At 44.5% G+C, this 134,481-nt stretch overlaps 19 protein-coding genes, 1 long non-coding RNA gene, 1 other non-coding gene and 1 pseudogene across 28 annotated transcripts; 10 read left to right on the forward strand and 12 right to left on the reverse strand.

Moving 5' to 3' along the window:
• Positions 1–11,595: 11,595 nt before the first annotated feature.
• On the reverse strand, positions 11,596–15,684 carry LOC100822395 (peptidyl-prolyl cis-trans isomerase FKBP53). The gene is made up of 12 exons (XM_003579771.4): positions 15,472–15,684; positions 15,318–15,391; positions 14,997–15,205; positions 14,770–14,879; positions 14,583–14,678; positions 13,704–13,992; positions 13,404–13,619; positions 13,078–13,300; positions 12,347–12,431; positions 12,228–12,269; positions 12,094–12,142; positions 11,596–12,013 (listed from the first exon to the last, which is right to left on the reverse strand). Exons 1-12 carry the CDS (start codon positions 15,482–15,484, stop codon positions 11,935–11,937), a joined length of 1,485 nt encoding a protein of 494 aa, XP_003579819.1. The 5' UTR covers positions 15,485–15,684; the 3' UTR covers positions 11,596–11,934.
• Positions 15,685–17,760: 2,076 nt separating this feature from the next.
• On the forward strand, positions 17,761–19,598 carry LOC100822699 (lysine-rich arabinogalactan protein 19). The gene has a single exon (XM_003579772.4). It carries the CDS (start codon positions 17,990–17,992, stop codon positions 18,392–18,394), a length of 405 nt encoding a protein of 134 aa, XP_003579820.1. The 5' UTR covers positions 17,761–17,989; the 3' UTR covers positions 18,395–19,598.
• Positions 19,599–21,564: 1,966 nt separating this feature from the next.
• Positions 21,565–24,439, forward strand: LOC100823018 (probable signal peptidase complex subunit 2). 2 transcript variants are annotated; one of them, XM_024455592.1, is made up of 5 exons: positions 21,565–21,768; positions 21,897–22,048; positions 22,179–22,260; positions 23,268–23,410; positions 24,161–24,439. In XM_024455592.1, exons 1-5 carry the CDS (start codon positions 21,661–21,663, stop codon positions 24,273–24,275), a joined length of 600 nt encoding a protein of 199 aa, XP_024311360.1. In that variant the 5' UTR covers positions 21,565–21,660; the 3' UTR covers positions 24,276–24,439. The 2 variants fall into 2 exon arrangements, with proteins under 2 accessions (XP_024311360.1, XP_003579821.1); XM_003579773.4 differs by having other exon boundaries at positions 21,570–21,768; positions 24,182–24,439.
• A 1,304-nt stretch (positions 24,440–25,743) lies between these two features.
• On the reverse strand, positions 25,744–28,724 carry LOC100823330. Its single transcript, XM_003579774.4, has 4 exons — positions 28,430–28,724; positions 27,952–28,104; positions 26,270–26,445; positions 25,744–26,123 (listed from the first exon to the last, which is right to left on the reverse strand). The coding sequence occupies exons 1-4, from the start codon at positions 28,589–28,591 to the stop codon at positions 26,021–26,023; spliced, it is 594 nt and encodes a 197-aa protein (XP_003579822.1). The 5' UTR covers positions 28,592–28,724; the 3' UTR covers positions 25,744–26,020.
• Positions 28,725–30,438: 1,714 nt separating this feature from the next.
• Positions 30,439–38,452, forward strand: LOC100828567 (pentatricopeptide repeat-containing protein At2g06000; the record flags this gene model as incomplete). Its single annotated transcript, XM_024456046.1, has 5 exons — positions 30,439–32,234; positions 32,668–34,944; positions 35,402–37,448; positions 37,762–38,073; positions 38,182–38,452. A coding segment is annotated over one exon (1,695 nt), but the record flags the coding sequence as incomplete, so codon positions are not given.
• LOC100823637 (protein LURP-one-related 6) lies at positions 33,739–36,339 on the reverse strand. 2 transcript variants are annotated; one of them, XM_010241644.3, is made up of 3 exons: positions 36,082–36,339; positions 35,429–35,671; positions 33,739–34,047 (listed from the first exon to the last, which is right to left on the reverse strand). In XM_010241644.3, exons 1-3 carry the CDS (start codon positions 36,304–36,306, stop codon positions 33,967–33,969), a joined length of 549 nt encoding a protein of 182 aa, XP_010239946.1. In that variant the 5' UTR covers positions 36,307–36,339; the 3' UTR covers positions 33,739–33,966. The 2 variants fall into 2 exon arrangements, with proteins under 2 accessions (XP_010239946.1, XP_003579823.1); XM_003579775.4 differs by having other exon boundaries at positions 33,739–34,101.
• A 2,871-nt stretch (positions 38,453–41,323) lies between the features above and the next one.
• On the forward strand, positions 41,324–42,327 carry LOC100828866. Its single transcript, XM_010241645.3, has one exon. It carries the CDS (start codon positions 41,617–41,619, stop codon positions 41,962–41,964), a length of 348 nt encoding a protein of 115 aa, XP_010239947.1. The 5' UTR covers positions 41,324–41,616; the 3' UTR covers positions 41,965–42,327.
• Positions 42,328–44,422: 2,095 nt separating this feature from the next.
• On the reverse strand, positions 44,423–48,197 carry LOC100824555 (sm-like protein LSM1B). Its single transcript, XM_003579778.4, has 5 exons — positions 47,914–48,197; positions 46,010–46,078; positions 45,817–45,932; positions 45,666–45,728; positions 44,423–44,860 (listed from the first exon to the last, which is right to left on the reverse strand). The coding sequence occupies exons 1-5, from the start codon at positions 47,972–47,974 to the stop codon at positions 44,783–44,785; spliced, it is 387 nt and encodes a 128-aa protein (XP_003579826.1). The 5' UTR covers positions 47,975–48,197; the 3' UTR covers positions 44,423–44,782.
• An 11,947-nt stretch (positions 48,198–60,144) lies between these two features.
• On the forward strand, positions 60,145–65,152 carry LOC100823940 (3-oxoacyl-[acyl-carrier-protein] synthase I, chloroplastic). The gene is made up of 7 exons (XM_003579776.4): positions 60,145–60,706; positions 62,591–63,022; positions 63,255–63,428; positions 63,774–63,887; positions 63,970–64,071; positions 64,537–64,603; positions 64,806–65,152. The coding sequence occupies exons 1-7, from the start codon at positions 60,275–60,277 to the stop codon at positions 64,871–64,873; spliced, it is 1,389 nt and encodes a 462-aa protein (XP_003579824.1). The 5' UTR covers positions 60,145–60,274; the 3' UTR covers positions 64,874–65,152.
• A 2,936-nt stretch (positions 65,153–68,088) lies between these two features.
• Positions 68,089–70,165, forward strand: LOC100829165 (trihelix transcription factor ASIL2). The gene has a single exon (XM_010241647.3). The coding sequence runs from the start codon at positions 68,533–68,535 to the stop codon at positions 69,787–69,789; it is 1,257 nt and encodes a 418-aa protein (XP_010239949.1). The 5' UTR covers positions 68,089–68,532; the 3' UTR covers positions 69,790–70,165.
• A 1,380-nt stretch (positions 70,166–71,545) lies between these two features.
• Positions 71,546–71,618, reverse strand: TRNAA-CGC. The gene has a single exon. It is a non-coding gene; the product is annotated as a tRNA-Ala (tRNA).
• A 300-nt stretch (positions 71,619–71,918) lies between these two features.
• LOC100824249 lies at positions 71,919–74,540 on the reverse strand. Of its 2 annotated transcripts, XM_010241648.3 has the most exons (6): positions 74,401–74,540; positions 74,091–74,323; positions 73,381–73,522; positions 73,199–73,300; positions 72,641–72,714; positions 71,919–72,473 (listed from the first exon to the last, which is right to left on the reverse strand). In XM_010241648.3, exons 2-6 carry the CDS (start codon positions 74,269–74,271, stop codon positions 72,376–72,378), a joined length of 597 nt encoding a protein of 198 aa, XP_010239950.1. In that variant the 5' UTR covers positions 74,272–74,323; positions 74,401–74,540; the 3' UTR covers positions 71,919–72,375. The 2 variants fall into 2 exon arrangements, with proteins under 2 accessions (XP_010239950.1, XP_003579825.1); XM_003579777.4 differs by having other exon boundaries at positions 74,091–74,532.
• A 3,986-nt stretch (positions 74,541–78,526) lies between these two features.
• Positions 78,527–79,324, reverse strand: LOC100824865. Its single transcript, XM_003579779.4, has one exon. The coding sequence runs from the start codon at positions 79,226–79,228 to the stop codon at positions 78,677–78,679; it is 552 nt and encodes a 183-aa protein (XP_003579827.1). The 5' UTR covers positions 79,229–79,324; the 3' UTR covers positions 78,527–78,676.
• A 1,800-nt stretch (positions 79,325–81,124) lies between these two features.
• Positions 81,125–81,913, forward strand: LOC100825165. Its single transcript, XM_003579780.4, has 2 exons — positions 81,125–81,453; positions 81,536–81,913. The coding sequence occupies exons 1-2, from the start codon at positions 81,251–81,253 to the stop codon at positions 81,738–81,740; spliced, it is 408 nt and encodes a 135-aa protein (XP_003579828.1). The 5' UTR covers positions 81,125–81,250; the 3' UTR covers positions 81,741–81,913.
• Positions 81,914–86,148: 4,235 nt separating this feature from the next.
• LOC100825471 (23.2 kDa heat shock protein) lies at positions 86,149–87,213 on the reverse strand. Its single transcript, XM_003579781.3, has one exon. The coding sequence runs from the start codon at positions 87,039–87,041 to the stop codon at positions 86,385–86,387; it is 657 nt and encodes a 218-aa protein (XP_003579829.1). The 5' UTR covers positions 87,042–87,213; the 3' UTR covers positions 86,149–86,384.
• A 9,134-nt stretch (positions 87,214–96,347) lies between these two features.
• LOC100829463 (potassium channel KOR2) lies at positions 96,348–100,231 on the forward strand. Of its 2 annotated transcripts, none has more exons than XM_024455587.1 (11): positions 96,348–96,976; positions 97,087–97,314; positions 97,431–97,494; positions 97,591–97,930; positions 98,020–98,315; positions 98,422–98,493; positions 98,582–98,680; positions 98,810–99,031; positions 99,118–99,306; positions 99,540–99,615; positions 99,703–100,231. In XM_024455587.1, exons 1-11 carry the CDS (start codon positions 96,795–96,797, stop codon positions 100,101–100,103), a joined length of 2,169 nt encoding a protein of 722 aa, XP_024311355.1. In that variant the 5' UTR covers positions 96,348–96,794; the 3' UTR covers positions 100,104–100,231. The 2 variants fall into 2 exon arrangements, with proteins under 2 accessions (XP_024311355.1, XP_024311356.1); XM_024455588.1 differs by having other exon boundaries at positions 96,352–96,976; positions 97,093–97,314.
• Positions 98,495–99,827, reverse strand: LOC106865644. The gene is made up of 5 exons (XR_002960838.1): positions 99,686–99,827; positions 99,520–99,581; positions 99,169–99,406; positions 98,778–98,980; positions 98,495–98,692 (listed from the first exon to the last, which is right to left on the reverse strand). It is a non-coding gene; the product is annotated as an uncharacterized LOC106865644 (long non-coding RNA).
• A 73-nt stretch (positions 100,232–100,304) lies between the features above and the next one.
• On the reverse strand, positions 100,305–104,242 carry LOC100825778 (PHD finger protein ALFIN-LIKE 4). 4 transcript variants are annotated; one of them, XM_014896191.2, is made up of 6 exons: positions 103,836–104,242; positions 103,707–103,739; positions 102,335–102,563; positions 101,211–101,213; positions 100,995–101,115; positions 100,305–100,866 (listed from the first exon to the last, which is right to left on the reverse strand). In XM_014896191.2, the coding sequence occupies exons 1-6, from the start codon at positions 103,945–103,947 to the stop codon at positions 100,585–100,587; spliced, it is 780 nt and encodes a 259-aa protein (XP_014751677.1). In that variant the 5' UTR covers positions 103,948–104,242; the 3' UTR covers positions 100,305–100,584. The 4 variants fall into 4 exon arrangements, with proteins under 4 accessions (XP_014751677.1, XP_014751676.1, XP_010239951.1 ...); XM_014896190.2 differs by having other exon boundaries at positions 100,305–100,908; positions 103,836–104,231; XM_010241649.3 differs by lacking the exon at positions 101,211–101,213 and having other exon boundaries at positions 103,836–104,234.
• Positions 104,243–104,970: 728 nt separating this feature from the next.
• On the forward strand, positions 104,971–108,192 carry LOC104581273 (annotated as a pseudogene).
• Positions 108,193–110,401: 2,209 nt separating this feature from the next.
• Positions 110,402–114,758, reverse strand: LOC100826093 (ferric reduction oxidase 7, chloroplastic). The gene is made up of 9 exons (XM_003579783.4): positions 114,286–114,758; positions 114,054–114,144; positions 113,473–113,670; positions 112,776–113,010; positions 112,280–112,607; positions 111,892–112,174; positions 111,545–111,800; positions 110,987–111,446; positions 110,402–110,886 (listed from the first exon to the last, which is right to left on the reverse strand). Exons 1-9 carry the CDS (start codon positions 114,509–114,511, stop codon positions 110,711–110,713), a joined length of 2,253 nt encoding a protein of 750 aa, XP_003579831.1. The 5' UTR covers positions 114,512–114,758; the 3' UTR covers positions 110,402–110,710.
• Positions 114,759–124,168: 9,410 nt separating this feature from the next.
• On the forward strand, positions 124,169–126,254 carry LOC100830081. The gene is made up of 2 exons (XM_003581225.3): positions 124,169–124,296; positions 124,413–126,254. Exon 2 carries the CDS (start codon positions 124,570–124,572, stop codon positions 125,956–125,958), a length of 1,389 nt encoding a protein of 462 aa, XP_003581273.1. The 5' UTR covers positions 124,169–124,296; positions 124,413–124,569; the 3' UTR covers positions 125,959–126,254.
• A 1,624-nt stretch (positions 126,255–127,878) lies between these two features.
• Positions 127,879–130,708, reverse strand: LOC100826401 (26S proteasome non-ATPase regulatory subunit 11 homolog). The gene is made up of 2 exons (XM_003579784.3): positions 130,426–130,708; positions 127,879–129,397 (listed from the first exon to the last, which is right to left on the reverse strand). Exon 2 carries the CDS (start codon positions 129,386–129,388, stop codon positions 128,108–128,110), a length of 1,281 nt encoding a protein of 426 aa, XP_003579832.1. The 5' UTR covers positions 129,389–129,397; positions 130,426–130,708; the 3' UTR covers positions 127,879–128,107.
• Between the last annotated feature and the right edge of the window lie 3,773 nt (positions 130,709–134,481).

Genomic DNA, 134,481 nt, shown 5'->3' on the forward strand with positions numbered 1-134,481 from the left:
AAACTTTGTTATAGATTAGCCTTTTTGTAAGCCTTCATCTTTTGACTCACAACTCTTATTTAGGTAAAACTAGTGGCGTATGAAGTCTTGTTAGATATAGTTTAATTCATCCCATTGGCCCTCTGTCTTTTGAAGCCATTAGTACCAGTACATTTTCAGTATAAGTTAGTATCTTTGATCTGTCAGAATCAGACTAGCCAGCTTTGCAAGCCAGTAGCTAATTCTATGTAGATCCTTTTGAGATGAGACTTGTTGGGTTAGCAAGTAAAATCTATATACTATACAGTAGTATACATTTCATCCCATGTTCTGCCATTTAGCACCATTTGCCAAACAGCCAAAGTATCTAAGTTATAACAGTTCCTATAAACTAAAATTCCATACTTAGCCACTCTAGTCTTAGCCCTAGGACTTAGAACTTTGTTTAGGGTTATTGATTAATTTTCATGTTGACTTGTGTTTGGTGCTCATTTGGAGTTATATATGGAGTTATTTGAATTGCGTATTTATATTTGGTTATTCGTTCTCTACGATAGATCACTCGGAGTGCGATTGTAGTGATTATGTGTCGCTTAAGAAGAAGGCCTCAACAATCTTAACCAAGGCAAGTTCACTTTGACCATCATCCTATTATTTTATTATGCACTAGATTTTTATTACTTGCATTATTAGGATTATTACTGTATCTATGCTAGCTATGATCTGTCCTAGTAGTATAGGATACCCTTGCCATTTCCTAACCACCAATTGCCATCGTAGTAGTAAATTGCTATGCTATTAAATGAGGGCGGTATTATTACAATGTGATACTATTGAATTACAATATAAATTTCCTAATGTATGGCAAAACAAGTAATTCAATGAACCATCCTAGGTGGGCTGCTTTGAGGAAGTGGAGATGTATGCGGCGTCAGGTCCATTTTTATGAGTCCATTTCTATGAGTCGTCTCGCCATTTCTATGGGAGCGCCTGCGTTGCAACCGAGGAATGCCACCCGGGGTAACCAGAGACTGTACTAGTTTCCTGTTTAGTAGCTTGTAGTACAACCACATGGTATTATGGGCTCTGCCGGGATGGATTAAGAAATATGAACCCGGATCCAAGGTGACATCGGTATGTAGCAGTGTAGGTGGGGGCGCGTCCCTCAGGTGGTTTGGGGGAATATGTTCTGAAAATTCTTGTAATCGAAGCCGTTGCTACTCCACCTGGAGGACAGCAAGGGATTAACACGTCGATTTCTTGTGGGTAAAGTGTACCACCTCTCGAGAGTGTCAAACTAAGTGCTTAGCCATGTCCCCGGTTACAGACAATTATGAGCAACTAGATATTGGGGCTGTAAGGAAGGTCTCACTCATTCCAATTTCATTATAAAACGAATGGTTTGAACTGGATAGGAGCATTGATGTTTCTACTCAATGTGCCTAGGTTAATAGGAGCATGGGTGTTTCTACCCCGTGTCCAATAGAATCAAAACTATTTTATTAAAAATGATAGGATTGAACAATGAAGCTTTTTTGCAAATAGCCAAACCCTTATCTTACCAAATAATGCATGTACTTGTTAGGTCTGTTATAACCCTTTGGTGAACTTGCCAATACATTCAATGTATTGACCCCCTAGTGGCTGCAACGTTTAAATTTTGCAGGTGAACCAGGTGAAGAGTGAGGTACGAATGGTTAGGGTTGCGAGTTTACATTCCAACATATTTCGACTGTGGAGTTGTTATGGGACTCCTGTATCTTCTGCCTTCCGCTGCAAGATTTTATTTTCTTTTGAGATAACCCATGAGGTTATGCAATATGTAAGGTACTATTTAAATTCTAGATCAATACGATGTAATATATCCTTTTGACCTTTGTATCTTGATATTACATCTTGAAACTGTGTGTGCTAGCGAGTCGATCCAGGGACTAGCAAGGTAAGCACAAACATCGAACCCTTGGTGAAGGGGGAGGATCGCTTCAAAACTGTTTCTGAGGAATGCGACAGGAACGCGGGGGCAAGATCGCCGCCAGCGACAACCGCCGACGACAATGCTACCACCATGCTCATGCAGCAACCCTCGCCTTCAGGGAGGAACCCTGGCTTAGGAGGACTCCGCCCCGGGAGCAACCGCTAGATGGCTATAACGTCCTCGCCGCCAGCTGCACCCCACCCCGAGCGGCGGGCACGGGTGGCGAGGAAGTTATAGTCTCCCGGCGACAGCCCCCGCAACTGGGGAGACCTGGTTTTTTTGGGGAGCTCGTCCCAAGGGGTGTAATAGCCCTCGTTGTCCGGGAGCAACACTGCTCGAGGGCCGTGGCAGGGACGCGGTGATGGGCTGGAACGGGCAGCGGGCGCCGGCACCGGCGCCATCACAGCGTCCTCGCACGACCCGTGCCCGAAATAAGTCTCTCTGAAGGGGAATGCGGCCGAGCCACTATGATAGTGCACCCGTCGACGCAAGGCGCGGAGGGCATGCACTACCATAGTGTCTCCGCGACAGCCCCTGCTCCATGCGGAGGTTTCTTATGGAGGGACGCGACAAGGGCACTGCGGCAATGCACCCCGTCAGCGCCGGACGCTGACGGGATGCACCCCCACAGTGCCTCCGCGGTGACCCTCGCTCAGGAGCCACCCGCTTGAGGAGGCACGGCAGGAGCACAGCGGCAGTGCACCTGTCGACGCAGAGCGCCGATGGCATGCACTACCACCGTGCCTCTGCGACGCCCCTCGGGGAGGGCTCGGTGGAGTGATGCGGCAGGGGCGCGATGGCAGCGCACCCGTCGGCGCTAAGCGCTGATGGAATGCACCACCATCGCGCCTCCGCGGCACCGCCCGCCTCAACGGCCCTTCACCCGGCTTCGCTCTTAGCCGTTCCGCGGCTGGGACGTGCCTTTTCTAGGCGCGGGAGGGGAGTTTGCCACCGCGAGCGACGGATCCGCACGGCACCCGTGGCACCCCTCTCTTGAAACGCGGTACACTCTCTGCCACCATGCATACCAAGCAACTGTGGTACACGTGGCGGCGTCCTCCCGAGTCAGAAGCCTCGGAGTGCGGTGAGTCTCTTGTGTCGCGGTCATCCCGCACCTCAAGGCATCGGTGCATGCCGCGACCCGTGGGCACCCCACGGGCATCACAGTGCACAAGATTTCACCCTTTCCTATAGGTTAGATTCTTGCCAGGCCCGAGGTGCTGCAAAAAAATTTCAAAATTCACGAAAATACACGAAGCAACACAGACAAACTCCTCCTACCTCCCAGCCCCCAGGCACAAAGGGGTCGATGCCAAACTTGGATGTGAGCATTTCATTTCCCAGGCACAGCGACTGTGCGGTGCACGTTGCGGGGAGCCCGGCAACTGCATGTCCAGTGATGCACGTGGCGGGAAGCCCGGCAACTGCATGTCCAGTGATGCACGTCGCGGGAAGCCCAGCAACTCCATGTCCAGTGATGCACGTCGCGGGAAGCCCGGCAACTCCATGTCCAATGATGCACGTCGCAGGAAGCCCGGCAACTGCATGTCCCGTGCCGGAACGATCCGGCAACGGGTTTATGTTTTCGAGGCTCCAGCAGCCCCTGCTCACAACCAAGTATGGAAAGACACTTTTGTGCACTTAAAGCAGGAGACAGAAGAAAGAGGAACATGTGAATAAACAAGGCGAATTCAAAGCTCAGGGGCTAAACACTTATCTTTATTCACAATAACCAGTGGTTTACACACGGGGGCTGCCCGGCTACACTAGTTCGAGAGGTATGCATCGGCGGCATCACCTGAGGGTCGGGATCCACCGCTTCACGGGTAGAACTTGCGCAAGTTCTCAATATTCCAACTATTGGGCATCGGCAAGCCATCTTCGGTTTCCAGCCGGACCGCCCCCGGCCTGGTCACCTGCACTACCCGGAAGGGGCCCTCCCATTTCGGAGTCAACTTGTTCTCGGCCTTCGTTCCTTGTATCCGGCACAGGACAAGGTCTCCGTTCTCGAGCCCCCGGGGACGGACTCTCCTGTCGTGATAACGACGGAGTCCCTGCGGGTAGCGCGCGGCTCGCACAGCAGCCCGGCATTGAAGCTCTTCGACGAAGTTTAGATCGTCAACCCTTTGCTCGTGTTGGCTGGTGTTGCCGTACGCGCGTACCTGGGGAGATCCGTGCTTGAGCTCGAGGGGCAGCACCGCTTCTGCCCCATAGACAAGGGCGAAAGGAGTCTCGCCCGTTGCCCGACTAGGTGTCGTCCGGATTGACCACAGCACGGGCTGGAGTTCTTCGACCCAGCATTTCCCGTGGCCTTTGAGCTTGTCAAAGGTTCTCGTCTTGAGCCCCCGCAGCACTTCTGCGTTGGCTCGCTCCGTCTGCCCGTTACTCCTCGAATGAGCAACGGACGCGAAGCGCAGCTTAGTGCCCATGTCCTCACAATAGGCTTGAAACGCCGCACTCGTGAACTGTGTGCCATTGTCGGTGATGATGCTGTTTGGCACACCAAACCGGCACACAATGCCTCTAAAAAATTTGATGACCGCCTGGGCGGTCACCTTCCGCACTGGTTCCACCTCCACCCACTTGGAGAACTTGTCGATGGCTACAAACAAATATTCGTAACCGCCGACTGCCCTCGGTAGCTTGCCGACGATGTCGAGCCCCCAGACTGCGAACGGCCATGAGGAAGGTATGACATGTAGGGCCTGCGCCGGCTGGTTGCTCTTTTTCGAATGGAACTGGCATGCTTCGCACGTCCTCACCCGCCGCTACTTGATCCCCTGCAAAACGCGGCAGTTCTGCGCGTCGTGGGTGGAGTTGCTGTGGATGGGGCAGCGGGGCGTGTCGCCCTGCTTCCCGCCAGACCCGCCACCCGGCGAGGCCTTCTTCGCAGGCCTTGCGGCAGGAGCCCCCGAGTCCGCAGCGAGAACTTGCTTCCCGCTGCGCTTGCGGGAACCCTTATTCTGCGAACCCTCGCCAGGGCTCGCGGCAGCCTTAGCTGCTAGCTCGGGTGCTAGGCGCCCTTCCTCGGCCATCGCGCATTTGTGCGCCAGGGCGTACAGGTCCTGCGTTGTCCAAATCCGATGCGTGCTCAGCTTCTCGCGCATCTTGGGATCGCGGACGTTGATGGCGAAGGTGTGGATGATGGCAGCCGCCTCCGCCTCTGGGGTGGAATAGGAGAGGTTGGAGAAGCGGTTGACGAAGGCCCGCAATGTCTGTCCCGGCTTCTGCACGATAGTGTGCAGCTCCGCCATGGTTCTCGGGCGCTTATAGCCGCCCTAAAACGCGCTCACAAACTGCTCGCGCAGGTCCGCCCAAGTGGTGATGAACCCGACGGGCAGGTTGAGCAGCCAGGTTCGCGCTGATCCTTTCAGGACCATCGGGAACCTGTTTGCCCTGACCTTGTCGTCGTTGCCGATGGCGTGCATGCCCAACGTGTAGGTCAGGAGGAAATCCTTGGCGTTGGCGGTCCCGTCGTACGTACCGAGCGCGGCCGCTCGGAACTTACGGGGCCACATCACCCACCGCAACTCGCGTGTGAACGCGGTGCAACTATCCTCAGGGCCCATGGGAGCGTCTTCCTACTCCTGTGGGTGCTGGCACTCTACCTCGCGCTTGCGCCGGCGCTCCAAGCGCGGCGCAAATCCTCCTGCTGGCGGGAATTCAAGATGCTGCACGCATCGCCCCCCAGAACGGTGGGCGACGAGTTCGAGGACCCCTCCGGGCCCCCGTCTCCTGGGCCTCCCTGCGGAGGGGGAGGATTCTCCCCCTGTCGCGAGGCGGGTGGCGCATCCCCGCGCTCCGGGTTCTGCCCTTGGCCAGAGCCAACCGGGGCACCCTCACCTTGCGGCTGCTGGGCAGCCAGGGCGAGGAGCGCCTCTAACTCCTCGCCCCACGTCTCGTGCACCGGCGTGCCTTGCTGCGGTTCGTACCGCACCATGACACGCACGCGATGATGGCTTCCACCAGGGTTCGTGCGGGAGGCAGCCGGTTTCCCGAGCGGCTGCTTCCCGCTCTGGCCCCGGACGCCTCCCGATGCGCAGGGTGCGAACCCCCAGGGGTCGCCCGCGACACGGTATGCTCCTGGTGCCGCTGTCGCAGAGCATCCTCGGCCCGCTACTCAACCCGCTGCCCGGCGCGGGCGGCACCGTGCATGCTCGCACGACTGGCCCCAGCACTGGGAGCAGCCGGTCCCCTCGGCCGATTGTTGGCAGACGGCCGAGGAGGCGGGGGAGGCAGCTGTGTTTGCTGCACCCTCGAAGGTTTGGGGTTCTCCTGAGCACCCGACTCGGGTCGCATGTCATGCGACCACATGTGCGCCGCTGGGGCTTCACGCGGGTCTATACGAGGATCAAAAGCCCGCTTGGGGAGCATGGCGACTAGTCTCGTCGGCAAAGAAGGCGAGGCCGACGTCGATGCGAACGATGCTGCCGACGACCACCGGCAGGCTCTTCTCCCACGCTCCCTACCTGGCGTGCCTGATGTCGTCGCACGGTGCTTTGACACCGGGGGCGTGCGGTCACAGCCCCCTTTTAGTTTCGGTAGGGGCGTCGGAGTTCGCGCCGGCAATCGCCGGCTCGGCCGATGAGGCCCTGCGGGGCCGGCGAAATGGAGTACTAAAAGTGCGCGTTAATCAAGGAACAGAAACACGCACGTTTTTATCCAGGTTCGGGCCACGCGGAGGTGTAAAACCCTACATCCTGCTTGTCCGAGCTGATATTGGTCGTGGATCAAATGTTTACAGCTTGCCGGGTAAATTCCCGGGTACCCTTTCCCTTTTGGCTAGATGCTCCTTACTATCCTTTGCTAGAGCTAGTGGCTAACTGTGGGCTGATCGAACTCAACTGAACCCTACTGCCTACTGGAGCCAACTGAGAGTCCAACTGAACCAACCCTTTTGACCGTTGGCAGGGGTCCTCCTTTTATACTCAAGGGGATGCCACAGGTGCCATGGTGCATGAGGTACAAGTGTCGAGCGGGGAGGCATACAACTCCCCCCGGTGAGCTGGTGGCGCGCATGGATGCCACCTCCGCCGCTAGGGGTCTAAAACCCTAGAGTAGGATTGGACAGCCACTGCTCCCTTGATCGGACGGGTAACGCCCCGTCGGTCGGCTTATTTAATGAGCCGTGCGCCTTACTCCTTGCCCCGATGGGGCCGCGCACCCCACGCCCGCCACGCGCCACACGCTTGAAGCGGGGGCATGCGCCCGGGAACCCCCTGTCCTGGCAAGTCGCTGCCCGGGAAGCGCCCGGGCCCAACGCACCCGGGAAGCAGCTTCCAGGGAGGTGCCCAGGCGGGAATATTCCCCGAAGCCCCGCTAGCCCCTTCCGGGCTGATCACTTGGCGGGCTGCCGCAGACGCTGCTCGGGATGAAACCTTCCCAAGAACTCGGGGACGGGGCCCACGCGTCGTGCAGCGGTGGTACCTCGGGTGCCACTGGTGCGACATGGTGATATCGTTATTTAACCGAATAATCGTAGATGGGAAATCTTTGGTAAATGTCCACGTATAAATAGGATAGGCGAATTATTACAATATGCAGGTTTTCAATTATGAATAAAGTCAGCAGTGTGTAGAACTGCGTGACCTAACATGAGGTTGGTAAGTTGCAATTCATTAGTAAAAATCATGTGTAATGAGCTATATCCTTTGATCAGATATTCAAATCAAACCATTCTGAGTTTGGACATATGGGACATAGTGTTGAGCTTCAACCATCCAAAACCATGCAATAATCATTGAAAGCATTTAAGGAGAATTCTGCAACAATGTCAATTCGAATTGATTTAATTCGATATTCAGCATTATGAGCTTGTAGCTTACTACATTGGCTCATTATTTAGCATATACATGGTTTTGTGTGGACAGAAGACACATGTGAGACATCGTGTAGATGAACTTATTGACCCATGAAATACAAGGAAAATCCAGACCATGGTTGTATCCAACCACAATTATCACTTTGAATGTGCTCAAGGAATTTGAGTGGTTTTGCTAGTATTTTGAGATATGAAGGTCCCAAAGTTTTCTTTCATGTAGCACAAATAGTGCACATGGAATATGAATATTGAGAAAATTTAGCAGTATTTAAACCATGACCAATGGAATTGGAATTGCTAGTAATTTTTCACACCATCCTTAATCCAGGGTGACAATGGCGACTATGCCACATTTGGAATGTAGTGACATTCTGAAAAATTACCTTATACGCAACATTTGCTACGGGTGTGGTGTATGTGTAGTACAATCCGGACGATAAAGAAAAGATTTTTTTTCAAGAATTTGGTTGCCATATCCATCATTTTTGTTAGAATGAGAAATTCCAATTGTTGTCATCATGTGTTTCTATATGAATCCCATTTGGACGGATATCTCTATAACTTATTAAAGTATAGAGTTCATGGAGCCGCTGTCCACTAGGCAAAATTCTTCATCCATTTTGGATTGACTCCCCATAGAAAACTATAAATTGAAAATGAAGAACTTTAATAAAAAAATTCTTAATAGATATATAGAATACATACAAACTTTATGTAAGTATCAATTTGATGATACAATATCGTAATTTACAATACATATGTCAAATATGTAGGTACCAATATGTTGATACAATAATGTAATATTACAATATAGATGACAACATTTACTCTAATTATTTCCAACAACATTTGGACATAAATATAGATAATATCTATTTTGGAGATAGGTAAACTAGCTTAGGTCTCCATACATGTCATTTGAAGTAAATTCAACGATCATGTTCTCCGTGCTCATTAGTTCCTTAGACGTTTGGAGTGGCAAGTTGTTACTTGGTTCCTCCATAATGTCATGCGAACAACCAGCTTCCTTGGAATTGTCAGATTGGAGATTGAAGTGTGATTCAAATCTTCGTCCTTGTTGAGCATGTCGCTTGCGTCCCACGGATTGGAGGTATAGATCCACCAAATAACGGGGGGGTACGACACTTCTTTGTGATATACTTGTAGCACCCACATTTTTGACAAACATCAGATTTATCATAGTGTGGCTTGAAAGTACCTTTTCCCTTTTCTGATACACATGGCTGAAAATTCTTGCTCTTTTGCTTGCCTTTGAAGTTTGTGGGTCGTCGAGATGACTCGTCAAACTTGTTATTTTTCTGAAAATTGGCATGCACTTCAGGCAAAGGTGCAGCGCCAACAGAGCGCTGATGATGATTCCTTATGAGGAGTTCATCATGCTTTTCGGCTTGAAGTAGAACATGGATAAGATCAGAATATGTTGTGAATTGGCGTGCATGATATTGTTGCTGGAGGATCCTATTGGCCGGAAGCATGGTGGATAAGGTTTTTTCAATCTTGTCCGCTTCAGAGGGTTCCTTTTCGCAAAATTGCAACTTCGAACAAATTTTATGAACGGCATGATTGAACTCTCCAATGGATTTAAAATCTTGTAGGCGGAGTTGAGTCCATTCATGTGTGGCTTCAGGAAAAATCACAGCCTTCTGCCGTTCATATCTAGTTTGAAGGGCGAGCCATAATGTGTACGGGTCTTCTTCCATAAGATACTCTAATTTGAGATCAGAATGGATGTGGTTCCTTATAATGTATAAGGCATTATATTTGTATGCAATGTGCGCTTGTCCCTAAAGCAAAACGTTGTGGTAATTGTTGTAAATAAAATTGCAAAAATTTATGAAGTTTAAGAGACGTTAAATTCATATGGTGTAGACCTCAAATTTTGAAGATAATCACCAATTAGTGGTGTACATCTCTCAGATCTATGCGAAAAATTCGCTGCTTTCAATAAGGTGTATGTTCCCACAGAACATTCAACGCCATTTAGCATTTTACCGTTATTGAAAGGCTGTAACACCTTCTGTAATTTTTTAATTTAATATTGGAAGAGCACGTTGAAGGTAGTCATTGTGTACATCCGACACAATGTAGACCTCTCAGCACAACGCGATAATTCGCCGCTTTCAATAAGGTGTATGTTCCCACGGAACATTCAACGCCATTTAGCATTTTACCGTTATTGAAAGTCTATAATACCTTGTGATTCACATATATTAAATTGAGGTAGTCACGTAGTGAAGATTTTTGCTTATTACGAATGGAGCTTTTTCTTGAATCAAGTCAAATTTGTGCATATTGATGCCATTTGGGACTTAATCGATAAAACAAAACTCTCGAATTTGCAAGAAATAAGGATCTCAATTGTAAAGGCATAAATATCACATGTAATAGGGAATGTATATCATACAAACACATTGAACATGATAATATTTACATAGACAAAGATGTCTTTGAATAGGAATCCAACAGAAAACTATTGAATCTAAATAAATATAAGTTCAGGGACCTATAGATATAAACACTGCTACTATTAAACAGATATTTGGACCAAATCGTGATTAACCAAAACATTCAGGCTTTTCATGCAACTCAGCTTTTGTGCCTGGGGGCGTCCTGGGCCTAGGCCTTCCTGGCCTTTTGGCCAGCCCAAGTCAGGGATAAAGGGGGAGAACGACGGGGGAAACAAAGGGGAGATCGATGGGGTAGTTAGGGTTTCCCTATCGATCCCCACATCAAACGGCGCCCATCTCCCCGATCTCCTCTGCCTTCGGCCGCCACCGTCGCTTGCTGCTGCCTGCTGCCATCCTCCACGCTGCGCCTGTCGCGCCCAGAGAGAGGAGGGGAGGCCAGGGGCCTCCGCGTTCCAGCCACCGACCCCGGTCCGGCGTGGGGCGCCGCCATGGCCGGAGGTGGAGAAGGTGCCGCGCCTGAGGGGCCATTGGCCGGAGGCGGAGGAGGCCGCGCCCGAGGGGGCTTCGGCCGGGGATGGAGGAAGTCGGCGGCGACAAGTACGGGCTTCACCCGTGCGGATCCAGACGGCGATTAGGCCACCATGGTCATGGGGTCAAGCGGCGATGAGGCCGCCGAGGTCCTGCGATCCAGCGGCGACGAGGCCGCCGAGGACAAGCGGTCCAGCGGCGACGCACTCGACGACGACCACGGTAAGTTCTTCAGCGACGACATTTTCCTTGTCACAGGAACTCAAAGAGAACGGCAAAAATCAGGGGCGAATAGTAGATCGCCATGTTTCTCACCTTTCTTGTTCTTCGCTCTATTCTTGCTCTGTAATGGCAGAGTCTAGCGTTGCTGATAACGTATTGTGAAATGAATGAATGAGAATGAATCTCTGTGTTGTTTCATTGATTGATGATTATATTTATAAAAAGGAAAGGACACCAATACATAAATTGGTGTTGCAATTTTGGCACTCGCGTCCCAGTTTTGGAAAAATTGGAACGCGTTACAAGGTTAATTGCCTAATTAACTGTTAATTAACTAATGATAATTAACTGTTAATTAATTAATAATTAATCCTAATTGATCATAAATAATTATTGTCGGCGCTAGCAAAGGCGAATGGGTTCCGAGGGGCTACCAAAGGCACGGGAAGGGGGTGGCAACAGCGACCAGACATGGCCAGCGGTGGTCAGGCCGAAAACGTTGTGAAGCCACACGGTTTTTCTTTCAATGGGAGAAAACATAGAAATTTCTTTTAAAACAATAGGGTTTATGATTCGAACATTTTATCTCGAGAGATATTTACTAAATTGAATTAAAAGAAAGAATAGAATGCCAACAACAATAACTGAAACATGGAATGCTTCGAACAGAAAATCCAATGTAACTACTCCGACAATTAACAGTTAAAACTGTGGCCAAGCATTCACTCATTCGTAACAAATTCTAGGTATGATTTCAGATGAATGCCAAAAACCAGCCACAAGAACCATCACGCTGATAAGGTCACTTGGAAAACCGGCGACCGATGTGCACCCCAAAATTAGCCCAGATGGCTTAGTTGGCATGCACAAGTAATGAAAAATAAGAAACATAGAAATGTTCAGTGAGGGGATAGCGCTGCCGAAGGAAAATGGCATTCTTCAAACTTGCAAAACGGTCTCCGTTTGTCCTCATCCTTTCTTCATTTTACATTCACCAGCTCAACATCAAACACAAGAGTTGAGTTTGGCGGTATTGCCCCGATCTTCTGATTTCCATAACTAAAAAGAAGATACAAATTACAAATCAGAACTGAAAAAAGCAGCGGCTGACATAAAAGCAACGCGGTGTTATATCTTACCCCATAGATGGTGGAATGGTGATCTTTCTTTTATCCCCAATTCGCATACCTATAACAAACAAAAAGGATGGGCATATGAGATCAAGCACCTATCAAAGTTATGATGTTCGATGACAAAGCACAGGATTAAATACCATTGACACCAATGTCCCAGCCTTTAATAACCTGTCCAACACCTGCAGCAAAGTAATATTTCAAACACCAATCCCGAGGATACTAGAGGATAAAACATCAGCATGAGGGGAAAATTTACCCAGTCTGAATTCAAAAGGCCTCTTTCCAACAGTAGAGTCAAAAATTGTGCCATTCTTCAACTTGCCAATGTACTTAACAGAAACCTAGAGAAGGATTCAACCGTCAGTAATAATCCCATAATTATATATACTACCTATACGCACGTGCCCTGTATGGATTCTTCTTTTTTGCATAAGTTGCTTAAATGCAATTTTAGCCTCACATTCTCAATTTTTGTGCTGAATAACAATTATCTCAAAATATTACATCAACCTAATCACAAATGTAGTCAAAAGATAGAGATATGTATATCTACCATACTGAAAATTTGTGAAATCACATTGATTTCATAGTAAAATCTCTGAAATAGTCTCAATTGGGTGAAAGTGCGTACAACCACCAACTCAGATCTTTATAATTAACAATAATAAAGATAATCAGAGCTTAGAAAGTCTCCTAAGGGCATCAACAATGGTAGGCCCAGTGTTGACTCTCCACGTCATCTAGAGTCGACGGTAAAATAGCGCATACAATGGTTTGTCTTTGATCTGGATCTATATGATTTGTTACCATTAAATATGAGGTGTACAAATGTACAATGGTAAAAAGGTCGACTCTTAGCTGAGTGTTAGTCGACTGGCTAAGAGTCAGACTCTTCGTGAAGAGTGTGTTTTTTCTCTCTCCTCCAGATCGGCAAAATTCAAATAAGAGTCGACCTCTGCAGATGCCCTAAGTAGTCAGATTGGTTACCTTTTTTCCAGGGGAAGCTTTTTTACCGTCTGGTTTGCCCAACGCCACGGTCTGAACAATCATACCATTGCCAAAAGTCCGTGTTTGGGATGCCTGCTCCTTGTCATCAGGCTTTGTAAGATTCGTGTCTGCCTGGATTTCATTTGTATTGTTCTCCTTTGTTTTCTTCTCCTTGTTCTTTTTCTTGGCTCCCTGTTTTGTAACCTCCTCGGCATTATTGTCACTATTAACAAGACATAAGGTGATTTGGTCAAATACCAAAAGCCATGAGGAAAGTACTCAAGATGAAAAGACGGACAAGATATGCAGTAGCTTAATATACTTACCTTATGATCATTTTAACTTGCTGATCAGCGTCAGCTTCAGAAGCACTTGCGTCCTTGCTTTTCTTTTTCTTCTGTTTGGCTTCAACAATGTTAGCTGAGGAATCCTGTTTGATCTCCTTTTCATCACTGTTTAACTTTTCACTGTCCACGGCAGTCTTTTTGTCCTTGGCCTTTTTCTTCTTCTTTGACACCCCATCATTTTCAGCATCAACTTCCCTAAGATGCAAAAATTGCACAAAATCTCTAGTCCGTCATGATTAAACAAATCAGCTAGGGAAAAATCAATGAATTAACATGTACCCTGATGAGTCACGATGATCACTTATGGCGCCACTTTTCCTTTTCCTATCTTCATTCGGCACATTATTTAGATTAGTACCTTTCTTCGAACTACCCTTAGAACTCTTCTTTGATTCAGATACAGGAAAGCCATCTTCATCTTCACTTTCCAGGGATTCAGCAGGTGGTGCCCTAACAGCAAGCTGAAGTCGAGAATCATCACCATTTTTGCTGTTCTGTTTCTTGTTTGAACCCTTCAGTCCTTCGCCACTAGCAGGCTTGTCATCCTCTTGAATCTCCTCAATGACAACTGCAAAATTTACCCACATTGAAAGAAAAATCACAAAATGGTCCAAGCACATAGCCAATGTATCTGAAGTTCTCAACACCAATTTCCAAAGTGAAATAAATGATAATAAACACTTCTTTTATTTCATGGAGAAATGAGGAAATAATTGGCAATCGTAATTCTATCTAAGCATGCACATAACTTCACAGCAACCTATAGATCAACACCTAGAAAACTGGCATATAATCCTAAACACTGTAACAGCTTGAGACACAAGCAGGACTTCTAAGTTCTAACAGCATTGACATATGAATCACTTGCTAACTTTAACCAGATTCATATATGCACTTACGATGCCCACCACTAGTAGTTGCTCAACAGTTCTTCCGTCACACATTTCCCAACAAAAAACTAGCTAATGGCAATTAAAGAACTTTAGTAAAATAGTGAAAAAAAACAATAAGATGTATCTAGAGAGAAACTTATCATACGGTTGGAAATTATAACCACTAAGGCAGGAAAAATAAAAGAGAAACACATATATTTCTAGTTCCAGGAGAAGCACCCCACTGGATCTTATCTCAGGAAAAGGAACAATGTGAAAGCATTACCTGAGCTCTTGCCTCTACGCTGATTGTACATCAAGTCCTCATCACCAGTCTCTGAATCATAGTCTGAATCGTATTCTGAATCGCCATCTTCACTGTCTGAATGTCACATGGCCTCAGAATCAGTTATCAAATGGCAGGCTTGCATGGTGAGATATAAATCTAAAAGAATTAACTGTGTTCAGCTGACCATGGGATGCTGGAATGACCATATCACCATCATCATCATCAGATACCAAGAAACCATCATCGGAATCACTACCAGTATCACTGTCACCTATGTCCTCATCGTACTCATTACTGAAAAAATACTTAAGGAAAAAAATCCACTGGCAACACCTCGACCAGAGAAAGAATCTCATAGCCATGAACTCAAAACAAAAGAAAAACAGGTAACACTAACGCAACAAAGGATACCCAATATAGTATCCAGTGAGGTGAACGCTCATTGGTCCAAGCACCGAGAAAGTCACGTACTTCTCCTCGAACTCGAGGTCCAGGTTGAGTGTCTCCGACTGCCCTGGGAGCAGGGTGCAGAGCAACAGAGGGTCCCTGTTCTTAACGGTGCATTGCAGACGCACCTTTGCCCCTCTCTCCGCCTTACTGGCCTCGCCCCCTATAGTCGCCTGCGTTGCAGATCCAACAAAATCACAAATCACCAAACCCAGGAACCCCAACCATCTATAGCCATTGTTATAACAGAGTGAATCGAAACTTGAAGAGCGAGAAGTCGAGAACCTGGGTGACGCGCAGGCGGCCGCGGCGGGGGCTGTGGGTGTGCGTGTAGGGCTTCTCAGGCTTCACTTCGGCGCCTGCAAGCAAAGCATGCGGGCAAACTTAGATGGTCGGGCAATTAACGGCGGTGTCCATAGCAATCGAGACGATTGTTTACCCCAAAACGACATGGCTGCGATCCGACGACTCGGCGACAAGGTGCCTCGATGGCAGGAGATTGGCTTCAAATCGATTGGGTGTTCTAAGATTCGAGGCGATGGCAGAGGAGGAAGAGGGGGAGGCAGAGGCAGGCGGCTAGAAACCCTAAAATAGGGTTTAAGGGGAACGGCGGAGAGCGTGGAACCTGTGATCCTGGTTTTGCCTGTAGGCTCTAGAAGTCTCCGACCTGCCCGTTGCCCCGTTGTTTCATTTTACGCTTTGGACTTGGGCCTCTGGCGTCTTGGGCTGGGCCAGATCATTGCTCTCAAAAATAAACCCGCTAATGAGACAGCCTCAACTAAGTTTTTTTTTGTTCTCAAAAAAAAAAATTTTGCGAGTTCAGATTTTGCGAGCGCTCTCAACTAAGGTTGTTCGAGAAGAAACCCAACCCCTTTGTCTTCGCAACTACTTCCCCGTCATATTAAGTGACTCAAATTTGTCCAAATATGAATGTATCTAGGTTTAAAAAGCGTCTAGATACATTAATAGAAAGTCATTTTATATGGGTCAGAAGGAGTAAGCGTTAAGCACTAGATGAGTTGTCGATGCGTTGTTGCGTGCGCCTAGATTTTCTTACCGCCCGTTTGATACCCATCATCTATTCAAGTTTCTATGCAAGTTTGCTACCTAGCATTTCGGTATAATATTTTTTGCCGTGAGTAGCATAACATTAGCAAGAAAAATGAGAAATAGTTGCGAGAAAACACATTGGGATGCCAATAAAAATGGACAGCCCTTTATCTCTGACTTGGCTTAGCTTTTCATCATGTCGGCGATTGTTTCTTCGGTAGTTTTTCTTCCGAAAAGAACCAACGACGACCGATCTATTAATAATCATCAACAGTAGTACAAAAAATACTAAGTAATAAAAACTACAAGTAAGTCAGCACTAGAACGAGATGAAGGCAGGCAACCATCCTTGTCTCTCCATCACTGGAACCAGGCAGAGTTTGCGAAAGGATTGTTTGTGATAGTGGATGGTCAGGTAGTCATTGTCGTAAGGCCACAAAGAACCAACGCACCCATAGTTGCAACCATCGTCAAAGATGAGAACCGTAAATCGAAAGAGCAGACCTGAAACCACACGAACAAATGCGAAAGCCGACCGAAACCCAAGAGATTCACCGAAAACCTGAAAAGCTAGCCGGATCACAAGGGATTTGTCGGAAACACAGGTCAATCGCCCTCTGCGAGCGCTAGGTGCACCGCCGAAGCAAGGACAGGGCGGGGAGAACCTTTTTCTGGCTGCAAGATGTTGTTGTCGCCTCACCATCTTGAAGAAGACTCTAAAAAATCCTACTCCCTTCGACCGGAATTACTTGTCACTGATTTAGTACAACTTCGTACTAAAACTAGGACAAGTAATTCTGGCCGGAGGGAGCAGAAAAACAGAGCTGTCCTTGTGCCGACGAGGGATCCGCCGCACCTCCGTGGCCAATGAAGTCAACGGAGGCCGGACGAACCGGTGCATGCAGCCGCCGCATGCCTGTAGATTGCGTGGGAGAGAGTTGAGACCTAACCAAACCGTTCTTGTTGATATACACGAATCAATGTTTGTTCGGTAGTTGGTAATTGCCACGGATGTTGTTTAACGTGTAGTTTAGTACATTTTTTGTCATGATTAAAATTTTGGTGTTTATTTGAGTGGTGACCAATATTTTAGTAAGTCGACACGGTCTTAATTCATCTTTCTTGTCAATTCTGGCCAATTTATCACTCACAGGTAAACAAAACATCATTTTGACACGGCAATGTGGGACTTAAACCAAACACACGCCGCACTTTCTTGGTCCTAAGCTCCTAATCTGCGAGACAGTATCATTTTATTTAAGATCGCGACTTAACAAAACAATTACTCCTTTCGACTCATATTATTTGTTTCAAATTTATCAAATATGAATGTATTTATGTTTAAAAAACGTGTAAATACATGTAACTTTGCGACAAGTAATATGGATCGAAATGAGTAATCATGCGATTTTGTGAACAGTGGGAAGCAAATCAGCGAGCCGGCCAAGTCCCAAGCTATACACGAAACAGCGAAGTGCCCCGACTTTCACGCGTCTTGGGGTCAAGCTGTTCCATTCCACGTACAGCTGCGTCTTACCATTATTACACCTCGCTGGTGGTACTACCCGACTACACCTGCCGTAACGTTGTTATTGCAAGACGTGTGGCTGTGCGCCACCCGGTACACGCCAGCCGCGTCCCCGTCGCATCCCCCCACCAAACGACGGCCCCCCAAACACAGAGCGAGAAGAGGAGCAACGGAATAGGAGAACACACGACCACGCGTCCAGCTCCCGCTCGCCCCGCGCGCCCAGCTCACACACACACACCTCGGCTTGCTGCCATCGTCTCCTCCGGTTCCTGCTCCCATCCTCTTCCTTCTCCACTCCCCCACCAGATTCGCCTCGTCTCTGTCTGTCTCTCCACGCTCCAGCCTTCCCTCCCACCTCTATGCAGCGTCCCCTCCCATGGCGCCAAGCGCACGGCAACGGCATGCACCCCCGCGAGCCGCGACCTTGACCCTCCTCCTGCCCCTCCTCCTCCTCTCCTCCCCGTCCCTCTCCTTCGCCGCCGCCGACTCCCCGCCGTCGAGCCCCGCCCCGCTCCAGGCGCCGCCGGGGCAGGGCGCGTCTGACTCCGACCCCACTCCCCCGCCGCCTCCGCACAAGCACCACCACCGGCACCGGCGCCACCGTCCGCCCCCGCCCCCGCCGCCCAGGCGGCGGCTAAACTTCGGGGAGAGGCTCGGGATTGCCTTCGCCGGCGTCGCCGCGGCAATGCAGGTCGTCCTCGGCGCCTTCCTGGCCCTGCGCGCGTGGCAGCTGCGGCGGCTGGACAGGGCCGAGGTGTCCTCCTCCACGCCCCTCACCTGACCGGCTAGCCTGCCCCGCGTCTTGCTTGTCGCCGTCAGGTCCGTGATTTGTTAATTGTTCGTGATCTCGAGCGTTGTTGTAAAGGAAGCAATGATGTCGTATACTTATTCTCGATTAATTCCATTCTACACACCATTTTTTCCCGCATGTGTTCGCCGAGATCGAGCACGCCAGCCCTTTGCTGTACGGGTGTACAACTTGCTTCTGTCAGAACAAGTAGACAGGCCATGTGATGCGATATACTGCCATGAGAGGTGTAGCGTGTGCTTATTTGTTGTTAAGCGATCCAGATTCAGGAATGGCGCTATGTTTCTGGTAATAGAAATGGGGTGAAATCCGTTATTAAAAAAGTGGTGCTATGTTGGATATAGGCTAACTGCTTAGATGTGCACGAATGCACAAAGTAATTCCAATTACTGCGTTAGTGCCGCGATCTTAGCTCTTAAATTGGTCACCTGTGGTAGTAGCACTCCATACCAACAATGTTGCTCCATGTGGAATGATTGAGCCAACTACTATCACACAACACTTATGAACAATGATAGCTTAGTGATCAGCAAGCTGATTGTACCTTTTCTGTCCGTCTCCTGGTCTAAGCATGATCACTCGATCACTGATGAAAATTTTAGAGGTTCCAGCTATCCACGGATCATGGATAGAGAAAACAGCAAGTTTCAGGTGTTATCGCTTAATATTTTTACCAACACTTGGTGACTAAGTGATGAAATTGGTGAAAGTCTCTGTTTGCTTTTTGGGACCAAAAGGGTTATTGTCTTATGCACTGAGTTTCTTGACATGTTTTTTTTCTATGTTGCGCTTTTGGTTGTTGTATCTATGCCTTTCAATTATGAGATCATATTTACCACAAGTGAAAGCATGTATATGGAACAGTGATATCTCTTTGCATTTTAATTTTATCCCTGACTAAATCCAAGTGATTCTCCATCTGTGAAATGCTTCAAGAAACTGAATAATGTTGAGCCATTCTACCTTGTCAAATGATGGACCATTGCAGCTATCCAATAGAACCATGTTCCAAGTTTTGCACATTGGTATGTCAATTCTTACAAGAGAAATTGGAAGGCAGCAAACATGTCTGTGTAGTGTATGATTACATTGTATATTGCCTGAAGTACTGTATGTATATATGCAATGTCTTACTCGTAAGTCGTAACTCATTCTAAATCCATTCTCATATGTGATATTTCCTACATCTCTTGCTTGTTTTGCCTTCGAGGGGGGGAAAACGAGCATAGATACCAGGATCAAATGATTTTTGAATCTGAAATGGTGCAGGAATCATTGGTCACGCATGTGAGAGCCAGATGGCTAATAATTATATACTCCGTATGTCCTGATTTGCATCTTGGACAACTGGGATGCGACCTTGTCTTATTGCCCAGATCCAAACCCTGGAGGACTTGCAAGTAGAAATGTGTGCCAACTTGAATGAGCAGCTGTCTGCTGAAGTCCAAGATGTGGAATGTTCTTCTTGGTATTTGTATCCTGAGTTCCTGACTAGTTTAGATGTCCTTCTTTAGATCTAGTGATTATTACGGTCTGACGCGTTGGCCTTTACCATTGCCTTCTTCTAACAGCGTGTCGTGCATCCCTTTGCTTACCCCTTCGTTCGCTCCCTCCCTGTCGTCGCTCTGCCCCCTTCGCCGGCTGGCCGCCCATCTCGACCCCCTCCCTCCCCTCCCTAGTCCCCTTACGGCCTTACCGGCCGCTGGCCATTCATGTCCTAGGCTTTAAGCTTTGGTTTCGTTTAATTGGGAGTTAAGCACCTGTAGCTTCTCGGTCTTCAGTTGTCTGTACGATCACTTGCCAAGAATGTTTCTGGAAGCTCAATTTTATCAAGTACTCTTCCGTTCCATCAACGTTGGCATGGCTTTATGAAATGGAGTGAGTACTGTATAATTCAATTCTATTCGTAATTTTGGGATTCTCGCTTTACAGTGGTGTCGGCTTCCTGTTATTGTGAAGACGGACTTCTCTGTCACTGTGCGATCCACATTGAGGAGATTAGAGCGTTGGTGCAGCAGGATAGAAGGTTTTCCTTGGTGAAAGGGGATAAATCGCAACATCGTGGGAGTCATCTACTTCTTGTGAATTTTGCTAGAGTTGGGTGACGCATGATTGTCTAACTGGTGCGTGGGAGTCATCTACTTCTTGTGAATTTTGCTAGAGTTGGGTGACGCATGATTGTCTAACTGGTGCGTGGGAGTCATCTACTTCTTGTGAATTTTGCTAGAGTTGGGTGACGCATGATTGTCTAACCGGTGCGTGGGAGGCGGTTCTCCGATATTGTATTGTTGTGCTTTCATAATACTCCTTTCGATCCATATTAATTGTCAAAATATTATACTTTCTTTGTTCCTAAATACTTTGCACTAAAATCACGACAAGTATTCAGGAACGGAGAGAGTATGTATCTAGACGCTTTTTAGGCATAGCACATCCATATTTAGACAAATTTGAGACAGCTAATATGTCGTTCCAAAATAAGTGACTTGAATTTGTATAAATTCTTATATAAATTCATGTCACTTATTTTAAGACGGAAAGACCATATAAATCTATTTTGCCCAAAAAAAGATGGGAGTACTTGTTTCTCAATTGCCGGTAGGGATAGAAAATCATGTTTATGTTGTCTTTTTTTCTTGAGGGAAAGCCCTCTGTTGTCCGAGTTTTAGGGCCTGTTTGGTTGCTACCCCGAAACCAATATGCCTGGCCGGGAATCTACCTTAGAATTGCCTGTGACTCGTTCGCTTAGCTACCTGAGAAGCTGCCTGATTCAGGCCACCGAATTTGAGCGCCCGAGCCTGGCTTTGTTTCTCAGCAAACGTGCCTGAGATCCTACTGTACCATTCATTGAATTCAAACCATCTCAAACCAAACAAGATTTTCATGCCACCTTCAGGCGTGAGATTATGCCAGGCATGTTGGCCACGACAGCATCCAAACAGCCCCTTAAGTTCAGTACACTGCATTGAGCTGTCGAAGTGCTGACCTGGCTCCCCTGTGACGAGCTCCTCCTCTCTCATTGGCCCCGCCCACCATCTACGTGGCGAACCAGGTCCACCTATCACCAAAACGAGAGACCATTCCCGTACTCTACTGACAAGCCGGACCCGATACAAGCAGCGCCCACCCGTCATAGACTGATCCCGCATATACCCCTGAGCCACGAGGTCCGCCTCGCACGCTCCTCCGTACTGATCCTCGCCCGCGGCCCATCCCCAACTCCCTCGACGACGGCGAAGATGGCGAGCGACGGCGCGGTGGCCACGCCGTTGAAGTTCACCCAGAAAAAGGCCAACCTCCTTGATCCCCACTCCATCAAGCACCTCCTCGACGAGACCATCTCCGAGGTACTGCAGTTCACACTAAACCCTAACCCCCTCTCCCGTTCGAGATCTCTATTCCTCTCGCTCCCTCTTCTCCTCACTTGGTTCCTCTAGATTCGGCCATTGATGAGGCAGTTCCGTGGTGCGACCAGGTCGTGAAGAGCAAGGGCTACACGGAGGACACACGGCTGGGCAACTGGAAGCTCGCGATCGGGACGGCCGTGATCGCCATCGCGCTTCTCGCGCAGTTCTACCCGAAGAAGTTCCCCCAGAACAGCGAGTTCCTGCTCGGCTGCATCGCGCTATATCCTTTTTCTGTGTTTGTTTCTCCGTTCTGATGAATTTTGTTAAGGAGTAGATCTGAATTTCTTTCTGGGGAATTGTCTTGAATTTGTTGTACGATGCCGTTGGTCCTTGACTTTCATGGTGGATACGTATGTGGTGATGAATGTGGTGCTGCTGATCCTTAGCTACGCCAAGGAGAAGGATGCCATTATCTTCACCCACCCTCCAGCGGTGAGTTTTATATTCATCTCGATTTGTTGCTCCTGAATTTCAATTATAGATCTCGCTGATTACTCCAGTCCTGGTTTCAGTATTTCTGAAAAAGATCGTACTCTCTGTTGATGTCTCCGAAGTAGTTTTGCCAGAAAAATAAATAAGAAATGTATATGCCCCGCAAAAAATAATAATAAGAAATGTATAAATTGCATGTCCTGTGTGGTCTATATTGAACTATGAATAGAGATGTTGCATTTAAATCAAATGTGAACCCCGCTCCACGGTATATGTTGCAATTAATATTCATCTGATGAATATGTTTACCTGTTCTGAAGTTGAACAGTTTTTAAGAAAATTTTCTATATTACAACTTCTGAAGAGACACACCATTTTTGTTGTAAATGAGATCGCTTTTGTTTGAAATATGTTATGCGCATTACATTAAATTATTCTGCCCCTCCTCTCAGGGAGCAGTTGCTCTGTTGCAACTATATCATTTTCTGTATCACCTAATTTTATGTGATACACTATGTTGACCTGTTGAGTAGTTGTGGTTTATTGTGATACTGATACAGGACCCTGATTATTTGCCATGTTGCGTACTTACTATATCACTTTTGATTGAATGCTTGAGCACTAGTATCTCATGTTAAAACTCACAAATGAGATGTTGTTTTGTACTTTTGTGCTCGATAATAGAAATTGAAAATCACATTGGAACTGTGTAATTAAACCACTGAGGTGTTTTTGTTTTTACTATTTTGCTTCTTGACCATGACCATAATGGCAAGTGTGTATTTCATAGTGTACTTGTATTGTTGTTGGTCAAACAATTTCCTTCTGCGAGTGCCTCGTTTATTAAGATGGATGAGTAGTGAATCCTTCAGTCCTTGGACAATAGGTACATCTTAAACTTAACTATGCCTAATGGCCTAGTGGTGAATGGATGTTGTTTGTGATTCAGGCTCATTTCAGCACATTTGTTGCCAAGCCTCGTTAACTTGTTTTTTTTCTTTCCTCAGGGTTCTTTCAGTAGCACTGGCCTAGTCATTTCTTCGAAGTTACCAAGATTCTCGGACATGTACAATCTTACAATAGCCAGTGCGGATCCACAGTCTATCTCTGCTCATAAGCCTGTACATTTCACTAAGAGTGTTACAAAATGGTATGCTTGCCCTCAGTTCATTGAGCTAATCTAAGTCATCAAAATTTATTTTCTTGCTTAATTCTGAAGCATGGGAAGGCACTTTCTTTTAGTTAATATAGTTCACCAGTTCAAGTTTAGCTAAATCTGACTGTGATGTTGGCTATCCAGTGTGCAAACTGATGCTTCTACCATAGTGTTAGGATTACTTGGTAGTCATTGCATTTCTGCTCCAAACATGCTTGGTTATACATTACTCGCTTTGGTCCACACAAAAATGGAAGTTTTTGTCTTGGACATAGGTCTAGACGTCAAAACTTTGGCTAATTATACCTTTTAAAATATTTAGATTGGATACCTGAAAATCAAACATTTAAATTTGTCTCAAAAAGTACTTCCATTACATCTAAATTTTATTCGGTTCTGTAAATATTTGTAACAAAAACTATTGGTTGAAGTTATGTTTTGGAGATTGTCCATGTCGTCAGTTTTTAGTGAACTAGAGGACATGACCTAGTTTGCAGACATAGAAACACATTGCAAGTGACTTGGAAAAATATGAAAGCTTCAGTTTGTTAATAGAACCCTGAGGCTTGCAGATACTAGATGAATGTTGCATTTGACCCGGCAAAACATGCAAGCTTGAGCTTGTGTAAGAATGTAAGATAGCTTTGTAGGTTAACCTGGCAGCACAGTGTTTGTTTTTGTTGCTGTATTTGGTCTACTAGGGGGCATCCTTGTAGCATAAGTCTCTCATGTTCTCCGTTACAGTGTTCTTACTATCTTGGGCAGGTTTACAAAGGAAGGTGTTCTCGTGGAGGGCCTGTTCTGGAAGGATGTTGAGAAACTGATTGACGACTACAACAGTGAGCGCAAGAGCAAATGAATTAGTAGCCTCTGCGTCTGATTGTATGCAGAAAGCTTAGACTAATCAAAATAGACAATGTTTTTGCTACAGTACTGTTTGACTGGAGAATGAAATATCGTTCAAGATAATACACCATTGGAGTTTTTTTTTAGTATGCAAGTCTATCCATCAGTGTTTGAGTATGCAAGTCTATCCATCGGTGTTTATTTAATCACTATCTTATCATTTTTAAGCCACCCGAGACTTTATACTATATTTGTTTTGTGAGTTTTTCACCAAACATCTCGCCTGATTTCCTTTCTATGGTTTCCTTATAAGCAAAGCTATAGCCTACAGGCAGGCATTTTTTAATGGTATTTCCCCCGATCAATGATAAGTGTCGAGGATTTAATACAAAGTTAGTAATGACCCTGACATTTTGAAGCTCATACTCTTTTTTGAAAATTATATTTAGAGGCCAAAAATTCTGAAAAAAAAACCCTATACTGCATATATGAATAATTCTAGGTATATATATAGAAGTTGTGAAGAAGTTAGTTAACATTTGATCTACACAAATTTGTGGATTTATAATACTGGCACATAACATTCTTTATACAAAAAGTACATGTATAATTCCTATAGAACTTTGATTGGGTAGTGTTAACATGGTAATAGTAATAACTACGGAGTATTATGGAGTACAATATTAACGCATGAAGTTACGTAGCCTCCCATCATCAGATTTAGTCATGTAGCTCTCTTAGTCTTAGACCCTGTTTGATTGGGCTTCAGCTTCAGCTTTTGATGTTTTTAGCAATCTCAAAAGCACTTCTCCTGTTTACACATGAAGATGAGAAGCATCTCCGGACATGCTTTTGGTGCTTCTAGCAGAGAAGCACCTCTTCTCAGCTTCATGTGTAAACGGAAAAAGTGCTTTTGAAATTGCTAGAAGCACCAAAAGCTGAAACAGAAGGCCAAACAAATAGGGCCTTAGCCTTGAGGGTGACTTTCAGCGCCATCACGTTAAGTGCAAGGGGCATCCTCAAACTATTCCCGTTTGTCCATTTTTGGGTCTATGGAGAAAAATGCAATATCTAATGGATCCCCACTTGTCCAAAAGTTGTCCATCTTCCCCATTTCTTTTCCAAATTTGGGGAGAGATTGTCTAAAATTTGTGCACTTGTTCTTTTGGTTCATATGTAAAAAACTCATGAGAAAGACAAATAAGGGCTCTCATTGGACAACATGATATTTTTCCCATCTTTGTTTGTCCAAACACCCCCAAATGAAAAAATGGAGAGGACAAATGAGAGCTTGTTTCAGCCTAACGTATCCCATGTACTCCTCCGATCCTAAATTCTTGTCGTTGTTTTAGTGCACTAAAACAGCGACAAGAATTTAGGATCGGAGGAATAGCGTTCTAAACTCTCCATCATTATATTGTGTATTTCTTCTCCATCATTATATTGTGTATTTCTTCTGGCAGTATTTCCAAAGAGGGGACTGAACTCTGAAGTGGGCAGTCTTAAGTGCCAAACACAAGCAGCAAGAACATTATTCATTATGTTCTCCAAAACAAGAAGCGCCGCAGAATGGTTTAGACAAACTCGAGAATACTCCTTGGATGCGCCTACAAAAACATTCTGCTAATTTCTGTACATCAGACGCAAAGCCTCAAAATACACGAGTGAAGATTGGTGAGATAATTGCATTTGAAGAACACTCTTGCTTTGGGACCGTATCAGCATCACCATTCTGTTGTAATTCCAATCCTAGGAGGCTTAATACTGATCCGACTGGGTTACAATAGCCTCAATCCGGTCTATGGATGCTTGCAATCGCCCATAGTTCATACTGAAGGCAGGTTCTCCTGTGCCAACAGCCCTGCATGGTACAAAGATAAAAAGAAGATGGATTGTAGAGTTTGTGAGTTCAAATCATCCCTGGTTGGCAGGTTTTCGATAAATAGTAGGATCCTGCCTATAATAATGTCAACTCAAAAGAATTTGAAGTGTTGACTCAAGACATACCCATGAATCTCAGGAAGCACATATTCAGCTTTCCATCCAACCCTCAAATCAAACCCTGGAAACAAGTTGAGTTTTGACTTGTTTCTGATCTGAGAGATACCATCTCCCCCCAAGCAAGTAGAAAGCTTCCATTTCCATCCAGTCGCCTTCAGTTGGAAATTGTGACCAATGCCAACCTGGATTGCCACCATTGTTAGAAATCTCATGTACTACTGGTGTTACAGAAGGAACTTGTTCAATCAAAGTGAACTCTGATAAAGAGAGTCCTGTCTCTAAACATTTAGCTTTTCGTGGTTTAATTTGAGCATGTTCATCATATGTTGTGGGGCCAACAAATCCGCTCTATTGTACTTAGTGTGCTTCCTGCATATATTTGTTGGATGTAGATGGGTACTACATTTCTTTTGCAAACAAGTAAAAAGAGCCATTATAGTTTTTCAGGCTAGGACAAATGGTCTACACTCTACTCCTGTAATTTATATGTGAAGAAAAGCAACATATAACTCTTTTCTGTGCCAATTTCTAAGGATAAACTGCTGTTGCTGAAGCGTGTAGGAATTATTTATCATCAAAGCATATTATTAGGACCCAGAAATACTGTCATTTTAGAAGCCCAGAATTTGACATGTGATAATGGCTAAACTGCTAAACATCTTACCTAGTACGAACTATAGTGTATAGCGGGGAAACTCCATCCTTAAATATTCAACCTGCCCCTGGACATCTCTAGACCACAAAAAAAGAAGAAGTGCATCTACTTTGTTATTTAGGTATTCAACATAAACTAAGAAATCGAAACGTGTTCTTCTAGCTTTTGTAATGAAGTTGATGCATATGAAGGAGCAATTTCTGAAGAACATTAGGATCAGAGATAACAAATATACAGAAGGCAGGTTCTAAGAAAACAAGTGTTAATTGTGTTGTAACAATGTGTCTTCAATTTCCACTATCAGAACCATGGCACACACTACATAAAGATAAGTTTTTTCAGCACTCTGGAACTGATGTCTGAAGTCTGAACTCTGCAATCCAAGAGAGCAGACTTATTCTTGAGACGCAAGCGAGCAGATATATAGTGCACAAACTGGCACCTTCTTCACAAGAAAATATATATTTACAAACTGTAATATAATGAAGGACCAAACTATGACTCTTAGCTACATGAACAATTTAACATCTCTAGATGTTCCATCAAATGCCATATCACAAGGAGTGTCTATATCTATATTCTATATATATACTGATAAAGTTTCGAGTAAGCAGTGAGTTCACTCCCCTCCACTTGAATTGACACGTGGGATCATAACTCAAAACCTTAGTTCCTGAAATGTGCCGTAACATGGAGCAAATGGTTTAACTTATTATAATCCCACGCAACTAAATTCATACCGGGAATTCAAACAATCCTCATCCTCTTGCCGCCTTTCTTCCCATGCAACTATTATCTCATTATGAGATGTGCAATTGTTTGTTGCACATAATTGATTATCAATAAAAAACAGATGCACATGTTTGGCAAATTATACCCTTGATCTTCTTTTTTGTTCTCTAACAAGGCATGCTAGTGTCAATGAATAATGCGAACTGGGTGTTACTAGTTCCATAACAAAATTGTGCTAAATATGAAAGCAGTTCTTGCAGCACAAACAATGCACAAAACAAGATTCAGTAAAGAAAGTAACCTGAAGGTTGAGATACTTTGTAACTGGTATCTTCTTGGAGAGCAGCTGTACGTCACCACTGATGGGCTTGTATTGGAACTTCCACTTCCGGTCGAAATCTAGAGGTTTCAGAACTACTTTCGCCTCGAAATCATTCACTTCAAGATTGTAGAACTGGAAAGAACGCATAACGTTTAGACACTCAGATCATGTCTGAACCGGTTTCACCAGAGCACAGAGTAACAGTGATCACCATTGCAACATAACCCTATATCTCCACATTGGCAAGATTATGAGCGAGTTCATACTGTCCCAGTGTGCACAAGGGGCAGCAACATCAGCAAGAGTAAACTATTTCCAATACACGGACATTGCCAAAGTTTAGCCTTTCGAAATCTCGCGAAATACATTGGACTGTTGGAGACGGGGAGGGAGGGGATATAAAAGCAGCCCCAACACTGAGGTTTAGGGTTTAGGAGGAGTAGGGGAGTGTACCGACCTCGAGGTTGAGGCCGACGCGGAGACCCCGGAGCTCCTTACGGAACTTGAAGTGCAGCTCGGCCGGCACGACGTTGATTTGGTACAGCTCGTCCAGTGTCGTCGGCCCCTCCCCGACGCCCCCGTCCGCCCCTCCGCCGCCGACGCCCGAGCTCGACGCCATCGAGCGTCACGCGAGAGAGGAAAAGGCGCTCTGATTTCTTCGGCGTGGATTTTGGGCGGCGGGTTGCGACGGGGCGGCGAGGTCGAAGAACCGATCGGCCGGCCCGCCCGGCCGCGTAATCTACTAACTGGTGCTTTTGCACATTGCCCCTTGCTTTTGTATGCAGTCGCAGACATGGACGTTTCCCTCTTGGGATTTTTTAGTGGGCACTGTCACTGACTCACTGAAATTTACTTAAATTTTACATGTATTTAGACGCTTTTTAGAAATAAATACATCCAATTTTAGTCAAATTTGAGACAAGAATTATGAGACCAAGAGAGAGTATAAAATATAATATTCTGGAGAAAAATACTCGTTTCCAAATTTTTTTGGGGTATTCCCTCCGACACTTATCATGGATCAGAGGGAATACAAAAATATAATATTCTGGAGAAAATACTCGTTTCCATAGTCATGGTCATGTACACATAGTCACGAGTATGTTGATGATAAAAATATCTATTGGAGAGTAGGATAACACAAGATATAAACAATCATGTCTCCACGTAGGTTTCAAAATGAATCTCAAAACATGTACCGAAAAGCAGTTTTGTTATGTCAACATGAATAAGTAATTTTGAACCTAGCACGCTTTCGTTGCTTTTAGCCACTGACTTCTAATCTCCCATTTTTGCGATATTTTATCGAATGATGAAAACCTCATACAGAAAAAGTGGCATGAATAACCATCACCAATAATAGCAAAACTAGGTTAGTCAAAATGGCTACTTCCTCACATATATTGTATGATCTCCAATTTTCAGAAAGCTTATTTATTAGGATATAATAAAATAAATATATTATATAGTTACTTTTGATACAATCTATGCATTTGAGTTCGGCATATTCGATCAAGCAAAATGCATGTGCTAATTTACTCCATACTAAAAAAAATGCTTAACGAAATGTTGTACTACAAGTGTATTATCTTAGAACATATAATTCGTATTCGTTTTTGTCTCTGTGATTTATGCCAAATCAACAAGTGATGAAAATAATATTCAAAAACAAGTGATACACACAATCCCAAGTGACATATATAGTCACAAGGTGACAGACGATTCTTACTAACTGAGTCTTCCATAGGAATAAAGATACTAGAAATCTGTGTTATAGAAAGCTTAAGAAATGACCTAACATCTCCACAAACTTATTACTTAGCATTATTTCCATGAAAATATTTTCCACACATATATAAACAAATTATCCTTATTTTGATTTCATAAATCTATATACATCTTGTTTGTGTTATGGTTGGGTATATTTTGTTTTTACATTGTTCGAAGCGATGGAGATGCAAGTGGAGTCCCGTTTACCATGCTTAATTAACTTGCTAGTTAAAAAATAATTGCAGGTTGGTCCCAGTGAGAAATACACGGGACCTCGCTTGCATCTTAATGATGAAATGTGACAATAAACTACTCCCTCCGTCCCAAAATAACTGATTTGGATTTATATAAATTTTTATACAAAAAACTACTCCCTCCGTCCCAAAATAACTGACTTGAATTTATATAAATTTTTATACAAATCCACGTCACTTATTTTGGACGGAGGGAGTATCAAATATACTGCCATATTGGATTTAATATTTTTAGTATTGCACGTTGTTAAAAAACAGTAATTTATACAGATATCTGAATAAAAAAACAGCATTTTTTGTTCCAAATTCATACTGAATTTAATTAGAAATTTCCTGTTTGACCAGGTACTGTACTTCAGGAACCCCCAAACCCGCTCTTCTCCCTCCCACCCGCACCAGTATGCAGCCTGCGCCGCCTCCTCCCATCGCCGTCAGTCCATGACCGCCGCGGCGCCTCTTCCACCCCTTCCTCCCAGATTTCCCTTCGCCGCCGCTTCCTCCGATGCTTCCACACCAACACCTACACATCCGGCTCCGCCTGCCCCCTTGCCACCCCCTCCTCTGCCTCCTCCACTCCTACAGCCCCAATGACCGCCCGCCGCCGCAGCACCAGCCCTCACACGACGCTGAGCTCTGGATCGCGAAGGCACTCGCGTCTGCGGCCTTCCTCCGGCCGCACCACCTCTTGGCATTCCGCCGCCTTGCACCCTCCCCGGTTGCCGCCGCCGCCGCGCTCCGCCACGCCCCGTGCGCCTCGTCCACGCTCCAACTGTTCTCCGCCCTGCATTCCTCCCAGCTCGCCATTCCCCCGTCCGCGCACTCCTACCGTTACGTTATCTCTATGCTGTGCCAGTCCAGCCGCCACACTGACGCCCTCAAACTGTTCGACCAAATGACGGACCAGTCTGGTCACTTCCCCAATGCTCGTTTTCTCTCCTTCTTAGCCGGATCCTGTGCCAATGCTGGCTTTCTTGATGCCGCTGCAGCATTGCTCTCAAAGGCACCCCAGTTTGGTTGCTGCGTTGAAGCGTATGCATATAACAAGCTCATGAACTCCTTCATTGGCTGTGGCCGGGTGCAGGACGCTGTGGCGTTATTTGAGGGGTGGATCCAGGGGGGAGCGTATTCTCCGGATGTGTGGAGCTTCAATGTTGCCATCAAAGGTGTGTGCCAGGTGGGGGATGTCCAAAAGGCGCTCGAGTTGGTCGAAAGGATGGCGGAGTTTGGTTGCTCGCCAGACACCGTCACAAATAACATTCTCGTGGGGGGGCTATGCAGGGTAAAGGAGGTGAGTAGGGGCCGTGAGGTATTGAGAAGGCTTCAGAGGGATGGTGTTTGCATGCCCAATGTAGTGACGTACACCTCTGTGATCTCAGGTTACTGTAAGTCTGGCAGGATGGAGGATGCGATGGCAGTATACAATGACATGATTGGGTGCGGGACAACACCAAATGCGGTCACATATAACGTGCTTATCAATGGATATGGCAAGGCTGGTAATATGGGGTCTGCGGTGGCAGTGTATCAGCAAATGATACTTCGTCGCTGCCCTCCAGATGTTGTGACATTTAGTACGTTGATTGATGGGTATTGTCGGTGTGGGCAACTGGATGATGCAATGAGGACTTGGACTGAGATGTCTCAGTATCAGATTCAACCAAATGCGCACACGTTCTCAATCATAATACTCTCATTTTGTAAGCAGAACAGATCAGCAGAAGCACTGCGTTTTTTGAAAGAATTGAACATGAGAACAGACATTGCACCAAGAGCATTCATATGTAACCCCGTGATTGATGTACTGTGCAAGGGTGGAAAGGTGGATGAGGCAAACTTGATCCTAATGGAGATGGAAGGGAAAGGGTGTCGTCCCGACAAGTATACATATACTATTTTGATAATTGGGCACTGCATGAAGGGTAGGATATCGGAAGCCATCACATTTTTCAATAAAATGGTAGATACCGGGTGTTCCCCTGACAGTATTACAGTTAATTCTTTTATTGGTTGCCTTTTAAAGGCTGGGATGCCTAGTGAGGTGGACCGCATAATGAAAATTGCATCAGGGAGTACTTCCTCTAGTCAGGAAGTTCCTTCTCCTGTGAGTCAAAGCATAGACATTTCAGTAGCTGTATAGTTGAATGATACAATGGTGAACGTAGGGAAGAGCATCTTAACTGTTTCCGGCACGTATCGCGTGGCATCTGACACTTGTCCAAATAAGAAGAACAAGCTCCGGTGAGTTGATGTTGCTGTTTTTTTAATCAAAGGCCTTTCACATCATCTATACTAAACATTTGGTTCATCTGAACCATTTCCATACAGAGTCGTAATAACTTTATAGTTATCATCTTGGCTGTTCAAAACGTGTTAAATTCAATAGGTTGTGTAGCCTGATTAATGTCCTCTCTACATTTTAGTTAATCATAGATATAATAGCAGGGGTAACCGGAGACGGTGACTGGGATTTGATAGTTTGTTCTAGTCTGTACAAACTGTGGACAGGATTTCACTGCACGTGCGCTCATCTGATTCTATCGAAATTAGAGGCCTGGCTGGCAAGTTCCTGATTTTACTTGCATGTCTAGTCATGTGAACTCCACATGAGTTGTATTCAATTAAATCATAGTCAAAGATTGGAAGGCATTATACTCATTTTTTTTTACATTAGTTGCCTTGCAGGAGGTTCAGTTATGAGGAACTCAAATGTAACTGGAGATCTTGATTTCACCAAGGCTATAGAACTATTGAGAAACTAATCCAAAGCAACTTTGTGCTAAGAAAGAAAAGGGACAAGCAGTTTGGTGCTCCATGTATTCACTGAAGTAATTTGGTGATATCCACAGCAAGAAGGAAGTGGCAGCGCGGCAAATTACACAGGGCTGCTGATTTGCTGAAGTGTGCTTCAGAAATTGCATCAATGGATGCTTGACACACACTAAACACCTCATGTATGATTGATCAACTCCCTGGGTTTCAAAGCGCAAGGTCCTCCTATCACATTGGAGGAGCTATTACCTCAATGAGGGAAAATTAGCAGTTGAAGACTCAATGTATGAAGTACGCGATGAAAGTATATTTACCCTCTAGCAGAGGTACTTCACTTGTATTGTTCCCTTTTGTTCATTGTTCATTCTGGTACAGAAGATATTTTAGGAAAGTGTAGTTGATCATTTTGACTATCATGCACAGTATGTGCATTTTCCGTACAATCATGTCTACACAAACCTGAGAATACAGTTTTGGCAATTACATTTACTTTGTGTCTCTTATTGTCTTGTTTCCATACTTCTCAGCATTGCCATATGACATGTGGAGGTGTTTAGCAGCTTGGCTTAGAAGTCTCATAAAATGAGCTGTCAGAAAGCTAACAAGGGCTAACTTTTTGTAATGAAAACATTGTATTAGGTTCTCTCCTACACCTTATGTTGTAGATGCAGGTACTGTAGCGAGTAGTGACAACCATTGCATTTCATTGCATGGGAGGAGGGAGAGAACATGGACTTACAAATTAAGATCATGGTAGCTCGATAAAGCATAAGCCGTTCCATCGAACCCAAGTTCAATGGGTAAATTCTTCGTTATTTCAGCTCTAAATTGATTTTTTCCCTCCATTTACTTTATTTTATTTTCTTTGTTATTTCAGTGAATATAAGTTCATAAAGCTGTACTGGAATGTTGTCTGCGCCTGTATACTTTGTGCTCCTATTGCTCTGTTGTGTGTATCTCTGTTTGTCAAAGATAATTGAGCATCAGCACATGTCATGTTCATACAATAAGATCTTGGCACTGCTACATCATCAATTAACCCCTCTTTAACCTCTAAATCTTTAAGACCATCTAAATCTGATATACACTGTAGCTGATACAGTGGGATGGTCTCAGTGGACATGCATTGATCTGATCTCCACTTCCAGACAAAGTAGGTGAATGTAAACCCACTGTCAGTGAACTAATTTACTCATCCATGTTATAAGCATCTGGTAGATTCCCCATGGATGTTGTCAAGAACTGCCATCACCCCAATGATAAAAGCCTGGTCACAACCTGACTGCACAGTCACATGGTAGAAGTCATTACTCCCTATCAGCTGTTTCTTTGCCATCTACAGAATGGATAATACATGTGTTAGATCTTAATTTTCTCAGGATGCAGAAATGCTTGTGAGTTGTGGCATGCATGGAGATGCTTATAGACTTCGCTAGACACACTTGCACAAAGATGTTGAGTAGCAATCAAACAAGATCACTGAAATAATTAAAGAACATTCCTTAACCAACATCTTACTTTAGAGTAGCCTCTTTTTTCTATCATATTGTGTTGTCATTCTTGTTAATTATGACTCATGAGACATCTGTAGTTCATAACTGACTTGGGCACATGAGAGAAAGATAGTTGTTTAGTATTCCACATATTCAAACATGCCACTACAAAGAAATCCCAGTTCAAAATATACCAGTCAAATTTTGCACCTGTTCCTATATGCCACTACTGTTCGTCGACCATGTAAGAGATTCAAAATATTGTCAGTTTTTGTAATTATTGACCAAAATACCTTGTTAGAAAAAAAATCCCTACTTTATCTCCATGGCCAACAGGTTCTACTACAAAAAGTTGTACAAATGTTCTCTCTAACATATGCAGAAACATGTATGCATAGAAATCTGATGCACTATAAAGTGGCGTATATGAAAATCAGTACAAAGGGAAAATCGGCTTTCAGGCAGCCACTTGATGGTCAACTTGCTAGTATCATATTTGGAACCGGTGCAGTTTTGAGTGATATTTTCGTATATGGAACCGAGATTCTTAGTGGCATATTTCAGACTGACCAAATTTTCAGGGATATATATGAAATTTTGTCCTATATGGAAACAAGGGATTCTCCAAAAGAAATATGATTTCCACAAAAAGAAGATGAAACTTTTGCTTGCAGGGGATTATGAAGGTATGTTTTGCATATCTGTGCCACTATTTGCCAGTGCAATCAATTACTGTGCGTCTCTATCTGCAAAAGATGTGTATGGGTTTGTGGTATGCATGGAAATGCTTTTGCACTTAACTAGACTTGCATACACATGGAGAATGGCAAGCAAGCAAAATCACTGCAAATAATTGAACAGCACCCCTTAACCAACATAGTCTCTACCCCTTCTTTCTGTTGTCATGGAATAGTTCTGTTAATTAGGATTCACGATGCACCTATAGTTCACAACTGACTAGCGCACATGACAGAAAGATACGTACTCGTTTAGTACTCCCTCCGATCCTAAATTATTGTCGTTGTTTTAGTACAAATTTGAACTAAAACAATGACAAGAATTTAGGATTGGAGGGAGTAATTGACTGACAACACAACGGAACTGTAGGAAAGAAATATAATTTACAGAAAGTTTTGCTTGCAGGGGATTATGAAGGTATGGGTGGCATACCTGAGCCACTATTTTGCCAGTGCAATCAATTATTGTGCAGTCTCTATCTCCAAAAGACCCACTGATCTCAAAGTCCCAATTTTTGCAGTGCCTCTTTGGTTCAATGTGAATTCTAATTGGTGCACCTTTTGCTATGCATGATTTTGGATCAGTTAGGCTAAAGACCAACTTGTTTTTCCCTTGGTAATCCATTGAGTACCCATTCCATTTGTTCCGGGTGCTCAGTGCTTGGACAATGCCTCCCTGCAATGGAGACTAGGGAGTTTTAGTACGGTGATTGCCAAACAAATATAGGATTGGATATGAGGGAAATTCTTTGTGTTGTCTTCTGGTGCATTGACACGTGTCTTCACTCTCTCAGGAATTCTATGTTTAAATTTACTTGCACCCATGTTTAATGTTTAACTTTACTTTAACAGCTAGCTTGAATCCAAAGGAAATGAGTTTAGATTCTTCACAAATTAAGGAGCTATACTGGGCACAGAAAAATGTGGAATTACAGAAACCAGAACATTGGGAGCAGAATAACTTAATTGAACGAATAGTTCTAGCCTGATCAAGTAACTTTCAATTCAGGTGAAGGACTCAAACAAGTGGTAGTAGAGGAAACAAACCTATCTAAGAGTTACTGTTCTGCAGTTATGGTCAATTACCTTCCTAGAAATGAATAATATTTGTTCTCCTTCACCATCTTTCACCATGAGCTCTCCCTTAGATCCAAGTATTCCACAACCATCCACAATGAAAACAACATTATGATTGAAGTCAGTAACAACAAAACCACCGCCATTCACTACCATGGGTCTCCTCCTGATCATCAGCGCTGTTGGAGTGCTCGAGCAAAACATCTTGCTAACTACAGGCATGCTGTTGTCCATTTCACTTGATACTGCTCACAAAGTAAAGAGAGATGGCCCTATTACTCAGTGTGAGCTCCTGTTTCACTGTCTATCTTGCCTCTAACATGTTCTGTGGCCTGCAGGCGAGTATATATTGGGGGAGGGACGGTTGTTTGAAAAAGATGGTCACCTAAGCTAAGAAGCAAGGGGGAGCACTCAGTACTCAGTAGGTGTGGCGGTCAAGAGTTTCTCTGATAAAAGTCACAGCAAGCTCTCCCACATAAAGTGCTTCCTGAAAACCTGTTCCCGTTGAATAGACTTTGTCTAACTTTCCTAAAGCATCATAATTGGTGACAGTTCTCAGAAGTTTCTTCTTGCTCAAACAATGTCCCTTCATATGTTTTTTCTCTCTTGAGTGATTCTCATGTACACTCTAAGGCAAATCATTTCGGACCACATCACTTCTTTTGTTTCTTTTCAGCCCGAACTGCTGTATGTTTACTGCCGGAACTTTGTACAGATCTAGGAGCCAGCATAAGGTTTTCCAATTATCTTTCCTGAAAGCATGTGAAATTGTGAACTGAGTAGTGAACTAGTGACTATGAGTGTGAGGACTGAGGACCATACAATGCAGCGCCTGGGCGAATTAATGTTTTGGCTAGAGACATTATTACATTTGTTAGTGCTTCTTCTTGCAAATATGCTTTCTTCTGGACAAAGTTAGCCTTGCATTAGCCAAATACATGGAAAAGTACATCTGGCCTCTGGGTACAATGGTACATGCACTCTGTGGTTACTAGCGGCAATTTTTGCAAGTGACCAATTATTGTGCTTCTATTTTTCCCCACTAGCTTTATCCATAGCAATTGATTGAATCTGATAGCATTATCTTGTGAATATGTTTTGTTCACAAAAATTTAACAATCTGTCAGGAATTTTTGCCATCTGTGGACTGGAGAAGCACTCCATTCACGATGAGAAGAAGCCAACATGTGGATTCATTTGCATGCAGAAATGTGTCGGACGGTCAGCACAAAGAGAAGTTTGGATGAAGGGTGATTAGAAGCCACCAGCTCTTTTGTGCCAGGCAATACAAAATTGGCAGAAGTATGGCTGATCAAGTTAATAGCCTATACAAGGAAAACTGCCACATGATGGATGAGAAGGATGGCGCAAAGAAGGTGGAAGGTTTCCATCTTTTAGTGTCATATTGTTGATGCCCATCTTTCCTCTTATATTATTGTTAACTTTAGGAGAGTTCATCTCTTTCTAGTATTTGTTCCCTGGGCGCAATTGTTAGAAGTGCATGGAAATCTTTCTTATATTTTGCCTGAGCTGAGTTTATATTTCTATCTTTTCATTTGTCGTCGCATGGAAAAAATCTTTTCATTTGTCATTGGTTTTCCATATGTTGAGATTTTTATTTAATTTATTTGTCTGCTGTTTGCGTTATGCCGTTTTGTTGTTGTTGACATCTTCTCACTTTCTGTGAAGGTCCCTTTCATGTAATCAATCATTCACGCTGGCTGGAACTAAATCTCAGTATCCTTCTTTTCTGTAAAATGCAAGAAAAGGTGATGATGCCCTATTCTTGATGCGTATCTAATTTGAGATGAAAAGGACTACCCACACTTCATTTGCTGGTATTTTCTGGTGACCGGCCTATGAATGTTTTGTGCAATCAAAAGTTTCTTTTGTTCTCTCCGCTCCTATCCCAGACCTTCAATGGTGAAGCGGTCTTGCATAACAGGAACCATTAGTTGCTGAATCTTCTCCTTCGCACCTCGACCATTGGTGAAGCCTAAGGTAAAGCTGTCGTGTTCTTATGTTAGAACTAGAGATTCTGCAAAGCTTCGGTATGAAGTGCCTAACCTAAAGGTTCTGTTGCCTAACTCTACCACCTTTTGTGGCCAGGAAAGGCCATGAAACGTTGTCAACCATTTCTGGCAAGTAACGCTGCAGCTAGTTAAGGGCGGTGCGCTAACATCTCAAGGCACCCCAAGAAGAATGGTTGATGAACGCTACCGACTGTGCCTTTAGAACTAAGCAACCACCTGCCACAGGAAACTTGAAGAAGCTTCTCGTCCTTCACCCGTCTGATGTATCTCAAGTAAGAATGCTAGCCTGATATGGTTATTCTTGAGAGATAAAAAATACCACAATCACTGGACTCTTCAAGATGCTACTCCAGAGTCAGATTCAAATGATACTTACATTCAGCTGATACACTGAACTTTCTTCTCTTCAACTGTAAAGTCTTTTCGAAAGTGGTTCTCGAATAAGAGACCGCGTGAATTCTCTCTCACAGTGCTGAATGATGCGCGTGCGTAATCCTTTGTTTCAAGATTTTTGGGAGATTAGCACTTGAATCCCTTGTCCATCTATGCCTTGTAATCTGAAATCAGGATTTTGGAGAGAATGAGCGAGTATAATAAAACGAGGGGAATAACATTAAAAATCGTGGATTAGCCAGGGACTGGATCCCGATTCCGTTGATCGATGAGTGTGACTCCTTGGGCCTGATTGATGGTCTGAAGGCGGCACGTTAGCTCCTGTATCGGTCACACTTTGCAGGATATACGGTCGCTACTGGCATATGGTGTTAGTATGGGCGGAGATAGGGCCGGTGCTACCTGTGCTGTAGCACCGGCCTAGCAAGCGTGGTTAGAAGGAGATGCTGTCCATTATCTAGCTTATAAATTGAAAAATCTACAAGTATAACAAGTATAGCACCATTAGACCCATCTTAGCACCTTATCCGTTTTCTGGGTCCGCCACTAGTATCGTGCAATCGTGTTGCTCACGAGCTTGCCCAAATGACCAAAAGGGATATGTATTGGCGAATGTTCTTAGGAGCTCCTGGCACGAGATCGTAATTCTTTCGCTTTCTATCAAATTGGAAAAGAAAAACGCAGAACGTGAGTCCCCCGTGCCCAGCCCGCGCCGCGCGCACACGCTGCTGCAGGCTCCCCTGCCCAGCTTCCCTGCGCAGGCCGCCGGCCCGAAAACAACCACTTTGGGCTTTTCCTTTGGAGTTTCTGACGCCACCCACGCGTCGCCTCCAAATGGAAGAGCCCTGGACAGTTTGACGGGCTCCCATCGAGCTGCACGATCTCGTCAAATCCTTCACCTTATCAACACATTGCTGCTCACCGTCGTGAGCCTTCCATCCATGGCAATTGGCAGGACAGTGCAGCGTCGCCAAGCACCCGACAAATCTACCCGGCAAGGACGGCACTGAAGAATACCAGCTACGAGCCATGGCATTAGCGTAGCCTATAGTGCAACTTCATATACTACGGAGTAGTATCTAGGAAATTTGCACTAAAACCATTAGAAACGGAGGGAGTACTATTAAGTAAGCACAATTTCACAACTTTTGTACCTTTGTGTTCATATACTGTACTGGTACTGTTAAGTATACTTCTCATAAATTGGCCCTGGACCTAACCGATCGGTTCATCACTCCTCTAAGAGTATGAAATAATTCAAACATGGACACTTTCAGAACCTCAAGAAAGGATGACACTTTTAGAATGGATTTCTTGGTGCATCACGCTTTGCAAATCAAGCCGGCCATATCCCTTTCTGTACAGTGAACAGATCAAAACGGAAGCAACCACGACTGCTGAGTGTTTACACGACATTTCGACATAAAATCCGACGGAAATCAAGTACCTCTGCTGCGCGTGTGGTGTGACCAGTCAATGCATTTTCTCCAGCTATCTAAAGTAATCCCTGTTTTCATACACTACTACTACGCGGGCAAACGGGGTGCAGGGAAATTCAGGACGCCCTTTTCCTTTGTGTCCTGATGAGATGATGTGATATTCCCATATCTCCATATATGGTTCATAAAGACATAAATCAATTAAAGATTGCCGTGATGGGTTGTTAGTTTTTCTTGTTTCGTGTTGTCACCAACTGTACTCCAATCACCTTAGCTCGATCCTGTCCCTCTTTATTCCGGTCTTCGCAGCTGATGGCGACTAATAACCGTGGGGGTGAGCTAGCTCAAGCTGTATGTATGCAGTATGCATACTATTCCAATTGTTTACAGAAAATCCAGAAGAAAGATAACGTTGCATTGAAACGACTGACCGAATGGGGCCTGTACGCATATGTCGGGAAAATTGTGCAAGTTTTTTTTTCCTCTGTACATTTGAGAAATGAACAGAATCATTCTGATAAATTTAATAGAGGAAGGTTTTCTTTCACTAAAAGATAAACTAAGATGTGGCAAGAAAATAAATTTAAAAGGTGACTCGTGCATACCCATGGCCCTCGACCGGAATTCCATTGTTTAATTTTTTTTCATTTCTGTGCAGCTTTTCATTTCCTTTTCTTTCTCTTTCTTTTATTTCACCAACCGTGATCGCGTTCTGTACCTGACAAACGTGTTTGAACGACTGCTTGTTGTTGCCTGGGGGTGACAAAGGGTACGGTCGGTGTAGAAAGCATGAAGCATCTGAGCGAGAGCTCAAAAAGTGTGCTGCGGCAAAGCTTTTGTTAAACCGGCCTTTGTTTTGGAGAACATCAAGATTAGATTAGGTACATATTAATGTTCAGCTTCGAACTTTACCTGAGTTATACGCTACATAAATACTACTTTAATCTGGATAGATGTGCCTTTCTAGCTTGTAGGAGTATATTTACGTTCCATGCCAATCTCACGCAGTCCTAACGTCTGATGCCATTAATTTGCAAAAACTAAGCAAGGTTTTAAATTCGTGCTAAATCATTTCGCGTCGGCATCCTCCAGAGTGCCGCAACCGCGCCATCTCCTACAAAAAATTAGCGTCACATCTAAATTTATCTGTCATATAATGAAATTTTGATTTCGTGGCAACTGTCGTAACGTCGCGCCGAGGATTCCGTGCCGTTATAGCGGCCAAATCGCGCACTATTTATTTCTATGAAACCAAGTGACCAAATAAGATGTTAAATAACAAAAAAAAGAAATAACTAGGAATTGCATTCGATTTTGCTAAAGGGTATCTTACCCACCCCTTTCTTATATGGACAACAAAGAGTTCGATCGTGCATGCATGACCATCAGTCCAGCATTTCTCACACCAGCTAGTCCAAGCATTGTCAATATATTATCCTCTCATTTTCCTTAATTTTAATTAGTTAATGACTTTGCACATGCAGAGCAAATCACCAAACATACAGCCTAGCCTATCCATCTGATCCCCTGTCCCTGCTCCCCCCGGCGCTTTATATACCACTGACGAGCACGAAGCCGGTTTCTCAAAACAAAACCACAACGATCGACGGATCGAGCAAAGCCGAAACCCACCAGCGCGTGCGCCAACCGAGAAATCAAGCAAAGCCAAAGCAACAACAATGGGGGAGGAGGCGCCGTGCAGCGTCGTGCCGCGCCGGGCCGCGGCGGCGATGCACTTCCGCCTGCCGCGCCACGGGCTACGCCGCAAGGTCCTCATCGTCCGCCTCGGCGGCAGTGCCGGCGGCGGCGCGGCACGGGCGGGCGGCAACCGGCGGATCAAGCTCCGGCGGTGGTTCCGCCGCGCCATGTGGACCCTCGCTGAGCTCTGCGTGGCGGTGCTGTCCGGGCCCCCGGCCCCGGGGAAGCCGCCGTCCGACTCGTCGCCGTGGATGGGCGTCGAGCCGTGCTTCGCCGCGCCATTCGTGCCGGCCGTGCTGATGAGGCGCGCAGGGCAATATGCTAGCTAAGCTAAGCTTTGACTCGTGACCTCCGCGAAGATAACACTGATGTATGTACATACGGCTGCTGAATGTGCAAACGATTTGTGCCGCAACGCAAGCGATTTGTTAATTTCTGAAACTCTGAAGATTACATTCACTGGTCCTGCTCCTGCTCCTGCTCCGGATTTCCTCTCCGTTTTCTTTAACTTTCTTCGTAATCTTCTGATTTTTGCTTCCAACGCAAAGGGAAGTTTGGTGCCGCACTGTGCTATTGCAATTCTGATTACATGGACGCTCAGCAGTAGCTATCTTCCCGTCTGAATGTAGGAGACATTTTGTCATTGCCTGACTTTAAGCTTTGATCACAGTTTAATCCAATGATATATGGTCTATGTGGTACACATTTGATATGGTTGGGTTCACGTCAAAAAAGTACATTCGTCGTCAAAAGGTACGATAGAAAAAATTGTGGTCAAAGATTGAACTTGGACAGTCAAAATAAGTCTTATACAACAGGACAGAGTGGACAGAACAGTCAAAATTCTTCCTCAAAAAAAAAAAAGGACAGTCAAAATTCATGAGTGGAGTTGGCTCCCATAAAATTCATTATTTGGCCTCAATTCCATACGATTCTAACATAGACTCAAACCCCATTCTCTTTTTCTTTTGAAAAGTCCAATGCATCTAGTCTCTACTCCCTCTGCTAATTCTTGTAAAAATATCTAGGCGACAATGAAAACTTCTAATCACATAAACGTGTTTTATGAATGGGGTTTTCATTCTCAATAAATTCTTCCATCTTCTGAAAACTTCAATAGTACCCATTAGATTTTTAAATAAACGGACGGACCTGATAAAAGGTGAAACTACTGATCGCTTGAACGCATCTTATGAAAGAAAGAAAAACTCGTAAGTACAGTTCTAAGTTTTTTTTCTTCAGAAAATACAGTTTAAGTGAATAGATGGTCGATCTGTCACCTGATCTGTTTATTTAAGAATTAAGATCTAATGAATAGAATTTGAAATTTTTCATATTTTCACCTGGGACGTTATCTATGTCCTGTACGCATTCACCGTACATATCCAAATAAATTCTAATCATGTGTTTGTCCTGTTCCAACTTTCTCTAGTTCCTGCTATCCAAATAAACTGGCAATGCTGCCCATGGATGATTGATTCCATTTGATCTCCACATTCTCAAAGAATTCGCTTTGTCGCCCGAGAGTGCGTGTTGACGTAACTAGTACCGACAAAATCAACAGCAACATTCAGAGAGTTTTTTCTCCATGCTCTCAGATGCCGGAGACTACAAGCAAACCCTGCAGAAATTCCACGTCCGTAAACTACAAGCAAAATTAGTCAGCAAACTTGCATAAAACCCATGTTCTGGTGTATGGCACGCGAGCAGAGGCCGGGTGATCAGCCGCCATTAACGCCGGACTTTCTGTACAGTCTGTGCGTGCGCGGCAGGCAGGATTCAGGAGCCGACAAACTCGGAAACCCAGCCCCAATCCCGATCGACTACCCGATCGAGCATGCATGTTGCCGCGTTGAATGCCAAGACAGGGACAGGTGCCCTGCCCGCCTTGCACTGCCATGTGCACTCCGGCCGTTGTGGGCAACACGCCCGTGATGTGTTGTTCCCATCATATCGTCAGTGGTCGCCGCTCGCCAAACTACCGTGGCGCCATTGCAACCGGAACACGAGAAGGAAGTAGATGAGGAGAAGAAGAACAAGCTTACCCCCATCCATCATTGGCCGGTCGCGTCCCGTCCCGTCCCGTACCTTGGCCTAACTAACCCGTGATCTCTCTCTTTCTCGATCCGGTGTCCAGTCGCGCTGGATTGCGTATCATGCATCCATGAAAGTACTTCCTCCGTCTCATAATACGAGACACGCACGCATTCCTAAATCATCAATTTAACTAACTAAAAATTAAATAATAAAAAGTTTATATCATTAGAAAGTTTCTTCGATAACAAATCTAATGATATACTTTTTTGTTAAAGAACATACATATTTAATTAATCAAATTGATGATTTAGAACGCGTGCGCGTCTCATATTATGGGACGAGAAAGCAGTAGAATGATGGAACTTGCAGGGGATTGGTTTCGCAGGGATATAATTGATGCCTTCGTACTTTTGATATGTTGGGGCTGGCCGGCTGGCACAGTATCTCCTCCTGCATTGCAAGCGACATCGTCGCAGATCACTGCAGTAATCCTTGTTCGATTTTTTTCGTAATCCTGCTGGTTAAAATGGTACTTTTCGAAAGGGAAATGGCAGCTGCAATGCAACCGAGAGAGACAAACAGAGGCAGAGAGCCGCCGATACTGTGGCTCTGCTGATGCCAAGGCACATCTCCGTAGACCGATCAAGATTTTGTCGCGAGATCACCTTATCACACATATTTTGATGAATGATGACTCCGGCTTTCAGATGGACACAGCGAAATGAAAGCGGGAATGGATAGGGCCACCGGGAAACAGACTGGAGATATTATTGCACAAACCCAGACATGACAGCCGAACGATCCTGCGGGGTCATAATGCCATTGGAAAAAGAAAACAGAAAGGTAAAAGGAACATGAAAATACAAATGCAGGGCGAGATAGGAGCTCCCAAGAAAAGCGAAACTGTAGGAATACAAGAATACATGATGCACTGCTACTGAAAAACAAGCTGTTCACCGAAACTCCCCGATCCAATTCATTTGGCTAAACAAGAAGCATATGAGGCAGAGTGCAACCAAGGGCTTCCATTTACCCATAAATATAGCAAGAGCCGCCATAAAAAACCAGCGGCCACAAAGGGTCAACAACTATCAAGGAGACCAATGGATTTTAATCAAAGTCTAGGAACTCCATCCTCTTCCTCATCGTGCCTTTCAGATCTCTTGCTTCCTTTTCTGCTTTCTCAGCCTGGGGAAAGAAGGAGAGATAGAAACATATTATCAGTTGCGAAGTGTATTTTTTTTAAACATGGGTATATATGAACCCACCTTTAGTAACTTGGCAAAAGAAAAAGAAAATCATTTTTTCAAGTTTCAAAATAATTTGAAAAGATTATGCACGTAGAAAACAGGTAGAGGGAGTATCATTTGTGAGCTATGCAAAAATCATAAAAGTGAGGTACAAACAAATGGATCATATATTTTTAAGAAAATTTACAGGCCTAAGTTTCTCTCCATGATCTGCTTGCGCGATTTTTCTATAAAAAAAAGACCTTAAAAATACCATGTTTGCTAATTTTGTAGAAATTGGGTTCATATGGACCCCGGATCATTTTAGCATAACTCTTTGGCATTCATCTTTGTGCCATAAGACCAGTTGTTACATAAGCATGAAAACATGATCACAGACTGATGTATATAAATTATAAAATGCCAGTCTTGCTCCATGCAATAAACGCATTGAGTAAATAAATAACTCCAGGCAATGGAGCCGATCTCAAGGATAAGTTCAAAGAATCTCGATTGCTTGTGCATACATGTGCCTCAAAATAGTGCATAAAGATGGAACGACCAAATGATGATGATGATTGGAACTAGAGTTTCTCCGTGACATATATTTTCATTTTCCTTGGCTCATGTCTGTCTTAGACTTGCAGAAAAGAGAGAGCTAGGTTGTACAGCATATGTGGAACAAATTGCTTAGAACTTTAGCCACAAAAACCAAAAGAAAAACTAGAAACTTAAAAACAAGATTTATCCAGTGAAGTGTGTACCGTTCTTATATCAGCCTCTGAGACGCAAGTCATGTGACTAGGGAGTTCGTCCTTCTCACGATCCTGCTCAATGCAATACCAGATCTATAGCATGAATAGGGGGGAAATGGATTTGACCATGGTCATTTCTTAGTGCAACAGAGATCATTACCAATTCTCCAATTAATACAACATTCTCTCCCCGGATCACATACAGACCAAGAGGAACATCACAATATAATTCTCCTACAATTACTCGTTCACATGCACCCTGAAGAACAACATTTGCTACAAAGTAAAACATAAAAGATGAGCTTTATGGCAGAAAAATATGTAAATATAAGCAGATGTCATAAGTGGCATACCAAACTGATCAAATGAGCAGAGCGTGCCAAGTAGCTTTCGTCCATCTCGTAGTAGGACAATAAGTTTCTCTGGAATTAAAGAGATCCATAAACAGTCACTAAATAGCATTGCCAAGCAAACAAGTTATAGAAGGCAAAGATATATCAACCCAGACAGTAATTAGGTACAGGTGTTTCTGTTTGTATTTGCAAAGCTAAAGTTAGCAGTAAACTTTTCATACAGATACTCACACTCTGCAAGTGGTACTGTTTTCAATTATTTGGTCAATCGCATGAAATAGCAAAACTAAGTGTATCTGTTTCTGATCAACCTACACAATAATTAATGATGAAGGATATAATGAGTGTATAGCACATTACCAATCAAACTGATTAAATTACAATATCCTTTGGTTAGAAGGTACACTTGAGAATTACAAAGCTGCCAAGAAAACTTATCAACAACTAGGTATACATTCCTGAATACTTCAAAAACTTCACCGGTACAGTTTAGCTCAACTGATGATTTACTCAAACAATTAAACAATCATGTGTACCTCTGCAGCTTGCATCTATATTATTTACATTGTTATTCTCAAGTGTCTAGCAATCTGAAGTGTCATCGGCCCATGAATAACACTTAATAATAATAATAATAACAATAATAGTAATAATAATAATAATAATAAAAGCTGAAGTATGTCATCAGCCCATGCCCTTTCTATCAGAGCTTCTATTGCCAAACACAGCTCACAACAATGAAAATTGCAAGACTCATCCACTAAATAAAAGAAGCTCAGATGGACCAGTGCATCTATGCTACTGGGAGTACCAAAAGTAAAGCTCTTTGTGATCAATGACCATCAAATGGGGGCTGCAATAACAAGCTTTGTAACTATAGTAGTGCAAAAATTACAACTAACTAACTAACTAACAGATCAACATCATATACTCATATTCCAGGTAGTATTAAGTGCATAATATAGTTTACGACAGTACGACTAGCAAGCAAAATAAAATTCCAGCTTCTACAACAAGTAAAGTACAAAGCGGTATATAGAAATTAAAGGATGTACCAAAGTTTTGACACAGAATTACTATTATCAAGGGGTGCACTTGTGTTCTTTCTTGAGGTTCAGTAACCACCCATCCACAAAGGCACAAACACACATTTTTTTCATTGGAAATATGCGGTTAGTATATTACTTAAACCTAATATAAAATTTAATTTACAATCTAATGTTCAAACCCCCAAGACAAATTACTAAAGTATACAATATTTCGTGATCTACCCTACCCAACCAACTGAGTGCATAAAAGTGCTCCATGCCTCCATCAACAACCCAAATCTACACTAGTTGGGTCCAATTAACCATACTTTTGGGCTTATCCTGAAGGAAGTTTGAGCAAGGATCTTACATAATCACCAAAACCACAGTGAAACAAGCTATGGGACCATATTACATGAAGTATCAATGCATGTATTTATGTAACACATCCATCACAGCTCTACCATGGTATTACCATAGGCAGCTCCATACAATAATTCTAGCGATATTACAAGGAATTCAGCCACAGACATTCCATTCTAAACTCTAGCCAGACAGCCAGAGTAACCTACCAAAAGCTTCCACCTTCCAATGAAGTGATGAACCATATAAAGTTTCCCCATATTTGCATCAATTTGCTGCCAATACAAATAATAACATGACGTTTGGACCAATTTCATCCTTATCCTACAAAGACCGTCTCCTTTTGACACAAATTGCATAACCGAAGCATCGAGGTCAAGCCGGAAGCTACACAATCGGATCCAAGATCCCCACAAAAATCACGCCCTGACGCAAAGGTTCCATGATACGAACCACGGCCAGTATCGGGGAAACTAAAGGAGGCAAAACAAGCATCTGATAAAGGAATCTCACTGTCTAAGAAGCCAGCCAGGGAGGTGGAGAGGAGCATCTCGTCGGGCCCGGCCCAAGACATCGCGCCGAAGCCGAATCCGGCGCTAGAGATAACAGTAGCCAATAGATGGCCCGGCCGGGGCTGGAATTGGAGCTCTGCGGTTCGCCGGGGTGATGCCAAGTGATTGCTTCTAGGGTTTGAGTTGGAGAAGAATTGGGTGGATCGAAGCAGGAGATGCAAGGTTCGTTTGCAGTGAGGTTGACGCAGGGAGGAAGAAAAGGAGGTCCATCCGTAAGGGGACGTGACGAGGCGCTGACCAGTGGGGTCAAGGACTAGCAGGGGCCACGATGGCTTATCAGTTGTGTTACTTATGTGGACTGGACTTTTGCATTTCCTCCTCAACAGTCATTGTTCACAGTAAATCCTGGAAAAAAAATGACTATTTATAAACCGTACAAATAAGTATGTTGTGGCAATCCTATGTCTTTTGTGATTTTTTATGCCACGGAAGATGTCATACAAAATTCGGCAACAAATGTTCATGTACTTACTTGTAATACAGTTAATGATTTTTCAATTATTTTTTAAACTTTCATGTTAATAGTTTGAACCTACATCATGGGGTCAGCTAGTTGTGAAAAATTGCATTTCTGGGCAATTGGTCTTGTTAGATTGGCAAGTTGAAAAAGTCTATTCAACTAACTTGAGCTCAACAAATGTTAATATTTAGACTCTTAGGATTAATAATAAATATCATCAAAGGGATTCCTAGTATTCGAAGTTATGCTAGTGAGTGCATTTTGTACTCATCATTTCTCGTGATTAATCTTTATATTCTTGAGATGTTGATATTCCTTTTTTTATTATAACTTTTTACATAATCTACCTTTGTTGCTACGTGAATTGATAAATTATATTTATGATCATTTTCTTTCAAATAAGATGGCACCTCTTACTCTCCTGGGGAGAATATTCATTTTTATATCTTTTGATCATCCATTATCATAAATAAATCATGACATGACCGGTATGAACTATAATCATGAATTTAACTTCTTAATTAATGAAGAATCGATCATAGACAATTGTCAATGCTTGTACTTTATATCACCTAAGTTTGTTAGCGATTGAGAGGGAGAGTATAATGATTCATACCACTTACGTGAACCACATTAAGCTTCAAAACATACATTTTTATCATCCTACGTACTCGAGTGCGAGAAAAGCTTAAGCTTGGGGATGTCGATACGTTGATTTTTTGTAGTCTAACGATGTATTTTATAAAATTAAAATCAAGAAAAATAAATAAAGACCAATCACTATTATGAAGGTTCAATTAATCTAATCTAATGATTTCACCAAAATAACATTTTCCTTGTTTTTTTGTGTAATCAATTATATTTTTATTAGAAGAAAAAATCTCTTCCGTGAGACCTTGAACCCAGTCGATGTGATTGTATACATCCATCCCCCCAACCAAGTAAACTAGGTAATCTCCTAATCAAGTAGTTCGAGCATTCAACGTCAGTACCGCTTCGCCCGTTCCGGTAGGAGCAAAGGTGCAAAAGGAAACTGAACAGGCTATTGATGTGGATTCAGCATTAGCATCGGAAGGTTTTTTATTTTCTTTCAGAAGTTAGTTTTTTTCCCAGCCGCCCGCCGCAACAAACAAAAGAAACCCTCTTTCAACGCGTACCCAAGATCTGAACTGGCTTGGCCCTTCCTTCGCTTCCTGCCGTGCGCCATGCCCCGTTATTAGTATTGTCCATGCCATACTTAGTTGAAGTACATTAGTATTGTCCATGCCATGCTTAGTTGAAGTACATTTGTGTTGCTTGGAACATGTGTTATATATTATTCTATACCTGTCTCTTGTTAGCTAGATTTGCGTGTGTGCATTAGTGTTTTAATCTAGTAACTTTGCCATGTTGTATTGTCCTTGTCTTCCTGTGATTTGTTCCGTTTGATGTTCATATTGTAATGCTTTGTGTGCTAGGATAAGCTGGTTATCTCTTGTTAATGCATCTATAGTACCATATGCTTGCTTGGTCATGCATGTATTTTATTACATTCACATGCTTGTATTCTTAATGTGTGTGTCATATGTAACATATACTTGCTAACTTCCTAGTTCACTTTTATAAAAAGTTTATGCAAATCATGTCTTGATTGCTTTCCATGTTGCACTTCATAACATGTTTTGATTGCTCTATCCAAAGGTTCACCACTAGGATGTATGTAAGAGTTGCTAGATGCTTAGTTTACTATCCTTGTATGATATATGCTTCCTAGGACGTTGATATTACTAGCTTACTATCGTATACCATCCATCGTCAACCTTTTGCTTGCTAGTGATACATGTTAGTAGTTGATTATTCTCTTATATGCTACCTAGTGATTGATTCTCTTTACTTGTTCAGTAGCACTCCATGTTGCTTAGTGCATGTATGGTGTGTATGTTCATGCAATTGCATGATTGCTTATTTATTATTGCTAGCTTGTTTACATATGTCTTAGGTAGTATTATGCTTATGTATTTTCCATTGCATACTAGTATACTATGTTGTCTTTATGTGCCATTCGCTCATAGTTGTTGTCTCATATGATTCTCTAAGTATTATGATATGCTTGTATGCTTAGTATTTACTATGCCTTTGTCATCATGCACATTTGAAAGTTATATTGTTGCTAAATTCTAATTGTTCCTTGTACCTCTAGTGTAAGTTCTACTTATCTCAATGCATATGTGTTCCATCACCCTGTGGTGCATTGCATATAGCTTAAATGCATCTATTATGTGTAACTATGCTCATGTTACTAATATAGATCATATACTTGCTTCCTCATTATTATATAATTGTGTACGACATGCTTTGATAGTTTTCTATCAGTTGGTGTTTGCATGACATATGTTTAACAGTTGTTAGCATGTTATGTGTTCAATCATTTGTCTTGATCTAGAACTATAAATCCATGTATAGCTTTATCTTGCATAGAGATTTATCTTAGCTCTTGTTAGGCTCTTATCCTTGTAATGATTGCTAGATTCATTATGCTTCTTGTTTGTATCACTAGTATGATAGGAGTTGTTTGATGCTTGCAAACTAGCATGATAAGGTGTGTTGTTTTGTGACTGTTTACATTTATGCTTGAGCTATATGGTTAGTAGCAGTGTGACTATATGGTGTAGTATAATATTTATTACTTCATAAAGGGTACGATCAATCAAGCTATGTCCCTCATTCTGGGTATATAGTTTACTTTGTTAGAATCAATCTCATTGTTCCATCTTATCAAAGTTGTTCCTATCCTTTCCAAGTTTCCAAACCTATTCTTAGCCGCCTTGTCTATTCACTCTCCTATTTGCATTTCATTTGGTTTTATTGTATTTGTATTTATTTCATTTGTTCTGGTTACCGCTACGACGAGTACAGAGTGACGAGGTGGAACCAGGACAATGAAGAAGAAGAATTCATCAACGGAGGCACTCCCACCCCCCCCCCCTCTCTTTGATCATATTTATCCTATGGTTTCAAATGGGCATTAGTTAGTTATTTTATTGTTTTATAAACATGCATGATATTTTATTCCTGTAGCTGGTGTGTCGATTGACACTTTGCCATGATCTGCTTGCAACCATTCCTTTGATACCTGGAGTAGTTTTATATAGTAATCTTGTAGAGTAGAAATGCTTAGCCTTGCTTATATTATTCATTAGGAATCACTCTTTTGCCAATTCAAGGATTCTATGTGATCTTCGGATCGATGATATCATTGCTGAAAGTTGTTGAGCTCACTGAGCTGGGTGTAGTCCCTCTTCTTGGAACCTTATTCTACTCTTTCTACCTACTCTGGGTGAAACTTACCATACAACTGAGGCGGGCCGCAGCTGGATCATTAGTTGAAGGAGCAATTGCTTGCCTGTGTGGGAGCAATTAGCCGCCCGTAGCGGATGAGGCCTAATAAGTCTTGAATTTGAAGATTGTGACAACCGTGCGACCACATGCTATATGGGCTCTGGCTTGGTTTAGTATGGAGTTCATGCTTAGTGTTGGCAAAGCCGTACCGCTCATGGGGTGTCGCCTGAGATAGGGAGCCCTCGGCACAAAAGGGGGGCCCGGACTGTGAATCGCCAGACAATGTCCTTCCGTGTTGAAACCTAGTGGGCGTGTCACATTGAATATGTTCTTTTGAAAGACCTTGTCACGACTCACTGCCGGTACACATTTGTGTGTGTATTCACCGGAGGCCGCTGGTTAGGCACCGGGCGAGATTGTGTCATGTGGGTACAGCGTACGACCTCTGCAGATTGTAACACTATTCGAATAGCCGTGTCCACGGTCATGGACGACACATGAATCTTTCTTGACATACTGGATCTGTCTTCTTTCCCTTCCTTCCTCCCTCTCGGACTTATTGCTGGAACTAAGGATTTGGGTGAGTGGTCGAGTACCCTCACGTTGTTGGATAATGCTTTGGAGATAAACTTGTTTTTATCAAAACCGCCTTCATCAAAAGTATGGTAGCATTTCAAATAAAACCGCTTCTATGCAAAAGAACCATATAGCCTTCATTTGAAGCCAACATATAGTTATCAGGGTTCCCAGAGGGGGGCACGCTGAGTATGTAATGTACTCATCGCATTGCTTTTGTTGTTGTTGTACAGAGTTCCTGAAGATAAGGATGCTGATTATGAATACTATGAGGATCTAAGGAGTGAGGTCACGAGGACTACATCAACTGCCTGTGGCTGAGATGGAGTCGCTGCGCATTTTACTTTCGGTTGTTTTCTGATTATAACAATGTCATGAGACATTACACTTTGTAAGCCATTGGGTATATTAATAATAAAGCTTTGTTGTATCTTAAGTGTTGTGCAATGTTAGTCATTTCGCCTGTGTTCATCAGCTTGATCTGGACTGATGAAACTTAGCACATGGGGGTCTGGAAGTTAATTCCGGGTTCCCACAGGTTGAGGCCATAATTGAGCAGCGTGAATCCGCCCTGCGTCATTGCGGTTCATGGCCACAGCTTGCACGGCCCCAACCGTTTCGATTTCAAAATTACATCATGGAATCCATGGAAGCCACCATGGAAGCCAGCGATTTCTGGGCTGCTCTTGACTTTGACAAGCGCCTTCCACACCTCCAGCCAGAGTATCCTACCACGAGCTTGGTTGACCCTGATGTCGTCTGCTTTGTGTTGATCATGATGCACTGGCTGGTTGAGGTCAACTTGAAGAAGATGGTGCTGGGGCCGGTCACCCTCTATATCAGTGGGGACGATGAAGAAGGGTGCTCTGCTAACATGACCCGCAGGACCTATTTGGAAGGCCCCTTTATCCCCAGAAAGTTCACCCTGTGCTTGGATAAGCATTCGATCAAAAGGTAATTATGGGTCATGTTTATTTGTGCGTCTTATTATTACCCTTGACATTCATGTTAAATGTTTCATCTCATAGCATATTTCCTAGTACTAGTTAGTATATATATTTTACTCGTCCATTATTTGTATGTTCTTGTAAATTTCAGAGCTCAACAGAACACGATCTTTAATGACTAGACATTTTAGCTTAGGAAGATGATTAATCAGTCCTGTGACCATGCATGGTTTGATGTTACATCACATCAACACACAATTTTTTTTTCGAAAAGGGGAAACGATCCCCGGCCTCGGCATAAATCGATGCGCACATCGACGGACAATTGTCTAGACATTTTTAAATATTGAATAGTCTTTTGGTTGTTAATTTTGTACTTCCCCTTTCGTTTAGACTTGTGCTTTGCCTCTATTATATCTCACTTGGATCCTGCAGGAGCAATGAGTCATTTGGTCTTAAGTTGATGCTCATCCTCTCAAACATATATATTATGATCTTAACCTAATAGTATCTTATTACACGGTTTGGTTACGTAATTAGTTAAAAGAAATTGTGATGCCATGTAAAACTCAAACAAATTTGGCAAACTAGTGATGTAAAACAAATACCATCTCCGTTTCCATCAGATAGAAGAATATACTGGCTAGTTAGTATAATCTTACTCATTTATTATTTATGTTCTTGTAAATTTAAGATCTCGACGGAACAAGATGTTTAATAGCTAGGCAATTATCTCAGGAATCTAAGAGACATAAACCAATCTTGTGAAGCATGGTTTATTGTCACATCATAGCAACACAATTGTCTAAATGGCTAGCCAATCTTTAATTTGTTTAATAGTCATTTCATTGTTGGTAGTATTGTGCTTTTGTACTTTCTGTCCTGTAGATTTGTGCTCTGCATGTTACAGTTCACTCGCATCCCTTGGGAGCAACACAACAAATTTCATTTTAGCTCCTAAACTAGGGTGTAAAACAAAGATTACCTCTGTTTCACAATATTTTCCATGTGTGCATGCCAAACAGCCAAAGAGGCACATAATCCAAGCAATATTTGATAGGATTAAAGATATACTTACTTTATAGAATAGCAGTACGTCGATCAAATAATTACCAGGGTGTTATGGTTTGATCAAATATTAAATAATTTGTGTGCCTTGATTTGCATACCAGATATGGATTTTGAAAACAAAAGTAGTATAACTTGCATGTTATAAAACAAATATTATGCATTGATAGTGATGGCAAGTCACTCTGTCAGACATAGTGACTGATCGTTGCAAGCCCACTCTGTGGCCATGGTCTTTGGTAGGAACTTTTGAGAAAATCATTGAGGGAAATCGGTGGTCAAGGGCACAAAAGTTCAAAGTGCATGTACGTAGGCGGAGTATTGTTTCAATTAAAATGAGTATTGTTTAGTAGGATGCCAATTGTATATTTATGTGTCCAATTCAGTAATGCACGTCATGCAGTCGATCTTTCTTTAATAAATAATACACAATGCTTTTGTGTATTCAAGAAAAAGAGGGGCAAAAGAAATACAATTCGTTTTGTACTTAGTGTGGAAGGCCTATCTACTTTGCAGTTTTCCTTGTGTTGCCGACGTCACTTGAAATATTAATCATAGATTATGTTTATTACTCTCTCCTTTTCTTAAAGATCAAAAGCGGAGCTAGACAGTTTGAGCATTGGGTTCAGCCTTTTGTAACCATGGGTTTCAACCATAGTTTTGTCTCTAAATTAAAATGAATTTCATCATTTTTAATGGGTTCAGCTGAACCCAATGGCAATACTCTAGCTCTGCCACTGATAAAGGTTGGCGTACACTAGGTTTGGCATTACTGAACTGTATTGCGCTGAACTTATTTTATAATCTGCTATTGAAAATTACACACGAAAGTAGAAAATTTTGATTAGATAGACACAAAAATAGTCAAAAGCCGGTTGAAAGGGCTGGATATTATCATAATCCACCTCACTGCCAACCGCAGCCATATTTGGTTTCGTTTATACAAGTTTTGACTAAAAATTACTTTATTCGTATCTGATTTTTAAGACATGAAACTTATACCAATAGATTCATTTCAAAAGTCCTTGCTGATGATTGTGGTTTCATATCATATATTACGTATTAATAAAGTTATTATTGGTCAAACTCTTGTCATGATGAAAACAAATAAGCCAACCTTTGTGAAAAAATAAGAGTATTTATTTTTCATAGTGTTAAATATTTAGGCCCGCCAGCTAGTCTCTCGTCAACTGTTATTGTAGGGTTGACATCTGTATGGTTATTAGTTTGTAGTTGTAACATCGAAGCGGCTTGTTTACACATCTCTTTGGCAGCATTTCCGTAGGCATTGTGCTTTAATATGGACTTTGTTATATTTGCAAAAACAACTTATATTTACACTGTTAGGATAATCTTGAGTTTGAGTCCAGTTAGGTGCATGTGTTTGTGTCCTAATCAGATTAGGAGTGTGTCTATGCGTGAGTTAGTAGTGTTCATGTACATGTGTGATTCAGCGTGAGTTGTGTTCGAGTTGGACTAGTATTTCGTATGGTGTTGGGCTTGTGCGTGTATATATACGCATGCAACCCTCTAGCTTGTAATCAAGGTGGTGGGATTTGAGAAAGAAATAAAGAGAAAATAGAGGGCACGATATGCGCCCTTGTCCAAATAATAGTGTGATTGTTTCTGCGTGTGCGTCTTCATGTCTTGATCTTTGGGCAAACCCAACATTTGGTATCAGAGCGAGATCCAAGATTTGAAGACGTGCTTGCCTCGGGGAGGCGATGTGCTAGCGCCTCGGGGCGGGCAACGGTGGCGGAGCGGCGTCCGCGGATTGAAGCGGTCAATCGATGGAGTGGCGTCTGCAGATCAAAGCGAGCGATCTGCGTCTTTGCGGTGGAGTAGAGTGCAACGGATTGGATCGAGTTGTCGCTGTGGTGGGCCGATTTTCTAGTAACGGGAGATCATAATACTGATCACCGGAAAGTACTCGGCATCAGGGCAAACTGTCGTTGGCAAGCTCGTTGAGGAGTTATATGTGTCCAGGTCAGCGTCTGTGAGTCATGGTTGTGTTCAAGTGCTCGTCGGTGTGAGGTTCTGTTGAAGTGGAAGCATGTCACGGTCGAAAGTTGTCCGGTATGGTGTGTCATCGGAACAAGAGATCGACGTGCGTGCAGACGAGGTGGCATGTGGTCACCTGCGTGTCTCGGCGAGAAGATCAAGTTCGGCGTGTAGTGGGACCATGACCAGTTTCTGCGTGATGTGTCTAATCTGCATGTAGCACGCGAGATGTGTCTGCATGGGATGGTAGTCCGGATCATGCGTTGAGTTGATCGACGAGTCGTGAAGCTGAAGAGAGAGCCAAAAGCAGGGGGAGCATGGAAGACGTCAACTTCAAGATTAAGGGGAGATTGTTAGGATAATCTTGAATTTGGGTCTAGCTAGGTGCATGTGTTTGTGTCCTAATCAGATTAGGAGTGTGTCTATGCGTGAGTTAGTAGTGTTCATGTGCATGTGTGATTCAGCGTGAGTTGTGTTCGAGTAGGACTAGTATTCCGTATGGTGTTGGACTGGTGCGTGTATATATACGCATGCAACCCTCTAGCTTGTAATCAAGGTGGTGGGATTTGAGAAAAAAATAAAAAGAAAATAGAAGGCACGATACGCGCCTTTGGTCAAATAATTGTGTGACCATTTCTGCCTGTGCGTCTTCATGTCTTGATCTTTGGGCAAACCCAACATACACATCTCACTAGTAGCGATCTTATTTTCTGGAGGTAATGATCTTGTTCCGGAGAACAAGTTACCAACTTTGATATATAACTTTGCATCGTTTGACGTGGTCTTGCATTCAGCAAGAAGTTGGAGAAGGCAAAGCTAAAGCAAGCAATGGAGAATGTGTTGATTCAAGATCCAATTCAGGATATTGGATAAATGCGATGATGTGTCGAAAAAACTGAGTCCGGGTCCAACATGTTGATGAATACGCTCACACACTTTTTCGACAGAGAGTCAGTCATATTGGTTTCGGATTTGTTCAATTAAAAGTTACCCTTTGTGTAATTTGGTTGTGTCCAACAAGCAGCCAAATACCACTTTCAGAACCCTAACTTACCATCTCGTCCTAACTTACCATCTCATTGAGATATTTGATAATATGTATATCCACAATTTTAGATTGCATCTGTTATTTATCATATTCTTGCTTGTTGTTGAATTGTCTGCTAGAATAGACCTTCGTAGCCAATACAAGGCTGTTGCTAAGGCACATGGTCGGTGTACAGCATAGCATGAGTTGCATCAATAGTTATCCCCCTGAGCGAAAAATCGAGATACCTCTCATCCTGCTGCAACTGGTAAGCTAGTTTTAATTGAATAGAGGAGATGAAGGGGTTAAGTTACTCGCAGCCACACAATGGTTACCTAAAGTGCAACTTATCTTATTCTAGAATTTAGTGCAATACGAGTGAATTATTTTAATTCGGTTGTACCAAATATATGGCCCACTCCGTGCCAAAAAAAATGGCCCATTGAAACTTTTTATTGATGATGTATAGTGCATGAGTTGCAGGAGCATCCTGCCCTCCTGACGAGGTCCATCAAAAAAATTTAGTGCATTAATTGTTTTATGTTGGTTGTAGTCCTTCCAAATATATGGTCCACTGAAACTTATACCTAACTGTCTCTTCCTTTTGAATGGAACACAGAGTAAAACGTTCTGATGATGCACTTACGATCTTTCAGCTTGTCTTAATATGTAAATTATACATGAGAGAAAATCATGAAAATGTGCTGTTGTGTTCCCGATTTGTTTTTTGTCCGGTACAGCCTACAGGACAGAATTGCAATTTAGAGATCTTCTACGAGCAGTCAAGCAAGTTCACCAGCTAACGAATTGTTCACACGGAATGCGTGAGATCATATATTACGTGTACACAAACACAAGTCTGCTGTTTGCTAACAAGCAGAAACACGTGAAAGCGCAAAGGGGTCGAAGCTAGCAGCTGATTGATTTTGATTTTGATTCACGTTCTCTTCTTTTTTAACGGGACTTTGATTCGCATTATATAAGTTTCCTTAGTATTGTCATTTCACATTCTTAAGCCAATTGTACATTTATTCCGTGCTGCCTATCCCTTCTTGTTTCTGTGTTAAAAAAAAAGGTGTATGTTGGTCTCTGATTGTTTATACTCCCTCCGATTCTAAATTGTTGTCGAAATATTACATGTATCTAGACGTTTTTTAAGAATAGATACATTTATATTTGAACAAATTTGGATCAAGAATTTAGGATCAGAGAGAGTAGTTAGGTAGGGCCTTCCGTCCCGACGTTGCAAAAGAAAAGGTAACCGTAACACCATCCAAATTAGATTAGTCTGGATTTTTTACACGAACATATTAGAAGCACTAGTCAATTTAGTTTTTCACCCGTTGGCCTTAACTAATTCTCTTTAATTTGGTCTACCACCAGGAAGGATGTAACCGTGAATATGTTCATACTCATATTCTTGTCCCTAATTCATTTCTTCTATCAAATATATTCAACCTTAGAGGGAAATCACCCGTGGTAGATAAATAAGCCTTCGCAAATCATGATTCTTATAGAAAAACTATAGAAACTTCCAATAAATTAGTTCAATTCCTAGATGATGCTCCAAAAAAGGAACATGTGTTCCCAATGGTTCATACTCCCTCTCTCTCTAATTAATTGGCGCCGGCCTTTTTCAAAGAAAACCCTGCAAATTTTCGAAATAAATGTGGACTGCGTGTTAATTTCGAAAATTTACAGGGATTTTTTCATAAAAGTTTCAATAGAACGTGGACAGTTCATTTCAGGAATTTACAGAGTTTTTTTTTGCAAAAATCCGACAATTAATTTGGGACGGAGGAAGTAGTAATTTACAAAAGTTTGTGGTGATAGGTATGGGAAAATCACGACCATTTATTGGCAGTATTTTTTTTATCAATTTTGAATTTCTTTTAAAGATAATTATGTACTCCACAACCATTAGTATAGTGGACGAAGCTATCTCTCTTGAGTCTTAATTTGAGGGTCAAGGGATCATACATGCTCAGACGTACATGAAATCTAAAAATCTCAATCATCCAACTTTAATTCAGTGAATCAGAAATTTAGTTAGCTCCATGAACAATGGTTGTTGAGCTGGATGTTTGATTTTCATGCAATAACTCTGACCAACGGAATAGTAAATATTTTGAGCCATGCCAGGTATCGTGTGTTTTGCGATGTTTAAGACCTGGATGATTTCATTTGAATGCATGAGGCATGTTTACAATGTTTTATTTTTATCATTTTTTTATAACTTACAAGTTCCTTTGTTGAGGCTAAAAAATGTTAAGCGGCGGCACGATAACACGTGATCGGTCCAACACGCAAATGTGCATTGCACGTATATGCAAATGTACGGCTGCTAATTCATAAGTGTGCACTTGGCCTCCTACCGATATATTTCTTTTTGTTAGTTAGTTTGTAGCACATGAGTGCTAAAGGCAGAACAAATTTGTGCATGAAAAACATTGCTAGGCTAATTTATAAGTGTGCATCATTCAGTCCTCCCTAAAGCGTGCTAAAGCTTAAAGGCGAGCACTAAAACATGTAAATAATTTGTTCTCCCATGTTCCCTACCAACAAGTTCTAGTTATTGTTTTTTGTGTGTTTCACTTGTAATCTTTCGGTTTGGACTCTGTCCAACCTTTTTGACAATAAATAGCTCGCTGCAACGTTTCGTCAAAAAAACATGTAACTAAATAAATATTTAAAAGAAAAATGAAGTTTGGATTTACTATTTTCCCTGTCCAATCCATAATCCAATAAACACCCCTCCCTCCAAAATCCAGAATCCATTTATCCATCCTTCCGCTTTGGTACGGCACCGCCGGCCACCCTCGCCGTGGCGCGCCTATTTAACCACCTCGCGCTCTCTCCCGCGCGCCTCACTGCCTCGGCTAGTCCAAACCGCAGGCTCCCAACCATGCAATCCCACGCCGCCCACGCCCTCGGGCTCCGTGGCCCCCCTCCCGCGCTCCCCGGCCGCCGCCGCGCTCGCCCGTGGCGGCGCCCCGCCACGGCCGTCCGCGCCGCCGTGGCGCCGCAGAGGGAGACTGACCCGAGGAAGCGGGTGGTGATCACGGGGCTGGGGCTGGTGTCGGTGTTCGGGAGCGAAGTGGACGGCTTCTACGACCGGCTCCTGGCCGGGGAGAGCGGGGTGCGGACTATCGACCGGTTCGACCCCGGCAGCTTCCCCACGAGATTCGCCGGGCAGATACGGGGGTTCTCTTCGGAGGGGTACATCGACGCCAAGAACGACCGGAGGATGGACGACTGCATCCGGTACTGCATCGTCAGCGGCAGGAAGGCGCTCGAGAGCGCCGGGCTCGACAGAGGCTCCGACGCGCACGGCAAGGTGAGTGAGAATGTGAGATGGAGTGTGACGCGACTCCTTGCCTCTGACTGAACTACTTCTCGGTTTCGTTTCGTGCGGGCAATATCAGAAGAGTGGACTCCTGACTCTTGAGTTGAAATTGAGTTCAATTCCTGTTTGATGTCTTTTATCCTCCAAATAGGAAGAATTGGTCTTCTTTATCGTAGTTAGTCTGTAGGAACACGTTAGAGTTCACATTTTCCTCCGGTAAGATTCCGATTGGCATTTTGTTTAGGAACACGTTAGAGTTCGCATTTTCCTCCGGTAAGATTCTGATTGGCATTTTGTTTAGGAACACGTTAGAGTTTACATTTTCCTCCGGTAAGATTCTGATTGGCATTTTGTTTTAGTGAGAAACTCACATGTGAATTCGATGCATTATATAGCAATGGCATATGTTATGTTTGGGTCCTTCGGTGTCAATTTTTCCTCCCTGAAAGGCCTGCCTGGTGCCACATACCAGTGTAGAATTCACTTTCAGGACATTATATGATTTATGAAAGAATGAAGATTGTGTTATTTGTGTTTGGCTGGAAATGGAAATGAACTGTGTATGTCTGTATGAACCTTTTTGGATTTATGCATGATCTCAAATTCTGCATTCAATCTTTGCATCATTGCTATCAGATATTCAAAATACTTGGATGGTGTCCCTACAAAGACATGGAAATTGAAACTAAATTGTTCACGCAATGGCAACTGTACTGGTGGTCAACAGAAAAAAAAGGTCTAACTGAATCTTGGTTTGAGAAAAAAGGATAAATTTGATCTTATTGCTAGCGAGATTATGTTAGTTTGTATTGTTTCCAAAATTTATTTGTCTTGGTACAAAACTACAAAACGACTTGACAACGGAAGAAAATCAAGAAAGATACTCCTTATGTCTAAAACCATGACAAGAATTATGGGACGGAGGGACTAAAATTGAGTGATTTGATATCAACTATGGTGTGACCTTTTTTATACTTACGTGACACTACTTACTGTATAAGCTAATAGAGTACTGCAGGTGAACTGCCTTAAAATCTCTGTGTGCATGTACAAGTTCAACTTCAGTCATCTGCCTCAAACACTTTTTGCCCTGTTTCGAGAAAAGGGGATAAATTGGCTTATTGGAGCGAGATTATCTCAGTGTGTATTGTTTCCAAAATTTATCTGCCTTAGTACAAAATGACTTGACAACGGAAGAAAAACAAGAAAGACAAAATTGAGTGATTTGCTATCGACTATGGTGTGAAACTAATTTTGTACTTACGTGACACCACTTACTGTATAAGCTAATAAGTGTCGCTGATTTATCAGCGACACTTATTATGGATCGGAGAGAGTAGATCACTACAGACGAACTGATTTAAAATCTCTGTGAGCATGTGCAAGTTCAATTTCAGTCATCTGCCTCAAACAGTTTTTGCTCTGTTTCTTTGTTTTCATTTGCTGTATCTTAGCATTTTCTTTTTTGGGTGTGTTTTTTTCTGTGTGTTTGGTCTTTGCCATCACTGTGGCTTGTAAGTCTTGACTATTGATGCTTCTGAGTTTTTTCTTCTAATACAAATGACGTGCATTCAGGCGCACGTTCGAGAAAAAAATCATCCCCTCTTGACACATGTTTGCAGACCTTAGAACATAGCACTTGTTTCTAACCATAATCAATTGTTGATTGCAATAACCAATCATCCCATTTTTCCGGAGTTGAACTATCAATTCATTTGATGATCCCTTATGTGATTGATTAAGCTGCTTGTTGCTTCTGACCATGTAGCCTGTTAATTGGTGGCAACCATAATTTCTTTACCGCAGTAAATTCTTCGGTGTTCGTTTCCCCCCATTTTGAAACGTCTTTTTCGCTAACTACGTCATTATGTACAGATTGATCTAGGGCGGGCTGGTGTTCTTGTGGGAACTGGCATGGGTGGCCTTTCAGTGTTCTCCAATGGTGTTCAGAACCTTATTGAGAAGGGATATAGAAAAATTTCACCATTCTTTATCCCATATGCTATAAGTAACATGGGCTCAGCTTTGCTTGCTACGGATGTTGGTTTCATGGGTCCCAATTACTCAATTTCAACTGCATGTGCAACCTCCAACTACTGCTTTTATGCTGCTGCGAACCATATTCGTCGTGGTGAGGCTGATGTTATCGTTGCTGGTGGAACTGAAGCAGCTATCATTCCAATTGGCCTTGGAGGTTTTGTGGCCTGTAGAGCACTATCACAACGGAATGATGACCCAGAAACTGCATCTAGGCCATGGGATAAAGAGCGAGATGGCTTTGTTATGGGTGAAGGTGCTGGTGTACTGGTATGCGTTGTCGATTAACAAAATAGCGTTTTTGAATACTGATACAATGTCAAGAATTATCTTAATCGTTTGATTTCCTTCTTTTGAATGTGATGTTTGCTTCAGGTTGTTCTTTCATGTCCCAGTGCCCCACAAGGCTACCATGAATTTCAGTCATCTTTCAGATATACTACTAACATTATTATTTATCCACTTGTGTCACTTAAACATTGAAGCTCTTGTTCAACAATAGGTTATGGAGAGCCTGGAGCACGCTATAAAGCGTGATGCACCAATAATTGCTGAATACTTAGGAGGTGCGGTTAACTGTGATGCTTACCATATGACCGATCCAAGATCAGATGGATTGGGTGTATCATCCTGTATTGCAAAGAGTCTAGAAGATGCAGGTGTTGCGCCAGAGGAGGTATCTCTACAATTCATGTTGCAGCCTTTTTTTTTATCCTGGCAGCTTTTCTCAAAGTTCTCCTATTCTAATATCATAAGTCAAAATATTGGTCTAACTGTAAGGTAGATTGACATTGTCATCTGGAAAACAATTGGCAAGATGCCCTTTCTTACTATGCTAGTTGGGTGCATTTTGAAACAAAATCTTTGGTGATTAGAATAAATATCACTAGTTTATTTTTTATAAACTCAGTGTTGTCCTGCTTAGGTATACTTCTAGGTGTGTCCTTTTTCCGGTACTCTTTTTTATTCTTAATGCAGATTAGCATTCAGCACCTTTTGATTCCTTTCATTTCGTTTCTAGGTGAACTACATCAATGCACACGCAACTTCTACACTTGCTGGTGACTTGGCTGAAGTAAGAGCCATCAAGCAAGTCTTCAAGAATTTGTCGGAGACTAAGATTAATTCAACAAAGGTTTTCTCACTTCCACAAGGAATATGTCATTTCATCATTTCATGGTTGCTCCCTTATCCGATGTTACTTCCTTTCCTGCCAGTCTATGATAGGACATTGCCTGGGCGCAGCTGGTGGGTTAGAAGCTATTGCCACTATCAAATCCATAACCAATGGATGGGTCCATCCTACCATTAACCAATTTGTAAGTAATCTTTATCCTTTTTCAATCTCCTTATCGGGCCCTATGGTGCTTTGTACTTCGTACATGTTGACAAAGTTCAAGGCAGAAGTATTACTGGCAAGAGTTTAACATTCTGTTTTACCTACTTTGAGTTAACGGCATAGGTTAATAACTTATTTAAGTTTCAACACCATCCATGTTTCTTACAATTCACAAGTTGTCGGCGTCAGGAGGTGACCAATTAAAAGAAAACAAAATCCAGTGCATTCTTGCAATATACTACTACTCCCTCCGATCCATAATAAGTGTCTAAGATTTAGTACAAAGTACAAAGTTGTACTAAGTCTGAGATGCTTATTATGGATTGGAGGGAGTAACTTTAAGTGTCAGGATGGAAGACAAAAGCTCATTTTACAAACTTCCTGGTTTATTTATTGTCACATGCTCTGAGAGTTTCTCATGTTTCAAATTGGTACTCTTTTATAGAACTCAGAGCCTGAAGTTGACTTTGATACAGTAGCTAATGAAAAGAAGCAGCATGAAGTGAATGTTGGTGAGTTTTTCCATCCCTGCACAACAGTTCATTCTGAACAACGCCTCGCTCCAGGCCTGCTCTCTCTTGAACGGGGTAACGGGGCACATCTTGATGGCCACTTGTTCATCAAACAGAACTCAAGAAATTTACCATCCCTTTGTGCACAGTCCTCTTCCTAGGTCCTTTTATCTTAAGCATGTTTGCTGTCTTTTGAATGCAGCCATTTCCAACTCATTTGGATTTGGAGGGCACAATTCGGTGGTAGTATTCACGCCGTTCAAGCCATGATTTGCCTTAGCTTCCAAAACATACAACCCGGCACGTGACATTCTCTCGTGGCTGATAATTTAGCAAGGAGAATGCCTTTATGTAGCATGCTTGATTTTATACCGGCTTTTGTTCGCCTTCAAGGAGCAAGTTTTGATGATTGCTTGAGCCGTTGTTTATACGATTATTCTTTCGGGTGCTCCCCGATTCCTCGTGTGTACAGTGTTGTAAGAAACTGGAACATTGTAAAGAATCCTCAGTAATTTCTAATTTGGTTATATAGTTTGATAGTTTCTCCGCCGTTCTTCCCCTTTCTTGTGCTACTTGTCGTAGACCAAGGCCATGTTTGGTACACATGAATAAAAACACGGGAATAGGAGGAAACATAGGTAGTAGGAATGTAGGCGTACAAGAAGGATTCCCATTTGGAACGCCGGAAAAGAATTGCATGAATTTTCCTTGTGCAAATTAAAACTACATTTTCTTGACATTATAGATGTTTTCGGTTTAAGTTTTAGGTCTCATGTACTACTGTACGTACTTAATTAGCGTTTCATTTTTTTGTTATGAATGACAAACGCTGATGGGGAAGATCCATCAGAGAACATGGATGGACACACAAGTTTTTCCTAAGAAGATACTCTTTCCGTCCACAAATAAGTGTACTTTTAGATTTGTCCTAAGTCAAAGATATCAAAGACCCATTTTCTTGGAAAACGTAGCAACATTTACGACACGAAATTAGCATCATTAGATCCCTTTTGAATGTAGTTTCATAATATACCAATTTGATTTCATATGTGTTGTTACTTTTTTCAACAAAGTTGATCAAAGTTAAAAGAAATTAACTCAGGACAAAACTAGATGTACATTTATTTGTGGACGGATGAAGTAGGCGGCACACTTCATCCATTTATTATCTGACATCCTGTGGCTTCTATATCCTCTCCACAGAAAGGGTGAGCTCCATTTGAGTCCTTTGAGCATCCGGACAGCGGTGGTCTGCTTATTGCTACGACTTTTCTCTTAGGGCATGTACAATGGTTGATAAAAACCACATTCTTATGTGTTCCACGTCATTTAGATAAGACATCAAAATGTGTTGTACAATAAATCATCTCTTAGTGCCTTATCTTATTTTGAAATGTAATTTCATAATATACCGATTTGATTTCATATGTGTTGTTACTTTTTTCAACAAAGTTGATCAAAGTTAAAAGAAATTAACTCAGGACAAAACTAGATGTACATTTATTTGTGGACGGATGGAGTAGGTGGCACACTTCATCCATTTATTATCTGACATCCTGTGGCTTCTATATCCTCTCCACAAAAAGCGTGAGCTCCATTTCGAGTCCTTTGAGCATCCAGACAGCGGTGGTCTGCTTATTGCTACGACCTCTCTCTTAGGGCATGTATAATGGTTGATAAAACCACATTCTTATGTGTTCCACGTCATTTAGATAAGACATCAAAACGTGTTGTACAATAAATCATCTCTTAGTGCCTTATCTTACAATTAATGTCTAGATGAATAAAATTAATCAAATAAATGTTAAGAAAAGGCGAAATCTAGTACAATGAGTAATTTGCCTTTTCTTTGTCTTATCCTTCTTGTGAAAAGATCATCTCTTAGCTAAGAGAAGGCTAATGTCTTTCTTCACCTCTCTCTTCCACAATCAGCAATTATCCTACGTGGCAGGCTTAAAAAAAAGTTGACGTAATCCCATTGTACGCGCCCTTATGGTTAGATCACAGGCAATACAGTTGAACGAACGATCTTCTTCGCTGTTGGTTAGGACATTCTCAACATCTATTACTTTGACCATTATTAAAGAGAAACGAACATTTTATTTCACCACTGCTATAACAAAATCCCCAATAGTGCTATTAAGAGCCGGTAATTAGATAGAAAAAGCAATAAATTCATGTAAGAGCGTGGAACCAATAAAGTAAATGTTTAGCAACAAAGAGTTTTTTCAACAAGTATTTTCTTGTTACTTATGACTTGACATGAAAAGTCAAAACGATTTCTTATACTCCATCCATCTGTTTCTTATGACGTATTTTTTTCGGCGTCTTTGACCAAGAATTAGTCTATTAATATTTTTTAATGAAATAAAATTGATATCATTGATTTGTATTCAAAATTACTCCTTTCGTCTGATATTAAGTGTCGCAACTTTGTCTAGACTAGCATCACCAACGGAAAAAATCCGCAGATAACAAGAACAACATAATAGTTAGATTATGGAACAATGCCAGTAAATTCTACCTAAGCTTTGTTGGATTTGAACTATGAACACAATCTCATACAAATTGGAGAGTAAAGGTAGAATGAGAAGATCGAGTGGAGGAAGTGTTAGTGTTGGGGCCTAGGAGGAACTGTTATTGTTTGTTTCTCTAACCCGCAGGTTTGCATGGTCCAACTTGCCCCGAGTGAGAAGAGAAATATTAGGAAAGAGTGAACCCATGTCCACTGACTCCAAACTCTTTATAAGTAGAGTTGCACACTTTATACAAGACGGAGAAAGTACTTTTGTTTATGTTACTAGCTAAATGCACGTGAGTTGCTACGGAATTAAAAGTTTGTGTTACATACATGAGTTGTTTTAAATATTTATATGTTCATATTTTCCAACTTTATGCTAAATACAAATTCTCTGAAAGTATTTATTTGAGAAAACAATTATCTCAAAAGTAGACATCAAACCAAACCAACTACAATAAAAAAAATTGATACATATTTATATCACATTGAATGGGTTGCAATCAAGTGGTTATCTAACAAACTAGAGAATAGTCTAGTCTCAACAGGGGTGGTTGACGACCGTCAACTCGAATCTTTATAAGTGTAAAAATGATTTGCATCACATTTGTCATACGTTGACGAGTAATTCTTGGTCAAATGCTCGTTCAGAAAAAATAAAATACTCCTACGTCCTATCTTATTTTAAGAAACGGAGTGAGTGAGTACAATGAACCGACAGTACTTCACTTTTTCGTTGTTTTTCTTTTTCGCATCATAAAAAATCTTTGGTGACACACTCTTTAGCAACAAGTGACATGCATCGTCAGATATGCCGTCACAAAGTGCCATTTTCGAAAAGACGAGGTACGGGATCAAGCAAGCAAATGAAAAGTGCGAAGCGACTCAATGGAGGTATGGACTGGCGCAAAAGAAAAACGGAGTAGGTACGGAAACGTCGCTCGTTAATACGACTAATCACCACACGGAAAGTCGGAAGTCGGAAAATACAATTCCTCGTGCCGCTCAGTATCCATCAGAATTCAGAAGTGCTGCGCGTTGGTTTTCCGGCCGGACAGGAGAGGAGACTCGATTCCGACTCCTCCCAGCGATGCAATGCAATGCAATGCCAATGGGTGGAAAGTGGCGAACGGTCTTCCTTCCTGCCTGCCGGCCGACGCGTCAGGCTCCAGGAAGCCCAAAAATATCCCCACCCCACCGCCGGCCGCTTTCTCCGACCCGACCCGCCTGAGCCCATCCTCGTTCCGGCCTGGCCCAAGTCAACCCGCCCCGCCGAGCCCCAACCGGATTCCCCCCCTCCTCAAAGCACCGCCGGCACCGCCGCTCCACCACCATCGACCCCAAACCAGATCGGGTCTCCTCGATTTCCCCTCAGATCCCCGATCCGATCCCTCCCAGATCCGCGGCGCCCATGGACGACGACGACGTGCACGGGGACGTCTCCCCGTCGCCCACGCCCTCGCCGACCTCCTCCTCCCCGCTCCCGGTCGCCTCCGCGCTCCCCGTCGCCGACCCCGTCACGGTCGCCTCCGCCCCGCCCGGCGGCGGCCTCATGACGCTCGCGCTCCCGATCCAGAAGCACGGGGTCTATCCCAGCCACGGCGGCGGCGGCGGCGGCGGCGGTGGGAGGGAGGACGCGTGGAGCGAGGGCGCCACCTCCGCGCTCATCGACGCATGGGGGGAGCGCTTCGTCGCGCTCGGCCGCGGCAGCCTCCGCCACCCCCAGTGGCAGGAGGTCGCCGACTCCGTCTCCGCCCGCGAGAGCTACTCCAAGGCCGCCAAGTCCGACATCCAGTGCAAGAACCGCATCGACACGCTCAAGAAGAAGTACAAGATCGAGAGGGCCAAGCCGGTCTCGTCCTGGCAGTTCTACGACCGACTCGACGTGCTCCTTGCGCCCACCTACAACCAGAAGCCATCCGCCCATCCTAACGGAAGGAACCCGGTGCCCACAGCGCTGCGTGCCGGCTTTCCCAAGCGCAGCCGCACGCCCCTTATGCCCGCGGCGGCGCCTGTCAAGCAGAGGGCGCCGTCTCCGGAGCCGTCAGCGTCGTCCGAGTCTTCGGATGGGTTCCCGCCAGAGCCGGTGCTCCCGGTGGCGAACGGGAAGAGGAGGAGGACAGACGAAGGTCGTGGGGACGGCAGCAGCGGCAATGACCGCGTGCAGGGCCTGCGGGAGCTAGCGCAGGCGATACGGCGCTTCGGCGAGGCATATGAACGCATGGAGACAGCGAAGCTGGAGCAGGCTACGGAGATGGAACGCCGGCGCCTGGACTTTGCGCGTGAGCTGGAATCGCAGCGTGTACAGTTCTTCCTCAACACGCAGAGGGAGCTGTCGCAGGCCAAGAAGCACAACTCTCTGGCTGCCGCGGCTTCCCTGGCTGGTGCCACCATTGTTGGTGGTTCATCTAGGAGAATCGCATCGATTCCAGATCCCACCAGTAGGAGAAAGACATCGGTTCCTACTGTCAGGACGAGCAGCAATCACCATGGCCGCTACCACATTAGCGAGTCTAGCAGGCACCAACATCATCAGCATCGCCCTGCCCCACGGCCACATTATCAATACCATGACAATAATTTTGCTGCTTCTGCAGCTGCCAATGATGGTGAGCAGAGCGATGATGAAGAGGAGGAGGACGAGGGCGATGAAGAAGAGAGCCAGTGATGCACTGAATAAGAAACCATGGCGCTGGTGGCTCATTGTGGTCATTGAAGAATTTGTATTGGTATTGCCCTAGAGTTGAGCAACCTATCTTATATCGAATGCAAGCAGAAACTATGTCTAGGCAGTACATTATCGGCAACTGTTTATCTAAGTGAGCAGTAGGAGTATTATTAATTAGTAGGCGTAGTTATGATAAGCTCACTCTACCTGTACCATGTGTTAGCCACATACTTTCATGTTTCTTTCTGCCCGTTACAAGAACCTTTCTCTGATCTGATCTCATTTGTGCCAAGAATTGTGAAATCTTTCCTAAAGGTTGTGACATGTAAGGCTGTGCCAGTGCTTGCAGTCTGTGTTAAAGCATCAGCACCCTGAACTATGCGTTAAAACTGTTCGCTAGGACTGGTTGAAGTCACCAATGTTTAGTATGTTTTATGAAGATTGCACACGCTGTTGTGCTTTGCCTTTTGTAGAATGTGAAGTCTGGAGTACGTGAGGTTTGCTCTTTCAGGATCAGGTTCAGGTGGTGCCGCGTGCTATGCCTTGGTAGCGGGTGTGTGCAGAATCTGAAGGATCCTTTTTTAACTTGAATCTGAACGATTTGTGCAAGTGCAATCAATTAACGTCCATCAATTATTAATCATAAAAAGGGAAAGGTTCTTCTGCGTGGAAAAGAAACACAGGTAACCTAGGAATCTAATTGCTCTGGGAAGTGATTCCTTGCCTGTTTGTTTCTGCATTTGGCGTGGCTGAGTGACCCATATGACGATGTCACTACCTACACAAAGCAAACATGTTGCTTTCTTTCCAGGAGAGCCAGTCAGTCCAAGCGAGCAACGTTGGCCTGTTTGCTTTGCGGCTTGTGCTCTTTGGATGGTGTCCAAAGTCTTCCTTACTAATTTTCTAACCAAAATTTGGTGTTTGCTAAGATGGTGGTCAACTTTTTGGCATACCAAATTACCAATGTTTTATCAATTCTAGCTCATTTTTCTTGCCAAAGTTGGTCAACTAATGGATGACCAAAATTTAAGCCAAGTTACCTGTTTTATCTTGCAGGAACAAGTGTGCGTTATAAGTTTATTTTGGCTCCTTTATCTGATGATGTATAATCTTCTGTCCTAGCTAGTACTGCCTCTTTTCAATATCTAAGCTACAGGTTCTGCTTGTGGCAACCTGAAGATTTAAGCATCATAATTGAAATTATAAGGTACATACTGTCTCGTATACCTTTATTTTTCCAAGGACAACCAAACAGCCAATGGTTGTTGGGTTCTTGCCCAATTGCTAGACACAGAAGTCTCCATGTGTGTGAGTTCTAGATCATTTCTAGCTTAGATCTCATAACATGATTATGTATGCCATATTCATAAGTGTGTGCCAAACAGAAGAATTGCAGATTACAATTAAAATCCGTCAACACATAAAACGAAAGTCCTCCAGTTTTATTGATTGAACAAGCCAGAAAACAAAGAAGAATTCAAGGATTACTACTGCTAGTGCCGCCTGGCCTCAGCTGGAGCTGAGAAAGCAGCACATTACGGCTCAACAACTACCTCGATGTAGATCCAGAATTTGTGGAAAACAGAACATGTTAGTAGTTTGCCATGCATCCATTATAAGCTGCTCTAGTTGGTTAAAGTATCACAGTCTATTTGTCGAAAACAGAGCACGTCGGAGTAGTTAAACGATTAGTTCATGAACAGGCATGATGGTCTTGGCAAAATATGATGTAAGGAAGCAATTCAGAAAATGACAATGGAGACGCGGGGAATCGAACCCCGTGCCTCTCGCATGCGAAGCGAGCGCTCTACCATATGAGCTACGTCCCCATGTTTATTGGAAGGCAGCGCCAATTTTTATAAACTCAGTACGCATATCATGTGTCACATTGGAAATCAACTCTTCCGACTGCTAACACTCAATAACCACATGTCCATATGTGATGTGCCTATACCTCACGCAAACCACGTTAGTTTTTTGAGATAGCAAATTTTTAGTCTCCCTTCTTTGGATTGAAGGATTTTCAAAAAATCTTCATTTTTTAGTTGATAGATACAGCTGATTAATTGCTACTCCGAATCATGCATTACATACAGTACCATAGTTATTGAAAAACAAAGACATTACAATAGAAACAATATCATAGCATTTCACTTAGTTCTGCACGTGGCAAATGAATAGGTGATGATCATCAGATTTTAACATCATTTTACAGAACATGCAACACAAGTAGTAAGAAACGTCAAGAAAAAGTGTGAAACACAGCCAACAAAAATAACTGGGCAAACTTACACACCATTGTACAGGCCCAACAGGTACAACACACACAGTGTAGCAACTGCTAATATAAACTTGGCTTCTCAAACTAAAGTTGGTGGAAGATCGGCGCACCAAACCGAACCCAAATCGAGGACAGACATGGGCTAGTCTGTTTGCCAAGAAAAGAACATGGTGTCATAAAACTGTCATTAGGAGCAACTGAGTGAGTTGCATTCTTCTCAATTGGTGGGAGGTTCACCTTGCACAATAGTGTACAAATGAAATTGCTGCTGTCGTACAATAACTATAGTCTGCGGGTAGCTGGCTCTAAATCATTTCCCAAAGCTTATTGCAGATCTCAACTGGTAGTGTTGTCTTCTCAAACTCGAACTTCTCTATCTTTTTCCTGTTCTTATCAACAATATCTTATCAAAACTAAGGATCAACACAATTTTATTGGCTATAAGACAAAGGTACTAGTGAAATACTGAAATGCAAAGAGAAAACAGCAGAATAGTGGTGTATTTAATGTGCATAGGTAGGAACTGATCTCCTTGAGTAGAAAAAAAATAGTAACATATTGAAAGGATACATCCAGATATCTTATCCTGATCTTCAAAATCTGGCATGATATTTGTAACTGACACACACATGGAAAGCATACTTCTGCACAAAAATGTAGTGGGTCAACTTAAGTGAGAAATATGATAACCAGCATAAGCAACACTGCAGAATCCCATTTGATATTAAATTAGGCATCATTCATCTAAATATTGAGGGGGATTTGCACTAAATTGTGCTGGAGAATCTCTGAAAGTCAACGACTGGAGATCAATGGAAGAAAGAGGTCAGAGGAAAGATAAAGGAGTACCATTATCTAAATTCAAAATTCAGTAACAAATCACAATTGTAGATATGACTTGAATCCCGATCTCATATAATGACGAATATCAAATGCATTACCACGCAGAACTTCTTATTGGCAATGGACATCCTACTACTAGTTATATGGTACAGTCAGTTTGACAAGATGAGACTTCCTCATTAAAGTCATCACCCATGTAGTTTTCTCACTGATGGTCTGTGTACAATTACTAAAGGAAAATGCAGTGACATGTAATCATAACAAAGAGAACAATTATTGACTTACTGTGCCTTCAGCATGTCTTTCTCCTTCTTCTTGACAGCGCCTCTCCTTTCTTCTATAGAAGCTCTTTGAAGGTCTAGGCTATCAAGCTCCTTACTTATTGCTGTGTTAACACCAAGAATTGAGTTAGCAATCCAACTTAGTGCAACATTTCAGATGTTGCCGATGCTCCACTAGGAACTTATCTTAAGTCTTGGCGAAGCTGTTGCTCATTCTGGAGTTTCTCTTCCATCTCATTTTGCAGCGCGCTCAGTTTTTCATCAGTAACTGTTTCAGCTGTTGCTTTGTCCAACTTTTCCTCCAAGGAGTTTATTTTTTCCTGATACTCTATTGTGCAAAAGAAGCATTTCATTAAGATGGCAATATTTCTCCGTTGTTAAAAAAATGTTTGAACCCTCAAAATTTATTGTCAAACAGTAAATCGTTAAGTTTTTTGCACACCACTCACGCAATTTTTGTACTCCGTATTTCGTTTGCATAACAGGTGCCTGAACAAATGGTTTTTTTTTTGAGGAAAATGAACAAATGGTTGTAAAGTATTACTTCAGTCCTTTAGGTATGCAAGTGTTGCAATGCTATTCTAGTTGAAAACTCCCTTGAAGTAGTTTACTCCCTCCGACCCATATTACTAGTCATTTAATAAAAAGTTGTACTAAACCAGTGACAAGTAATTCCGGCCGGAGGGAGTAGATGATTTACTCTGATTCTGGTTTGCCTTACGCCCTTTTAATTTAAAAATAAGTCCTTTTATGCAATATTCTACCATGCGTACTCAAATTAACAGTGGGATCGAGCACATTACCCTAAATCCTCCGAACTGAACATGAACACTTAATCAGACGGGGAGTACCGAGACGCACGAAGCGAAATTTCAACAGCGCAGAAGGGACTAAACCTTTTACTTGGAGCTCGAGGTCGCCGGACTCGGAGCGGCAGGCGGAACGCAGCAACCGCGCCCCGTCACAGGCCTGCGCGAGGGCTTCGCCGTCCTTGCTGCCGCGGAGCACCCCGACGAGGTCGTCGGCGAGGGCAAGGAGGTTAGCAACCTCCACCCGTCTACCAGCATCTGCCCCCATCGGGGAGGCGACGGCCGAAACCCTAACCTCTGTCGCTTCAACAAGCCGCGAACTGGAGAAGAGAGATGGGATGGGGTCTGATGGGGTCCGTAGGTCCGACGGGGACTAGGGAGGGAGGACGTTGGTTACCGTATGCTCGCTGCCTCGCTTCGCCGTCGTTTGTGCGCCGCCGGTGCTTCCGGGGGAGGAGACGATGGCAGGTGTTTGGCCGGTGACCGCGTGAGAGCGCAAGGGATTTGAATTTGGCTTCGAAGTGGTTCGCGAATCGCGAGTGCGGTGCGGGTCTGCGGGACCAACAATAGGCCGAGTTGATCTCGAATTTCCTCCAATTCAGGCCCTGTTTGGAACAAAGGTCAGGACAGGAAAAATACAGGATTTCACGTGGCATACATCTCGAATCCTATAGAAACTAGAAACATAGGATTGAAGAAAAAACTCATTTGGAACACAGGAACAGGAAAAAGGATAGGAATTGAGCAAAGAAAAAAAGATGGCAAATTTATAGTGCACAAACATTGATAGTGTGGAGTACTGGGGCAAGTTAACTGTCTTTTTATCTTGTTTCTGTTAAGATAGACGGTGAACTCCTTGGATAAATATTCTCTTCCATTATCAGTGCGTAGGCATTGCGTCTTATACTCGAATTCACCTTCTATCATATCCTTAAACTCCTTAAATTTCATAAAGGTTTCAGACTTCTCTTTCATAAAGTATACCCAAACGTACCTTGAGAAGTCGTCGATGAAGGTCACCATGTATCTCATGCCTCCAACTGATATTTGCTTGACTGGGCCAAATACATCTGAGTGTATGAGCTCCAAAGGTACCTTTGACTGATGCTGCGACTCCTTATATGGCAATTGATGGGCCTTGCCATACTGACATCCAGCACAGACCGTGTATGTATGGATATCTAGATCTGGAAGCCCCTTCACTACGTGCTTCCCCATCGTCTCTTTTAACTTGTGGTAGCTGACGTGCCCAAGCCGCGCATGCCAAAGATCAGCTGTCTCATTCTTCCGAGTCTTGTCTACGTATGCTGACTCAGCAGAGAGCACAAAGAGCGAGTCTCTCCTTTTCCCTTCCATAATAGGTGTGCCGATCACCTTGAGCCTTCTGAATATTGCTACTTCTTGTGGTCCAAAAAGAACATACTTCCCTTCTGCTGTCAGTTGAGATACTGACAACAGATTCTTCTTCAAGCCCGGGACATGATAGACTCTCTCAAGTTGGAACTGTTGAGGGCCATACCTTGGAACGGTTGTCTTTCCAACATGCGAGATTGATAGCTTGGAGTTGTTAGCTGTCAACACCATTTTTCCTCCCTTGTACTCGGTCATGTCTTGCAACTTGTTGTCATCATTAATCATATGGTTGGAGCACCCAGAATCAACGATCCAATCATCTTTGTACTTGATTTTTGGATCCTTGATTGCTGCAAGAGCTGGCACCTCCATGTCCTCCTCCTCCAACTCTTTTTCATCTGTTGCAAAGACCGGTGGCTCCATGTCTCCCTCCAACTCCTCTTCATCCATTGCAAGGGCTGGTACCTCCATGTCTTCCTCCAAGTCTTCTTTGTCAACCTCTTGAGAGTATCCAGCTTCGGCGTCCCATTCTTCTTCACTCATGGATGCTTCTAGAGTGATTTTCTCTTTCTCCTTTGTGGTGGCCACATTCCCTTCATAGCGCCTTCTTGGAAATCGACATTCTCGAGTAAGGTGACCTTTCTTACCACAATTGGAGCATCCATCATTTGACCTCCTTGGAAATCGGCATTCTCGAGCAAAGTGACCTGCTTTGCCACAATTGAAGCATCCATTACTTGGCCTCCATGAATTCTTCTCGTTCCATTTTGGACCTTCTCTTTCTCGTTGGTCTCCCCCTGAAGAGTTGCTTCCCTCCCTTGTATGTTCTTTCCCACCTTCTGTCCACTTAGGCTTGGGCTTCCATTGTTTTTGGTATGGGCTCTTCTTCTTTGTGAAAAGTGCCTCCTCTTCTTCCTTTATGGTGATGCTCCCCATCTTCTTGGCTAGCTCCTCTTGATTTACTAATAAATTCTCCAACTCCACTACTAACGGTGGAGTAGGCCATCCCATCACCGCAGTCATAAACCCATTATATTCGGGTCTAAGACCATGGATGATGATTCTCTTCATCCGAGCCTCGCTCACCTTCTCATCCGGGGCAAGTTGGGATATCTCACGGCAAATAAACTTCACCTTCGAAAAGAACTGACTGATAGATAGATTGCCTTGTGAGATACCTGTGAGTTCATTTTCCAAGAGCTGGAGCCGCGCTTCATTCTTCCTCGAGAATAGCTTCGCCAAAGTCTCCCAGGCCTCCTTAGGTGTCTTCTCATCACGGATGTGCTCCAATAGATCCTCTTCGATGGTCATCTTCAGTACGAACATGGCCTTCCCTGCCTTGATCTTCCATTTCCGCAAGGCATCGGCATTTTCTGAAGGAAATGCTTCAGTGCCCGCAACGACCTCCCATAAGTCCTGACCTTGTAGGTAGGACTCCATGCAGGTCTGCCAATAGCCATAGTTGTGGCTATTAAGCTTCCTGATCCCGCTGCTTGAGCTAGCAAGATCCGCCATGGTGACTTGCGCCCAGCGTCAAGTAAGCTTTGGTCCCGGACCAGCTTCACAGTCCCAGACTGTGCACCGGCAGAATCTCCCCTCAGCGCCTTCTTGTTGCACCGAACAATGTAAGCACCCCATGCTCACAACTCTTCCTCCAAATGACAGTGCCGGACCGCCTTGCTCTGATACCAAACTGAAGGGTTTTTGAGGTGGACCTAACCCACTACGAGAGGGCCTATTCACCTATACCAACTACTAGAGGGTGTTGTTGGTTAGTTCCTTTTTATTTCTACTTATTTAGTGCAAGCTTCCGGGCGGCAGAGCCACTCACGTTAAAGCAAGTCTTGAATCCGGACGGCTATGCCACTCACGTTGAAACAAGACCGTTGTGATTCCGGGCGAATCCGCTCACGTTAAATCACAACTTAAACGCACTAAGTACTTAGAAATAACTAGGCCTAACCGGGAGACTTATATGAACAAAATACTAATATATTGATTTATGAATACTAGCATACACACCTTACTCTTGCTCACACCTTGTTCTCCACCTTCTTCACCTTCTTGTTCTCTGCTACTAGGCATGAGGCAAGGGCCTCTATTTATAGGGCTACATGGGCATTGGATCTTTGACATGTGTCAAGATCATAGCCATTGATACAAGTATCTAAAACCTTCCACACACTTCTACCTAAATATCTAGCTACTAGAAGGTTCCCTCTTTTTAATTTATTGATCTCCTATTCTAGAGTATTCCAAAACTTGTAAACAAATCCTCATACATATCTAAATACTAGAAGGTTCCTACTTTTATTTATTTCACATTCTAGAGTATTCCATAGTAATGTCTTCTTTCTTGTAATATTGAGAACACTCTAGAAGTTTGCATTGTATTCTCCAACAAATAGTATAGACTAGGCCTCATTAGCCAGTAATCATAAAGTCTAATTAACCAGATCCAAACAACAATATTTAGCTAGTAATCAGAAAGTCTAATTAACCAGATCCATGCAAAAGATGTTTTCTCTTGCTAAATCAAAGCTTCTAGCCTACGGTAATGTACGTCTGGCCGGGCGTGTGCAACGAAGAAATACACCAAATTTGATTGCCTAGCTTGTTCCCACGTGAGAAAAAAATGAGCTGGAAGTAGATGTTTTATTTCCTGCGAATCCATGGGGCAGGAACAGTGTTTTATAGAAATTCTATTTTCCTATGCTTTGTTCCAAACGGTCCAAAGGAACCCATTCACGTGGAATCTATTTACAGTGAAAATCCTACGCAAAACCTTTGTTCCAAACGACCCTGAGTTTCAGACGCTGTTGGGGCTCAGGCCCACCCAGCTCCATACTCTGAGTGGAATGGCTGGTCCAGTGGGCCTCCAGTTCTAGTCAGCAAAGCAAATTTCTGACGCTAGGAAAGAATTCGGATAGAGAAAATACAGAGGAGACAGACAATGCAGGCAGAAGATGACAAAATTGTTCGTATCAATGTATTGTTGGATTTTAGCTTCACGGGATCTGTGCCTGTACACCTGTCTTCTGCCGTGATCGGCTGAAACGCTTGCGTCGCGTGCAGTATGAGCTCGTCAGTAGTAACAGCTCGTGCGATTTACCTGCAGTCTGCAGAATACTATAGTTCGCCGCATCTCATCCATGGCATGGCAGTATCACTGATCGAAATCGCAACATCAAACTGAAAATTAACCACACAAATAGACACACAGAGAGCTCAAATCACACATTCGATTATTTCTTCTCCATCGATGGATCTGTCTAATGCCGCGCACGGCAAGTTCTCATGTGTACCCTCCCCCTGCTCTGCTACAACGACAGAACGATGAGCACGTCCAGGGTGGTCAGGGCTTGGGCGTCATCGTTCACCTTGAGCAGCAGCGAGCCCTCCTTCTCCGCCGCGGCCGCAGCGCCGCCCCCAATTTTGCCGAACGCGCCCTGGCAGTCCACGGGGGCCTTCCTGACGACGCCCATGTCGGCCACGTAGGCCTGCTTCTGCCCCGTGGCCAGCGCGTGGATGGCGCTGTGCACCACGTTCTGCGCCTCGAGGTACCGCTGCCGGCACGTGGCCAGCGCCGCCTGCGCGGGCTCCGGCCATCCCCCGCGCCGCTGCAGGTCCTTGATCGTGGCCACGGCCTCCGTGTAGTTGGCCAGCGTCAGGTTCGTGGCGATCACGGCCAGCCCGTGCGCGTCCGCGGTGGCGCTCCCGGGCGCCGCCTGGAGCGTCGTCACGCAGAAGGATTCCAGGTCCTTGTGCTTCGCCGTGGCGCTCGCGCACGTCTCCTCCACGGAGGCGGTCGCCGCGTGGAAGCCGCCGACCAGGAGGACGAGGAGGAGGGAGAACGGAACCCGCTTTGCCATTTTCGTGCGCTCTAATTCGCTTCGATCTCTTTGATGGCTTGTGTTGTCTACTTGTATGGAGTACCGATGAAGCAAACCTTGGTTTTTGGTGCGTTTATTATGCAGATGTTGTGGGCAAAGGGAATAAATAATGGGAGGGTGATCTAGCTTGTGCGGGTGGATATACATTGATTACTTATAAATGGTTCTTTTAATGGTGGGGCATTTAAGGGCCAATAGCATGACGACGGATTCATCATGTTTTATCAACATTTCTCGTAACATAACTGGTCATTAATGTACCCTAACTTGTGTCATTTTCTCTATGCATTTTTAGTTTGAGAAAAGTATATACTCTAACTTGTAGAAAAATACACAAATGACTCTTTTTTTTCGGTCTAATTCTCGTCTCGAACTATCAAAAAGCGAATACCAAGGCCAATGATTCCCCACCTCATGCGACGGAGTAATAGTACCATCGTGTCATGGTTTTGTTCTCGAAAATTGTGACATTGTCTCGGATATTTATTTTTGGAAGAAACAAACCGACTCATAGGCTAAATATTGGAATGATGACAAGTTGCCAGGCTAGCACGATAATTCCAAAACCAAAACCATGACATCTCGGATGATACCGTTTCAGAAGGACTAAAGGAGTGAGAGACTATTTGTGTCTGGTTTCAACGGTTGAGGATAAAGGTATACCAACAAAAAAAAATAAGGAACCATTTATGTAGTTTTTGATAAGTTGGGAATAAAATATGTATGTTTTCTCTTTTATAAATAAAATAAACGAGAATGATAACTTATTAGTTGGCACCCCTCTCATATTTTTTATGGAACTAATTGTTAAATTTATTTAATCCTTTTGTGGTCTCTTTGCAGCTCCACCTCGCATCATCCAATAGAAAGACAATATTTGAAGTTATTGTTGGTATGGCGATGGATTCTCATTATCCTGTGTACCCCACCATGATTTTTTTGCCATTTGAATTATTTGGTTAACCAACTATTTTTTCTAGTTTTGTGTGTACGATTTCACAATATATCTTGAAATAATTTAGCACAACACGGTTCTGCAACTTCAAACCTGGTCAGAGAATATGTAGAAAAATAAGTTCGACTGAGTATAGAACAACCAATTAGACATTGAGAGTCTAAATATACATACACTTTTAGGAAACTTATATGTACAACTTTAACACATACAAAATGCTGACTCCGTAATTGGTTGTGACACACCGGCCTACGGCTTAATATGATTGATAGAATACTCATATCAACAAGGTATACCTTCTTTTTTGGGAGCCCATCCGAAACGAACGTCAAAATTAAGCGTGCTTGGTTGAGACCAATTTGAGGAAGTTTCTCCCGGAAGCGCAGTGAGAACAAAATACGCTGGAAAGACATGTGTTGGTCCGTGGGACCATTCTTGAAGCCTAGAGAGCTGCCACGTGACGCTGGGGCGTTACATTGGTAAACATAGATTATTACAAACCGGCAACATAATATTCACAGGAAAGCTGAATGCGGGGGAAGAGGATCGAGAGTCGAGACTGTGAGGACATCTAGATTTGCAGAATCGTTCTTGGCTCTCCATGTCACTTAGAGTTGACCGTAAAATAATGCATACACAAAGAGTTTATTTAAGCCGATTCTAAATGATTTGTTAGTGTTGCATGTTATTGTGTACAATGGTAAAAATATTGAATCTTAATTAACTCTCATGCGACTTCTTGACTAAAAGTATGACTCCTCGCTTCTTTCTTGTATTTAATCTCAGCAAAATTTAAGTCAATTCATGTCATGTCATGTTTTTCGGGGGAAAAAAAGGAGTCATGCCCTTGCGCTTCGTGCTGGAGAAGATAAGAAACGACTGGGCCTAGATTTTTCTACCCGTTTTCTTCTCTCCGGTAGGAAAACCTGGGCCACAGATTGGCAACAGAATCCTCGAAACCGAGAAGCTCCCCTTCGCTGCCCACGGCCCAAGTCACTTCGAATCCATCACCACCATTCACCGCTGTTCTACATCAAAGGAGCAAGATGGCGAGCCCAACGGTGGCCACCCCGATCCAGCTCCAGACCGGCCGCCTCAGCCTCAGCTACAGTCCCACGAGAGGGCGGTTCGCGGCGGCGAGGGTTAGGGCGTCGGCGGAGGCGATGGCCACCGAGAAGCTAGGCGTCAGGGTGGAGACCAACCCGCCCGAGTCCCGCCTCTCCGAGCTCGGCGTCCGCCAGTGGCCCAAGTAAGCCCCGGTCTTTCTCTCCGCGGCCGCGGGGCATCGAATTGATGGTGAATTGGTGATGCGATGTCGGCTGCACCTGCAGGTGGGGGTGCGAGCAGAGCAAGTTCCCGTGGACGTACTCGGCCAAGGAGACGTGCTACCTGCTGCAGGGGAAGGTGAAGGTGTACCCGGACGGCGAGGATGGGTTCGTAGAGATCGCGGCGGGGGACCTGGTGGTGTTCCCCAAGGGCATGAGCTGCACCTGGGACGTCGAGGAGGCGGTCGACAAGCACTACAAGTTCGAGTAGCGCCCTACCCCCACACCCGGCGCTGCACACTCCTAGATTGGGATATTCTGGCAGATTGCAGTGCTTGGATGAATGGTTCGTATCTTGTAGCTGAACCTGCTCCGTTGTTATTAAGCTCGACTGAGTCTTTTGCAGTGGAATAAAACGCCAGATTTAGTGGATTGTTGCCGTGATGCCTCCTCTCACTCCCGTGTGTTTCCTGTTCGTAACTGCCGGTCTCCAGGTATATTACTGGCTTAGCATTCTTTCCTTTTGAGGGAAGAGATGGCTTTATTACATAATCATCTCCAAACTGTTGCACTCGTTGAGCCTGGCAAAACTAGCAAGACCATGCGCTGAAGTATATTGTATTGAACGCTCTCGTCGCCTCACATTAGTTTTGATAAGCCAGAGGTATAGTTTTGATTTCTCTGTGGATGAAACTACATCACAATCTTGCCATACTGGAGTTGTTTGCTTTGTTTCAGTCCCTTCTTGGCCATTCAACAGTAGCGTACAGCCTTTGGAAACTTCCTAGAGGGGACTCCCGCTTGACTCCCACTTGTGATCTTCTTCCTTGGGTCGGAGAGAGAGCCCCACTTACCAATTGGGCATGGAAATGCCACGTGAATTGAACCAAACTACGCAAACTGTGGTCACCATCAGACTTGATCGCAGAATGAACAATGGATATTAGTCAGTTTCCAGAGCCACCGTTATTGAGTAACTTCGATGAAAGATCCACCCACAATGATCTTGATCCATCCCTGGGGTGGCCTTTTCCAGGACTCAAGGTACTTGCCGTCCTGATATTTCTGAACCTCGGCCTCTGCGTACATCACAGATTTTACATTTCCTGTTAGGAGTTACTCCCTCTGATTCTAAATTCTTGACTCAAATTTGTCCAAATATGGATGTATCTATTCTTAAAAAACGTCCAGATACATGTAATATTTCGACAATAATTTAGGATCGGAGGGAGTATTCATCTAGTTGCTCACAAATTGGGTGATAGCTTTCCAAAAACATCAGAAGAAAGGGATTTCAGATATATTTATTTTTTCACATTGGGTGATGTATCATTTCTAGACAATAGCAGGATGCAGGGTCAAGCTTTAGGACTTGAGCATTTAAGTCAGCAGCGTGATAGGAGTCCAATGAAGTCCTGTGTAGCTGAAGTCTTTTTCTGTCGCAGCACTCAGATCTCTCTCCATTCAGTCCTGAGGGCTTTTGCTATTGTTCATCTCAACAACGTGATAGAAGTCTTCCGGTTGAGAGTTAGGACGCTGCATATCTTTGTCGCAAAAGATTGAACGGGCAAGTTTTTCGGGCAAGGGAGGGTATTTTCAGCTAAATAGGTTGCAGTCATAAACTAAGCTGACATGTATTCCAAACGTTTTACCTTAACTCTGGAGGGGTGGGGAGCGTTACCTGATATCCCTATCATTTGATACTCCGTATTTGAATTGGCAATACTTGAAAACTTGGTTTGTTTTTCTCTATCGAGTAAATTCCACTTTGTAGTCCAAAAATAGCACTTTAATAGAGGGTATACAAAATTATCAGTAATGTTAAGAAATAAGAAACAGTGTGAAGCATGTAACTCGTTTTAATGCGTCCAATGGCCGGACGCACGGGCTGGCTGGTTGGTTGGTGTAGCGTGGTGTGCATTGTGGCCAGGAAGTTGGTCAGGTTAGCCAAGCGAGGAGTTGCTGATTAACATCCAGACGAAGCTGGGGATCCTCCCGGGCAAGCATGGTCACCGCGCGGCCATGCTCAGCATCGCTTGGAGTAGCAGGACAACCGACGATGGCCACCGAGGAGCCAGCCATGTACCAGACAGAGGATCCAGGTCCAACCGCCGGGGGACAATCATCTACACTGGAATTCATATTCGGATCTGACATTCTAATGTAGACCCATTTTTTTTTTAAAGGTTCAGCAACAGCTGGCTTTCCATATATTAGCAGGTAGAGAGATTTACAAGAACTCCAGTAGGCAGAAAAGAGAAAAAAAAAGAAAGGAGAAAAGAAGAAGGGAGGCCTGGAAAGAAAAACAAGGAGGCTCCCACATGAGCTTTCTGAGAGCAAACGCCCACGCTTGGGTTTCGTTTTTGATGAAGCAGGAGAGCTGGCCGACTGGAAGAGCCTTGTCTTGGAAAATCTGGGAGTTACGCTCACGCCAAACGGAATGACAAACTAGAATGAATAGGGAGCTGATTCCCTTCCTATGCTCAGGGGGACACACCTCCAAAAGGTGCTCGCGGAAGGAATTGATGGAGGCCGCCTCGCGGATGGCCACGGTGATGCTGCCGCAGTTGTTCCAGAGGGCCAGGAGCACCAGAGCTGGCTGGAGAAGGGGCACTCGACGAAGAGATGCAGGGAAGTCTCGAGGTTGCGACGGCACAAAGGGCAGAAGTAGCAATTGGGCCATCCTCGGCGTTGCAGCCTGTCGGCGCACCACAGGCAATCATGAAGCATGATCCAGGCAAAGAACTTGGAGTTCGGCGGGGCCCAAACGCGCCAGACGGCCTGCGGCATAGGAGAGGACAGCCGGCCTAAAAAGTGCAGCATGTAAGCAGACCGGGTCGAGTAGGAGCCGTCGGAGGTCATCGTCCAGATGATGGAGTCGGGGATCCCAGGGCGCCCAGAGATTGTAGCCATCACGCTCCAGGCATGGATGAACTCATGAAGGATCGGTTGGGAGAGGCAATGGCGCACGTCGCGGGTCCAGCGATGCTCGGTAATGGCGTCGGCAACTGTGCGATTCTTGCGATGGGAGTGGGCAAACAACAGAGGGAAGATGGCACGAGGCGCACGGCCGTCGAGCCAGCTAGAGTTCCAGAAGCTCGCCGTCTTGCTGTCGCCGATGGTGACGCGGGTAGCCGCCGCAAAGAGGTCGCGGTCTATGTCGTCGCAGGGGGTGGGCGTGCCGACCCATGGTCTGTCGGGCGTGCGCCACTCAAACCAGAGCCAACGAACCCTCAGCGCATGCCCGAAGGCGTCCAAGTTTGCCAGGCCGAGCCCGCCATGCTCTAGCGAAGAGCAGACCTTGGTCCAACTAATCTTGCACTTGCCGCCGATCTTGTCGTTGTCGCCGATGCCCCGGAGAAAGCGACGTCTGATCTTGTTGAAGGAGGCGAGGAAGGACTTGGGGAGCTTGAGCGCAGTCATGGCGAAGGTGGGAAGGGCGCCGAGCACGGAGTTGATCCATTTTCCCCGCCAGCCAGCAAGCTGCGCCCGGGCACGATCAAGGATGTGCTACAAGTGAACGGCCTTGATCCGCCCGAGGGAAAGGGGGAGGCCGAGATAGCGAAGCGGAAAGGCCTCCTGCGTGCCGGCGAAGGGGAGGAGAACATCGTCGAGGTCGAGGCCGTTGCAGCAGATGGGAGCCACAGTGCACTTGCCGGGGTTGATTCTCAGGCCGGTGGCGAGGCCGAAGTCATCGAGCAAACGAAGCAGAAATTGCATGTTCGGCCGCAGTGGGTTTAGGAAAATGATTGCATCGTCGGCGTAGAGGCTGGCGCATGTTGGCCTCACGAAGAGGCAAGGGGGAGAGGCCGCCGAGCTCCGTAGCCCGGAGGAGGAGGCGTTGCAGCGGGTCGATGACAAGGATGAAAAACAGCGGCGACAGGGGGTGTCCCCCTGCTGAAGACCGCGTCAGTGAAGGATGACGTCGCCGGCCGATCCGTTGACCAACACAGAGGAGGTCACAGTAGAGAGGAGGAGCGCAATCCAGTCACGCCATCGAGCCGGGAAGCTGAGACGCAGGAGGAGCTCGAGCAGGTATTCCCAGGAGACGGAGTCGCAAGCTTTGGCAAAATTGAGCTTCATCAGCAAGGCGGGCTTCTTTTTGCAGTGGAGAGCGCGGGCGACGTTTTGGACGAACAAGAAATTATCGTGGATGCATCGGGACTTGAGGAAGGCGCTCTGAACGGGCGAGATGAGGTCTCCCATGAGCGGCGTGAGACGGCAAGCTAGAACCTTGGAGAAGAGCTTAGCGAAGGAATGAATGAGACTAATAGGACGCAGATCGTGTTCGGTGTTGAGAGCAGCTTTCTTCGGGAGCAAGAAAATAAAGGCCGAGGGCTGAAAAGCGAGGTGGTAGAAGGCGGCAAGGATGTCGAGCTTGATGATGGACCAACAGAAGCGATAGAAGAGGCCCGTGAGGACATATTTTTATCGGTTTTGCAGTTTCTCATATTTTATTCAGACCCGTTGTTTGGAATTTCCATTTAAAAATGGTCAAGTTCATGCATGTTTTGTCATAAAATGTGAAAAATGAACGCGGCGAGGGTGAGGACCCTCCACACTTCCACAGCCCAGCGCCCCAAGCCCCATGGAAATGTTCATGTCTGCAGATGCCTCACCTTGCTCGTTCAATTTGCAGCACAAGTATGAATTAGTATTATTTTTGGAAGATGCACACGTTTAATACACGAACCAGCTTCTTATTTTCCTCAGTGAACTTCTCTTACATGCTGACAGGTAATCGAGTACATCTGTAGATTGCACATCGCATTTTGTTTTTTTAACACACTACGTAGTTGGCGAAACTGACAAGTGTACATATCGGCAACAACAGCACTGGCACTCGGCTCAAAAGGAAAAAAAAAAGGAAACAAAAGCTGGCACTCCACGCAGTTCAGGCTTCAGACATGAGAATTCAGAGCTCGACTCTGTTGGCCTGCCGCTCTTCACCGCCAATACTCTTCTTGTCGGAAGAGCCATCATCTCCCCCAGTGATGCCGACCACGCGCGGGCCCTTGATCTGGTCGGGCGCCAGCTTCCGGAACCGCACAGTAAGCACACCGTTCTCGAGGCTGGCGGCGATGGAGTCAAGGTCGGCGTTGTCGGGGAGCCGCATCTGGCGCCAGAACTTGCCGTAGGAGCGTTCCTCCCGGTGCCAGTGGTCGCCCTTCCTTTCCTCCGTGGTCGTCTCCCGCCGCCGCTCGCCGCTGATCCGCAGCACCCGGTTGTCCTCGACCTCGATCTTGAGGTCCTCCTTCCTCATCCCCGGCACGTCCACCACGATCTCGTGGGCCTCCGGGGTCTCGCGCCAGTCCACGCGGGCCATGGACACCATGGCCAAGTCGTCGCGGTCGAAGCCGAAGGGGACGTGCTCCAGGATCCGGAACGGGTCCGCCAGGAGCCCCACGTCGGGGATTAACGCCTGCGTCGCCATCGCCGCTGACGCCGCCTCGTCGCGTCCACCACGATTGCCGAACCACGGCAGGATCGCGCCGTCGGCTGGAGCCACGGCCAGAGACACCGCCGCAGCGGCAATGCAGGCAAGGGCCACCAGGAAATTTCGCCTCGACATCGTCACGGAACTCGTGGACGGATGCTCTTCAATGAGATATTGCAACTGGGTTAAACGATTTTCTAGCTGTGTGCGCACGCTTTCTGGGTCAGTGTGTGTTCTTCCTCCTTCGATCTTGTTTGCTTGCTTGCTTGGTGAGAGGTGATTCCGTGATTGTGACGGGAGGGCGAGGGGGGTGTCTGATTTATAGGGGTTGGAGAGCTGGGATGCGGTGGAGGTTGGAGAGGTGGCGAGCGAGCGAGAAGGTTCGACGACCTTCACTTTATCGGGACGTTTCGGGCGTCTTCAGCAGAGAGCTTGACGATGGCGGGAGATAATTCGCGAAGGTCCCGTTCTCCAGCGTTGTTGAGTGTGGGCCAACTTACATTCTTCCAATTAGTAGGCCGAGCCTGTGGAACAAGTTAGATGGGCTTAAATGGGCCGCGTTCGGCTGGAACAAACACCTAGCAGGATTGCTAATGTTCCTCTCTCTCTCAAAAAAAAGCAGGATTGCTAATGAAAGCCTTGGTTGGCTCGCCATATCTCCGATAGAAATCAGATTCAGAAAAAAAAGGAGGAATCCATGAAGAATAGCAAATCATGAATAAACAATGAAGAAGAAGAAACAGAAAGAACCATTTTTTTTCAAAAATAAGTTATGCTGATCCTGCTGCTATAAAAATGTAAGGCATTCTATTTTTTTAATTAGATCATGTTGCTTAAATCAGATTCTGTTTTTCACAACAGTGATGGTGTTTTTGCAGCAGTGCCAGGGGTTGGTTCACTTTTTGGCATGCTATCTTTGATTTGTTCTTCTTTTTCCGACACATTTGGTATGGCGCTAGAATCTTGTTTTGAGATGTTTTTGTTGGCATTGATCCATATTTGGACGTTCAAGTGGAATTTCGAACGTTCCAAAAAGTTGGAGATCCAACTAAAACGAAACATGCAGTCTTAATAGAATTATTTCAAACAAATTTCATTGAATTTTGGCCTATTTTAATTTAGCTCTCTATGACCATCAAATTTAGAAAGAGATTTGAAAAATAAGCAATACACATAAAAAATACAATTAAAGCACAATTTCCATGTGTCCAAGAAAAAGGTAGTAGATGATACTACCTCTGTTCCTAAGTAGAAGAAGTACTAGCTTTGTACTAAATAAAAATTATTCAAGTTTGACCAAGTTAATAAAAAATCTACACGTGTTTTAGGTGTAGCGACTATTAATTTAAATTGGAGGGAGTATTTAGGAACGCAGGGAGTGTATTTTCAATGCTTTGAGATGATTGATTTAAAAATTTAATTCCCTGATTTCCACCGAAATACTATTTCTCTTTTTTCTGAAATTAGAAACCATATCACCCATCACCGTAGAAATCAACCAAATTCTTGGAGGGCCACATATCTGATTTTCTTTGGCACGTGTCGTGTAAGAATGAGCCCCACCGACCAGTTTTCGTGTCAAATGCTCTAAAACCGCACAACTTGCGTTCCCAGTAAGTAATTACCACAAATTGGGATTGTATGAAAAATTCCTAAAGGTTGTGGTTATTTGAAATTTTAACCCTAATTGTCGCGGTTTCTTAATATTTACTCAACATGTAATGATCTAATTGCAGGATGATGACGCAATGGTTTGTCCAAACTTCAAAAGTAATAATTTATATTTTTAATGCGCTTGTGAGAAAGCATTGAACATCATTCACCCTAGTTCGTTAGAGCAAGAAAACATTAGCATTATCATGTATTCATGTTCACAACTTCACATATAACTTATATTTTAGCTTGAAACAAAGGAGAAAAGCAGCTCGCTATGTGAGTGTCAGAACCACTACACGCACCGTCATTCATCCCAATCCACACCTCACCTGCACGTACAGAACCACAAATTTAATTAGCAGCTAAACCCTTCCATGGCTCACCTTACTCCATGCATTATCTACATCTAATCCAATTAAACTGGCACTCACTAGTGGGACAATCGGCCATGGCCATCCATCCGTCTCCCTCCACTACCACAAATTTTTCCTTAATTTCTTTCGCAGTGTTCTTCCTTTGTCCGGCTCTTCGTTATAATGCAGCTAGTTTAAGCTAGCAGATTGGGTTTAAAAGGACTCCAAATTGCACTAGAATAGTTCGTATCTTTGAGACATTAATTCGGTCAGTGCATACCTTGATCAAAAGTTTGTACTCCAGTATCCTTTGTTGTGCAGCAGAAGAAAAAGAACTTTCTTTTTTGGAACAACAACAACCAAGACTGCTTGTTCTTCGTGCTTTTTGGGGCTCTACTTTGCTTAAGAACGAAAATGCTGACCAACTGGATTTAGCACTGTTCTCTGCTAAAGTTGCCTCAAATTTTGTTTAATCATGCCAATCATTGGTTTCTATATGCACTATTAACTTCACAAAAAATGAAATTAGGAAAGACCAACAATGTAGTAATCTACTTGTATATAGTACACCTATCGAAAAAAGAGAAAGGACGTGTAGTACATGGTTAAATATCACTCACTGGGGTATCTGTGATTAAACATGCTTGGATCAAGTTTTGCTTGAATAGAATTTCATTTACTTTATTTCTGCATAGTATGTCTTATAATTAAGTACATTGCACTATGTCAATTTGAAAGATCAAATTTAATTAGTTAATATATTAGAACGAATGAACTCCCTCTCACCACTAGTAACCACGTGACCGCAGGGCCAATATGATGCTTATTCATATTCTACTCATATTTTAACACTAAGCCAAGGACAACCATTCAAAGCAGAGGAGAACAAGGGGCGGTGATAAAAAAGAATGACTTCCTGTTTACAATCCAAGCCTTTTAGCGCACTACCACGAAAGGGAAAAACTCTTTCCCAGGTTCTAATTTTATAGTCATGTCAACGTAAAAGCTAACCCGAGTGAGGATTTCCCTAATCGGCACATTTTAAGGTCACAAATCACCATCGCCCTTTGACCTCCTGCTTGATCTTCTGCGGCCAGAGAACTCGGTGGCACATTGAAGGCGACACGCACTAGCTAGACAACCCAACGGACCTGCTCGGACAGTTTTGAGCTTTGACTTTGCAAGCATTTTTTACCGTTCTGTACGGTCAAACGAGATCTTGTGTGTACCTCGTTTCTAAATTAATCTGCAAAGCCTTAAGTCAAAGTTTGAGAAAAAAAAATCTCTATACCTATGAAATGAATGCTACACATGAAAAAAGTATCTAAGGATTGAAATCCTTTAAAAATCTTTTAAGAATCTTTCAAACCGAATGATCTCTGAATAACAAAAATGGCATGCCAATTGCCAACACATTCCATCAACCGCACTTGGAGCGGGGGCCGAACCCTCCTTGGCCCTCCAACATTTGTGTAATTAACGTTGTTAAGTACTTCCTCTGATCCTAAATTTTGTTGTCGAAATATTACATGTATCTAGACACTTTTTAAGAATAGATACATCCATATTTGGACAAATTTGAATCAAGAATTTAGGATCAGAGGGAGTATAATCTACGAGGTTGGCCATTAATTTATCTCCAAGCTCGGCCACTGCATACTCACCCACCAGACAGTTCTAGGTAGGGGTGGGCATCTGGTCATGACCGGAAGTTCGTTCTTTTTTTTTCGATTCGGACTCTAAAATATGAAATCCGAACTTTACCGAGGAACTTTAAATTGCTACCCGAACCCGAAGTTTCGGTCTTTAGTTCGGTCATGACCGAAATTTACAAAGATGAGTGATAGCTCCAAATTTTGGCAACGTCTCGCTTATATTTCTGACAAAATTTTCATATCAATGTGGGCATCGGGGATTAGGAAATTGAAACCGTCGATTGCCTCTGTTGTGCCGTGATTTTCGCATACATGAAGTTTGGTCCTATTCGGCATCTAGATTGGGTCGGGATAATTGGTTGGTTTTTACAAAGTTCGGTCCTATTTGGTCTTTTTGAATTGGTACCCGAATTGCTAGAATAAAATTCGGTCTACAAATTTTTGTACCCAAATATCTAAACGGTATCTTTTCGGTCTTGGTCTTTTTGGTTTCGGTCTCGATCTATTCAGTTTGGTTTTTGGTCATCGCTTTTTATGCCCACCCCTAGTTCTAGGAGCATCTTTGTTCAGTTTGCATATCTTGGTTGATTCTTCCCTGACAAAACATGGAGAGGGAAGGGAACAACCTCTTCGCGAAGAACCGACTCTTAACCAAGAGTTGTCTAAGAGAAAGTCAAGGGTTCTGTTGTTTTAATTCTACACCATCGAATTTATAATGCTATGATGATGGGAAAATGAGGCAGGAAATACGCGTCCACGTCATAGAGACAGATAATATATAGATTAAATGCGTAAATGCGCAAAATAAATAAGGGATCAAATATTGCAGGTACTTTATTTCCAGAACTCTTACATTTACATAAAAGATCTGTTAATTACATCTCCGAAGAGAAAACCCCTGATTAAGAAATTCCAACATAACTATTACATGACATTGCACCACATGACTATTCTAAAACTGTAAAAATAAAACTCCTCGTCGCTGTCGTCGGCGTCGGCACGCTCGAAGAATCTTCAAATTTATTTATAAGTCGCACAATAATCATGCTCCAGATTTATCTATGCTAATATATGAGTAGCATAGTAACTATGATTTGTTCATATGAATGCCATGTTCAGCTTGTCATATTATATTTTTATATCATTTGTACTAGTATTGGTAGTACGTGATGCATACATATAATATATGCATGTATGGGTGCCAGGTTCTTTTAATTAATTAGCCATTATATATTTGATCATGGAAAAGTACTCTAATTAGTTGGCAAGATAGAAAATTTATTTAGAGGGCTAATCAGTGGGCTAAAATAGCATCCCAAATATACATGCATATGTGCCAAAGACCATACATATATTTTCTATATGCATGCATGGACTATTATAAATTGACCCAAGTACTATATGCAGATCGAACTCAGGATTTTGTAATCCGCGTATGCTACATATTGCAAGATGCTTTCTCATCTACATGTTATCCTGCCAAGCTAATTAATTTAATTAGCTAAGAAAAACGTCTATGCATTCCCACCGTACTATATGAAGTTAACGTACACCAAGGATATATAGAACTTTATAATGAGTATTTGAGTGCGCAAATGGCATAAGATATGATTTAATTCTTTGGATGCATGCACCTATATATGAAAGGAGTGCATGGCTTTATCTTATGAGAAGTAATTTATTTGTCTATACGCAGATGAAGACAATCATATCAAGAGAGTGTATAATTTAATTTATATTTGTATGAGTCATATGCATACAACTATATGAAATGCATGCATGGTTCAATTTTAATTTATATGAAATATCTTGTAGCATGTAAGACTAGTTTTCTATAGCCTTAAATGAAGGTGTGACTAAAAAATTAGTCAACATATTTATATGGTTTTATATTTCAGTTGCAATTATATTAAAGCCAACATCGTGTGACCATATGCCCACGTGTAGCATGTTTCGGTTTTATTAATACTAACGCCGTGTGAGAATATGCCCACATATAGCATATTTCATTTATATTAATACTAACACCGTGTGACAATATGCCCACGTGTAGTACAATTCATTTGTGTTGATGCTAGCATCATGTGACAATATGCCCAGGTGTGCAGCATGATCAAGAGCATGTAGGAAGTTTATAGCAATTTATAGCGATGATGCAACATGTGAAAAATTATCTATTCAATTTAGAGATATGAGACTAAATTGTGCATCAAGCATATGTAAATCTAAGAATAAACCTCTTGATTTGACAATATGCCCACAATCAAGAGTATAATTCTTGATCCTATTATGAGGTGTTTCTTGACTCGCGACAATATGCCCAAACCAAAAACCAAATATGCAACTATATATATATATATTTTTTGGCTCTTCGATGTATTTCTGCCGGTGGATGGAGAACAGCAGAGGTTCGTCTCTGCTCTATCATCTCTCTTTTTTCCTTGAGTTTGGCTGATGTCCTATTTATAGAGCGAGGAGGGGAGCACGTGCTGCGATGGTTAATTTACCAGCTTCACGTCACGTTCGCGCCATCGTGCAGGACCTCTCGCGGAACGTGGGCGTCGGCCGTTGCAGCCTGAAGCACGCCCCAAGTTTCGTAGTGATGGAACTGGTCGCACGCGCTGATCCCTCTCCAGCTCTCCTTTCAATTATCCTTTTTCTTTTCTTTTTATCTCACCATTGCTTCGACTAGCTTGGATTGAATTGACAGTACTAGGTAACGTGTATATACGTGGTCCATGTCCAGGCATGCATGGAGTGATTAATAATTAATCTTAATTTAATCATGCTAACATATATTGCATGTACACGTTCAAGGTTTGTGGGTGGCAACTATACGTGCCATCAATTGTTTTCTTTTTGTTTAATCATCAATCATAGAGATGTTTAACACCTATATGTGTGTGACTTCATATGTATATTTTGTATAGCCACCGTATTACTTTGACTACGATGTGATAATATTTTGTCGGGTCACCGGATGGATATCAATTTTTATCCCACGGTCAATATCTTGGAAACATCGTTGCCGTCCCTGATTGTGTAAATTTAATTCATGTTTAGAACTCCACCGCCGGTGGCGACATTTGTTTATGTGATATGTGTGTTTATATCGGTGCATTTAGTTAGCCGATACACATAATTATTTGCCGCTATTTTATTTTGCATTAGACGGAATTTGTCATCTAAAAATACATTTTCATATAATTACCATATTATTTAAAGCGTGACGCCAAAATCGGTGTCAACATGCTAACAAATCGACATAAATCCATCTTATAAGTTATTTTACCGTTAAGTCTAAATGACATGAAGTAATACTGATTCTTTTTTTAGGGGAAACAGTAGATCAATGATCTGCTGCAAATATATTAATAAAAGTGTACTATACAAAGCAAATAACCAATGGTCATCAAAGATGCATCTATCTAAATCTATCTATCCAGTTTTTGAAATTAGAGTATTTGTTTCTCTTGGCACGATGGAAGACAAGATTGAGTTCTTCCTTAAAAATGCGCCGGCATCGATATAGAGAAGGCCTGATATTGTTGAAGATGCAATCATTCCGAGTTTTCCAGATACTCCAACAACCAAGTGCAATAATCTCCATGGGAAATGGGACATCAAGATGATCCTTCAGGTCTGTGACGTTATGATGCACATTGTTGTGAGGATTGAATTGTGGGCATATGTATCTCCAGCAGGCCAGTGAGAAAGGGCACTGGAAAAAGAGGTGATCCCTTGTCTCAATCTGAAGTCCATTACACAGGACGCATGTGTATTCTGGCAGATGACAGTTCTTTTGTTGCAACATAGCCCCGGTGTTCAGTTTGTTAATGATCATCAGCCAGGTGAAAATTTTGTGTTTAAGTTGGCAGCAAGATTTCCATATCCACATCATAGTGGCAGGGATCATAATATGATCAATGAGCAGAGTGTATGCTTTGGCAGTGGCGAATCCATTCAAGGCACCCATGAGAGCCCAAGTATCATGTCGCTGTGTGGTTTGGAACTTCTCCAATAGGATCTGCATCTGATTATATTGATCATATGCCTCAGTAGACAGGGGGAGTGCAAAAAGCGTGGTTCTGTCATAACGGTTATGGATATCATAGACCGACAAGTCCTTATCCCGGGCAAATGAAAACAGCTGAGGCCACTGATCACATAGTTTATTATCACCCCATGGCAGATTTCCCAGAGGAGATATTGCAAGCTGCCAAGCTTTTATAAGTGTCCATAAGTCTGACATTGTCTCTCCACCAAAATGAAGCAGGGTTGGGCTGTCTGAGGGGTGAATCTTGGGGATAATGTAACTCCCAGACCAGTTGCACCCAAGGCAGTTCAGCATGATTAAGGAATTTATGCACATTCTTCATGAGAAATGCTTTGTTATGGGTCACAAGATTCTTGATGCCAAGGCCACCTTCCTCTTTGGGTCTACAGATCATTTCCCAAGCAGCCAGTGGGGGATTTTTCTTGGTAAGTTCTTGCCCTCTCCATAAGCAGTGTCCCCTGTACTTATCAATCTAGACAATAACAGCAGCCGACAGAAGAAATGTGCTCATACAGAATTGGGGAGTGATGAGAGGACAGCGTTAACCAGTTGAAGTCTGCTTCCATATGAAAGCATAGAGGAGAAGAGGTCAGTCTTTTCTCAATTCTTTGAATCAATGGGAAAAACTCCTCAATCTTGGGCTTGGAATTTCCCGTGGGTAATCCAAGATAGGTGAATGGGAGTGTGCCAATCTGACAGCCAAATATTGTAGCTAGCATCTCTGCTCTATCAGGTTGGATGTTAATAGGGATAAGGGTGGATTTCTGAAAATTAACTTTTAGGCCAGTGGAAGTATGGAATTATAGGAGGATATGTTGGAGCAGAAGCAATTGCTCTAGGTCAGCCTGCTTGATGATAAGTGTATCATCAGCATATTGGACGATAGGGAAGTGAGGGCATGCAGCGGTCTGAATGGGTTTGGTAATTTGGCCACGTTGCATGGAAAAATTCAAGATAGTTTGCAGGTGGTCAGCTACCAACACCAAAAGAAGTGGTGAGAGTGGATCTCCCTGCCTCACACCTCTTTCTCAAAGTCCAATTTCAACATGACAATCTCTTCCTTGGAATTATCATGCATGAATATATTCAAATGCCCATGCCAAGCAGTACTGGATAGTTCCGTTCTTAATAAATCCATACCGATTTTGGTGGATGAGATGCATGATAATAGCCTAGAGCCTGTTTGCAAATAACTTGATCAGAAGCTTCAGGTACAGTTGAGCAGTGAGATGGGTCTGAACTGATACACACTCGTGGCATCATTGCTTTTAGGAATGAGTGCAATGAAGCAAATGTTGATGCAGTCAAGTGTAAGTTCACCCTTGTGGAACCGATGACAGAAATCATAGAAATCTTCCTCAACGATAGGCCAACATTTCTACCTTTATGGATGCAGGTGGTTTGAGTTTTGACAAACCAGTTCCAGGAGCGTCCGGGGAAACACTCATGCGGTTACTATGAACAGAGAGAGTCCGAACGTGACCAGACAGGATTCTCGCTGCTATCGGTGGCAACAGGAGCTAGCCAAGTCCAGCTGATCCCAGGAGTAGAATCTTTGACCGGCACAAGTGACTGACCAGTCCTTGAAGCTAAGATGACTGGACTGTATGATGTGATAAAAGTCAGGAGCACTTTGTTAGTACATGATTGCTAGCTACACCACTCATGCACGCACGGCACGAGAACGGCAAATGGAAATTGGAATGCTGCAATAATTTTAACCGTACGAGGGGATCTTTTTAAATGGACCTGGGGATGTAGTTTACAAGAAGAAATTACTTAAAATTCCATGAAGAGAAGAAAAAAAAGAGGCGTAACAGATTGGGCGGCAGATTAGTTTCTTTGTTCAGCAGCAACAACTTTGAAAGTGTTTTTTTTTCTTAAGCATTTAATGGTGATATACTAGGTGCCACTGAGCCAGGTGAGGTGGTGACACCATGTGTAACCAGAACTCGCCCCAAGTTGAGCAAGCCCCCAACAACCACCTTCATCGGCCGGATAGTGCCATTCGTGCAGCGGCCAATTGCTCCTCCTCTCGCAAACCAAAAGCTAGCTAGTGGCCACATGCTGATCATATATATGTGTGTGTAGCCTTCTGTGCCTCCATTGGACTGCTCAGAGCCATACATGCTACACTGATAAATTAGATAGGGAGAGGGAAAGAGGCATGGAGAGGGAGATTGGTGCAGCAGAGTATGAGGTGACTGAGATAGATGACACACTGCTTGGCTCCGTGGGGAGCAGGCTCTCCCTGTTTGCAAGAGAGTTCAAGTCGAGAAGCAGCAGCAGTGCCTTGAGGCTCCCAAACAACTGCTATGGCACCAGCTTTGTCATAGATCCTGATGGAAGGTACGATCGGTACAAGAACCTCTGCACTAGAACGAGCCTACCAAATTGATGGTTATATCATGCAATGCCAAGCTAAGCCATGGTTAAGTTACTTGATGGTCTCTGGCTAGCTGCAGATGGTACAGGATATGGGCGAACATGATGTTCCTGTGGTCCATCTACTCTGTCTTCTTCACGCCCTTGGCCTTCTGCTTCTTCCGGGGACTCCCAGAGCAGCTGCTGGACCTGGAATGCGTGCAGCTCGTCTTCCTCGCAGACGTCGCCATCCACTTCTTCCTCGCTTACCGGGATCCTCACACCCACAGGATTGTCCACAACAAGCGGAGGATCGCGCTACGGTACATGCATATCAGAGCTCAGTTCTCAGTTCTCACAATGAACCGAGAGACAGAATGACATCAGAAGATATAGCATATAGTGTTTCTGAGCCCGTGACTGTTCTTGTATTTTTCAGCTACATCAAAGGCAACTTTGCTCTTGATATGCTCGGCTGTTTCCCTTGGGATGCCATCTACAAGGTAAAACATCACATTATCACTACACCATTCTGCAACCAGAAAGAACGGACAGAAGAAATAAATCACACGCACCATTGCTGTTTTCTCTTGTGTCAGTTTACAGGGAGAATAGAGCTGGTGAGGTACCTGGTGTGGCTCCGGCTGTACAGGGCGAGGAAGATCCAGGACTTCTTCAAGAAGATGGAGAAGGACATCCGCATCAGCTATCTCTTCACACGGATCGCCAAGCTGATCACCGTCGAACTCTACTGCACGCACACCGCCGCCTGCGTCTTCTACTACCTCGCCACCACACTGCCGCCGGCGCGCGAGGGGAGCACCTGGATCGGCAGCCTCGCCATGGGAGACCACAGCTATATAAACTTCAGAGAGATCGACCTTCTCACCCGCTACATCACCTCCCTCTACCTCGCCATCGTCACCATGGCGACAGTTGGTAAGCTCTCAGCCATTGTCACCATGGTCAATCTCTCTGAACTCTGAAGTTCTGTTATCCCACATGGAATTATTGATATCCTTTTGTAGGTTATGGCGATATCCATGCGGTGAACACAAGGGAGATGGTGTTCATCGTGGTGTACGTCTCGTTCAGCATGCTGCTGGGTGCATACCTGATCGGCAACATGACGGCGCTCATCGTCAAGGGCTGCAGGACCGAGCGGTTCCGGGACAAGATGACGGAGCTCATCAGGTACATGAACCGGAACAGGCTAGGCAGCGACATCAGGTCCCAGGTGAAGGCGCACCTGTTGCTGCAGTACGAGAGCAGCTACACCAGAGACAGGATCGTCGACGACATACCGGTCGCCGTTCGGTCCAATGTATGGGCTTTATCAGAGCAGATACATATGATAAAAGTGTGTCTATAGGTTTTGTTGTAAGAAGATTAATTAAGTTTGAGCACTTCATTTTTTTCACATGTCCCAGACACTGTACCTGGACATGGTCTCAAAAGTGCACCTGTTCAAGGGATGCTCAGAGGACTTCTTGAGCCAGATTGTAAGACTTCAGTGGATCTATGCATATTTCTCTCAATATGATTAGTTTAAGTTGATAATTTATCCAATGCCTAAATTGGCAACTTCAGGTGGTGAAATTACATGAAGAATTCTTCCTCCCTGGAGAAGTTATCTTGGAGCAAGGCACTGTGGTGGATCAAATTTACATTGTGGCACATGGATGTCTGGTACTACTTCCACTGAAATTTAACAATATATAACCATGGTTTTATATGTGTGCACTAAATAAATCAAGAGCAAACACAGCTCAAATGTATGACTAACCTTCAGCTGTCATGTTCCATGTACTCTGACAGGAAGAGGTCAGCACTGGAGAAGGCGTATCAGAAGAGATCATGTCAGAACTGCTGCCTAACGACATAGTCGGCGATGTTGCTATAATCTGCAACACTCCACAGCCATACACAGTTAGAGTCTGTGAACTCTGCAGCCTCTTGAGAATTGACAAGCAGTCCCTGACTAGCATCCTGCAGATTTACTTCAAGGATAGCCGTCAGATACTGAGCAACCTACTCAAGGTACATCCTTTACCAGTGCAATCATGTACTGTAGAGTAGTATTCTTTAGCACTTCACATTTAACGGTAATCGATCATTTATTCTAGGGTAAAAGTACAGAGTCAAAGGGGAAGCAATTGGAATCAAATATCACATACCTGATAGCGAAGCAAGAAGCAGAGCTTGTCCTTGGAGTCAACAATGCTGCCTACCATGGAGATTTGTTTCGGTTGAAAGGCTTGATCAGCGCAGGAGCAGATCCGAGTAAACCGGATCACGACGGGAGGACCGCATTAGTACGTGAACTCGATCTTGCAGATTATTTTTTTACAGGAGCTCACTCATTAACTACAAGATTCCATCCCAAATTCTCGGTTAATCACCGTTCTTTGCCTTCTGAAAATGTGGAAGATAACATGATTAAAACTTTTTGACAAAAACAAAACCAGAAACAGCTGCAGTTAGTGCCGAATAAATTGTAATCACACGAAAAACTTTTCAACGTTTACCATCTTTCTTTGTCTTGCAGCATGTTGCTGCATTGAGAGGATACGAAGACATCGTCAGGTTCCTGATCCAACGAGGAGCAAACGTCAACAGCATAGGTACGCACAAAAAACAGAAACGGTTCAAATCAAACATTCTACTGTAAAAAATAGCACCATCTAAACACACCTGAGAACGCAACGCAGATAAGTTTGGGAACTCGCCGCTGCTGCAAGCGGTGAAAGCAGGGCACGACAGGATCATCTCGCTGCTGGTGGCGCAGGGCGCGGCCCTGAACCTGGAGGACGCAGGAGGGCACCTGTGCAGGGTGGTGGCCGACGGCAAGACCGACCTGCTGAGGAGGCTGCTGAAGTTCGGGATCGACCCCAACTGCAGGAACTACGACCGGAGGACGCCGCTCCACGTGGCCGCCGGGGAAGGCCTACCGCTCGTGGCCGTCATGCTGGTGGAGTTCGGGGCCGACGTCCTGGCCACCGACAGGTGGGGCAACACGCCGCTCGACGAAGCCCGGAGGTGCAGCAGCAAGCCGCTGGTGAGGATCCTGGAGCAGGCTAGAGCAGCTGCCGTCGGCGCAGTCCACCCGTGATTCCTAGTTTCAGAATGGGGTTTCAGAATTCATCTGTAATTCAATTCATGTAGAATTGTAGGGTACTAGGAAGAATTGACGATGCAATATTATTTCTGTTATAACAATGTCTCAACAATCACGAGCCATTATTTACGGAGAATTAGCTCGATGCCATACCGCATGTGTATAGCCGTATAGGCAAGCAAACGGAGGGCATTCTCAGTTCAATAACCGATCATTTCATTGCTCTCGAGACGAGAGTTCCGAAAGCTCAAAAGGTCATCAATACTTTCTTTTTCCCGAACCAAGCTAGCCATCAAAACTAGGATAGGAAAGCAGCAGATGGCCTACGAACAGTACCAGAGAGACAGCACGCCAAGTATCGCAAAGGAGCTCGCGAGTCGGCGGCTTGAGCATTCCACAAGTCCACCCACCCATCACGATTCACAACCGGACACCCAAGATGCCACGAACCTAATGTTAAGAGCAGCTTCGGAAGTTAAGAATCTAAACTCGTAACCACATTAGCCCCAGAAGCCTTCGTTGCTTTGCTCCTGTAGCTGCAGCCAGGGCACACGTACTTCTTCATTGCTTTCGCCATGGTCGGAGTCACCTGGACACACTTGCCGTGGAACCACCTTGTACAATCGTCGCAGAAAATCCAAAAGTGCAACTCGTCATCGCTGTAGGCCTCACAGCAAGCGGCACACTCGTTTGAAGCTTGATCATCACCACCTTCCCCTGCTTTGGCGCCATTCTCTTCCTCCAACGTCTGCAGGGCCTGCTTCACCGGCTTGCTGTTAGAGTTGGGTTTTCTTGGTGGCTGGAATGGGACGCATAATGAGTGGTCAAAAGCCTGTATTTTATATGGACAAGAAATAAGGCATGCCGTGTTCAGCTTTTGCTTACCTGGAAGCTAGACTTATTCTCGATGCTGCCATTGCAGACCTGTGATCGCTTCTTCTTATAGCTTTCTCTCACAACTTCGAAAGTAGTGGAAAAACTATTGATCATCCTGAAGAGCTCCGTCCTGAAAACAAAATCAATGTGCCACTTAAAAACGATATTCAAACTCCATGATAAAAATCTTTTCATACCAAACAAAACTCTGAACTCTGGATGCACCTTCTAGGCTTGCATAGAAATGACGTGGACCACAAATCAACTTTTGTTCAGAAGCAAGAACATAAATGAGACCATGTCAAATGAACCCAGAAACCAAATTAATACTATCAACAACAACAAATGATAAAGTAAGATCAATAAATCTGTTAGCACGAATTAAAGTGGAAGCAAATTGGTCCTCCAAATTTGGTTCTTCCAAAAGAACAAGCAGGAAGAATGTGGCGAAATCATCCTAGAAAAAGAATGCAAAATTAAAAAACATACTCCCTCCGTCCTGTTTTTGCAGAAGACAAATGAATACCCATATGGCCAGCAATGTAAGAATGGTAAATGTTGCCATCTACGCACCCTTGAAATGTGAAGAACAACAAATTTATCCAAGCATAGTGATAAACAGAAAATACTTTAGGAAAAAAAATACAATTGACCAATTAAAAGAAGATGCATTGGCGGAAGTAAGAACATCATAATAAACATGCTCGAATACATATGATATTTTTTGCAACAAGCAATAAAATAAATAAGAACACCAGTATCGATACTTTGCACCAAATATCCAACACCATCTCAAACAATATCCATTCTCAATACTGCTATGTTTGCCATTCTGGTCAGTTTTCTTCGTTCATAGATCATGCAATCAATAGAGGCTCTATTCAAGTAATGAAAATTGAAACATTTAACATAACACGTCCGCAAGTACATATTGTTGATTTACATGAAATGCAAAATATGTAACAACTCATTTTAGGTTATAAGAGAAATAGAATATTGAAACGGGGAAATGATTTGTTTATAGGATCCACTATGAGAGAGTGTATTATGAGTCTACCAAAAATATTTACTCTCTCCGATTCATTATAAGTGTCTCAGACTTAGTACAACTTTGCACTAAGTACAAAATCTAAGACACTTAATATGGATCAGAGGGAGTAGTAATTCATAGGTCTAATACCATGGCACTGGAACACTTACAAGTTCTCATTGAGATATTTCTGAATGAAATGAAATGTACGACTACGATGTTGAACATCTGTATGCATAGTAAATTGTAGATCAAAACATGAAATGTGTAACCCAACTATATTGAACCATCTACAGTAAAAAAAAAGATAGTAGCAAACCTGGCTTCTCTATCAAATGCAAGGCGACCAGCATGGTAAAATGCCATGGACATTAACCATGCATCACTATGAACAGCTATCAAAGATATCCAATCTTTCTTGGCTGTTCCATCACGAGCAAAGTTTATCCCACATACTGGCTCAGGAAGTATAGACGGAATTTTCTCGACCGGAAAATTCACTTTCCAGGTCCCATCAGGCAGTCCATAGAGGCACAAACCCGCTTTTTCTGAAAAAAACATCTTTAGTCAGATTTGTGTCTATGAAATGATAACCAGCCACATTCAACAAACTACCCAGGCCACAACATAACAAATGATGCACAAGATAGTATAGTTGCAGAGTGATTAATTAGAAGTAAACCCACAAAGAGATGAAAGCTGATGGTTGACAAACAGTACAGGGTACAACAAGAGACTGAGAGACTCAAACCAGCATGTCTGCAGCTCAAGTCTTTGACTACTCAAAGCTCAACACACAAGGTTCCAATTTACTCACATTGCTAGTTATTTCACGGTAGTTCCTCTACTGAATATAAGAATAAGTATATTTGGATACAAATATGTAAGCATAAGTGCTAGCTGCTAACGGTATCTTTTTGACGCAAACGACACGACGTGCTCTTTATATCAAGGGTGTGGCTATTTTTCAGTCGGTTGATTTTTAAGCAAAATGCCTTAAATCTCAATTGACGTATCAGAACCGTTAAGATCTGAGGGGCATCCCCACTCACCCCTCTCCCACATGCTATCGTTGGATTAAGATCCGACGGCCAAGCACGTCGACCAATAAAAAACAGGCAAACCCGTTATATCAAATGAGGTATTCAGCACCGAATTTTCTTTCTTTGACTGCTAACTGCTCTTCCACACTACATTTGACCCAAACTCTCGCAGTTCTCTCATGATGTAACTTCCTGACAATTAGATTTGATCTTACACATTAACAAATTTATGAGTCCAGTAATAGTTTATTGATCACCCACCGAATCCACTAATCTTACCAAATCAGCCATCCGCAGAAACTACATCAAGCACCACGAGAGCAACAAAAAAAAATAATACTCCCTCCGACCGGTATTACTTGTCTCAAATTTCCTCAAATATGGATGTATCTATGTGTAAAAAGCGTCTAGATACATGTAATATTTCGACAAGTAATTCCGGCCGGGGGGGAGTACTAACTTCAGGGAAACGACGACAACTACCCTACAACCACGGCTCTGCATCCAAATAACTGCTCCTATCGCCCCCAAAATCAACAACGGAAGGAAATAAGGCTCTGCGCCCAAATTACTACTCCTATCTTCCCCAAGAGCAACAACGGAACATCTAAAAAAAGATCAACAAAGGAAGCATGTAAGGGGACTCACCGGGGTCGCACTGCTCGTAGAACTCCGCCACATCTGCGGACCCACGAAACAAACAAACAAATAAAATCAACGGTCAGCGCGACAAATCCCCGCAAAAATACACACCCCGAGAGAGAGAGATGGAGAGACCTTCGGTGAGGGCCTTCACGATGCCGGCGCGGCGACCGAGGTATTGCCGGAAGACGTGATCGGGGGACTGCAATTTTGGGTGGATGGCAGCCGAGAGGACGCCGTCGTCCATCACCGCCACCCGGTCCACCCACGACTCGCTGGAGATTGGAAGGGGTTGTTGCAGGTGGCGAGTTTAGGGTTTTGGTGCTAGGGTAGGAGATGATTCGAACTCGAGGCCGGAATAGGAAATTGGAGCATTGGGAAAAATCGGTGACTTATTTTCGAGCCGTCGTGAGGGCTGAGGAAGCTCGATTTTTGAGTTCTCGAAGGTTTGGCGACGTGGGGCCGGGTCCTGGATGGAAGTTCACGAGTCGCATGTCAGAAGACCGGTCGTACGACTCTGGGTGGGGTGGCGCTTTTGATTGATGCTCAAAGATTTGGTTGGCAAGTAGCAACCTTTTCCGTCTCCATTCACAAATCTCGCTAATTTTTTGGCTAACTATAAGCCAATAAATTCTTAGTCAATTATTTAGCTGGTCAATGGTAGGCAAAAATAGACATGACATGCATAGGCAGAACCAAACACACCGTGACTCTTTTTATTGCACCTGGTCTCGTCTCTTGCCGGCGTATCTGGTCACCAAGACAACACGAAAACTGAAGCTTGTCTTCTTCGTGGTTCAGAAAACACACTTGACATGACATTTTTTACATTTACGTTTTGTTTTGCTACAATCATACCATCATTATGAAAGTAGTTTCTAACGGCTTTGGTCCCGCCACGTGACACTACCCGGATCCACGTGTTCTTAGTCGGTTTTGCTATTTCTTAGACGATCTATTTCTGTGTCGATGATAACAACATTTTAATTTAATTATTGAGATTCGTGTAAGATTAATGTAGATCCGATGGATAAGAAAATCTTCATTGACTATTTCTTAGTTCACTAAAAACACCATTTATATATATTAATATATCATATACTTCATTTGATCCATATTACTTGTCGCAGCTTTGGCAGGAGCGTTCCATTGTGTAGGTAGGTACATTCGTGTCTAGACAAAGCTGCGAGAAATAATATGAATCGGAGAAAAAAATATAGTGGGTCCATGCTAGCTCCACTGGCAGCCTGTGAGGCACTGCTACCTGCCGATGCCGGTAGAATCGCCGCTCTCTGCGATCATTCATAGCTATACAAGCTATGTACATGGCCCCGTCGTATGCAGATCGGCTATACACGCACCAAGGTAATTCAGTTCTGCCAGAGTAGCTATTGCCCAAGTAATATAAATCCAGCCAGTATCATTATGCACGTACTCATCAGTAGGAGTAGGCTGTCTAAAGCTCGGCTAGAGATCGAAGCTGTGGCTGTTGAAATGGAACACCGCTCCGGCGCGCCGCGGCGACCAACCAGTTTCTGCGGCCTGCATTCCCTCGCGACGAGCTGGCCTGCAGCCACGCCCCCCACCGGCGGCCCGCATACCAGCACGTCCATGTCCGCCGCCGCGCCCCCCTGCCCTCTTCGCGAACGCCGCAAATTCCGCTGCAACCCGACAATGGATCAAACACACCATGACACACGAGATATCAACAGTGCTGCACTTAGCAATTCAGGGTGTTTAAGCGCGTTTTACCTTGGAACTTCGGCCGGCACCCGTACCGCGTGCCGCCCCACGAGTGCAGCCGCTACGGCCACAAGGCCCCTTCGGCTACTGCGACAACACGGTCGCGGCGCCGTCGTGCGACTGCCTGGACGGCTTCGAGCCTGCCAGCCCTTCGGAGTGGAGCATCGGTAGATTCTCGCAGGGGTGCCGGCGCAAGGAGGAGCTAAAGTGCAGCGTCAGCGACGGCAAAGGCGACGATTTCTTGGCGATGCCGGCCATGAAGGCGCCGGACAGGTTCGTGTTGGTCCGGAACAGGGCCGCGGCGGCGTGCGCGGAGGAGTGCGCCCGGAACTGCTCGTGCATGGCGTACGCGCACGCCAACCTGAGCAGCAGCTCCAGGGCCAGGGGGGACACCACGAGGTGCCTCCTGTGGGCAGGGGACCTCATTGACGCGGAGAAGATCGGCAACGTTGCTAGCAGTAGCAGCGAGACGCTCTATCTCCGGGTTGCTGCCGCATGTAGCAATCGTCTTCTCCACTCACTTCAAAACAAAAAGAGTCGTATTCTGCACCGCAAATTATTCATGTGGAAGCAAATTGCAAATATTTGATCACGGTGAATTAGTAATGTAGCACCAAACTTATCATTTATTCATGTTGCAGAAACCACTGTAAATTCATACTCACCAAAGAAATGAAAACACTATACCAGCACACGTTTCAGAAATTTTGTCTGGTCGAACCCAGCAGGAACTCGGCCGGAATTTCATAGAAGAAAGCAAATATTTTAGTACGGAGTACATTGTAGGCATCTTCCTTCCTGAAGCCTAATGTTATCTAACAGGACTGTCCATTTGGTATCTCAAGATATCAGAGCACATACCTAAGTTCTCTGAATTATCATGTTTGAGTTAATTCTATGTATGACCAGTACGGCATAAATATGTAGGCAATGTTAGTATTTTTCACTTGGGAGAGTTAGATTGTCAAACAATTCGCAAATGGTGAATTATCAGTTCCAGAGACAGCGGTAGTGACCCATATATGATTACAATTATTATTTGTACCACATGCATTGTATGATATCTTTGACCCATTTCTGAAGGCATAAAGGAGAAGAATGCAACGAAAATTATATTGCCAGTTTTAGCAAGTATTTTGGTGCTCGCTTGCTTACCCGTTGTGCTATGGGTTTGTAAGTCTAAAGGTACAACATATTTTGCTGACTGCGACAGGCATATATAATATCCAATTTTACATTTTTCTCATGTTAGTTAAATACTTCATAATATTTTGGAAGCAGTCAATAAAAAGAAACGTGGCAATTTCAAGAGGTTAGTGCTAGCAGACTTGAACACTTCTGAAGGCCTTGGAACAGAAAGCCCAACTGAAGGTTTTGAATTTTCATTGATAAGCTTCAAAGATATTGCAACTGCGACAAGCAACTTCCACAGATCATATATGATCGGACAAGGTGGTTTCGGCAAAGTGTACAAGTGGAAATCATCTATCTTTCTATTCTAGTTCTTGATCGAGGCATATATAGAGTGGAATCTCATTCACTAGTACTTTAATCACAAAGGCAATGTTAGATGGTCGAGAAGTTGCTGTCAAGAGGCTCAGCAGGGATTCTGATCAAGGAATGGCAGAGTTCAGAAACGAGGTTGTTCTGATTGCCAAACTACAACATAGAAATTTGGTTAGACTTCTTGGTTGCTGCTTGGAGGGAGATGAAAAGCTGCTGATTTACGGGTACATGCCTACTAAAAGCTTAGATGCTCTCCTTTTCAGTATAATCAACACAACAAATTGGTTATTGATCATAAGATTTTTTTCCTTTGTAGACAGCACAGGAAAAACAATGCTAGATTGGCCAACACGGTTTAGGGTAATCAAAGGTGTTGCTAAAGGACTTCTATATCTCCATCAAGATTCAAGACTGAAAATAATTCATAGAGATCTCAAAGCAAGCAATGTTTTGCTGGATGAAGAGATGAGACCCAAGATAGCAGATTTTGGTATGGCAAGGATGTTTGGTGACAACCAACAGAAGGCAAACACCAAGAGGGTCGTCGGAACATAGTAAGTGATAACTTCCATGAATTTAGCACACAATTGAACCTGGATTATAGAAAAATAACTGGCATAAAAAATCAACAGCGGGTATATGGCTCCTGAGTATGCAATGAGAGGCATATTCTCTGCCAAATCAGACGTGTACAGCTTTGAGGTTGTAAGTGGCATGAAGATAAGCTCTACTGACTACATGATGGAGTTTGAAAATCTCATTATCTATGTGAGTATAAGTTTTTTCTAAATTGGCACAAGTAAATAAAACAAAAAAAATCCAGAACCTCAGTTGCTGTCTCCATTGGTTTATTCAGGCATGGAACCAATGGAAGGAAGGGAAGACAAATGATTTAGTAGATTCTAACGTTGTGGAGAGCTGCATACCAGATGAAGCTTTGCTCTGCGTCCAACTGGGGCTCCTATGTGTGCAGGACAACCCCAACGATCGGCCACCCATGTCGTCAATCGTGTTCATCTTGGAGCATGGAAGCGCCACCCTTCCCATCCCGAATCAACCTGTATATTTTGCCCATACAAATAATGAAGTAGAGCACGCAACAAGCTCAAAGAACAACCTGACTCTTATGGTTCTAGAGGGAAGATAGGCCAGTATTTCGTTTTACAGACATTACAAGTGATTATGTAAATGAGATAGATGCATGAGTGGTTGGTAATGAAAGTGCATTCCATTTCCAGCTCCATCATTCATGTTGCCAACTGGAGCATTCTTTTCTATTTTAACTATTCATGCTGCTAACAGCTGATGTAATGATAGTAGAATGGAAGACCCTTGCCCTTCATTTCATATTTGCATTTAGGTCTGAACAAGAACTAGAAGTGCGTCGTGTGCATGTTTCGACACATGAATCAACGAATCCTCTGCTAGCTGCTCCAGTTGTCCAGATTCTAAAGTAAGCCAAAAGCAACTAGCGACCCAAGCCAAGCTTAGTTCTCAAATTGTTTTTGACTTCGTTAAAAATTCCTTTGCCTGAAAAATTGAAACCGGAGAACTCCTTGCTAAATTCATATATGAATGGTAGGAATTTGAGAATATGAGGATAACTGAAATCCAAAGTGGCAAGCACCGTGCACAAGAGAATTTGTAATAACAATCAAATGTCCTTGTCTGCAAGCCTAGCAGGTTAATCAGCAGTTCAACACTTGATATATCATTTCCACTACCTCATCATACACTTTATTGGAGGTGAAATTCAGAAAAGTGAGCAACATTCTAAAATTGAAACATAACACTTCCAAAAACATATAGCAGAATGACCATAAAATTTAAGGAAATTTTGACATGTCTTAGAACTACCGCTGAAATCTGACCTAGGCAAAATGAAAAACAAATGGTAACTACTAATCAAACACTCAAATATCCTTGTCTGCAAGCCTAGCAGGTTAATCAACACTACATATTATTTCCACTTCCTCATCATACACTTTTTTTTTATCGGAACCTCATCATGCACTTTATTGGAGGTGAAATTCAGAGAAGTGTGCTACGCTCTAAATATGAAACAGAACACTTTCAAAGACATAGTAGAATGAGCATAAATTTTTCAGAAAATTTCTACATGCCTTAGAAATAGCGCTGAAATGTAACCTAGGAAAAATGAAAAAAAAAACTAACCTAGGCAAAATGAAAAAAAAGGATAAGTACTAAGCAAGCCCAGAGACAAAGCAAAAAATTGGGCTGGTTGATCTCTTCGTGTACGAGCCTATAGCCATCTTACGAATGCTGATTTTAGACACTTTGATTTAGCTAATATGTACCGACGCATTTTTTTTACGCATAGTATGATCAGTAGCAGGGTTTTGGTTACCGCCGGCCCAGTAACCACATCCCCCAGCCCCCCGCGAGCACGGGGAAATAGGTCATCAGACAAGAAAATCTTTTTTCTTTTAATTTTAAATCTAAGCCATGAATTAACATGTGAACCTCAATTTAGGAGTGATCACTCCCTCCACTGTACTACAGTTTTATTTATGATATTACATACAGATACATGCCGTACATAATCATCTTTAAAAAATTGAATTTAAAATTTGATTATAAAATCCCGTCCGGTAAATGGCCGGGTTGTCTAGTTACCGCAAATCCCAGTTCCCCGGAGAAATAGGGGATCTGGTAGCCAAAACCTTGATCAGTAGCACTAAACAACATATATGTACGTAAGGTGAAGGTTTGCCAAAATATGAGCTGTGCTAGCATACAGAGAAAGTGCAAAAAGAAAAGCACTCACCGGAGCTAGGACCTCCTCTAGTGCTGTGGGAATGCGCCTCGAGCATAGCTGCCGAGCCGACGATACCGTTGTCCTGGGTGAGGCCGCCCGTCGAGCACCTGGTAGGCAACAGACAGGTGATGTCGGTGGCATCAAATGACGTCGACGCAGTTGCGGCTGTTAGGAGGGTGGTGGTGCTGCCCCTGCCCTCGTGTAGGCCGCGACTATCTTCAACTTGGACATGGCGTTCTCACCAGCGGAAAGCGTGATGAATGGCAGCTCCTATACGGCGATACCATTTTGTTCCGTGACTCCGTCCCTTCTCTATTACTAAAATCTCAACAAATGGGATACCTGGTAGTATGAAGATCCAATCGAGGTGCCGAGGAAGAAGGAGATAGAGGAATTTCTAGAAGGTTCTAGAGAGATTACGGATTTAGGGAGGCGAAGGAGACAGGGAAGAAGGCAGAAGCCTCTTCTTTTAGGCAACCCATGCCGGGTTCAGCTTCTTTCAGAATCCGCCGCCGTGTATATTCTGTTCAGTACATGGGCCTGGCCGCATCTCTTGTTGGCACTAGCTAGTGGCGTGTATGCTCGCCTGCGCACCGGATCAAAAAACACGAAACAGAAACCCGTCTTCGCGGTTGATGAAGCAAAAGTGACACAGGCACTTGACCTGATAATCTGAAAAAACGGACACCTGAGCTGACACCATTTACGTTTACATGTTTTTTTTTGCTAAGATCATTCGTACAAGCATATGTACATGGACCCCGTGACGCCACGACGGGGCGCAACATCGCCGCACCACCGATATGCGTGTAGGGAGGCGGGGAGTAGTCGTATGCACATCGGCTATACACGCGCGCAGTAGCATAATTACCGTTCTGCCGAGAACTAGCTAGTGCCCAGTATCCAGTATCACTATGTACGTTTTTTTTTTTTTTGAGGAATCCACTATGTACGTATTCATTAGTAGCTTGGCTAAGCTGAGCTAGAGGTCGAAGCTGTGGCTGTTGAAATGGAACACCGCACCGCCGCGGCGACCAACAAGGTTCTGCGACCTGCACTCCCTCGCCACGCTGGCCTGCAGCCCCGGCGGCCCGCACACCAGCACGCCCACGTCCGCCGCCGCGCCCCCTGCCCGCTCCGCGAACGCCGCGAACTCCGCTGCCACCCGACAATGGATCATCAAACACACAATGAGACACGAGACATCAGCAAGTGCTGCAGCTAGCAATTCAGGGTGTTTAAGCGCGTTTTAGTTTACCTTGGAACTTTGGCCGGCACCCGTACCGCGTCGTCCGCATCGCGGCGAGGCTGGCCGCCGACGCGTCGGCATCGGCATCGGCTCCACCGTCCGCGTTCGCCGTCTGCTCTACCGCTGTGGCGGCCGCGCCGGGGCCGGCGTCGTCCCAGCGTTCGTCCTGCAGCCTGCGGCGCTCGGAGAGGTGCCAGAGGAGGACGACGAGGCCGCCGGGGAGCGCGACGCCGGCGGCCATGGACAGCAGGAGCAGGAGGCCCAGCTGCCACCAGGCGTGCACGCCGAAGCGCTGCACGTAGTACACCTGCGCCAGCGCGTACGCCAGGACGGAGCCCACGGTGGACGCCGCGAAGTACATGCCCGCCCAGAAGTTGTCCCCCGTGCCCACCAGCCCTGACATGGCCACGCCGTTCTTCACGAACATGCCTGCAGAGAGCTTCTGGTCGCCCCCCAAAATGCCATCTTCCTGCGATATAATTACCGTGGAATCATTGAATGAGCAAATGTTTGTTGTCGTTGGATCAAGCATCAACTAATGGAGAATTAATCCAAGTGTTTTCGTACCAATGGTGGCTCGGATTCTTGCGTGACAAAGGCCTGGATGTCCAGATGCAACTTGTCGGAGACGGATGAGGTGATGGACTGCGCGTCCACGGCCGACAGCAGAGAGAGCTCCGTGGACTTCTTAACTGACCAAAGGACCAGCACGTTCCTGGGCGCGCATGGCATGCCTTGCTCGATCCTGTGGATTATGTCGCTCAGGATCGCCAGGAACGGCGATATGCCGATGCCTCCCGCCACCAGGATGAGATTCTCGTACCTGAAAAACACGCAAAAATCGCTTCAACATTTCCCATCGATGTCAAACAAATTCGCTTTAATATCAGAAAAGAAGATTCAGACAAACTCACGTCAGGTGGTACGGTGATTCATGCCCGTACGGCCCTTCGATGCTGGCGGTGATGCGGCCGGTTTGCGACCGACCAGAGTCGTCATCGCTCCCGTTGGTCTGCTCCTGGACGTCCGTGATGATGCTCTTCAGCTTGTCAGTCCATTCTCCAAGAACCTTTATGAGGATCGACATGTGGTACCTCCCATCCATGGGGCTGGACGACACGCTGAACGGGTGCCACTGCAAGAACGACAGCTCGCGCACTTGAACGAAGATGAAACTCAGAGCATTGTAACGAAGACCTGCACAAAACAAGCACACACAATTAATTGTGATATTGTGACAACATGAACCAAACACTTGCGGATACAATAATGCATGAAATGAGGGGATCGATCTTGACGTACTTGGTGGCTTTGAGAAGACGAGCTCCACCGTTCCACACGGGCGGCAGGCGGCGGAGACGATGTCGACTTTGGCCCTGGATTGCCAAAACCTGAGGAAGCGGTCGAGCATGAATAGGAAGACGGCGCCGGCCGAGATGCTGAAGACGAAGTTGCCGACATGGAGCGCCAGGAACACGACGAAGATCACGTAGAGCTGGTGGGTGTAGAAGAAGAGCTCGAAGAACCTCTTCCTTACCGGGTGAAGCGACGTTCCCCACATCAGAAGGCCGGCTGCCAAACTGATCACGCCGGGTAAATTCGCCACTCCGATTTCCTTCCATTGGATCATCTGTCAAGAATGTCGAGTATATCCTTCAGTCCAAATTTGCACACCATTTTTTTTCAGGTCTATGTAGTTCGGTCATATTTGCTGCGTCTATTATATATTCTCAGCATATTGTGATTGGCAGTTGCAAGTATTTTTATCCTGAACTGATCTGAATCATTTTGCACTTACCTCTGCAATAAGGCGCCCCTCGAGGGACCATGAGATCACATAGCACAAGCCGTGCAATGTAAAGAGAGCCATTGTGAGATGCCCGAGCCAGACATGGTATCTAGTAGCATGCTCAAATGGAATATCGATAAGCCGGAGAAGAACCGATCCCCTCGAGACAGGCAGGAACAGGAAGATCATGCAAAACAACCCAACTGATCCGAAACGGAGGCCGATGACAGCCAGTATCAACTCACTGCAAGGCAAAGCTTACACTATCTTAGAACTGTGTTGAGACTTGAGAAGGCAATCAATAATATGTGTTACAGTATTTGTTTCAGCATCATCATCAGTACTTACTAGTAGCTGCTAACTGAACATTCTGAATCAGTTACAGAATAACAGGGTATCATCGCAATTCAATATCAATATTGATTTGACATAAGCAAAGAATGAATTTAAGTTGCTGAACTAGATTGGTGTGTATAGTTTAAAATTCCAGGCCAACTACTCCGTCCTTCGTCTACAGCAATCTTTTCTGGACATACTAACTTCAGTTACTTTCAACTAAAGAATAATTCAGAGTTCAGACTCTTATTGTCTGGACAATGATAAATATTCAGAATAGTTCAGAATATTCTCATTATTTAGTTTCTCAAGCTCATAACGGTAAAGATAACTGCAGGAATTTCTTTGTCAGCACAACTAAAAAACATACCTGCTAGTGCTGGATGGCAAGCCAGCTTTTGAGACGAGGCTCACGCTCTCCACGACGTAGTAGGTCATCGAGTAGGCAACATAAACGATGAACAGGACAATCCCGATAAATTCAACTGCAGAGATAACCCCGAACGGACCATCGACGAGAACAGGAAAAGTCCAGAGACGGAAACTCAGTGACCTCAGCTTCTTCTTTCTGGTGACAGAAAGCAATCAAGTAAAGATGAGCTGCCGGCAGCATGAAGCAGGCCACTCACATAGCAATCTAAGGAAAAAAATACGTGTTTGCTATGCTCTGAAGTTCTATGGTGGGTTAGGATTGTATCCATCGTGATCTTTTTTTTTATATCAGAATGAACACCTTAAGAGAACTGGACTATATGGCAACGTTGGTAAAATTATGCAGAGAATTCTAGGTACATGAATCAACAAGAGGCACTCAGTTCGCCGTTAAATTCAGGAAAAGAAAATGACCCATCTGAATTCCTACGATTTATCGAGTTAAAATCCCTAGATAATGAACCGAAACCCACAAAATTCCGACAAATTCCCAGAATTTACATCATGAGAAATACTTACTCGATATGATCATTAGGGAAGGCGGCGATGTACACATAGGCAAGAGCCGCAACGATCAGAATCGGCGCGCTGAAGGCAAGAAAAACGGTCCCTGCAAGAACCAAGAAGAGGAAAGGGGAAATAAAGAACCCCAATTACGGCCAGAGCGATCAATTCCCGCACCAACTTTCCCCTGCTTCTACGGAGAGAAGAGAAGGGAGCAGAAAGCCAGAAATCCTTCATGACCGCGTACCGGTGATGCCGAAGAGGGACTGCTTGGTGACCCCCGCCCACTCCTGGAACGCGGCCTGCACGGGCTTCGTGGGGTAGAAGAAGATCCCTCCGGCCCAGGTGAGGAACACCGCCCACATGAGGAACTTGAGCACGGACCTGGCCAGGGACGGCAGCAGAGCAGGCGAGCCCTTGGCCCCGGCGGCATTGCCGCCGTTCTGCAGGAGCGGCTCCCGTTCTTGGGCCATGGCAACACAGTTAAACCAGACCGGTGGGAGAAGAGGAGAACGTCTTGAGGTAACTGTACGGTGGATGGTGAATTTATACCGTCCAGAGCTGGCGAGGGTATCGTGAGTACGAGGCTGGCAGCTTGATTAGTTGTACCGGCGGTGACCGCGATGGATGTGGGGAGAAGGTGCACACGAATGTTGTAGTGTGGATAATACTATTGCGAGTTGCCTGCTCGTCGTTAATGGCCGGATGAGTGGAGTGGAGAGGCCGAGTGAGTGAAACGGAGGCGTTGTTCAATCCCCGGTGGTTGCAGTCTCTGACGGAGGAGTGTGCTAGCCCGGGGCGTAGGCCACGCAACTAACGTGTGCTTGGGAAGACCCTTGCAACGAGAAAGGACCAGATTCGGTGATGCACCTCAGTGCAGTGGGCTGTAATCTCCAGCGGGCTCGCCTAAAGGCCCCCAAACCATAAATGGGACGTCGGTGCCTAAAAACCCATCCAGCTCACCCCCGAAATTAAAAAAAATAGTCAGTCAGGACCAAGAATTTAGCTGACGCCCACAGGCCGCTTCCTACTCACACGGAGGCTAGCGGGACGCCGGCTGAAGTTGAAAAGCAGCGCGAGCCGCCACTGTTGGTGAGACAAACCAAATATAGGGGTCGATGTTTTGGAGGGGTGCGGCCCGGTGCCGCTCCACCCAAAACGAATTGTTTGCGCCGGCGCCTCCCCATATGGCCATGCGCCGGATGCGATATGCGGGGACGAGTGGAGATGCTCTAAACCTGTTTCATTTCGTATATCCGTTGTCATTATTTACTGTTTATTTTTAGCAAACAGCGAAACGTTTGTTCATATGTTTACATGGAGATTTCTACAAGAATCCTCGCTGCGCTCAAGCAAACCGACACATGGGATTTGCGAACTGAAGGGCTGATGCAAAGCAAATCACCCTGGCAAAGCCAAAAAATAAAAGCAAAGCAGTCCACTCAATCCATCATAGAAATTCGAAAGCTTGTCAAAGAAACAAGAAGTACTCCTACGTCCTTAAAAAATTGAAGTAAAAGAAATGAAACTCCGTCTGTTTTCTATTTGAAAGTTTGTCCAAAACAGTGGAAGTTCCATTCTAGGAAATTTGGAAGTTTTTGCCAAAAAAAATTGGTTGCCCGTCCAAAATTATGATAGTTTTGTCGATAAGTATAGAAAACTTATCCACGAGAGTCTGAAAGTTTGTCAACAATTGTCAAAAAGTTCAACCACGACTTTAAAATTTCACTAAATAAAATTCAATACAAAACCAATTGATGAAACTTCATAGAAACATTTACTCCCGTTCGGAAAGGTTATAATAACCATGTACACTAACTGTTCACTGGACGGTTATAAAAAAAGGATTTTCGTACACAATGAAAAAATCACTCATAGTGAAACATAATGCCATTTAGTTTTTTAAAACACTGGCCTGCAAGACAAAGCAATAAAGTAATTTCACAACGTCTTTCCCATGGGAAAAAATGCAAGCTACCACCCTTGAAGTAGTTTGGAAAACCTGAAGAAAAAAGGTGTTCCAACAACCAGAATCAAATAAAAAACATGTCATGCATGATACAAAACTTAATAGATTTAAAACAAACAGAAAAATACACATATATCATTAGATTCCCAACTAGCATAACAAAACAAGATAATTATTCATACAAACTAACACTTCTGACTAGCAGTTCTCCAAACACTGACAAGATACATACTAGTAATTGTCCACGAGACAACAAACTACTTAAAATGCATAGACATCGGCTTCTTCAATTCCTCTCGCTTTGATAATCTCAATGTCCAACATGATGCACGGTTCTTCTTTCCCAATCTTGATGAGAACTGTGCTGCCAGCATTGATCCCGAAATACCGATGTAAGTCCTTCCACACACCATTGATCACTGTCTTCATTGATTTGCCGGAGATGTATGAGCCAGTCATCGAGATCGCAAAATCCCTAAAGTGAAATATAACAAGACCATGTGTTGGCAGTTCAAGCCAAAAAGTCACATATGATGGGATCACCTACAAAAAACACATCCTAGGTTAGCTCTTCAAAAACAATAAGGCGTAGAAAAATTATACTGCTTCCTACGACTGCTATAAAATAAATTAAAAACATGTGATTAAAAAAGAAGAAGTGAAATAACATAAATAACATGATAATACTTGTAATTAATACCCTACAAGAATAAAAGAAAAGTGTACTAACCAAGCACCCAGATGCAATGTCTGCAGCTGTCATCTTGTGAGCAATGTAAAAATGGTCTTGATAGTCTTCGGTAAACTCTCTCGTTGACAAAGATTGCGCTATTTTTCCAACATCACCCTCACTCAAAGATGCCATGTCTGTGAAGATGGTGCCATGTAGCTTGTGCCGCTTCCAATCATTCATTTCGTGAATAGCTGAAAAACATATGAGAAAAATAACAAAATAAATTTTAACAAATTAATCCACAAACATGTTACGCAAGTTAAAATGGTAAATGAAAAAAATGTAACAAAGGAAACGTACTAGGTATATATGACATGGATTTTTGCACTTTATTCTCATCAGACACAGTAACATCAAACATGCAGCCAAAAGCATTTGTGGAGAACAAAACTACATCACCATCCTCAAGCTTGTACACTTTTGCGAAACTCCTCCAATATGCTCCACAAAGAACGGTGGTAACATTATTCCTGTGGATGTACACATCAAACTTAAACCCGCCTGAGTTCATAACTAGAAAGCTTGCAGCAAAATCATTCAATCGCTCTCTAAAATAGCAAGGCACAACCTACAGAAAAAAAGATCGCACAAAAAATGAAACCACATGAAAAAAAAGGACACAACAAAATCATCGAAAAAGCAAAACAAGAATATGATAATGAGCACATACCACATGGTCTTCAAATGCTTGTGTCATGGTCACACTAAAAGAAAACAAGCGGTGGTTGGACCAACGGCAAGAGCCACCCACATTGAGACAGATCGAGCACCGCTTGTCCATTGCCTACCAAAAAAATGATGTTTTTAGCGTTACTCAGTCAGTCTGCTTGCTCAATAAAGAATACGCCGACATTATACGGGTGTCTGCTAGTTAGATAGTATTGAACGTGCAACTAGTATCCCATGTGGGTTTTGATGTCTGATGGCAAACGATTAAGGGTATAACTGATTTATGAAGTGCATTATAACGGTTAGGTACCCAAAAGGTTAAAGACTATGCTTGGCGACCTCCCAAAGGAAAATGATCAAAGGATCAGATTTCATTTGTTTACTCTCTACTTTATATGGTGAAACCATTGATAGGAAGCTCTACAATATGGAGAAGGGACAAGCAAAGTTTGACAAACCTATCCCTCAAAGTTTCTAGCCATTATCCACAACCAATGATAGGGAAAAACATATTTTTCAGGACCTCCGAGGGTTTGGGCTTTCTTCGGATATCCTTTGTTATTCCTAAAGGAGCATGGAATTTTTTCAGATATCTGGACTCCCAACCTGAAGGATATGGTAAAGTGCTCCCAGATCCACTCAGTAACGGCTTGATTTGCAGATCGGGGTACACGCATGTCCCCATTCATTCCAGTTACCCAACACTGAACAACCACAGTTGAGCTATACATTTCAGATCCAAACAAAGAACACCAAGAGACTTTTACCCTCTCAAGAACTCTAAATCGAGAATCTTGTGAGGGAGAAGAGAGGTTGGAGTGATATTTCATATCCAAATCGAGCAATATTTGTTACCCTCTCTGAGATTTTCATCGTGCTTGTTACTCTTTAATTTGGAGGGTCCTAGACAGTTGGAGTCACCCGAGAGCATTCAAGCTTGTGCATTTGCCCCGTGGAGTTTGTCAAGGTCAGGTTCCACCTCTTAAAGGAAAGGGAGGAATGCCCCTAATGACCGAGGGCTTGTGCCTCAAAGGTGTGTGGCTTGAAATAGAGGTTTGGCCGTACTATCTTTGCTAATGGTGCCACATCACGGAGACGTATAATTGCCCTCAATAATTTGAACTCCGAGATCAAATCATTGTCAGTGGCTCTGGATTTGTTTGCTCTTTCCTATCCTTTACTTACTCCAAGCTTCCTTTGTGTTGTTTCATCTTTGGGTTTGTGGTAGTACTGCTCATCTAGGACCGTTCACGTAGTTGCATATCTAGACAACATTATTCTAATTCAGTTTAGCCTTTAAAAAAGGTTCAACTTGGTTAACATTAGGATTAATTTGATATGTGCCATTGCAATTTTGTCCTATTTGAAAAACTGACATTACAACTTTGCACTTTGGAAAAACGCCATTGCAAAAATCTAGCATATTTTGGTAGATGCCATTACAGATACTTAAAAACGAAATACCTTGTCATATATGGCCATATTCGCCTTGTAAATACAGATGTATGGTATGGACTTGAAGCCATGCATGCTAGGTCAACCAGACACGCTAGGCCTGACGAATCTTCTTCCTCCTCTCTCCTCGACTCTTTGTCGCCTTCTCAGCTTCGTGCATGTGTCCGGTCAAGGCCAATCCATGACATAAAGCAGATCCATAAAGTACATCCGTATATACAATATGAATACAGCCACATACGGCAAGGTATTTCGGTTAAGTAGCCGTAATGGCATCTTCCAAAATACTCTGAATTTGCAGTGGTATTTTTTGAAAGTGCAAAATTGTTGTGGCATTCTCAAATAGGCCAAAATTGCAACGACATATATTGAATTAAACCTAATTTTTTTAATGGACAACCTATATATTGAATTGAACCTTACTCAAATGAACACACACCCACCTCTAGGTTGGCATCTCTGATCCTTTGTATGCACCCTAGACATACTAATTGCAAGAATTTATCAAAATTTAATTGAACATGTAAAAATGATCATTACTCAAATGATTAGAAACACATATAAAATCTTGCACAATTAAATGAACAAGAACACAAAAAGATAAAAACACATATATAACACACTAGCTGACACATGTAGAATAAAATTAAAAAAGAGACATCATAACCCCAACCAAGTGACCAACCAAATCATAGAATTGTCTAAAAAGTGGCACTCATCTGCAAAAACAACAGCAACATACCAATTCAAGAATTCCATCACAAATATACACCCGCTGCGTACCAGTAATTTAGTGAGAAAAAGACATTGTAGATTAGGTAAAGAACACATCAATCAACCCCATCATACTAAAGAGACAGAAAAAGTCTCTATACATCATCATATGACGCAAATACAAACATAAATGTGCGAAGGAAAGCACCCATAATGGCGGTGAAGCATGTGGAAAACTAACCCCAAGCAAGGAAGCCCTCAGGACGGATATGCGTGAAACAAACGACCGGCGGGGAAGACCGTCAGAGATGGCGGCGGAGCAAAAGAAACTGCTTGGGATCAGCGGGCGAAGAAGACGAAGAGAACAACATAGGTCTAGATCTAGATCGAAAACCGTCGCTTGCCTTTTTATATCACTATATCTTTCTCTCTAAAGATTCACGCGACGGCCCATTAATCTGCACCGCGGCCCACTACAAAAAGACCACCACCATCCCGTCCTAGCCTGCTCGCTAGACACAACTAGATACAAGCGACATAACACAATCCCATGTGAACACACACGAATCTCAAAAGTTTGCAAATTGCTGGATGAGTAGGTTGACCAAGGAATAGAAAATATATTACTAATAAAAATAGTTGCGGTCAATATTGATCTCATGTCTAAGGTTGGTGAAACCTAGACGTAAGGGACAGCGTTGAAATATATTCTCGACCTTTCCCTAACAGCCACACACTTTGGGTGAACATTTAGGTTCACCGATTCAGTACCGACTCCTGCAACCATATATCCTTGCGGCAGAAAGTTGCAAGCCTTGGGAGGAAGTCCACTATATATTTGCCTTGTAAGTCGTAACACTAAAGGATCCAAGGTATTCTTCTCATAACATCCACACGACAAGTTTCGAACCACCACGTCCTCCCCTCCTAGCTATAGTTGGCTAAGATTGATGATGCCTCTAACGAGTGGAAATTAGATGTAGAAGTGTCGCCATCATCCAATCTAAAACGAACCGAAAGCAACAGTTTCTCAGGAGTCATGCATCAAAAATAGGAAGGCATCACATTAACATCCACCACGACGTCATCTACGACGGAGATTGTGCCAGTGGGTGCTACTGGGGATCTAAAACCTGTAGTTACCTCGATCTGCTCCTAATAGCTAACCATATACGTAGCATGACACCTCTACCTAGGCTAATCTGGACGATCCAATCCACACATGCCACTCTACCACCAATAACCTATGTTGTCTCTATAGGCCATTGCCCGATCCTACCTACAAGTTCATATAATAAAGAGCCTATCCTATTTACAGGGGAGCATCGCTATGTAAGAGCATCTCCAGCCGCACCCCCCATTTGGCGTCCGGCGCGACTGATTTTTAGGCTGTTTGGGGGGGGGGGATGAACCCGGCGAAATTTAACTAAACACGATGAAATTTAATTAAACACAGTGGAATTTAATTAAACATTGGTGATTTCATTACACAATTCTAAAACCAAACGAGCCGCACTAGTCGCTAAACCCAGCCCCGCCGCCTTTTCGGCCGCTTCCCTCGCGGCCTCACGCTGGCCCAAGCCTCGGCCTTGACGTCCGTCATGCTGAGGCCGAGGCGTTGGACCTCCTCGGCCTCTCGCTGGCTGGCACGCTCCGCCGCCAGCTGCCCCGGGAACTCCTCGGGGTCGCCGTCGCTCCGGTTCTCAAGCGCCCGACGCTCGTCCTCCTCCCACTCCGGCTCCGGCTTCGTCCGAATGAGCCGGACGTGGCCACTGAGCGGTGACGCACGATGCCGGGAGGAGGAGCCCGGCTCATCCTTGATCCACAGCCCCGGCGAGGGGGAGGCCCTGCGGGAAGAGCCGGAGGAGGCGCTGCCCGTGAGCATGAGTGTCCGGCGCGGCCAGTTCTGGTCGCCGACGTCCATTGGGGGAGGAGGAGAGGGCGACGAGAGACGGAGGGCAAGAGAGAGGAATGGCGATCACCGCCGGGGCCGACCCTTTTTATAGGCGGGGAATGCCGACCAACAGGCAGTGTGAACGCGCTGAGATGGGCCTTGGGAAGTTGTGGCGGAGCGGCCGCGTGGCAACCGGCGGGCATTGACCCAATGAACGCCATTAATCGCCTCGGGAGCCGAGGAGAAGCCGGTGAGAAACTGGTGGAGCGATTAATGGTCGCTGACAGGGTGGGGCCGCCACAATAACGCGAGCCGCCGGCGCCCCTGCTCGCCTCCCCGTGGGCTGGGTCGGCCTGGGGCGCCAGCTAACTTTTTGGGCCGCACCAGCACAAAAAACAATTTGAGGAGGCCGGCTAGGTCAGTTTTTTCTGCGCCGGCGCCCCCCAAGCCCGTTTAGGGGGCCGTTAGGGGGGACAGCTGGAGATGCTCTAATAAACATGCAATATGGTGAGTTGTCCTTACCCGCTAGCAAAGAGCCTTGCAACAAGGTCCACCAGGACCTGGGCATTGTCTCGTGCAAAGCTTATTACCTCATCACACAAGATCGTCGAGTTAGCCAACATTGACGTCATCTGGGGTCGGGACTTAGGATGCAAGGTGGCAACAATCCATGAAAGGGAACATACATGACGAAATCCTGCATCCACCAGCGGTTGCCGTTGGGGGTGGAAAGGGTCCAGAGTGCGCCTACTGATGGTTAATCAAGTTGATCGATATACACCAAATATGGAAAAGCACGGTGTTGTTTGGCAAGATTTGCATATCTTAGCTTAAACTAGAGAAGTTTGGTGTTCAATTGTCATGACCGTACAAATTTCGTTTTTCAAAACCGTTTTGAGGTATTTGTTGACAATGTGATGTCTGTTTGGTGCATGTGGCAGCTCAACTAGCACGGATTTATTTCTTTCAAAACTTTACTAAAGGATACATAATTCTCAGCGAGACTTAACGACTCTAGTCTTCTGCGAGGTCGTGCAAGTGCGAGGTCGTTGTAATTGGTGTTTCTAAGAAAAAGGCCAGGCGGGATATGTGTCATCCCTAACAGGGACGAAGGCAGGGCACACCCACCACCACCACCCCACACCCAAGTCCAAATCGCCCCACTTAAGTCGAATTTCTGGCTTCGTTCCTAATCCCTAAACCCCTAGTTTGTTCACCTCTTAATCTACAACTCTCCCAAATGGCCTTAAATATATGCAGTTTTGTGTTTTGTTTATTAAACCTGCAGTTTGTTAAATTTAGTCTTAGAAAGACCTAGAAACAAATATGAAGCGTGCGTTTGCAAGATTTATTAGCGTTCAAACCCGACCAGGGGTAGCTGCAAGACATGCGAGGAAAGAATGTTCTGATCACGCAGGAAATATCCGTTTGGATAACACCAGCTTCCTTTTCAGCGGTGATGATATCAGATAGCACGACCACCTCACAGGACTTACCGACTTACCATAATACCATCCACTGATTAATCCAGCGAGGCCCATTTCACCCGGTTCCATTTAGCTCAACGGCAGCGCGAACCCCTCGTATATACGCCACCAGTCCTGCGCTCAGCCACAACCAGGGATTTTTTAGCTGTGGGGTCTGCTATTATTCATGCATCCTCTCAGCCTGGGGTCAATTGCTTGTGGCCCTCGATCGTCGATGGGGATCTATAACCTCCCTTCGGCATCACATGAAATTGAAAGCCTGAAAGGCACAAAAGGTTGTAGATGGGGACTTGTGTTACTGTGTGGAGGAGACGGGGCTCTCGACGGGGCACCCCGCCGACTGGCCTGGCTCGTTGCCTTGTACGAACCTATGCGAGAGCCACATGTTTCCAAGCCTCTCTGGGACCAACTCACTGTCAAAACAAAACTCACTGTCTCTCCAGGCGAAACAGATAAGCTCGGTAGGGCGAACGACGCCCCTAGCGCTACACGCAACATTTTTTGAAGAATAGCTGCACTCGTTCTTTTTTTTTTAGAGCACGATGCACTCGACCATACAAAAATTGAGCGGAACTACACCTCAATAATAATGAGCCGGCGGTGTTTTTTAGGCTGTGGCCCATGGGGCGGTTTTCTCGGCCAGCCCATGTACGAGTTTTCATTTCCCTTGTTTGGCACTGATTGGGCCCACAGAATTGGGTCGTGGATTCATTCTCGTGTGTTGGATTCGAATTGGTTTACGGCTGCAATTCTTGTGAAAGCCGTCTGATGAAATCATGAAAGTCCCTGCTCTGTTTCTTTGTCTCTGTTCAGAACACCGGGTGAGGGTAGTGACCGCATTCGTACCACGACGCAGGAAGAAGTTGAAGTTGGCGATAAAGTTGGCATTCGTTTCCAATCTTTAGAATAAGTCAATTTCAATCTCGTATTCTCCTCATCTTTTTGGGGTATGGCCTTTGAACGAAACTCTAGGGAACGCTCAATTGCCTGACGTCTCAACTGCAATGGTGAACTCAGTGACATACACTGAAATGGATTGCATCTATTGTTCCAAACGATATGTTCAGAGAAGTTACCCTGTTCGGTCAAGAACCACTGCCAATCAAAAACACTAACTAACGAAAGCTATACGATGTTCTTTGATCCTGCCTCTCTATAAGGTCTGAGCCATAGCCCTCCTGCAGAATCCCCATTTTAGGCCGCAGACCAATGCCCAATGTCAGCAAGTATTACTGTCTTAAGCTCACCAGAGCTTGCCTTTCCAAGCAAACTTGACACCCTTTTTCTCCTCTCAAAGCAACCAGCCACACGTGGAACCGCATCAAAAGTCAAAAGAAGTGAGCCTCAAAGCTTCACTTGCAATTCTCCATAACCCCAAGTTAATCAGACATCGTTTTGACATGCCAAATTAATTGATACAAATGATGAACTGAAGTGGCACCACCGGGTGTAGCATTTTTGCAGCTGCTGTAATGCGGAAACAGCGTAGCGTAGCGAGGGGATCAGCGGGACCGCGCCAATCTCGAGGACCGGAACTAGCTAAACTACAGTCCTAGAGCAAGTCGTTGTTACCGATCTCCAGACCACGAGCGCGCAAGGTGTTTGTGGTAATGCACGGGACCAAGCTCCGGATCACCAGCCTCTCGCAGCCGCAGCAGCTCGGTGCGGCGATGGGCGGCGGCGCGGACGTGCACGCGCACCGGCCAGCGCGTCCAGCCCCACGGCACGCCAAGCTCAAGATGCTCTTCGTCGTCATCGTGACCAACTTCTTCTCCGTATACCTCTTCTCCGGCGCGTCGCTGTCGCTCAACCTGCCGGAATCGGCTCCCAGCATCCACCTCTGGGACTCCACGGCGCTGCTCCGGGACCTCAACGCCACCCGCGACGCGCTCTCCTTAGCCCGCGCGGAGCTCTCCCTCGTCCGTGCGCAGTGCGGCACGTCGTCGCTGCTCCTGGATTCCGTGCTCTCCAAGCTCGGCGCCGTCCACGGGGAGGACGCTCCGGCGGCCAAGGACTTCAACGGCTGGCCCGAGGAGCCCTCGGGCGAGCTCAAGCTGGCCATCGAGCCGCACCGTCTCCCCCACGGCTTCTCCGTCAACTTCGGCACCGACGAGCTCTTCCCGGGCCTCGGCTTCGCGTGCCGCAACTTCCAGGAGGACCTCACGAAGTACATGACGTACAACGCCAGCGCCGCGTGCCCCGACGACGAGGCCCTCGCGCTGCAGCTCACGCTCAAAGGCTGCGAGCCGCTGCCGCGCCGGAGATGCAAGCCGAGGTCGCCGGCTCGGTACGTCGAGCCGAAGCCGCTCCCGGAGAGCCTGTGGTCGATCCCGGCTGACACGACGGTCAACTGGACCCCGTACACGTGCAAGAACTACACGTGCCTCGTGGACCGCGCGCGCAGCCGGGGCGGGTCGTACGACTGCAAGGACTGCTTCGACCTGGCGGGCAAAGAGCGTCGGCGTTGGCTGACTGACAACGGCGGGCCCGGGTTCAGCATCGACGGCGTGCTGCGGTCCAGGCCGCCGGGGACGGTCAGGATCGGGCTGGACATCGGGGGCGGCACGGGCACCTTCGCGGCGCGGATGCGGGAGCGGAACGTGACCGTGGTGACCACGACGCTGGACCTGGACGCGCCGTTCAACCGCTTCGTCGCGTCCCGTGGCCTGCTGCCGCTGCAGCTCAGCCTGGCGCAGCGGCTCCCCTTCGCGGACGGCGTGCTGGACATCGTGCACTCCATGAAGGTGCTCAGCAACTCCGTGCCGGACGCCGTGCTCGAGTTCGCGCTCTTCGACGTCTACCGGGTGCTCAGGCCGGGCGGCGTCTTCTGGCTCGACCACTTCTTCTGCCTCGGCACGCAGCTCAACGCCACCTACGTGCCCATCATCGACCGCGTCGGCTTCCGCAGGCTCAGGTGGAAGGAGAGCAGGAAGCTCGACCTGGGCGCCGAGAGGAACGAGTGGTACATCTCCGCGTTGCTCGAGAAGCCCATGACATGATCGTGCGCCTGCATGCCTCGTTGGTAATTTGTTTGTTGCTTCTTGATTGGTTTCTTTAGTTCTCTGTTTTGGGTGTGGAGAATTCTAGCGCCGGTGAGCGTGCTGAAATGCCGAGATTGTGGCAAATGTGTTTTTTACATGGTTTCTGTGACATTTACAAAGAAATAATCTTGTACAATTTTGACATAACACTTTCCTGCTACGCAGCAGCATCGTGGTTGTCGGATGTTGTTACCACCGCAAGTGTACCAGTTAACATGTTTAGAACAACAAATATACACCCATTAACTTGGTTACATGACCTGGTAAGTGGTAACAGGTCTCGAAGAGCAAGACTGCAAGACAGTTTCACTTGGATCAGATTTTTGAGATGTCCCATTACCTGCTGGCTGCTACAACTTGAGTCACCAAGCTAAAATCTAAAAGCATCTATTCCGGCATCCATAACATCACCAATAACGCAGGCAACTGTTAGATGTACGTTCGATACGGATGAAAGTCCCAAAACAATTCCATGCACAAATTTGACATATCAACAGCCAGTGCCAGTGAAATGCTGTCCCGCCTCTCATCAGCATCACTATGCCCCGGAGAAAAAAAGAAGCAGCTGATGGGCATCATAACAAAAGGGTGTTACGGTAGCATAACATGGTTTATGCTTGCACCAGCAGACTACCTAAATGTGACTCCCTAAATCTTCATACGAGGACTCCCTACTATAGATTCCCTTCCCAAATTTGCCATCTCCCCAGCAGACTACCCAAATCTCACCCCCTATAATTCATTCATCCATATTTTATTCATATGTTTCAACCGTTTTTGTAAAACATCTATATTTCAAACGACTTGACTTGAAATTATATATTTTAAACGCTTATAATTTAAATCGAATAGTTTTATTTTATATTCATTTAATTAAATAAACTATAATATTATAATTTAATTCTCAAACGGCTATATTCTGAATGGCTATACCTCCAAACGGCTATATTTCCAAACGGTTATATTTCTTGGTTTACATATATGTGGAGCTTTGAAGCCATTGTCCATTCACTCTCTACCACACCTCTCAGTCTATTCACTTTCTACCACACCTCTCAACCTCCTCTCACAAAAATGAGTCGTAGCTTACTTTGGCAATACGTGAGTTCGTCGTCGTCGTCGTTGGAGGAGGATGTGGAGGAGGAGGATGAGGAGGACGAGGACGACGGCCATTATAAGCAATTTACTCAGAATTGTATATATGATCTGATCTCATGAAACAACAACAAAGATCTCTGATTTTCCATTGAAACACACTAAAAAATTATAAGCAATTGTATGAGCTGATCTCATAAAACAACAACTAAATTGATCTACCAATTTACTCCAGTGCATTCACGAAGAAACCAAGCTCCAGTGCATTCACGAAGAAACCAAGCTCCAGTGCATTCACGAAATTATAAAGCAAGTTTCTCTGTCTCTGTTTCTTCCCAGCGCCACCGCGAGGCCGTCCCTTCTTCCCAGCGCCACCGCGACCCCTCCCCAACCCCCAGCGCAGCGCCGCCGCGAGCCCATCCCCATCCCCAGCGCCGCCGCGAGCCCCTCCCCAACCCTAGCGCCACCGGTTGCCACAGTCGCCGCCGCCACTCGCCTCAATCCGCCGCCGCGCGCCAACAGAGGAGAAGACCGCCGCCGCTCGCCTCAACCCAGCGCCGCGCGCCAACCAGAGGAGAAGGGAAGGGAAGGGAGCATACCTTGGCTTGGCGGGAGGAGGGTCGATTCCGTTGGCGCGGCTACGATGGGGACTCCCGACGCGCCGGACGACTCTGAGGGCTCCCGATGGGGATTTGAGGAGCGGCTAGGTTTGGGTGGTTCGATGGGGCTTCTCCTGGAAAGGTATTTTTGCCCAAAAGCCCTAAATATGACTATAGGGAGCCATTTGAGGGGTCTGCTGGTGATGCTCTTACAACAAGACATATACACACCCACCCATTGAAACAACAAACTGCCCAGTTGGTGAGCAAGTATAATTTTTTAACTAAAAGAAAAGACAAACATATAGAAAAAGGTGTCAATGGGCAGGATTAAATGTCTAGAAACACACCAATAGGACTAAAACAAGCTGAAATCATAGGCAAAACATGGACTGTCACATGAGTAATGGCATTCAAGCCATGATCTTCGCAGACCTCATGTAAAGACTGTCCACAACCTTCCCAGCATTTGCAATATTTTCAAGTGTAGCAGGGAAGATGGCCTCTGTTTTGGTGTCCTCAAAGATAATGAGGCAACCAGCACCTTGATCCAGAGTACCCGCGAATTTCTTGTCGAGGATCATCTGAGACAACTTCTTCTCCACATGGTCTACCGGCAATTCAATCATCTCTGCGATATGCCCAATCTCCACCCGCAAGTAGGGCTCAATCAACCTGCAGAGATTCTGCTCCAGTAGAGTATCATACAGAGAAGAAAGATGCCTGTGCACAATAGGGTCCTCCTCAAGCTGCGCTTTGTAATCACGAAGGGCTGTTTCAAAGTACTTGAGAGATCTTTTAGAATACGCATCGGCTACAGCTTTCATAGCATCAACATCAGGACCTACATACTTCAGGCTAGCCTTGGATGAGATTATTCCGGCAACATCATCAGCCTGGTTAACCATTATCTTGCACAAGAGCATGTATTTCAAGCTGAAGATGGCTCTTGGGTCTTCCAGTGCATTGAAAGCCTCGAATGCTTCAAAGAAGTAGCTGTAAGCAGTTTTATAATCCTTTTCTTCCGCATGAAGGATTCCACTCTGCAGATCAATGGTGCCCTGCTGAGCTGGTGGAACATATATGGCATTCACCGCTGTTCTTGCAGCGGTCAATGAAGCTTTGGCCTTAGGCAGGTTTCTCAGAGAGAAGTGGAGTTTGCTCTCCAAAAGGTCAATGTCCACAAGAAGCAACTTGTCATCAAGTCTCCTGACTTCCTTGATAAGATCAGTGAGGAGGGTCAGGGCTTCAGTGTACTCCTGATTATCTAACAGAAGAGCCGCTAACCTTGCCTCCACACACTGCCTGACGAACGTACGTTTCTCTGCACGGGTCCATTCCACCATCTCCTTGCAGAGCGAGATCTGAAGATCAGATGTTCCTGGAATCTTGGCGACAGCATCAATGATTCCACGGACTATTTTTGCAGTCTTGGCCTTAGGAATAAGTGAGAAAAATGGCCTGAGCTGGGTCAAAAGATTTCGCAGCTCCTCAGCACGGTTCTCTTTAGTGAGGTAGTTTGTAAGGTTAGTAATCGCAAGTTCTTTTGTTCTCAATGCATCTGCAGAAGAAGAAGGGTCTTGGATCACTTGGTAAAGGATCGAAATAGACTCTGAAGCATCCTTAGCCTCCTGCGCCTTCGCAATTGACTCGGTGGTAGCAGGAAGGTAAGACGACTCCATTGAAGAAGACATGATCACAGCCTGAATTGACAATAAAATAAAAGGCAAAGTTACAGAGTGTTATAGAATATGAGAATGAACCAGAAATTGCAAGAACAAAAGGTAGGAGGGATTTCAAAGTAAAACATGGCACTACATAACGCAAAGTGAATGCATGAATTTCCTTCAAGATGGCTGTGTGCATCGATTGATGCAGAGGCCAGGGACTCCTCCCCTTTTTGAAAAAAATAATCCTTCAAGATGCGTCAAATCAACTGATAAAAAAACAAGTGGGCATGCATGAAAGACCAATCACTACATATAGCATTTACTTTAGTGATATTAAATTATTAACTAAGGTCTAAGATTATCTAGAGTAGCTAAATATGTAAACAATCTTGATCATTACAAATTAACCCATATATGATATATACCTTGGCAAAAAATCACATACAAATTTTACTTGTGTTTCAATTTAAAACTTGAATATTTCATAGGTGATATTACCATGTTATTTATATTTACAGGATAATTCCAACAGTGCAACATTGGACAGAATCATATGTCTCAAAAGCTTCCGAGATCGAACTGGACACCATATGCTGGACATGGAATCATCCGGGGTGTTAAGGTAGCATAAATCGAAATAGATATGTGTTAATTTCAGCTAGACTCGTTGCAATGTTGTGTTAGCATCAACTACTTTGGTGAAACGTAGTGCCACCAGTGCCTCTTCTAAATCAGTATAGCCAACAATTACCCTTCACCAAGCTAGGTCACAACAGAAATTCCTAATCCTAATTGCCATAAACAAAATCCTTTAATCCTAAATCTCGGAATAAACAGTCACAAGGCATGGGTCAAGAGACTTGCAGTAAGCATTAGGCGCATTTTTGTGGAGTAACAAAGTCAGCAGATCCAACTGCCGTCAGAACTGCACCTTGCCTTGTAAATCCGGAACAAACTCTAACCCGTTCCCGGAAAGGGTTTTTTTGGATTAAATTGCTGTCAGCATAGGGAATCACAGAACAAAACTCTGAGAACAATCTAATGAGGTTAGGGTTCGTTACCCGCAGAAGGCGGTGATCCAAGTTGCCCGGATGGATCTGTCCAGTAGAGCGGAGGAGAAGGACGACGACGACAAGAAAGGAATCCCTTCGCGAGCTTCGGTCTAACGGGCAGAGCTCGGCGACGTTGGCGTGAGAATCTGAGACGAACGGAAAAGAGCAAATCGCCGCTGGAGGAGGAAACGAAGGGGTGCGGCGTAATTTTGGAATTTTCGGGGTTGTTTCCCAGCAAAACTGATGCGGGCCGAAATGAATGCTTGGCTGCTTGCTCTCACTAGCTACATTTAGACCCAACGTGCAGCGGGCTACTGACTTATAGCGTGAGGAAGAAAAAACACGCCTACAGGCATCCTTTTCTCCTGCTCGGCCATGAATTGTGGCCCAAGTTCGGATACTGTTTTCTTTTTCAGCCTACGCGGCTCGTTCGCTCGCCGTTTTATTATTGATCGTCTGATCTGATCTCTAGTCCCATTACGTTCTTCACTTTTCGTATTTTTCCAATTTTATTATTGATTCAAACATTTTCCTTTTTATTTTGCAACAAATATATGAACATTTTCTGACATATATGAATATTTATTTTTAAGTATGAATACTTTTGAAAATCATATAGTGTTTGGAAACTTATAACATTTCTTTGATTTTTCATAAAAAAATTAGAGATATATAACCATTTCTTTTGATACTCACGAACATTTATCCAGAGGGGTCCAACAATTTATAATAGATGTTCAACTTTACAAAAAATGTTCGTAAACAAAGAAAGAGGAAACATAAAAAAAGGGCCCATATAAGGTCGAGCCCATGGCTAATTTTTTTTAAATAATACGAATTTTTTAATCATTTTCGAAAATAATACGCGTTTTTCAAAATTTACAAAAATAATGCGGCCTCGGCCCGGGCGAGGCCGAATGGGCCCAGTCGGCCTGGCCCAAGCCGATTAGGCCCAGTCGGCCTGGGCCAGGCCGACTGCAGGCTGCCGGCCTCACCCGCGGGGCCCCCACGCACCAGTCGGTACTGGCCCAGGCCGACTGAATCCCAGTTGGCTTCGCCCAGGCCGACTGGCCCAATTGGTTTGGGCCAGGCCGACTGGATTCAGCCGGTTTGGGCCAGGCCGATCGAAGTAATTCCATTTTCATTTTTTTCTGCCCCGATCCGAAGTAATTCCATTTTTTTCTTCGGATCCTTCCGGTCTTTTGAACTAAAATACTCGACAACATGGATAAAAGTAACACGCCGAATCCGATTGGAAGTAATTAGTCTTCGCCGTTAGTTCGTTGCATGATCAACGCATACACGGCCGAGGCCCATTTTTGTCTCGAATCCTTGCGGTTTTTTGAACTTAAAGACTTGACAACTTGGATAAAGAGTAACATATATCGAGAAATTGCTGGACAATTTCTGTGTCGATTTTTTGCGGTTTGTTTGAACTGAAAGACTTGACATTTGGATAAATTAACATACGTCGATAATGTGCTGGTTACGGCACCAAGGCACGAGTAAATTAACATACATTGGTAATACCGCAATTGGACATAATTAAAGATAGCAAATACATAGAAACACAAGCACTACTGAGTCCACTTAGGCCATTTTCCGCTCGTATCGCCACGTTCTTCTGCAGCCTTTGCCACGGCGGCCCTTTCTCTTTGCCTCTCCTTTTCTGTCTCACGAGCATCCTTGCGCCTTCGTTCCTCCTCTTGCATCTCAAGCACTTTCTCCCTGTTTTTCCTTAGTGCTTCGTCAATCCAACGACGTTGTTCCTCCCTATGCTCTTTCATCTCTCTCTCTTGCTCCTCTTTCTCCTGGGCTGCAGCTTTTTCCGCACGCTTCTCCACGTGAAAACGATGCCATGCATTTCGGGACCTTGTTTTGATCTCTTCCACCACCCAATCCGGCATCTCTGTGTCAATCCAACGATACCACATGCATAGGGGCGGAGGAGACTACAAAAAAGCCTACTGTTACAAATCTGATATGACACAAAAAACATGTTTTAGAACACCTAAATGTGCTTACAGGTGGTTCATACTCATAGTTCGCGCACATGAAAAACCTCATGCCCAGCTTATCTGAAAAATCTGTCACCTCCTTCACCGCGCACATGAAAAACCTCATGCCCAGCTTATCTGAAAAATCTGTCACCTCCTTCACCTTACATTTGCCGCACCAACACCTGAGATGTTCCACCCCCCGAGGCAACATCGCATCTTTCATCCTCCTCGGCCTCTCGCCCTGGTCCGAGCAAGGCAAACTCATTTGGGGACACTGGAATATTGGAAAAAACAGTAGTGGGAAGGATGCTTGGATGACTACCGGAGATGAGGTATTTATAGGCTCTCAAACTCATTCTCCCGCCACCGTTTCCCTCCTCTTTTTCCTGCCTGGTTTTCCCGCCTCCTTTTCGCGCCACTGTTTCGCGCCTCCTTTTCGCGCCACCGTTTCATGCCTCGTTTTCCCGCCATCGTTTCCCGCCTCATTTTTGCGCCACCGTTTACCGCCTCCTTTTCCCGCCTTCTTTTACCGCCACCGTTTCCCATCTATTTTAAGTTGTCGGTTTTAATTTCAGTCTTTCTTTTGCATATGTATTTAAGTCCTGTCGTTATTTATATGCAAATGTAACTTGAATAAGAATGCGAAAATTAGTAACATGTCTCTCTCATACATAGGTAGAAATATGTCTCATACATAGGACCTAAATCCAAATATCAGGCACGACGTCTGGGACGGTGTTCCGGGGGTGCCTGTGGCGTGGTCCAGCCATACCTATGAGGTGGCACTACGTTGCGCTGAGGAATCACGGACCCATCCTCACGATACTGTGTATCCTCCTGTGTGGGGTCTGGTGGCGGAGTACTGAACATCCAACTGTGTTGGACAAAATAGTCATCTCCTTGAGCGTGATCCTGCTCACTACCCCACGAGGGTTCGGACAACGACGACTGATGCCCGTAGGCTCCTGCATGTGTGAAAGTACTTAGCATTACAATTGTGTAGCAGTCATGATAATGAACACAATAGATAGAAATATACATACCCTGTGGCTGGGTCTGTGGACGAAACTCGAAGTTCATCCTGGGACTCTGCTGGTGCTACCATGACGAACCTCCAGCCTCAAAAGAGGGCTGCTGCTGGTGCCACGCCGAACCTCCAGCCTCAAAAGAGGGCTGCTGCTGGTGCCAATAGTCGAAAGAAGACTGCGGCTGGTGCCACGACGAACCTCCGGCCTGCTCAAGAGGAGGTCGCCTGGGCGTCGACTACTCTGGTAGACGTGGACGCGGGTGGTGTCGGGGGTGCGGTGCTTCCTGCTGACGTGGCCGCTGCTGGTGCGTGGAGTGACGAGGGGGCCGTACGGACGCCTGGTGGTGAACGACGTCGGAAGTGCGGGTGCCCGTGATAGCCGCGTAAACAGAGCGTAGCTTCTCCTCCATTCGTCTAAGCCAGGACCGATGCGGCTCCCGTGGTAGTAGAAGTGGACCGGTCGAAAGCGAACGTCCATACACAGCGAACTCGGCCTGTAAATCCTGTGTCAACTGAGCCTGCAATTGGCACGAAGAGTATTACATATATATGGCAAAGTACGTAACAAACACATGCATTATGTTAAGAGAAGATACTTACCGCGTGCTGTCTAGAGCCTGAAGTAGACTGGCTAGGTACATATCTTGCAAACTCGGCTCGGCTATCTCCTGGGGGTGAGAGTGCCGAATGATGGTCAATCGGGTAGCTGTCATGTACCTCTGCAAATATCCGTTGAATAGATCGAGATCAAAGGCCGCCAATGGCCAAACCCGTGTCGTCGCAGTCTCCCACTCTGTGACGTACGACTGAACCCTCTGCAGCCACTGAGTCTGGGTCCTGGTACTTCCCTTCTTGGTAAACCTGAGATCGCAATAGAAAGTTGAACAATAAATTCTGGACAATTCAGGACGACAATCATAAATTGGAGAACTACACATACCTGTGGACGACCTGTGGAAGTGGATCCTCCATCGGTGGAGGAACGACCAACTGGCGTGCCCCAAACTGCCTCATGACCCTCTGCTGGGCCATCTCCTC

This window comes from Brachypodium distachyon, chromosome 5 (assembly GCF_000005505.3).
Source record: "Brachypodium distachyon strain Bd21 chromosome 5, Brachypodium_distachyon_v3.0, whole genome shotgun sequence".
Lineage (NCBI taxonomy): Eukaryota > Viridiplantae > Streptophyta > Magnoliopsida > Poales > Poaceae > Brachypodium > Brachypodium distachyon.

Excerpts from the sequence above, each read along its gene's own strand:
- LOC100825471 (XM_003579781.3), bottom strand. The coding sequence starts at position 87,041 with ATGTCGAGGCGAAATTTCCTGGTGGCCCTTGCCTGCATTGCCGCTGCG.
- LOC100825165 (XM_003579780.4), top strand. The coding sequence starts at position 81,251 with ATGGCGAGCCCAACGGTGGCCACCCCGATCCAGCTCCAGACCGGCCGC. Across the intron at positions 81,454-81,535 it reads GGCGTCCGCCAGTGGCCCAA|GTGGGGGTGCGAGCAGAGCA; the intron begins GTAAGCCCCGGT and ends CTGCACCTGCAG.
- LOC100826401 (XM_003579784.3), bottom strand. The coding sequence starts at position 129,388 with ATGTCTTCTTCAATGGAGTCGTCTTACCTTCCTGCTACCACCGAGTCA.
- LOC100823940 (XM_003579776.4), top strand. The coding sequence starts at position 60,275 with ATGCAATCCCACGCCGCCCACGCCCTCGGGCTCCGTGGCCCCCCTCCC. Across the intron at positions 63,023-63,254 it reads GTGAAGGTGCTGGTGTACTG|GTTATGGAGAGCCTGGAGCA; the intron begins GTATGCGTTGTC and ends GTTCAACAATAG. Across the intron at positions 64,604-64,805 it reads GCAGCATGAAGTGAATGTTG|CCATTTCCAACTCATTTGGA; the intron begins GTGAGTTTTTCC and ends TTTTGAATGCAG.
- LOC100829165 (XM_010241647.3), top strand. The coding sequence starts at position 68,533 with ATGGACGACGACGACGTGCACGGGGACGTCTCCCCGTCGCCCACGCCC.
- LOC100824249 (XM_010241648.3), bottom strand. The coding sequence starts at position 74,271 with ATGGGGGCAGATGCTGGTAGACGGGTGGAGGTTGCTAACCTCCTTGCC. Across the intron at positions 73,523-74,090 it reads CCTCGAGCTCCAAGTAAAAG|AGTATCAGGAAAAAATAAAC; the intron begins GTTTAGTCCCTT and ends TTTGCACAATAG. Across the intron at positions 72,474-72,640 it reads TCAGGATAAGATATCTGGAT|ATATTGTTGATAAGAACAGG; the intron begins GTATCCTTTCAA and ends AGTTTTGATAAG.
- LOC100830081 (XM_003581225.3), top strand. The coding sequence starts at position 124,570 with ATGCACGGGACCAAGCTCCGGATCACCAGCCTCTCGCAGCCGCAGCAG.
- LOC100824555 (XM_003579778.4), bottom strand. The coding sequence starts at position 47,974 with ATGTCTTGGGCCGGGCCCGACGAGATGCTCCTCTCCACCTCCCTGGCT. Across the intron at positions 46,079-47,913 it reads CCTGGCTGGCTTCTTAGACA|AGAAACTTATTGTCCTACTA; the intron begins GTGAGATTCCTT and ends CTTTAATTCCAG. Across the intron at positions 45,729-45,816 it reads TTGTATTAATTGGAGAATTG|GATCGTGAGAAGGACGAACT; the intron begins GTAATGATCTCT and ends TGCATTGAGCAG.
- LOC100829463 (XM_024455587.1), top strand. The coding sequence starts at position 96,795 with ATGGAGAGGGAGATTGGTGCAGCAGAGTATGAGGTGACTGAGATAGAT. Across the intron at positions 97,495-97,590 it reads CTTGGGATGCCATCTACAAG|TTTACAGGGAGAATAGAGCT; the intron begins GTAAAACATCAC and ends CTCTTGTGTCAG. Across the intron at positions 99,032-99,117 it reads TACTGAGCAACCTACTCAAG|GGTAAAAGTACAGAGTCAAA; the intron begins GTACATCCTTTA and ends CATTTATTCTAG.
- LOC100824865 (XM_003579779.4), bottom strand. The coding sequence starts at position 79,228 with ATGGCAAAGCGGGTTCCGTTCTCCCTCCTCCTCGTCCTCCTGGTCGGC.
- LOC100822699 (XM_003579772.4), top strand. The coding sequence starts at position 17,990 with ATGGCGCCAAGCGCACGGCAACGGCATGCACCCCCGCGAGCCGCGACC.
- LOC100823637 (XM_003579775.4), bottom strand. The coding sequence starts at position 36,306 with ATGGACAACAGCATGCCTGTAGTTAGCAAGATGTTTTGCTCGAGCACT. Across the intron at positions 35,672-36,081 it reads TATTATTCATTTCTAGGAAG|GGAGGCATTGTCCAAGCACT; the intron begins GTAATTGACCAT and ends TCTCCATTGCAG. Across the intron at positions 34,102-35,428 it reads CTGGCAAAATAGTGGCTCAG|ATGGCAAAGAAACAGCTGAT; the intron begins GTATGCCACCCA and ends TCCATTCTGTAG.
- LOC100823330 (XM_003579774.4), bottom strand. The coding sequence starts at position 28,591 with ATGGCGTCGAGCTCGGGCGTCGGCGGCGGAGGGGCGGACGGGGGCGTC. Across the intron at positions 28,105-28,429 it reads GCGTCGGCCTCAACCTCGAG|TTCTACAATCTTGAAGTGAA; the intron begins GTCGGTACACTC and ends CGTTCTTTCCAG. Across the intron at positions 26,446-27,951 it reads CAAAGTATCTCAACCTTCAG|GTTGGCATTGGTCACAATTT; the intron begins GTTACTTTCTTT and ends GTGGCAATCCAG.
- LOC100822395 (XM_003579771.4), bottom strand. Across the intron at positions 13,620-13,703 it reads GATCATCGTGACTCATCAGG|GGAAGTTGATGCTGAAAATG; the intron begins GTACATGTTAAT and ends TTTGCATCTTAG. Across the intron at positions 12,432-13,077 it reads AAGCTTCCCCTGGAAAAAAG|GTTTCTGTTAAGTACATTGG; the intron begins GTAACCAATCTG and ends ATCCTTCTCTAG.
- LOC100826093 (XM_003579783.4), bottom strand. The coding sequence starts at position 114,511 with ATGGCCCAAGAACGGGAGCCGCTCCTGCAGAACGGCGGCAATGCCGCC. Across the intron at positions 113,671-114,053 it reads TTCCCTAATGATCATATCGA|AAAGAAGAAGCTGAGGTCAC; the intron begins GTAAGTATTTCT and ends TTCTGTCACCAG. Across the intron at positions 112,608-112,775 it reads AGGGGCGCCTTATTGCAGAG|ATGATCCAATGGAAGGAAAT; the intron begins GTAAGTGCAAAA and ends CATTCTTGACAG.
- LOC100823018 (XM_024455592.1), top strand. The coding sequence starts at position 21,661 with ATGGCGAGCGACGGCGCGGTGGCCACGCCGTTGAAGTTCACCCAGAAA. Across the intron at positions 22,049-22,178 it reads CTGCTCGGCTGCATCGCGCT|GTATGTGGTGATGAATGTGG; the intron begins ATATCCTTTTTC and ends CATGGTGGATAC. Across the intron at positions 22,261-23,267 it reads TCTTCACCCACCCTCCAGCG|GGTTCTTTCAGTAGCACTGG; the intron begins GTGAGTTTTATA and ends TTCTTTCCTCAG.
- LOC100828866 (XM_010241645.3), top strand. The coding sequence starts at position 41,617 with ATGGGGGAGGAGGCGCCGTGCAGCGTCGTGCCGCGCCGGGCCGCGGCG.
- LOC100825778 (XM_014896190.2), bottom strand. The coding sequence starts at position 103,947 with ATGGACGACGGCGTCCTCTCGGCTGCCATCCACCCAAAATTGCAGTCC. Across the intron at positions 102,564-103,706 it reads CTACGAGCAGTGCGACCCCG|AAAAAGCGGGTTTGTGCCTC; the intron begins GTGAGTCCCCTT and ends TGTTTTTTTCAG. Across the intron at positions 100,909-100,994 it reads AGAATAAGTCTAGCTTCCAG|CCACCAAGAAAACCCAACTC; the intron begins GTAAGCAAAAGC and ends GTCCCATTCCAG.